At 46.4% G+C, this 114680-nt stretch overlaps 2 protein-coding genes across 3 annotated transcripts in view; both read left to right on the top strand.

Moving 5' to 3' along the window:
• MSANTD2 (Myb/SANT DNA binding domain containing 2) overlaps positions 1-13164 on the top strand; it is a 24683-nt gene extending 11519 nt beyond the window's left edge. Inside the window, exons 4-8 of the mRNA XM_077249559.1 lie at positions 1467-1514; positions 3707-3764; positions 4669-9145; positions 9446-9851; positions 10664-13164. Coding sequence (XP_077105674.1) covers positions 1467-1514; positions 3707-3764; positions 4669-5497 — 935 coding nt within the window. The 3' untranslated portion in view covers positions 5498-9145; positions 9446-9851; positions 10664-13164. The remainder of the gene's footprint in view (positions 1-1466; positions 1515-3706; positions 3765-4668; positions 9146-9445; positions 9852-10663) is intronic.
• A 25388-nt stretch (positions 13165-38552) lies between these two features.
• Positions 38553-107080, top strand: ESAM (endothelial cell adhesion molecule). 2 transcript variants are annotated; one of them, XM_077249514.1, is made up of 7 exons: positions 38553-38782; positions 78093-78250; positions 91585-91795; positions 94583-94738; positions 99761-99883; positions 99979-100120; positions 102938-107080. In XM_077249514.1, the coding sequence occupies exons 1-7, from the start codon at positions 38716-38718 to the stop codon at positions 103386-103388; spliced, it is 1308 nt and encodes a 435-aa protein (XP_077105629.1). In that variant the 5' UTR covers positions 38553-38715; the 3' UTR covers positions 103389-107080. The 2 variants fall into 2 exon arrangements, with proteins under 2 accessions (XP_077105629.1, XP_077105628.1); XM_077249513.1 differs by lacking the exon at positions 38553-38782 and adding an exon at positions 51979-52096.
• Positions 107081-114680: the final 7600 nt, after the last annotated feature.

The following is a 114680-nucleotide window of genomic DNA, read 5'->3' as shown; positions in this document are numbered from 1 at the left end:
TCCGGGAGGCATTTACAGGGCAAAACTTCTGACATTTTAATCTAGAATGATGGAAGAAAAGGAGAGTAGATTATATTCTTAAAGGGATTGTCCTTTTTTAAAATTTTTATATTTTTAACCCTGTACCCGCTGACTGATCCGTGTGCACGCCGTACCTTGGTCCAAGTTCCCTGCTGTTTTCCTCGGTTCTCCTTCTGGATGTCGACAGTTTTCATGGCCACTGGGATGTACCCCAGACTCGGAAGTGAGGTGATCGGCAGGAGACCATGGTAGCCATACAAGGATTGGGAAGTGAATAAATGTTGGGTTTTTTCGTTTGTTTGTTTTTTAAGTTCTCACTGCCATATTTAATAAATGGAAGACGTCCCCTTTTAAAGGGTTTACAAGTAAATGTTTCCTATAATGAAAGTGATTTTTTTTTTTTTTCTTACCTCAGCCTACTGTCATTTAGTAGAAACTCTTATTGTTTGCTTCCATGAGATAGAAATCTGCCCGGGTGCCCTGCTCGTAACAAGACCGAGCTCCGATAATGGGAATTAGACCGGTTCTGCGCCTCGTTGTCCATCACAGGAGTTTTATCTCGCTGTTTTCTCAACGTCTTGAGTGTTCACAAAAGGCAGACAAAATGTTTAGCGCAGAATCCACGGTATCGTGAATCCCTCCGTCTGTCACACGTCCAGTATCTGAGTATTCATCCAGTGATTTTACGATCGCTCCTGCTGAGAGCAGTAGTTCCACACACGATCACTGCTGCTAATAAGTCAAGAGTTTCCATTACCGAACAGCTGGAAGCAAAGCCCCAAAATACGCATCCCATTCTTTTTTTCTTTATTGTACTCCCAAGAATAAAAGATTTAAAAATATATTAAAAACGTCTTTATACGACCATGGGTTTCTCCTGTCAGCTTCTTCTGGGGGTAAGCTGTGCTTACAGGTCACATGATTATATAAGCTATGACCCCTATAAGGTTCCAGTTTCGTGTATTAAGGTCGATTAATTTGGGGGAGGAACCTTGTATGGGTCACAGCTTCTATAATCATGTGAGTTGTAAGCACGCTCAGCTTGCCCTAGAAGAAGCCGACAGGCGAAACCCAGAGTGTGCTTCTTGTTTGTCACATGATATTGTGTGTTTTTATCTCATTTATTCTTAGTAGTATAATGAAAAAACGCAATTGGCAGGCTAATTGTCTAGTAATTCTTTTAAGGGGAACTTAATATAGTATTGATGGCTGTGATCGTGTGTGGAACTACTGGTCCCAGCAGGTCTGATGGCAACATCATAGCATGAATACCCTGATACTGGACGTGTGATGCGGTAAAGTTGTGCAGTGTCGGAGGGCTGTATCGAGCTTTCACTATGAGCGGCCGATAGAACTAATACTTATACTGATGATCACACAAGGCATCTCCTCATTTACTCTTTTTTATTTTTTTTTATTTTGTGTATATATATTTTGTTTTTTAGCACCTTGGGTGGTCCAGAAGCAGCCGCTGCCGTGTCCCCCTAATGACGGTACTGTACTGTTGTTCCCCCTAATTTTTTTTTTTTTTATTACACTTGTTACACAAGTTATTAGTTGTGGCCAATGGAAATGATAAAAAGAAAAGTTTGTCTGACCTGAATGTAATGCTGTTTGCTGGGTTGTGCACGTGTGCAGTTTTCGCCTAGACAAGCAAGCTGTGGCGGTTTTTGACCCAAAACTATTAGGCCAATATCAACCGACTTTTACTGATGTGGACTTAACAAATGTTTTTGTTTGGTTTTTTTTCTATATGTATCTTTATTTGTAATGGAAGAAAAAGTTGTGATCTCAATGTGTGTAGTTTATTTTCTTTTTTTCTTTCTTAATATTTCTTTAAAACATACCTTATATACTCGTGTATAAGTCGACCCGAGTATAAGCCAAGGCACCTAATTTTGCCACGAAAAACTGGGAAAACTTATTGACTCGAGTATAAGTCGGGTATGCATTGTCCCCTTATATCTATACTGGTATGCATGGCTCCCCATCCCTGTCCTTGTATATAGGTTATATGGCTCCTTATCCCTGTGCGTGGCTCCTTGTCCCTGTCCCTGTCTGCGTGGCTCCTTGTCCCTGTCCCCGTCTGCGTGGCTCCTTGTCCCCGTCTGCGTGGCTCCTTGTCCCCGTCTGCGTGGCTCCTTGTCCCCGTCTGCGTGGCTCCTTGTCCCCCGTCCCTGTCTGCGTGGCTCCTTGTCCCCCGTCCCTGTCTGCGTGGCTCCTTGTCCCCCGTCCCTGTCTGCGTGGCTCCTTGTCCCCCGTCCCTGTCTGCGTGGCTCCTTGTCCCCCTTCCCTGTCTGCGTGGCTCCTTGTCCCCGTCCCTGTCTGCGTGGCTCCTTGTCCCCGTCCCTGTCTGCGTGGCTCCTTGTCCCTGTCTGCGTGGCTCCTTGTCCCCGTCTGCGTGGCTCCTTGTCCCCGTCTGCGTGGCTCCTTGTCCCCGTCTGCGTGGCTCCTTGTCCCCGTCTGCGTGGCTCCTTGTCCCCGTCTGCGTGGCTCCTTGTCCCCGTCCTTGTATGCATGGCTCATATAAAAAAAAACATCCTACTTACCTTCCCTGCGTGCCCTCGCAGCATCTCGTTCTGGTGCCAGCAGTTCTTCCGGCTTAGCGATCACATGTCCTCCACTCATTAAGGTAAAGAATATTCACTCCACGCCTACGGGAGAGGAGAGAGGTGAACATTCATTACCTTAATGAGCGGGCACCCATATTAGCCTGGCGGCTGTAACTATGCGCGCTATAAGAGAAATGAATAAACATTGCCAGTGCAGTAAATATTCATTTCTCTTTAGCAGCGGGCACAGGCTTTAGCCGCAGCCGCCGTCTCCTGCCTCCTGAGACCCTCTGCTCCGCCGCTCCCCTCCCCCGTCGTCTTATGGGACAAGGACTCGTGTGTAAGCAGGGGGGTGTTTTCGGCACAAAAAAAGTGCTGAAAAACTCGGCTTATACACAAGTATATACGGTATATATTTTTTAACACCTGCGATCATCTGATTGTAATACAGATGAATAAACATAGTAGAAGTCATGGTGTCCTAGGACGCTGAGCCAGAGGTCTTCCGCAAACCCCCTTGCTGCAATGACCGTAGCACCGCAGGGGCTGATGGCCGCTTAGGACAGCGCTCCCCAATGCCATGCACTATAAACGCTGCTGTCGGAGATTGACCGTGATGTTTCACTGGTTACCAGCTGCAGATGTAGCTCACCTCTCCTCGCGGCTGTTATTGCAGAGGCCAGGCATGCTGCGGGCGCTGCTTCTGAGCCTGCGCCATCCGTCTGCTCCCGACAAGTGCTGTACTTGTAAGTTGCTCATGGTTATGGGGTGCATGTTATTTTGGCAGTTTCACTGCATTGTCCATTATATATCACAAGTAGGTATTGGTAATGACCAGAGCAGGTTGTGAACTGTCCGGCGGTGTTACCGGGAGATTCTCCGCCGATCCCGGCAGGAGACTGCAGAAGTTTTATAGCAGCCTGAATTCTCTGCGACATGCCCATCTCCTCTTTATCCATGGATTTCCTCTATATTTTCACCTTTTTAGGCAAAATTTGCATGTATTGCATTTGGATTTTGGAACATTTTATATATTCATCGTGTAGCATGAAACTTGCAGCAATGCCAGACACGCTGCTATCTTACACGTCCACGCCGCTGATCTAAATCCTTACTTTCTCTTTTTATTTTAGAAGAAATCAGTATTCCTAAAAGACCGCCAAAGAACAAAGAACTCTCGGAGGATGAACAGTAAGTATCTGGGGTCTGACCAGGTGATGCCATCTGCTCGAATGTCTCGCTGCTGTGTCGGACGTCTCCCACTCTCTTCTCTGGTGGGGTGGACAAGCTGATAAAGTGGTCGGATTATTATCCTGGGTCCCAAAGTCATGTGAAAGGCAAATTAGGAAATATTTAGTATTTGATAATGGACCTGTGACTAGAGGGGCAGAGGGCCGAACGACGCTATTGTGTGACTGATGAGTGTCCCCGGCAGTGGATGAGTGTCCCCGGCAGTGGATGATGGGGGTCCCGGCAGTGAAACGTTACTTTGCTTACAGAGCTGTGAATTCTTGCTTAAAGGGGATGTCCAGGTTAATGACCATGAAGAATTGTCTGTGACCATTTACAATTGTCAGGTCATTAGTAATTAATTGCTAACGATGAAACATTTAGTAAGCGGCTTTTCAGCAGACGGACCACCGGCTGCACTCTGGTGGGAGTTCCAGAATGTATTTAACTTATGGGCCATTTAGTGCAACCACTTTCCTTACCCACTGACACCTGCCTGGGAAGGGGGAGATGGTCAAGAACTTAGCTCGGATTCCCCCGTTGTTGTGCCATGTTGCCCGTTTCCATCCATGCACGTCACTGTGAATTGCTGCGGCTTTGCGACGTTGCATGTTTTTCCAGGTGGAAGCAATTTTAACCTGTTTCACCTACGGGTTAATAACCATTTTGTGAACCAGCGCAGCTCAGTCCCGTAGCGTTGGGCGGCTGCATGATCCCTCCCGGAGATGCCTAGTATCTTGCTGTTCTCAGGGCAGCCCGTCTTTGTCACTTGCTGCTTTTCCTTGTTTTATAGTTGCCCGGTCTCTTATTGCAGAGTTTGTTCCTTGTTAAACCTTTTTTTAATCAAAACTGTTGTAACTTGCAGGAAAAGGGAGATTCTGCAGACCACCATGCTCATCCTGGAGTCCGTCCACCTCAAATGGGAGCTGTTGCAAAGCTGGACAGAGTTTTCACGCTTGCACCTCTCGAACAAACTGGCAATATTTGGCATTGGATACAACACCCGGTGGAAGGAGGACATCCGTTACCATTATGCCGAAATCAGTTCCCAGGTTCCGCTGGGAAAGCGTCTACGTGAGTACTTTAACCCCGATAAGCCGGAGGGGCAGGTGGTTTTGACCAGAGTGCAGAAAATGAATTGGAAAAACGTGTACTATAAGTTTCTGGAGATCACCATCAGCGAAGCGCGGTGTCTGGAGCTGCACATGGAGACCGACTGGATTCCTATAGCTCACTCCAAGCCGATCGGCGGAGATATAGTTCAGTACCTCTTACCCGGCGGGATCCCCAAGTGTCCGGGGCTTTACGCTATTGGATACGAGGAATTGAGGAACAAAGCTGACAATGCGGTAGTCGATTTAGTCAACGATGGCAATTGCGAGTCTCCGACGGGACCCGCCTCAGAATCCGACCCAGTAACTGCGAAAATCACCTACTGCTACCTCGGCATCGCCGAGAGCATAACGTTACAGCAGTGCTTGTTCTTTCATTTCCAGTCCACCATTAAGAACCAAAGCAAAGAGTGGGCTAGCATCAATGGATTCTTAGCGCAGAACTGTAAGGTGAAGCCAGGGGTCTCCCCGAAAACTATCTACATCAAGTTTGTTGAGGTGGACAGAGATTTTCTTTCCGCGGGGTCCTTAGTTGAGTGCCTGGAAAAAGCCATCGGGTACCCCTTAAAGTTCAACAAATGAATCTTGTCCTTTATAAGGACTTGGGCTCGGCCGTCTGCTTTCTCGCCAGGGTTTTGCTGTTGAACTGTGAATGAGTTTGGTCCATTGGGATGAGGATGGGGCGGAGGGGGGTAACGCCTGTCTGATATTCGGAAGAATCGTCCCCACTCTGTTTTCTTTTTTTAAGACCTTGGAGAATGGGGATCGTGTGTTTGGGGGGTTCAAATGATGTTTTTATAAAAGAATTTTATTGTAGAGCCCTGATATGTATTGCTGTATGTACATTCCACATTGGACATAGTTATACTTTCATTTTTTAAAGAAAATAATGTAATTGTTTTACTTTGTTTTTTATTTTATTTTTTTTTGTTCACATCACATTTTTACATATCTATTTGTGAGTCGACAAGTAACGAATGATGAGAAAAAAAGCCTGAAGGCCATCGCAGCCCAGCTAGATGATATTGTATATAATTTAGATAATCACTTTTTTTTTTTTTTTTTGATACCCATTAAGTGTTTTTAATATTTCCAGCCAGTGTTGCCTGCAAAGACTTTGTTTCTGTGACGTACTGTATCCACTCTTAGCCGTCTTGCCATATCATTTATTTTATTATTATTCAGTAAAGTATTATATATTTTTTTCTACTGCAAGTAAGAAATGAAGCATTGAGAAGTCGTGTGCCCATATCTGGTCATATGACTCCACCAAACATTGTGCCACATAGTCCTGCTTATCCCACCGCCTACAACCAGAGGTGGAGGCTACTGATCATGGAGATGTCAAATGCCTGAGGTACATCGGCTACAGGAGGTCCGCAGTGCCTTTCTCTAAAGAGTAGGAGCGTCTCCATCTCTAAATGCCATATTACAGTTTACAGGTAGAATTTACCTATAAAAACAGTAGAATTGTAATGCTCCAGAGCTGCACTCACTATTCTGCTGGTGCAGTCACTGTGTACATACATTACATTACTGATCCTGAGTTACATCATGTATTATACTCCAGAGCTGCACTCACTATTCTGCTGGTGCAGTTACTGAGTACATACATTACATTACTGATCCTGAGTTACATCATGTATTATACTCCAGAGCTGCACTCACTATTCTGCTGGTGCAATTACTGAGTACATACATTACCGTACATTACTGATCCTGAGTTACATCCTGTATTATACTCCAGAGCTGCACTCACTATTCTGCTGGTGCAGTCACTGTGTACTTACATTACATTACTGATCCTGAGTTATATCCTGTATTATACTCCAGAGCTGCACTTGAATCTGTAGACTTCAGAGCTGGTATTTCCCAACATTCCATGTCTCATGTCCTAGACTTTGGTGATTCAGTTTCTGGAAAATGTTGTCTTTGCACCAGATTCTGTACAATGATGTGATGCGCTTCTCTACCCTAGGAGCTTAGCAAACCCGATGAGAGAGTTCTCCGATAAGCTTGATGATTCCAATAGCAGCAGAATAGTGAGTGCAGCTCTGGAGTATAATACAGGATGTAACTCAGGATCAGTAATGTAATGTATGTACACAGTGACTGCACCAGCAGAATAGTGAGTGCAGCTCTGGAGTATAATACAGGAGGTAACTCAGGATCAGTAATGTAATGTATGTACACAGTGACTGCACCAGCAGAATAGTGAGTGCAGCTCTGGGGTATAATACAGGATGTAACTCGGGATCAGTACAGGATCAGTAATGTACAGGTGCTTCTCACAAAATCAGATCATCATCAAAAAGTCTTTATTTCAGTTCAATAGAAAAAGTGAATCTCATATTATATAGAGTCATTACACACAGAGTGATCCATTTCATGTGTTTATTTCTGTTAATGTTGATGATTGACTTGCAGCCAATGAAAACCCAAAAGTCATTATCTCAGTAAATTAGAATACTTTATAACACCAGGTTGAGAAATGATTTTAAAATCTGAAATGTTGTCCTTCTGACATGTATGATCACTAAATGTGTGCACATATAGAATAGCTGGCGCACCACAATATAATACCAAATGCGCTATGGGGGTGCAAGAATGATGGCTAATATATAGACCCACAAAACACAAGAAACAAGAGCCACCAAAATATCAGCACACCACCAAAATGATAATAAAAATAACATAAGCTTTATTGAAAACATTATTAAAAACACTTAAAACCATATGTCACAACCTCCGTGCAAATGTGTCTGTGGGCACTGTGTGCCAAGAAAGCAGCTCACATAAAATAATGGAGCATGCAACAGTTTAACTGTATATAGTCAGAACAATATTAAACACGCTATATAGAACATCATAGTAGCATATATGCACACAGTTGGATAAATAGAAACCCAATGGCAGCCTAATGACATACAACGCCCCACCGTAGTATATAGCTTCCAGCAAGACCCCTACAAATTAGAAGGAGCAGAAAAATACACAATGTCCCAGAAGCCAAAGGCAGGTGATAGAAAAAAAGGGTCTAAATAAAGACTAGTATATCCTGCACAATAGCCTTCAAAATAGATATGAGGATGAAAAACAGTGCTAACAAGGCACCATGGGACAAATCCTGCTGCAAAAAGCTGTGAGGCTAGGTTACCACAGAACACATGCGGTCGGAGGACAGATCAGTAAATGCACTCAATACTTGGTCGGGGCTCCTTTTGCATCAATTACTGCATCCATGCGGCGTGGCTTGCAGGCGATCAGCCTGTGGCACTGCTGAGGGGCTATGGAAGCCCAGGTTGCTTTGATAGCAGCCTTCAGCTCGTCTGCATTGTTGGGTCTGGTGTCTCATCTTCCTCTTGACAATATTCCATAGATTCTCTATGGGGTTAAGGTCAGGCGAGTTTGCTGCCAATCAAGCCCAGTGATACTGTTATTTTTACACCAGGTATTGGTACTTTTGGCCGTGTGGACAGGGGCCAAGTTCTGCTGGAGAATGACATTTCCATCTCCAAAAAGCTTGTCAGCAGAGGGAAGCATGAAGTGCTCTAAAATGTCCTGGTAGACGGCTGCGCACTGACTTTGGTCTTGATAAAACACAGTGGACCTACACCAGCAGATTACATGGCTCCCCAAACCATCACTGATTGTGGAGACTTCACACTAGACCTCCAGCAGCTTGGATTGTGGCCTCTCTACTCTTCCTCCAGACTCTGGGACCTGGATTTCCAAGTGAAATTTACTTTCATCTGAAACCAAAACCTTGGATCACTGAGTGAGTAACAGTAACAGTCCAGTTCTTTTTCTCCTTGACCCAGGTAAGACGCTTCTGGCGTTGTCTACTGGTCATGAGTGGCCGACACAAGGAATGTGACACTTGTAGCCCATGTCCTGGATACATTTGTGTGTAGTGGCTCTTGAAGCAATGACTCCAGCAGCAGTCCACTCCTTGTGAATCTCCCCCAAATTCTTGAATGGCCTTTTCTTAAAGATCCTACAAGGCTGCGGTTATCCCGGCTGCTTGTGCACCTTTTTCTACCACACTTTTTCCTTCCACTCAACTTTCCATTAATATGCTTGGGTACAGCACTGTGTGAACAGCCGGCTTCTTTAGCAATGACCTTTTGTGGCTTCTCCTCTTTGTGGATTGTGTCAATGGCTGCATTCTGGACATCTGTCAGGTCAGCAGTCTTCCCCATGATTGTGGAGCTACTGAACCAGACTAAGGCTACGTTCACATTTGCGGTCAGCGCCGCAGCGTCGGGCGCCGCATGCGTCATGCGCCCCTATATTTAACATGGGGGCGCATGGACATGCGTTGTGCTGCGTTTTGCGCCGCATGGCCGCAAGCGTTGGACGCAAGAAACGCTTCAAGTTGCATTTTTCTTGCGTCCAACTTTCGGCCAAAAAGGACGCATGCGGCGCAAAACGCAGCGTTTTAGCGTGCGTTTTGCCGCGTTTTTGTTTGCGTTGTGCGCTGCGGCGCCGACGCTGCGGCGCACAACGCAAATGTGAACGTAGCCTAAGGGACCTTTATTAACACTTAGGAAGACTTTTCAGGTGTTTTTTGTTAATTATTCTAATTTATGGAGATAATGACTTGCTGTTTTTAATGACGCTATATAATGAGTATCACTTTTTTTTGTTGAAGAACTGAAGTAACTTTTTCATGATACTCCAATTTTGTGAGAAACACCTGTATGTACACAGTGACTGCCCCAGCAGAATAGTGAGTGCAGCTCTGGGGTATAATGCAGGATCAGTGATGTGCAGTTAAGTCCATATATATTTGGACGGAGACAACATTATTCTAATTTTGGTTATAGACATTACCACAATGAATTTTAAACATAACAATTCAGATGCAGTTGAAGTTCAGACTTTCAGCTTTCATTTGAGGGTATCCACATTAAAATTGGATTAAAGGGAACCTGTCACCCCGTTTTTTGAAGATGAGCTAAAAATAGCGTTAAATAGGGGCAGAGCTGGGTGTTACATTAGTGTCTTTGTGTGCCTTTATAACCTACCTAAGCTGCCGAAATACCTTTGTAAAGTCGCCGTTTTCTGCTGTCACTCACGCTGGTCTGGTCATATGGGCGTGGTGACAGCGCTGTTTCTCCCCCAGAAACCTGCTCATCATTACGTTGGTGGCGTAGTGGTGTGCGCATGTCCAAAGCGAAGATCCACTGCCCAGGAGATTCAAAACAGCGCGGTCTTCGCTATTCGCCGTTTACCGGTGGGCGCGGCCATCTTTCCTGTGGCCGCGCGTGCGCAGATGGAGCGCTCTGCTGCCCGGGGCTTCAGGAAAATGGCCGCCGCGATCTCCATCTGCGCACGCGCGGAATCCCGCGGCCATTTTCCTGAAGCCCCGGGCAGCAGAGCGCTCCATCTGCGCACGCGCGGCCACAGGAAAGATGGCCGCGCCCACCGGTAAACGGCGAATAGCGAAGACCGCGCTGTTTTGAATCTCCTGGGCAGTGGATCTTCGCTTTGGACATGTGCACACCACTACGCCACCAACGTAATGATGAGCAGGTTTCTGGGGGAGAAACAGCGCTGTCACCACGCCCATATGACCAGACCAGCGTGAGTGACAGCAGAAAACGGCGACTTTACAAAGGTATTTCGGCAGCTTAGGTAGGTTATAAAGGCACACAAAGACACTAATGTAACGCCTAGCTCTGCCCCTATTTAACGCTATTTTTAGCTCATCTTCAAAAAACAGGGTGACAGGTTCCCTTTAAGGGTTTAGGAGTTTCAGCTCCTTAACATGTGCCAGCCTGTTTTTAAAGGGACCAAAAGTAATTGGACAGATTCAATAATTTTAAATAAAATGTTCATTTCTAGTACTTGGTTGAAAACCCTTGGCTGGCAATGACTGCCTGAAGTCTTGAACTCATGGACATCACCAGACGCTGTGTTTCCTCCTTTTTGATGCTCGGCCAGGCCATCACTGCGGTGGTTTTCAGTTGCTGTTTGTTTGTGGGCCTTTCTGTCTGAAGTTTAGTCTTTAACAAGTGAAATGCTGCTCAATTGGGTTGAGATCAGGTGACTGACTTGGCCATTCAAGAATATTCCACTTAATAAACTCCTGGGTTGCTTTGGCTTTATGTTTTGGGTCATTGTCTATCTGTAGTATGAAACGACGACCAATCAGTTTGGCTGCATTTGGCTGGATCTGAGCACACAGTATGGCGGCTCTGAAGACCTCAGAATTCATTCGGCTGCTTCTGTCCTGTGTCACATTATCAATAAACACTAGTGACCCAGTGCCACTGGCAGCCATGCATGCCCAAGCCATCACACTGCCTCCGCGGGGTTTTACAGATTATGTGGTATGCTTTGGATCATGAGCTGGACCACGCCTTCGCCATACTTTTCTCTTTCCATCATTCTGGTAGAGGTTGATCTTGGTTTCATCTGTCCAAAAAATGTTCTTCCAGAACTGTGCTGGCTTTTTTAGATGTTTTTTAGCAAATTCCAGTCTAGCCTTTTTATTCTTGATGCTTATGAGTGGCTTGCACCGTGCAGTGAACCCTCTGTATTTCCTTTCAAGCAGTCTTCTCTTTATGGTAGATTTGGATATTGATACGCCTACCTCCTGGGGAATGTTGGTCACTTGGTTGGTTGTTGTGAGGGGGTTTCTCTTCACCATGGAGATTATTCTGCGATCATCCACCACTGTTGTCTTCCGTGGGCGCCCAGGTCTTTTTGCATTGATGAGTTCACCAGTGCTTTCTTTCTCAGGATGTACCAAACTGTAGATTTTGCCACTCCTAATATTGTAGCAATTTCTCAGATGGATTTTTTCTGTTTTCGCAGCTTAAGGATGGCTTGTTTCACCTGCATGGAGAGCTCCTTTGACCGCATGTTTACTTCACAGCAAAACCTTCCAAATGCAAGCACCACACCTCAAATCAACTCCAGGCCTTTTATCTGCTTAATTAAGAATCACATAACGAAGGGATTGCCCACACCTGTCCATGAAATAGCCTTGGAGTCAATTGTCCAATTACTATTGGTCCCTTTTAAAAACAGGGTGGCACATGTTAAGGAGCTGAAACTCCTAAACCCTTCATCCAATTTTAATGTGGATACCCTCAAATGAAAGCTGAAAGTCTGAACTTCAACTGCATCTGAATTGTTTTGTTTAAAATTCATTGTGGTAATGTCTATAACCAAAATTAGAAAAATGTTGTCTCTGTCCAAATATATATGGACTTAACTGTATCTCTGCTGTTTCTGTAGATGAGTATTCTCTATATATAGACTGTAATTTGGCGCTCGGAGGGGGTGTACACTTTAGCTTTTTCTCACCAGACACCTGTCGCAGTGGTGGCCTCCCATTGTGGTGCACGGGGCCGTGTATCAGCAGTTTCTTTTTTGGCTTTCTATGCAGAAAGTTACTTTTTATGACTTCATATCACACATGGGGTTTATGCAGCGAGATCCACAGGTGGCGTCTTATACAAGATCATCCGCTGCTTGTGACCCTGTCATGGTCATGTGACAGGCGACATCTTTTATTTATTTTGGCCTTTTTCCTATGGGCGGCAGCTGAGGAGCGTCATCTCCGCTAACACATCGCTTTCTCCTTGCTTTTCCTGATCTAGTCCTTTACCCCCTGGATGTGTGTGAGGGCCGTCCGTGCGGATGGTCGGGTGCCTCAGAATTTCTGGCCCCATTTTTGTGGCTCCATTTTTGCAGATAGTTGTGTGAGGTTTACGACGTGTGCCTGATTCATGACGAGACTTGAGCCGTGAACCCGATCACCCAGTACAACTATCTACACAACGAGTTTTTGTGCTCGGCCGCTGGAGATTCCCAACCATCAAGGTCCTCGTCTCTAAATTTTCACTTTTGTATATTAACCTTTTTTTTGCCATATTAAGGACAGTTTTTTGCAGGAGTCCTGAGTATTTCAGTGTTTGACGTAGCTGCTAATAGTTTCACTACTTAAGTCTTTCCCCTTTTTTTTTTCTCTCCATGACAGCAGTATATACATTGTATATCTCATGTGTTCTGTCCGAGCTTACGTGCTGGGCCGATGCTTATGAACTTGTCTTAATAAGAAATCAAGGAAGTTCTGATGGACGGCGATGTTACATTATTACGTTTCAGTATGTTGCGTGTCCGTCGCGGAGGCCGCAACTTGTCATTGGCCTCATGGGTTGCTATGTAACCGAACCTTCACTGTAAGAGCTAATGTATAAAATGTCATTGGAAATAAAGAGTGAACGATTTGTTATATGTATTCCCAATCTTCTGTGTGACTGCGGTAGCCGTCCTCTCCCCTGGGGGTAACACTGGGGCCCTGCATCAGCCGTCCTCTCCTCTGGGGGGAACATTGGGACCCTGCGGCAGCCGTCCTCTACCATGGAGGGGAACACTGGGCCCCTGCATCAGCCGTCCTCTCCTCTGGGGGGGGGGGGGGGGGGGAACACTGGGTCCCCGCATCAGCCGTCCTCTCCCCTGGGGGGGGACACTGGGTCCCTACATCAGCCGTCCTCTCCTCTGGGTGGGTGGACACTGGGCCCCTGCATCAGCCATCCTCTCCTCTGGGTGGAACACTGGGCCCCGCGGCAGCCTCCTCTCCTGAGTGGAACACTGGGCCCCTGCTTCAGCCGTCCTCTCCTCTGGGTGGGTGGACACTGGGCCCCTGCATCAGCCATCCTCTCCTCTGGGTGGAACACTGGGCCCCCGCGGCAGCCTCCTCTCCTGAGTGGAACACTGGGCCCCTGCATCAGCCGTCCTCTCCTCTGGGTGGGGGGGGGGGGACACTGGGTACCTGTGGCAGCCGTCCTCTACCCTGGGGGGAACACTGGGCCCCTGCATCAGCCGTCCTCTTCCCTGGGGGGGGGGGGGGACACTGGGTCCCTGCGGCAGCCGTCCTCTTCTCTGGGGGGGGGGGGGAGCACTGGGTCCCTGCGGCAGCCATCCTCTACCCTGGGGGGAACACTGGGTCCCTGTGGCAGCCGTCCTCTACCCTGGGGGGAACACTGGGACCCTGCGGCAGCCATCCTCTACCATGGGGGGAACACGGGGACCCTGCGGCAGCTGTCCTCTACCCTGGGGAAATACTGGGACCCTACAGCAGCCGTCCTCTCCTGGGGGGAACACTGGGCCCCTGCATCAGCTGTCCTGGGGGGAACACTGGGACCCTGCGGCAGCCGTCCTCTACCCTGGGGGGAACACTGGGACCCTGCGGCAGCCGTCATCTACCCTGGGGGAATACTGGTACCCTACAGCAGCCGTCCTCTCCTGGGGGGAACATTGGGCCCCTGCATCAGCTGTCCTCCCCTGGGTGGAACACTGGGCCCCTGCATCAGCCATTCCCTCCTGGGGGAACACTGGGACCCTACGGCAGCAGTCCTCTGCCCTGGGGGGAATACTGGGACCCTGTGTCAGCAGTCCTCTCCTCTGGGTGGGTGGACACTGGGCCCCTGCATCAGCCGTCCTCTACCCTGGGGGGAACACTGGGACCCTGCGGCAGCCGTCCTCTACCCTGGGGGGAACACTGGGACCCTGCGGCAGCCATCCTCTACCATGGGGGGAACACGGGGACCCTGCGGCAGCTGTCCTCTACCCTGGGGGAATACTGGGACCCTACAGCAGCCGTCCTCTCCTGGGGGGAACACTGGGCCCCTGCATCAGCTGTCCTGGGTGGAACACTGGGCCCCTGCATCAGCCATTCCCTCCTGGGGGAACACTGGGACCCTACGGCAGCAGTCCTCTGCCCTGGGGGGAATACTGGGACCCTGTGTCAGCAGTCCTCTCCTCTGGGGGGGGGGGGAGCACTTGGACCCTGTATCAGCCGTCCTTTCCTGTGGGGGGGAGACACTGGGTCCCTGCAGAATAGTGAGTGCAGCTCTGGGGTATAATACAGGATGTAACTCTGGATAAGTAATGTATGTACACAGTAACTGCACCAGCAGAATAGCGAGTGCAGCTCTGGGGTATAATACAGGATGTAACTCTGGATAAGTAATGTATGTACACAGTGACTGCACCAGCAGAATAGTGAGTGCAGCTCTGGGATGTAACTCAGGATCAGTAACGTAATGTATGTACACAGTGACTGCACCAGCAGAATAGTGAGTGCAGCTCTGGGGTATAATACAGGATGTAACTCAGGGTCAGTAATGTATGTACACAGTGACTGCACCAGCAGAATAGTGAGTATAATACAGGATGTAACTCAGGATCAGTAATGTATGTACACAGTGATTGCACCAGCAGAATAGTGAGTGCAGCTCTGGGGTATATTACAGGATGTAACTCAGAATCAGTAATGTATGTACACAGTGATTGCACCAGCAGAATAGTGAGTGCAGCTCTGGGGTATATTACAGGATGTAACTCAGAATCAGTAATGTATGTACACAGTGATTGCACCAGCAGAATAGTGAGTGCAGCTCTGGGGTATATTACAGGATGTAACTCAGGATCAGTAATGTATTATAGGTAAGCTGTATATGTTGCCAACAGGGGATCTGTTTGGGAGGTGGCAGCATTTGCCATGATCTGATTGTGTTTCCTCTCTTCTGTTAGGGGTGCATTGTACTCATCACATTATGGTTTCAGCTCCATCTCACCACTAGATGGCAGCCATGATCCGCCGTGAGCAGAGCTGTATATTAGGGTGTATACTGTGCTATATACCGCAGTTTGGCGTTATGTCCGGTTACATTCGGTCTCACTCGGATGTTTCTGGACATCAGGAACATGGTATATTTTTTTTTTTCTTTGACTGTTTTAGATCTTAGTTTCATCAATGATTTTCACTTATGAAAATTCTACCCACAATAATGGTAGAGCGTTGAGCACTGTGATGTTATTCAGGGATCCAAAGACTTACCTGATCCTCTGCAGATGTCAGTACAAGTGACGCAGAACTAGGAAATGGCTTCATCCTGCAGAACATTCAGCGGAGGAGGAAAGCACAAGTGATAATTTACTGATCAAAACAGGACTGAGCCACCAGATAACGACAAAACACACGGCACTCAAGGATCCTGTGTGGTGCCCAAGTCAGGTTTCCAGCCCGTCAATCCAATAGTAATAAGTCACTTGGCACTCAAATGGTTTCTTTCAGATGAAAAAAGTGAACATCCCATTTATTTGTGCATCCAGTTCAAAGATTATTTAAACGTTTTCAGTCAAATCACAAGACCTTCATCAGAAATATCCTTAACAAAACTGGAAACATAGGACAATGAGGTATATGAGCCTAGGCAGCCCCCGGGATCACTCCACACAGCGTGACGGACCGGACGTCTATAAGTGCCATATGCAGCGGCGGATACACGCCCTCCTTCTCTCTTCAAGGATCTGAGACGCTCCAGGTGCGCTTTCCATCCCGGGTTGCCTAGGCTCATATACCTCATTGTCCTATGCTTCCAGTTTTGTTAAGGATATTTCTGATGAAGGTCTTGTGATTTGACCGAAAACGTTTAAATAATCTTTGAACTGGATGCACAAATAAATGGGATGTTCACTTTTTTCATCTGAAAGAAACCATTTGAGTGCCAAGTGATTTATTACTATTGAGCCACCAGATAGTCACCGAGAGAAGTGCGGCCGCCATCCATCATCTCCAGAATTCTGCTTGGAAACTGCTGGAAATGTTGTAAAGCTCGTACTTACACAAACATTGACAGTTTTTAAGACACAATTTTTAAGATTTTTTTCTTTCAATTCTCTGCATCTGTATCTACACTATGCGTTACCCGAGGTATGATATGAAGTGGTAAAAAGTCACTTAATGCATGCAAAGCCGAAATAAAGCATTAATACACGTCCGTGCACACCCGGAACAGAGGCCACTGCTGCAACAGGTGAGAAAAAGCTAAAGTGTTACACCTCCTCCCAAGCGCCAAATTACAGTCTACAGATAATATTAATCTGCATAAACAGCTGAGATACGTCACTGATCCTGTATTATACTCCAGAGCTGCACTCACTATTCTGCTGGTGCAGTCACTGTGTACATACATTACTGATCCTGAGTTACATCCTGTATTATACTCCAGAGCTGCACTCACTATTCTGCTGGTGCAGTCACTGTGTACATACATTACTGATCCTGAGTTACATCCTGTATTATACTCCAGAGCTGCACTCACTATTCTGCTGGTGCAGTCACTGTGTACATACATTACTGATCCTGAGTTACATCCTGTATTATAGAAATGACAGAAAAACGACTGGCACATCCAAAATAGTGTGAATAGGTGCATACCAGGAGCAGCTACCTCCATATATAATATACAAAAAAAGGTTGCACTCTATTGTGCCAAAACACGTCAAATATGAAATACGTGAAATATGAATAGCAAAATGGCTTTTTGAACATTAGGAAAAACATTTTTTTGAGACGCTTAGCACAGAATTTGGCCAAATAGTGTGAGCCCATCAACCATCGTCAAGGTGGTCTCATTAAACTGATGGGTACCTGACCTCCCTGTCCAAATGTGAACACTTCCCGAAGGCTAATGTCTGTATGCTTGGGTGAATATGGACACCTCTCTCAGCAAAGCCTACATATGGGTTGGCCGGAACCAAGTGTGATTAGATGTAAGTAAAGGGAACCTGTCACCTGAATTTGGCGGGACCAGTTTTGGGTCATATGGGCGGGGTTTTCGGGTGTTTGATTCACCCTTTCCTTACCCGCTGGCTGCATGCTGGCCGCAATATTGGATTGAAGTTCATTCTCTGTCCTCCAGAGTACACGCCTGCGCAAGGCAATCTTGCCTTGCGCTGGCATGTACTCCGGAGGACAGAGAATGAACTTCAATCCAATATTGCGGCCAGCATGCAGCCAGCGGGTAAGGAAAGGGTGAATCAAACACCCGAAAACCCCGCCCATATGACCCAAAACTGGTCCCGCCAAATTCAGGTGACAGGTTCCCTTTAAAAACCAGATGGTGAATGGAGGAGTGCTCAGTCAGTAAGCTAACATAGAAATGACAGAAAAACGACTGGCACATCCAAACTAGTGTGAATAGGTGCTTGCCAGGAGCAGCTACCTCCATATATAATATACAAAAAAAGGTTGCGCTCTATCTTTTTTTGTACCTTTTCCCGTAGATCCGTTGACAATTCTTTTGCTTTCCCCATGACTCACAAGCCAGAAACGTCAGTGGCAGGATGAAAGATGCAAGAGTCTGTCTGGATCCCAGAAACTCACTCAGCTTTTATGCACACACTGATTACAAGCAAACAGGTCACAGGTGAGGATGTTACCTTTAGTAGCCATTCAAACCCATTTGTGTCAACTTCTGTGCATGTGATCAGGCCAAAAGCACCAGGTGATGTGAACTTTTGATCAGGGTCATTTGGATGTTTTGGGTTGTCATTACAGTTTATAAAGAGAAAACACAGTAGTTTGACAAAAAATGGCTTCACCCAACCACTATCTATGAGAGGAGAAAAAATGTTGGTGTTATCATTCATATTCTATGGAAAAAAAAGGCCAAGAAAGCAAAATTCTGCCTGGGTATGTAAAATGTTGAGCACAACTGTATAATCCTCTTTATTTTGGAGGCTTCTAAGCTGACCTATATCTCCTGCTTGTTCAGTGTCTGCACCAATCTTGCTCTAGGCGTTGTTCTGTAATTTGCTATGTTACACCTGACTGTTCCCAGTATCACAAATATCCGTTGTTCCCCCTATTGAAGGTTATAGTCCATGAGCCAAGAACCAAATTTGACGATATCGGTACCAAGCGGAGTGACTAATTCTCTTTGGTATTTTTAGGTAGATGCATGTCTGTAGTTTATTTTTTGATATGATAGCCCTTACATATACGTAGCTTATTAACCCCTTCAGCCCTAGGCCTATTTGTACCCAAGTGCCTAAGCCAATCTGACCTGTGCCACTTCATGGGCTAATAACTTTGGAACGCTTTCACCTATCCAAGCCATTCTGAGATTGTTTTCTCGTGACATATTGTACTTCACGTCAGTGCTAAATGGGAGTCAATATATTTTACCTTTCTATATAAAAAAATGCTAAATATTCGGAAATTTTGGAAAAATCGGCAATTTTTTAACTTTGAAATTCTCTGCTTTTTACAAAAATACTGATACCCCCCATAATAGTTATTAATTTACACTCCCCACATGTTTACTTCATATTGGCATCATTTTGAAAATGAAACCTTATTGTTTTACGACGTAATAGGGCTTATAGTTTTATGCGCAATTTTTCACATTTACAGCAAAACCCACTTTTCAAAGGACCAAGTCACTTCTGAAGTCACTTTAAGGGGCTTACATAACAGAAACCACCCATAAATTACCCCATTTTGCAAACTACACCCCTCAAGCTGTTCAAAACTCATTTTTAAAAACTGTTAACCCTTTAGGTGTTCCACAGGAATTTTAGCAGAATGAAGGCGAAATTTCAAAATTTCATTTTTTTTCCAGATATTACATTGTAATCCAATTTTACCTGCAACCTAGCAAGGGTTAACGGCAAACCCAAACTTGGTTACCCTAATTCTGCAGTTTATAGAAACACCCCACATGTACTCGTAAACTAAAGTATGGGCACACAGCACAGCTCAACACGGAAGGAGCGCTATGTGGTTTTTGGGTGGCGGATTCACTGGAAGAAATCTAGGGGGCCATGTCACATTTGAAGGCTGCCTGAGGTACCCCCACAGTGGAAACCCCAAAAAGTGACCCTATTTTGGAAACTACACCCCCAAGGAATCTTTTAGGGGGTATAGTGACCACTTTGACCCAACCAGTGTTTCACAGTAGTTGGAAACACTTGGTTGAGAAAATGGAAAAAGTGCATTTTTTACATGAAGGTGTCATTTTAGGCTCATTTTTTTATTTTTAAGAGGTGTACCAGCAAAAAATGCACCCCACTATTTGTTCACCAATCTCTCCCGAACACAACAACACCCGATATGTTGTCGTACACTGCAGTATTGGGGAACGGCAGGCCTCGGAAGGGAAGGAGCGCCAAATGACTTTTGGAGTGCAAATTTTACTGGAAGAAATCTAGGGGGCTATGTCACATTTGAAGACACCCTGAGGTGCCCCAACACACGCACACACACTGACACATACACGTTCTGTGCTGAACAGGACTCTCCGGTCTTCTCTGCAGAGCTCCTATCTCCCTCTGTAGAGGCTGACACCTCCCAGGCTTGTGACTGATCACATGGCCGTGACATCACCACAGGTCCTGTAGTCCTGTACTGTGTGCTGCTGCTGGTAAGGAACTTGTGGAGAGAGGGGGAACAGTCACCTAGCACCAGCGCTCCCAGCTCTAAGAACGAGCGCCTCATGAAGGTGGGCCCCTGCCTCCTCCTTCCCTGCGCGGCGGCCTTTCCCCCCGGCGGCTGTATTCGGCGTATAAGACAACCGCCCTCTTGGAGCCATGTTTTTCATGGCTAAAAAGTCGTCTTATACGCCAGGAAATACGGTAAATAAAATTTTAATGTTTTTCTTTGTGTTTGCAGGTGTTTACTGACTATCTAACGGCATGATGGAAGTACCAGCAAGGAAGAAATCACGGATCGACTGTATCATACACTGCTCTAATGATGACAGCGATGATCTGGCGTCCCTTAAGGATTTGGACTCCTGGAAAACATTGCTTAGGGCTGCAGAGATCAGGCAGCATGAATCAGTCCTGGTAGCAGCTAAGGGCCTTGAAGAAGGAGAAATACCACACATACAATATCACCGTAAATGTCGTAGTATCTTTACAATGAAGAAGTCACTGGATTCTATCCTTGGCAAGGGTGTCAATGTCGAAACAGCAAGCAAAATCTCCATGAGGAAGCTACCGAGGGGTGCCCCCAGTGATAGCAGGGTGTATGCCAAAGTATGTATCTTCTGTGAGAAGTCAAGCAAGTACCTAAAAGGAAAACAAACAAGGGAGCCAATTGTCCAGTGTGTTGAGCTACGAGCAGATGAGACGATCCGCAGAGCAGCGATAAGGAAAGGCACACAGAGAATACTTGGTTTACTTAGCAGAGACCTTGTTGCTGCAGAGGGGCACTACCACAAGTCGTGCTACAAACTATTCACAAAAGATGATTCCCAAGTGGCCTGTAGGTCTAGTGCAGCTGAAAATCAGGTCGAAAGCGAGGAAGTACGCTACGAAGAGGCAGAGAAAGAGGCCCTTGAAGAACTCTTCTTGTATATAAGGACTAAATTGTTCCCAAACCCAGAAGTACTGCCTATGATAAACCTCACATCTAGGCTTGAGAGATTAATGATATCCCGTGGTATCATCCAACTGAAACCATCGACAAAGAAACATGTTCGACGAAAACTTGAAACAGAGATTGGGGAATCACTCCGCTTTCTCTCAGATGAGAAAGGTAAGCTTCTAGTCTATCCATGTAGCCTATCAATGGACGACCTTGTCCGGCAAGTACACAGCATGACAAAAGATCTGCAAGAAGCAAGAGCTGCTAACTCTGGAGATATCGTAACCAACAAAGACACCCAGACACCAGGGGGCACAAAAGGCTTCAGCCTCAAAGTTGGAGCTGTTTCCAGGTTCTACCTGACATCAGAGTACCGCAGTATGTACTTGAGGCAGCTGAGGGCCCTGGTAGGCCAACAATATACTGACTTCAGCCATTCAGACCTACAGGTGTCTAGGATTAGAAGAGATGAAGCCGATGTCCAATCTTTCGTTCAACTGCTGGAGACAGGTTGGGTGAACCCCTTCAACAAAGAGCATAATGGTGAACTTATCAGTTTGTCAACAGCGACTGTAGCACCACCAGATGTAGCCAAAGACCTTCAAGGGGCATACAGTATAGGAGAGGATGCATATCAAACATTCAAGGATGAGCGTTTGGGTACCGATAAGCCAACTACATTGTTTCATGACAAGATGACGAAGAACAAACTTAAAACGTTCTCTAACATCCAAATGAAGACACGCAGACAAGGTCTTGGCAAGGAGGTAATTTTGAAGGCTGACAGAAACCTATTTGGCCAGATGATACTTGTAGCTGAGAACAGAAAGCTACAAATGAGTGATGTCTTGACTCATCCCCTGGGTCCATTGCCATGGGCACTTGCCAATGGTGATGGGTCTATCCGCAAGACCAACAAGGCTGCCCTCGCAAGGGAGTTGGAGAGGAATGCTCGTCCTGCAGAAGTGATCCCCGAGCCCTCTGCAACCATCATTGATGGGATGAGCCTGGTTCAGAAACTGAAGGGAAACAATGCAACATTTGGCCAGCTAGCAGGCACAGCAATGAGTCGCGCTATCCATGAGGGTGCTAAGAGCAAGCGCATTGATATTGTCTTTGACGTCTACAAGGAGACATCCATCAAAGATACAGAAAGAGTCAACAGATATGAAGGCACAGGGATCCATTTCAAGAACATTCAACATGGGCACAACATCCAGCAGTGGAAAAAGCTTCTAAGTAGTTCCTCCAACAAGGCAAGTCTCATAAAGTTTCTGGTAGAAGAATGGAAGGCGAAACACCACAGGGAGAAGCTTGAGGAGAAGGAGCTGTATGTCACATGTGAGCAGCTCTGCTTTAAGATCACCAAAGAACAGTGGGAAGAGGCTGCTGACCTTAAGTCAAATCAAGAAGAAGCAGACACACGCCTCCTTCTCCATGCTCTTCATGCAGCAGAATCTGGTTACAAGTCGGTCATCATCACTTCGGAGGATACTGATGTCATGGTCCTGTGTCTGGGCATGTGCCACAAAATCCCATCCCACCTGTTCCAGAAATGCGGTACACAGAACCGGACAAGATTCCTGGATATCACCACTCTGAGCCGAACATTGGGAGGCAGCGTATGTGATTCATTGATTGGTATGCATGCATTTACAGGCTGTGACACCGTCAGTGCATTCGCTGGCCGTGGGAAGATGACGACACTCAAGCAGTTGAAGATGAACAAGACATACCAGGATGCCTTTCAGGAAGTTGGTCGTTCATGGGAAGTGTCTACCGAACTTTTTGAGAAGTTACAGGAAATCACCTGCCACATGTACCTGCCAACTACCCAAACAACTGAGGTAAACAGGCTCCGTTATCAGCTGTTCTGTGCCAGACGTGGAGTGGTAGAGTCAAGTCAACTCCCTCCTTGCCAGGACTGCCTTTTCATGCATGCACTGCGTGCAAACTACCAGGCTGCGATCTGGAGGAGAAGTCTGCAGAGCCAGCCATGGGTTGCAAACCCAACAGACTGCGGTTGGATGATAGATAACGACGGAAAGCTTGTTGTCAAGTGGATGCAAGGGGCACCAGCACCAGAAGCTATTATACAGCTACTGTCCTGCAAGTGTGTGCGGTCATGTGAACTTCCTCAGTGTACTTGCCTCAGCAATGGCCTGAAGTGCACAGACATGTGCAGATTACAGACATGCCAGAACAAGGGTACTGAAGACGAGCCAGTAGAACAACAGTCAGATTCAGAGTCCGATGTTGAAGATATTATGGAGTAACATATATATATATATATATATATATATATATATATATATATATATATATATATATATATATATATATATATATATATATATATATATATATATGCACATGACATGTTCAGTGTGTATTTACATAACTTGGATTAAATTTTGTTACAAATACTACATCTAGTCACTCCGGGTGGTACCGATATCGTCATATTTGGTTCTTGGCTCATGCTAAAATTCCTGTGGAACACCTAAAGGGTTAACAGTTTTTAAAAATGAGTTTTGAACAGCTTGAGGGGTGTAGTTTGCAAAATGGGGTAATTTATGGGTGGTTTCTGTTATGTAAGCCCCTTAAAGTGACTTCAGAAGTGACTTGGTCCTTTGAAAAGTGGGTTTTGCTGTAAATGTGAAAAATTGCGCATAAAACTATAAGCCCTATTACGTCGTAAAACAATAAGGTTTCATTTTCAAAATGATGCCAATATGAAGTAAACATGTGGGGAGTGTAAATTAATAACTATTATGGGGGGTATCAGTATTTTTGTAAAAAGCAGAGAATTTCAAAGTTAAAAAATTGCCGATTTTTCCAAAATTTCCGAATATTTAGCATTTTTTTATATAGAAAGGTAAAATATATTGACTCCCATTTAGCACTGACGTGAAGTACAATATGTCACGAGAAAACAATCTCAGAATGGCTTGGATAGGTGAAAGCGTTCCAAAGTTATTAGCCCATGAAGTGGCACAGGTCAGATTGGCTTAGGCACTTGGGTACAAATAGGCCTAGGGCTGAAGGGGTTAATAAGCTACGTATATGTAAGGGCTATCATATCAAAAAATAAACTACAGACATGCATCTACCTAAAAATACCAAAGAAAATTAGTCACTCCGGGTGGTACCGATATCTGGCCCGGCTCATGGACTATTAGTAATGACAGGTCTCCTTTCCTTCCTGCTGACAGTTTCCCTTTCATTCTTGCTCTATGGTTTGATCTCTCACATCTCTGAAACCTTGGACCCGGCTCTCATTACATTATTGTCTGATTGTCCCCGACGAGCGCTGCGGCTCTAACGATGTGTCCCTTATACAGAACGTGACTTTTTCCATGAACTTCTTTCAAGGAGACGTCCTTTAAATCTTCCTCAGAGGCAACTTCTGCTGTAAAAGCCTGAACTTCTTCCTTCCGGGCCCCTCGCTCTCTTCATGCATGGCTGCCCACCCAAATATAATGAGGCAGTATTTAAGCAGGGGAAATTGGGTTATTGTGTTCATGGATTGTTTTTCCTTTTTCTTGGACGTTTGTGAAAAATCTTTTCTGACCCGAGTTTTTGATTTACTGACAACAAGCAACGGAAACCAGAACGGACCCCCATAGACATCAGCTTCAGATATCGCCTGTGATTTTTTTTTTTTTTAGAACTTGTTTTGAACTTGTACGAAGAACAAAATCCACCGATGTCTGCGGTATATTAATGTACCACCGTTGCTGCGCGGCACAAGGGCTACAGGTTTGCTACATTGTCATCAGTTCCTAGGACTGTCCAGCACAGTGGTTTCTAAGGAGTGTGAGACCTTAATTATGGCCCCCAATCTGTCTATAGGCCTTTCATGACCTTTGTGTCACTGCAGGTAATATGGTTATGACACACAGTATATCCTAGAGCCATGTAGGGATTGCTGCTTCCGGTCCCCTGGAGGGACCCAAAAAGTGAAATCATAATCAATAAAGTTTGATCAGAAAAGCTAAAAAAAAAAAAAAAAAAAGCCTTCTCCCATAATATGTATCTAAAATATCTTTCACCAACATATGTTGTATATCTCTGCCTGCTGACTACCGACACAATCGTCACCACCTCAGCAATAATGAGAACTCCTAATTTATACTGCATGGCGCATTGTGTGAAACATGTTACTTTTACTGTTATTTCTTCCATTTCTCACAAAAAAAAAGAAAAGTCAGTTTGAATGATAAAAACTACAACTCGTCCTGCAAAATACCAGCCCCATGCAAAATAGAAAAACCTGCGGAGGAAAGAGTAGTCTGGAAAAGACAGGAAAGTCTGGAGGGAACAGAGGAGTGTGGAATGACTCAGGAAAGTCTGGAAAGGACACAGAAAAGTTTGGAGGAGTCTGCCTGGAAAGGGAACAGGAAAGTCGCGAGAACAGAGGAGTGTGGAAATGACTCAGGAAAGTCTGGAGAAGTCTGGAAAGGACTCAGGAAGGTCTAAAAAGGGCACAGGAAAGTTTGGAGGAGTCTGGAAAGGGCACAGGAAAGTCTGGAGAGAACAGAGGAGTGTGGACATGACTCAGGAAAGTCTGGAGGAGTCTGGGAAGGACTCAGGAAGGTCTGGAAAAGGCACCGGAAAGTTTGGAGGAGTCTGGAAAGGGCACAGGAAAGTCTGGAGAGAACAGAGGAGTGTTGAAATGACTCAGGAAAGTCTGGTGGAGTATGGAAAGGACTCAGGAAAGTGTTGAAAGGACATGTAAAAGTTTGGAGGAGTCTGGAAACGGCACAGGAAAGTCTGGAGAAAACAGTGGAGTGTGGAAATGACTCGAAAATCTGGAGGACTGGAAATGACACAGGAAAGTTTGGAGGAGTCTGGAATGGACTCAGGAAAGTGTGGAGAGAACAGAGGAGTGTGGAAATGTCTTGAAAATCTGGAGGAGTGTGGAAAGGACACAGGAAAGTTTGGAGGAGTCTGGAAAGGGCACAGGAGTCTGGAAATGACATAGGAAAGTATGGAGGGGATAGAGGAGGACAGAGGGATCAGGAGGAGTCAGGTGTTTAGAGGAGTTTGGAAAAGAAAGGAGTAATCTGAATGTGGACAGTAAGGTCTGGAGGGGGATACTAAGAGGTATGGATGGAACGAAGGGACAGTAAGGTCTGGAGCAGCAGAAAGTCTAGCTGGGACAGAGAATGGTGAAGCTGATCATGTATATCTCTTAATGGATGTGATTTTTATATCTTGCTTAAAGAAGGAATAAGAATTATTTCACTCACTGACAACAAGCAGAGCTCCTGAAAGGAGTTGAAAAGCAATGCATATTAGCAAGCTGAAGATTGTGATCATCTTAGCAGCTGGGACCTCCGACATAGACTCATTTTGGCATTAACATCCGATTTGTGGGCCGTCGCATCTAGAATAAAGAACGCTCCTGTTACCTACAAATGTCAGAAAAAGGACAAGAGCTGCACTGTCACGTGCAAATCGGATAATTGACAGAGAGAGCAAAAGAGATAACGTAAAGGAAGGGCGTTATAACCTGAAGAAATGGGTGTCTGCTCACAACCTGAAGAAATGGGTTCCTGCTCGTAACCTGAAGAAATGGGGCGCCTGCTCGTAACCTGAAGAAATGGGGCGCCTGCTCGTAACCTGAAGAAATGGGTGCCTGCGCGTAATCTGAAGAAATGGGCATCTGCTCACAACCTGAAGAAATGGGGCGTCTGCTCACAACCTGAAGAAATGGGGCATCTTCTCACAACCTGAAGAAATGGGTGTCTGCTCACAACCCAAAGAAACGGGGCGTCTGCTCGTAACCTGAAGAAAGGGGTGTCTGCTCACTACCTGAAAAAAATGGGGCGTCTGCTCAAAACCTGAAGAAATGGGTGTCTGATCACAACCCAAAGAAACGGGGAGTCTGCTCGTAACCTGAAGAAAGGGGTGTCTGCTCACTACCTGAAAAAAATGGGGTGTCTGCTCAAAACCTGAAGAAATGGGGCGTCTGCTCGTTACCAGAAGAATTGGGCGTCTGCTCGTAACCTGAAGAAATGGGATTCAGTAATTAGAAAGCAATCCTGCCACATAGTGACAAATAATATCAGCTGGTTCAACCTGATGGCCGATAAAAAGGGGTCTCATTACCAAGGTGCCACACAAGAAACATGTCATGATAGGCAAAACCAATGACTTTCCCAAGACTTTCACAACCTTATTGTAACAAAACATCCTGATGACATTGGTTACTGAAGAATTTGTAAACTACTGAAGGCTCCAGTAAGCACTTCTGGGGCCATTGTCCAGAAATGGAAAGAACATCATTTCACTAGTGATGAGTGAGCGTGCTCCGATAAGGTGTTATTGGAGCATGCTTGTGTGTTAATAGAGTATCTTCGTCGTGTGAGGTGTGAGTCGCCTGTGGCTGTATGTCTTGTGGCTGTTGGACAGCTGAAACACATGCAGGCAATGCCTGTTTTTTAGGCAATCCCTGCGTCTATTGTGTCAATTGGACAGCCACGAGACATGCAGCCGCCACAACTCATAGTATTCGAGCACTACGAAAATACTCTATTAGCACACAAGCATGCTCAGATATCCCCTTATCCGAGCACTTTCGCTCATCACTACGTTTTACCATAAACCGGCCATGACCAGGTGCTCCCCGCAAGATTTCAGACAGAGGAGTGAAAAGAATTATCAGAAGAGTTGTCCAAGAGCCAAAGACACCTGTGGAAAACTACACAAAGACCTGGAATAAGCAGGTACTATTGTTTCACAGAAAACCATAAGTAATGCACTCAACCTCCATGGCCTGTATACATTCTCACCACGCAACCTCCATGGCCCGTATACATTCTCACCACGCAACCTCCATGGCCTGTATACATTCTCACCACGCAACCTCCGTGGCCTGTATACATTCTCACCACGCAACCTCCGTGGCCTGTATACATTCTCACCACGCAACCTCCGTGGCTTGTATGCATTCTCACCACTTAACCTGTGTGTCCTTTATGCACGTTTACCACTCAACCTACGAGGCATTTATTCTTACTCACCTCTTAACCTGCGTGGCCTTTATGCATTCTCACCAAGCAAGGCTCCATGGCCTGTATGCATGCTCAGCACACAACCTCTGTGGCCTGTATGCATGCTCACCACACAAGACTCCATTGCTGAACAAAAAGCATGTTCAAGCGTATTTGCTCAATAACCTTTAGACAAGCCTGTGAAATACTGGGAGAACATAGTCTGATTTACCAATAAACCACACTGGCGCTACACGTGCTTAGGCCGAGAAGAGAAGAAAAGCTGCTGGTATTTAGACAGAAGCTGTGCTAACTCGTGTATATTTACATAAAGGATAATCGTTAAAAATACCGAGCTAAAAGAAGATCTACTCGGGGCTGGAGGTTTAGATAATCGTAAATAAATGCGCATATATAGGTGTCTCCTAAAGGTATGTGGAGCACACAAATATGTTAATTAATGTGCGATCATTAATTAAATTACTAATTGAACTCCTATATGGATAGTTTAACATCGTACCTCAGTATATAAATCTCTGAGTGTGGCTGATTGGACTGAATTTAACTTTAAGTACACCTATATACGCGCATTTATTTACGGTTATCTAAGCGACCAGCCCAGAGTAGTTCTTCTTTTAGAGCGGTATTTTTAACGATTATCCTTTACGAGAATATTGTCTGGTCAAAACTGAACTCTATGGATGCCATAATACCCATCATGTTTGGAGGCCAAAAGGCACCGCATATTACCCCAAAAACACCATACAACAGTGAAGAGTGGAGGTGGGAACATCATGGTGTGGGGCTATTTTTCAGCATACAGCTCTGGCAACTTTCATATAATTGAAGGAAGGATGAATGGATAAAAAAAATCTGCCATCTATGAGGATGATGAAGATGAATCGAGGGTGGACATTTCAGCCAGACAATGATCCCACTCAGAGCCAAGGATTATCTCTCACCTGGTGTCGGCGACAGAGAATAAATGCTAGAATGGCCGTGCCGATCACCAGACCTGAATTCTATAGAAAATGTATTGAAGGAACTAAAGCTCAGAGTTCATAGAAGGAGCCAACAGAAGTTTCAGACGTGAAGAGTGTTTGTGTGGAAGAATAGGCCAAAATCCCAACTGAGCAATGCCTGCGACTAGTTTCTCTATACAGGAGGCGTCTTGAGGCTTCATCACCAACAAATACTTTTTTTATGAAGTATTAAATAAATATCAGTAACAGCGTGTTCAATACTTTCCCCTGTGTTGTGTCATTATTACACATAATTCATGGACATCTCTGGTGATTTCTTTCCTGTGTGGATTGGAGGAGTTGTTGCTGACATTTGGTGAGAATTTCACATCAATAGCAGCTTTACAAATAGATTTTCTTAGAAAATTGATGATGGTTTCAATATTTATTTCACCCTCTGTAAATAACTGTCGGCCTTCGTCATCTTGGACGTTTCTTTTCTTATGTTCTCGTATTTGTTTCTATTGTAAATGTTGCACTTCCTTCAAGTGAATTTGGCTTTTGGGAGGAGCGGCCGGATTGTGCTGGGAAGGAAGCCGGACTGGGAGGAAGTGAAGGCGGCTTGTGATAAGGAGTCTCGAGGTGCAGACAGCGGATCCCAAGACAAAGACGTCCGTCCCAACTACAATGAGACACTTCCTGTTATTTCCTTGGCCGGATCTCTATAGTGATTGTGGGGGGGTGCACAGGAGATGGGGGCACATTTGCCTATAAAAGTCTTTGAGAACCTATCTCAGACCATGGTGGGATTCTCTGGCAGCCTGAGGGTCTATATATGGGATGCGCCAGACAGAAGGCGTGCAGGGGCATCCGTCACCCACAGGGACCCATTAATAAACTTGTTTGTGGTGGTCCTCTGTATAGAAAATAGTGTCTCCTGCCTGGGTGGAGACGTTAACGTTCCCTCCAGGGGCATTTCCTTGCGTATACAGTGCGAGAGCTCCACATAATGGGGCCCCTTGACGACATCTATGATGCTCCGTTATAGTGGTCCCTATGTTGTTATATTTTCCTTCTCTTTTGTGGTCTTTGGAATTAAAGCAAAGAAGAAATGGAGGCTATAAGTACAAGCGCTTCTCACTAAATTAGAATATCATCAAAAAGTGACTTTATTTCAGTTCTTCATATATTCTATAGAGTCATTACACACAGAGTGATCTATTTCATGTGTTTATTTCTGTTAATGTTGATGATTATGGCTTACAGCCAATGAAAACCCAAAAGTCATTATCTCAGTAAATTAGAATAATTAACAAAAAACACCTGCAAAGGCTTCCTAAGTGTTAATAAAGGTCCCTTAGTCTGTTTCAGTAGCTCCATAATTATGGGGAAGACTGCGGACCTGACAGATGTCCAGAAGGCGTCGCTGACACACTCCACAAGGAGGGGAAGCCACAAAAGCTCATTGCTAAAGAAGCCGGCTGTTCACAGAGTGCTGTATCCAAGCATATTAATGGAAAGTTCAGTGGAAGGAAAAAGTGTGGTAGAGAAAGGTGCACAAGCAACCGGGATAACCGGGATAACCGCAGCCTTGTAGGATTGTTAAGAAAAGGCCATTCAAGAATGGTGGAGATTCACACGAAGTGGACTGCTGCTGGAGTCATTGCTTCAAGAGCCACCACACACAGACGTATCCAGGACATGGGCTACTAGTGTCGCATTCCTTGTGTCAGGCCACTCATGACCAATAGACAATGCCAGAAGCGTCTTACCAGGGCCAAGGAGATAAAGAACTGGACTGTTGTCAGTGGTCCAAGGTGTTGTTTTCAGATGAAAGTAAATTTTGCATTTCATTTGGAAATCAAGGTCCCAGAGTCTGGATGAAGAACGGAGAGGCCACAATACAAGCTGCTGAAGGTCTAGTGTGAAGTCTCCACAATCAGTGATGGTTTGGGGAGCCATGTCATCTGCTGGTGTAAGTCCACTGTGTGTTATCAAGACCAAAGTCAGCGCAGCCGTCTACCAGGACATTTTAGAGCACTTCATGCTTCCCTCTGCCGACAAGCTTTTTGGAGATAGAAATGTCATTCTCCAGGACTTGGCCCCTGTCCACACTGCCAAAAGTACCAAGACCTGGTGTAAAAACAACAGTATCACTGTGTGTGATTGGCAGCAAACTCGCCTGACCTTAACACATAGAGAATCTATGGAGAATTGTCAAGGAGAAGATGAGACACCAGTCCCAACAATGTAGACGAGCTGAAGGCTGCTATCAATGCAACCTGGGCTTCCATAACCCCTCAGCAGTGCCACAGGCTGATCGCCTCCATGCCACGCCGCATTGACGCAGCAAAAGGAGCCGAGACCAAGTACTGAATGCATTTACTGAACATACATTTCTGTAGGACAACATTTCAGATTTTAAAATCATTTCAAGAGGAAGATGAGACACCAGACCCAACAATGCAGACAAGCTGAAGGCTGCTATCAGAGCCATAATCATCAACATTAACAGAAATAAACACATGAAATAGATCACTCTGTGTGTAATGACTCTATATAATATAGGAGATTCACTTTTTGTATTGAAGAACGGAAATAAATTAACTTTTTGATAATATTCTAATTTAGTGAGACGCACTTGTATGAACTCCACAAATACGAGCTCCACAAATATGAGCACCACAGATACGTGCACCACAAATACCAGCGCACCCTGAGATGCATCTATACAACTGCAATGTGTTGGATCTGCACTCGGGCTCTACCGCAATGTTTGGCGGATTACGGACACATCTGGGATTTTTGGGGAAGCAGCGCTTCTTTCTACAATATCAGTCATGTGAAGCCTGTGGCTCAGATTGGGGAATTCCATTTGAGTGATTACAACACATTCTGCAGAGCTGCTCCACTATTCCTCTGCATTGGGAGTATATGTCATGACTCCATGATTAGTGGGGGTCTGACCTCTGGGACCCTCCACCATGCTAAGCAGCGCTGCCCTGATCTCCACTGTTCCTTTCAAGCTGCCAGAAAATCTAAAGATAAAGAAAACCCAATGGGGGACAGGTCTATCTGTAGTTGGCCCCTGAGAACTGCGGCCCATCCATCCATCATCTCAGGACCCATCGTGTGTCTTGGGGGCCGGACGTCATAACTTAATGTCATGTTCAAGCCATTCACTATCACATTGTAAGATTGGAGTTACCCTTTAATTTTTTTTATGTAACTGCACACCTCTGATATAAATGAGACTGCTGGCTTAGACTTGTAGTTCCACAGAAGCTTTTGGGTATGTGCCCACGTTGCGGATTCTGCTGCGGATTTTTCCGCAGCGGATTTGGAAAATCTGCAGTGCAAAACCACTGCGGTTTTCACTGCGGATTTTATAGCGGTTTCTTCTGCGGATTCCACTGCGGTTTTACAACTGCAGTTTCCTATTGGTGCAGGTGTAAAACCGCTGCGGAATCCGCAGAAAGAATTGACATGCTGCGGAAAATAATCCGCTGCGTTTCCGAGCGGATTTTTCTGCAGCATGTGCACAGCGTTTTTTTTTTCCATAGGTTTACATGGTACTGTGAACTTAGGGAAAACTGCTGCGGATCCGCAGCGTCAAATCCGCTGCGGATCCGCAGCAAAATCCGCAGCGTGTGCACATACCCTCAAAGCTCTGGGGTCTTGCAGGGTCAGGTGCGGCTTCTGGGTTTGCTCGCAGCCGTTCTGTCCGGTTTTCTTGGCCATCATAAAGCTGCAGACATATTTGATGGCGGTCACTAGGAGGAGGCGACTGTGGATTGTTTTGTGCCTTTGTGATCCCTGTATGGAGGAGCCTTTGTGTCATATTATACTGATGGAAAATGAGCAGATAAAGCAAACACAAAACCAGTTCTGTCCCAGTGATGCTTCTCCGGCGACGCGTTCACTCCCTATGTAAATGTGGGGCCGATGTTACCGGAGACGACTCATCTGCTGAATATTGGACGTTAGAGTCCGGACATATGAAGAGGAGGCTTCTTATACACTGCACTGATTCATCAGCAGCATCTCTAAGAGCTCTGCTTGCAGTCAGTAAATAAAAACCGTCACTCTTTCTAGTAAGGGAGAACTCATCCTGATATTTTCAGGGTGTGATACAATGTATCAGACTGTCGGCACTGATACATTGTATCACACCCTGAAAATGTCAGGATGAATTCTCCCTTACTAGAAAGAACGGGATGGTCCCAGGAGACAATGTGGCTGATGGTTCTCAACATCTGTGACACTGAGGCGTGAAGATGACTGTGCGCAACCCACCCTCAGGACACCGGCCTCCAGCCCCCTCTGTCCTCCTCCAGACTCCTCTGGCCTTCCTCTAGACTCTAATGTCCTCCTCCAAACTCCTGTCCTCCTCCACCAGACTCCTCCATTCTCCTCCACCAGACTCCTCTGTCCTCCAGACTCTTGTCCTCCTCCTCCAGGGCATGGCTTGTAGGCTCACACTGTGTTAGGAGGCCCTGGCTCAAGTTCTGCCATTTTTTGCTGAAACAACTCAGTTTATTCAATGGCTCCGATTTATCATGACCAGCGTTGTTCACTCTTAATGGATACGGTGCATCTGACAAGTGATGTCCTCCTCCATGCGCCTCTGTGTGCCTCCATGCGCCTCTGTGTGCCTCCGTGCGCCTGTGTGTGCCTCTATGCGCCTGTGTGTACCTCCATGCGCCTCGGTGTGCCTCCATGCGCCTCTGTGTGCCTCCATGCGCCTCTGTGTGCCTCCATGCGCCTCTGTGTGCCTCCGTGCGCCTCTGTGTACCTCCGTGTACCTCCATGCGCCTCGGTGTGCCTCTGTGTGCCTCCATGCGCCTCAGTGTGCCTCCATGCGCCTCTGTGTGCCTCTATGCGCCTCTGTGTGCCTCCATGTGCCTCTGTGTGCCTCCATGCGCCTCTGTGTGCCTCCGTGCGCCTCTGTGTGCCTCCGTGCGCCTCTGTGTACCTCCGTGCGCCTCGGTGTGCCTCCATGCGCCTCGGTGTGCCTCCATGCGCCTCTGTGTGCCTCCATGCACCTCTGTGTGCCTCCATGCACCTCTGTGTGCCTCCATGCGCCTCGGTGTGCCTCCATGCACCTCTGTGTGCCTCCATGCGCCTCTGTGTGCCTCCAAACGCCTCTGTGTGCCTCCATGCGCCTCGGTGTGCCTCCATCCGCCTCCGTGTACCTCCATGCGCCTCCGTCTGCATCCATGCGCTTCTGTGCATCTCGCCACAAATCTTATGGTTTCTGGTGTAAGGTACGCCGCCACTCGTCATGAAGTAGGTGAGTTGCGAAGTCATATCACGCTATGCCGCCATCACACCCCCACTCCACCTATTTTGGCGTTGGCTGAAACTGCCATGAAAACTTTAAGGGCTTGTGCCGACGGCCATATATTCTGTGATCCAAGAGAACTGGATAAATTGTGCTAATAACACACTGGTCAGAGTTTGATCACAGTGTGATACGATTCTCTCGGATGACGAGAAGATGTGGAAAAAAATGTCTCCATTGTGAAAGTGTGTGGAAATTAGACTGCACTCAGATGTCATCCGAGTGCAGTCTGATGGTTCCCATGGACTCCATTGCCTTCCATGGCCGAGTGCGATCCAAATATCGGCTCTATCTTGGGCATGCAGTGATTTTGTCTTCCTCGGACAGACTCGGTTCAAGAAAACATCTGATATGTGCAGGTCCCCATAGACTAACGGGGGCCGGAGCCCATCCGATGTTTTGTCAGATCGCACTCGGACGGATATTACGGCCGTCTCCATGAACCCTGTAAGGGTATGTTTCCACGGTACGGATGGCCGGCGGTATCGCCGCAGCGGCGAAGCCGCTCGGCGCTAAGCCCCGCCCCCTTAATGGGACGCGATCATGCCGGATGTGTTAACTCTTCACATCCAGGATGATCGCTCTCTCCCATAGGGCCCTGTGATATGCCTTGCGGGGACGCTGCGTCCCCGCAAGGTGTACGGACATGCTGCGATCTGAAAAGACGCGCAGCATGTCCGGAGTCTCAGGGCCGCCGCATGCGGGTTTCCACGCATAGTGGAGACGGGATTTCATCAAATCCCCTCCACTATGCAGGAACATCTGGATGCTGCTTGTTTGACGCTGCAGCGCTGCGCAGCGTCAAACAAGCAGCGTTTCCTGAACGTGGGAACATACCCTAAGGCTACTTTCACACTAGCGTTAACTGCATTCCGTCACAATGCGTCGTTTTGCCGAAAAAACGCATCCTGCAAAAGTGTTTGCAGGATGCGTTTTTTCGCCATTGATTAACATGAAGTGACGCATTGTGACGGATTGCCACACGTCGCACCCGTCGTGCGACGAATGCGTCGTGCAGTGGCGGACCGTCGGGAGCAAAAAACGCTACATGTAACATTTTTTGCTCACGACGGTCCGCTTTTTCCGACCGCGCATGCGCGGCCGGAACTCCGCCGGAACTCCGCCCCCACCTCCCCGCACTTCCCCGCACCTCACAATGGGGCAGCGGATGCGTTGGAAAAATGCATCCGCTGCCCCCGTTGTGCGGCGGAGACCACGCTAGCGTCGGGAACGTCGGCCCGACGCACAGCGACGGGTTGTTCCCGACGCTAGTGTGAAAGTAGCCTAAGTCACAAACATTTTGCGACCTCTCAGAGCCGTTTCGGACAGAATTCTCCCACAATCACTGATCGGACACTGATCGGACCCTGCTCTAGTCAGGGGGGTCTGTCCGCTGCCGTTTCTGATAGTCGTGGGATGGTTCCGTTTCTTGCAGGAGTTCTGAACCAATAAAGGAAACGACCGGAAACTCGGAACGTTGGTGCGACCAGAACTGGCCACTTAGGGAGAAAAAAGCTGCATAGTGTGAATGTGCCCTGAAACACTGTAACGAGCTCTACAGCTCTGCCTAAGTCATAGAGGGATCTATGCTGCAAATGGAAAGCAAGCCTAGATCTAGAAAATAATGAGGTATTGAAAATTTACATGGGACTGCACGTCTGCTGATAGACAGTAATGTGAAGGGTTAATGCTGGCTGATAGAGGAGTGCCTGCAATGTGTCCACAGCCAAGACCCCAGCACAGCTGTGGAGGATTTATTGATGGCTCCCTGAGTGCTGGGGCACATGGATGAGGCACAGGAAGGCGCACACGGACTGCAGCAGCGGAGGATGCTCATCAAAGGCGCCGGGCACATTCCTGGCAGCCACCTGCAGCCTCCACCAACCTGACTGTGCGTGTATTTCACAGGTTGGCCGCCAGAGGGAGCCACCACTGTGTGCTGAGCAGAGAGCAGTGCAGGAGTGGGCACCGATCACACTGAGGGTAAGTTCACACAGGGCGTTATTGCTGCTTTTTTTTCTGCAGCAAAATCTGATCTTCTTGGCAGGAAAGAAGCTGCGTCAAAAATGCAGGTTTAGGTGCGTTTTTAGTGCGTTTTTTTGTTGCGTATTTGGTGTGTTTTTTAGGTGCGTTTTTTTTTTCTCTTTGTCCATGCTAATGTCCTTGGATTTTCAGCAGCAAAAACGCAGCAAATAATGGTACCTGCGTTTTTGCTGCTTTTTTTCAACACCCATTCAAGTCAATGTGTGAAAAAACGTAGCAAAAACGCTGAAAGAAGTGACATGCTCTATGTCCAAAAAACGCAGCAAAGCACAAAATACTGATCACACAAAAACCCAATGTGTGTGCATGAGATTTCTGAAATCTCATAGGCTTTGCTGGTAGTGTAAGAAGCAGCTGAAAATTTAGCATAAAAAACGCAGCAAAAGCGCCCTGTGTGAACTTACCCTGACACTGCACCTGGGAAAAGATGCAAGTGCTGAGTACAGTGCTGCCAGGGAAGGTGCCACATTCCCTAATTCCTGGGTAGCACAGTCTCTCCCCTCCAGTGCTGGTGCCCTCCCTGGTGGCACAGTCTCTCCCTTTCCAGTGCTGGGTGCTCTTCCTGGTGGCACAGTCTCTCCCCTCCAGTGCTGGGTGCTCTCCCTGGTGGCACGGTCTCTCCCCTCCAGTGCTGGGTGCTCTCCCTGGTGGCGCGGTCTCTCCCCTCCAGTGCTGGGTGCTCTCCCTGGTGGCACGGTCTCTCCCCTCCAGTGCTGGGTGCTCTCCCTGGTGGCGCGGTCTCTCCCCTCCAGTGCTGGGTGCTCTCCCTGGTGGCGCGGTCTCTCCCTTTCCAGTGCTGGGTGCTCTCCCTGGTGGCACGGTCTCTCCCCTCCAGTGCTGGGTGCCCTCCCTGGTGGCACGGTCTCTCCCCTCCAGTGCTGGGTGCCCTCCCTGGTGGCACGGTCTCTCCCCTCCAGTGCTGGGTGCCCTCCCTGGTGGCACGGTCTCTCCCCTCCAGTGCTGGGTGCTCTCCCTGGTGGCACGGTCTCTCCCCTCCAGTGCTGGGTGCTCTCCCTGGTGGCACGGTCTCTCCCTCCAGTGCTCGGTGCTCTCCCTGGTGGCACGGTCTCTCCCTCCAGTGCTGGGTGCCCTCCCTGGTGGCACAGTCTCTCCCCTCCAGTGCTGGGTGCTCCTCCTGGTGGCACGGTCTCTCCCCTCCAGTGCTGGGTGCCCTCCCTGGTGGCACGGTCTCTCCCTCCAGTGCTGGGTGCCCTCCCTGGTGGCACGGTCTCTCCCCTCCAGTGCTGGGTGCTCTCCCTGGTGGCGCGGTCTCTCCCCTCCAGTGCTGGGTGCTCTCCCTGGTGGCACGGTCTCTCCCCTCCAGTGCTGGGTGCTCTCCCTGGTGGCACGGTCTCTCCCCTCCAGTGCTGGGTGCTCTCCCTGGTGGCACGGTCTCTCCCCTCCAGTGCTGGGTGCCCTCCCTGGTGGCACGGTCTCTCCCCTCCAGTGCTGGGTGCTCCTCCTGGTGGCACGGTCTCTCCCCTCCAGTGCTGGGTGCCCTCCCTGGTGGCACGGTCTCTCCCCTCCAGCGCTGGGTGCCCTCCCTGGTGGCACGGTCTCTCCCCTCAAGTGCTGGGTGCCCTCCCTGGTGGCACGGTCTCTCCCTCCAGTGCTGGGTGCCCTCCCTGGTGGCACGGTCTCTCCCTCCAGTGCTGGGTGCCCTCCCTGGTGGCACGGTCTCTCCCCTCCAGTGCTGGGTGCCCTCCCTGGTGGCACGGTCTCTCCCTCCAGTGCTGGGTGCCCTCCCTGGTGGCACGGTCTCTCCTCCAGTGCTGGGTGCCCTCCCTGGTGGCACGGTCTCTCCCCTCCAGTGCTGGGTGCTCTCCCTGGTGGCACCGTCTCTCCCCTCCAGTGCTGGGTGCTCTCCCTGGTGGCACGGTCTCTCCCCTCCAGTGCTGGGTGCCCTCCTTGGTGGCAGTGTCTCTCCCCTCCAGTGCTGGGTGCCCTCCCTGGTGGCACGGTCTCTCCCCTCCAGTGCTGGGTGCTCTCCCTGGTGGCACGGTCTCTCCCCTCCAGTGCTGGGTGCTCTCCCTGGTGGCACGGTCTCTCCCCTCCAGTGCTGGGTGCCCTCCCTGGTGGCACGGTCTCGGTGCCGTTGGCTGCCGGTGACAGGCTCTGGGTGTGACTTTGTCAGGAGCTGTCACTTGCTGCAGGTGTCCCCTTCCTCCTCCGCCCCCTGCCCCACTTCGGATGTTATTACATTACAGCAGCTGTGTAAGGACAAGACCAAATCAGTTCAGGAGCGCAGAGAGCGCAGGATCTCCGGCATCATGAGGATTAGACGGGGGTCGTGGAGGCGCTGCCTGGGGGTCCTGGGGGCCCTGCACCTGCTCATGGGTGAGTCCCCTCCATCATGTGCAGCTCTGTGACTAGTGATGGATCTGTGAGCTCACCTGCCTGCAGGGAGTGGGATCCTTCAGATGTGGGATCCATTACCCACTTACTTGATCCTACTTCATAGTGATGTGATCTGGGACTATCTTATGTGGAGAGATCTGACAGTGCCAGCAACCTGTGGATCTGCAACTGTTGAGAAACTACAACTCTCAGCATGCATTGACATTACATTACATTCTGGGGTGGTGACTTCACAGTAAAGAGCCACAGATGTGATAATGCAGAGGTGACTGTTATAAGGTTATTACAAGCCTCATGGGATGAGTGAAGGTGGACTGAGATGGCACTGACTATGGGGCCAAGTGTCCAGTACTATCACTCCTAACATCTCATATGTACAGAGTATACTGGTGGTCATGTATGTGTAGTGTATAGGCATATACTAATGTCCTGTATGTGCAGTATGTGGGAATGTCATCTATGTATAGTGTATAAATTGGTGACGACCTCTATGTGCAGTAAATATAGTAAGTTATATTGTGTAGTATATAATATTGTTCTGTGTGTGTGTATATGTATATATATATATATATATATATATATATATATATATATATATATATATATATATAGTGGATATCATGTATATACAGTGCATGCTGATGAAGTCCTGTATGTATAGTGTGTAGCATGAGTTTTAATTGGAAAGTTGGAGAGTTTCTTCTCTGAAACTCAGCAAACAATCTCAGTGTGAACACACCCTAGCAAACTTTCAAAATGAGAAGAGTTAATAGTTTATTTTTTATCAATTAAAAAATTGCAAAGTGAATGAACAAAAGCTAAATGTAAATGTTATCAGTATCTGGTGACCGCCCGTCACCTCCATCATCGGTACCTGGTGACCGCCCGTCACCTCCATCATCAGTATCTGGTGATCACCCGTCGCCCCGATCATCAGTATCTGGTGATCACCCGTCACCTCCATCATCAGTATCTGGTGACCGCCCGTCACCTCCATCATCAGTATCTGGTGATCACCCGTCACCTCCATCATCAGTATCTGGTGACTGCCCATCATCTCAATCACTTCCTCTCAGCAGGAGATTGTGCCAAACATCTTGGAGACCTGACCCCAGATCTTCTGTGTATGAGGCTTGTGCGGATCCTTCTGTGTCTTGATGTGATCCCAGACAGACTGGATGATGTGAGATCAGGGCTTCGGGGCCGGATCATCACTTCCAGGATTCCTCATTCTTAATGACATTGGCTGGATGTTGGGAGTCATTGTCCGACTGCAGAATAAATTTGGAGAAATCAGACGTCTCCTGATGGCATTACATGATGGGGAAGTATCTGCCGGGAATTCTCAGCATTGAGGACACCATTAATTTTGAAAACATCCTCAACACCATTGGCTGAAATGCATCTACAAACTTACAGGACCGTCCACCGTGGTTCACTGCTCCTGCAGACCCTCATTATTGTACCACTCTCCAGCTCTTCAAAAACAAACTACTTCTGCTACAGACAAATACTTTACTCCTCAGTCCAGAAACCTGCTGACATTTATTCTGCACCCTGGTTCCTATCTTTTTGTGTATAGTTGAGGCAGTTACCTTGTTTCAATGTCGTATTTATGGTTTTTGGCTGCAATTCTTCCGTGAAGATGACTTCTCTGAGCAGGAGATGGTGTAGGTGGTCTCACTGATCGCTGCCAGTTGTGAGCCGATGGCACTGCTGGACATCTGATTTTCATAGGAAAGAAAATGATATGTCTTTTATCTGCTGCACTAACTTTCCTTGGCCGATCAATGTTTCTACGGTTGTCAATGTGGCCCATTTGTTGGTACTTGTTCAAAACAGCTTGAAAATCTCATCTTGAAGACCCAGTCTCCTGTGACATCTTTGCCTGGGAGAGACCTTGCTGATGCAGTATAACTACCTGGTGTCTTGTTGCTCTGCTCAATCTGTGGCATGTAACTTTCTTCCGCAACTCACCTTTGTAGAATATGGCCGCTCCTCATCCAGTTCCAAGCCTCTTACTCAACTGTTTCTGTTTGTGACTGCGTTCCAACCTACATAAGAAAATAATTCAAACACCTGACTATAAACCTACAAAATCCTTAAAAATTAATATGAAAGCAATATCTGCATGTATATTATATACTAATCATGTCCTGTGTGTATAGTATATACTGATGGTGTCCTATGTATAGTATATACTGATGGTGTCCTGTATGTATAGTATATACTGTTGTGTCCTGTGTGTATAGTATATACTGATGGTGTCCTGTATGTATAGTATATACTGATGGTGTCCTGTGTGTATAGTATATACTGTTGTGTCCTGTGTGTATAGTATATACTGATGGTGTCCTGTGTGTATAGCATATACTGATGGTGTCCTGTGTGTATAGTATATACTGATGGTGTCCTATGTATAGTATATACTGATGGTGTCCTGTATGTATAGTATATACTGTTGTGTCCTGTGTGTATAGTATATACTGATGGTGTCCTGTATGTATAGTATATACTGATGGTGTCCTGTGTGTATAGTATATACTGTTGTGTCCTGTGTGTATAGTATATACTGATGGTGTCCTGTGTGTATAGCATATACTGATGGTGTCCTGTGTGTATAGTATATACTGATGGTGTCCTATGTATAGTATATACTGATGGTGTCCTGTATGTATAGTATATACTGTTGTGTCCTGTGTGTATAGTATATACTGATGGTGTCCTGTATGTATAGTATATACTGATGGTGTCCTGTGTGTATAGTATATACTGTTGTGTCCTGTGTGTATAGTATATACTGATGGTGTCCTGTGTGTATAGCATATACTGATGGTGTCCTGTATGTACAGTATATACTGATGGTGTCCTGTATGTATAGTATATACTGATGGTGTCCTGTGTGTATAGTGTATATACTGATGGTGTCCTGTGTGTATAGTGTATATACTGTTGTGTCCTGTGTGTAATAGTATATACTGATGGTGTCCTGTATGTATAGTATATACTGTTGTGTCCTGTGTGTATAGTATATACTGATGGTGTCCTGTATGTATAGTATATACTGATGGTGTCCTGTGTGTATAGTATATACTGTTGTGTCCTGTGTGTATAGTATATACTGATGGTGTCCTGTGTGTATAGCATATACTGATGGTGTCCTGTGTGTATAGTATATACTGATGGTGTCCTATGTATAGTATATACTGATGGTGTCCTGTATGTATAGTATATACTGTTGTGTCCTGTGTGTATAGTATATACTGATGGTGTCCTGTATGTATAGTATATACTGATGGTGTCCTGTGTGTATAGTATATACTGTTGTGTCCTGTGTGTATAGTATATACTGATGGTGTCCTGTGTGTATAGCATATACTGATGGTGTCCTGTGTGTATAGTATATACTGATGGTGTCCTATGTATAGTATATACTGATGGTGTCCTGTATGTATAGTATATACTGTTGTGTCCTGTGTGTATAGTATATACTGATGGTGTCCTGTATGTATAGTATATACTGATGGTGTCCTGTGTGTATAGTATATACTGTTGTGTCCTGTGTGTATAGTATATACTGATGGTGTCCTGTGTGTATAGCATATACTGATGGTGTCCTGTATGTACAGTATATACTGATGGTGTCCTGTATGTATAGTATATACTGATGGTGTCCTGTGTGTATAGTGTATATACTGATGGTGTCCTGTGTGTATAGTGTATATACTGTTGTGTCCTGTGTGTAATAGTATATACTGATGGTGTCCTGTATGTATAGTATATACTGTTGTGTCCTGTGTGTATAGTATATACTGATGTTGTCCTGTGTGTATAGTATATACTGATGTTGTCCTGTGTGTATAGTATATACTGATGTTGTCCTGTATGTATAGTATATACTGATGTTGTCCTGTGTGTATAGTATATACTGATGATGTCCTGTGTGTATAGTATATACTGATGGCGTCCTGTATGTATAGTATATACTGATGGTGTCCTGTATGTATAGTATATACTGTTGTGTCCTGTGTGTATAGTGTATATACTGATGGTGTCCTGTGTGTATAGTATATACTGATGTTGTCCTGTATGTATAGTATATACTGATGGTGTCCTGTGTGTATAGTGTATATACTGATGGTGTCCTGTATGTATAGTATATACTGATGGTGTCCTGTGTGTATAGTGTATATACTGATGGTGTCCTGTGTGTATAGTGTATATACTGATGGTGTCCTGTATGTATAGTATATACTGATGGTGTCCTGTATGTATAGTATATACTGTTGTGTCCTGTGTGTATAGTGTATATACTGATGGTGTCCTGTGTGTATAGTATATACTGATGTTGTCCTGTATGTATAGTATATACTGATGGTGTCCTGTGTGTATAGTGTATATACTGATGGTGTCCTGTATGTATAGTATATACTGTTGTGTCCTGTGTGTATAGTACAGTCATGGACAAAAATTTTGAGAATGAGACAAATATTAATTTTTCCAAAGTCTACTGCTTCATTTTTTCTAGTGGCAATTTGCATATACTCCTGAATGTCAGAGTGATCAGCTTAACAGCAATTACTGTACTTGCAAAGTCAATATTTGCCCAGAAAATGAACTTTAACCCCCAAAACACATTTCAACATCATTGCAGTCCAGCCTTAAAGGGAGCAGCTAACATCGTTTTAGTGATTGATCCATTAACACAGGTGTGGGTGTTGATGAGGACAGGGCTGGCGATCAATCAGTCATGATTAAGTAAGAATGACATCACTGGACACTTTAAAAGGAGGCTGGTGCTTGGTATCATTGTTTCTCTTCAGTTAACCATGGTTATCTCTAAAGAAACACGTGCAGCCATCATTGCACTGCACAAAAATGGCCTAACAGGGAAGAGTATCGCAGCTACAAAGATTGCACCTCAGTCAACAATCTATCACATCATCAAGAACTTCAAGGAGAGAGCTTCCATTGTTGTCAAAAAGGCTCCAGGGCGCCCAAGAAAGACCAGCAAGCACCAGGACCGTATCTTAAAACTGTTTCAGCTGCAGGATCGGACTACCAGCAGTGCCGAGCTTGCTCAGGAATGGCAGCAGGCTGGTGTGAGTGCTTCTGCACGCACTGTGAGGCGGAGACTCTGAGCAAGGCCTGGTTTCAAGGAGGGCAGCAAAGAAGCCACTTCTCTCCAGAAAAAACATCAGGGACCGACTGATATTCTGCAACAGGTACAGGGAGTGGACTGCTGAGGACTGGGGCAAAGTCATTTTCTCTGATGAATCCCCTTTTCGATTGTTTGGAACATCTGGAAAACAGCTTATTCGGAGAAGAAGAGGTGAGCGCTACCACCAGTCTTGTCTCATGCCAACTGTAAAGCATCCTGAAACCATTCATTTGTGGGGTTGCTTTTCAGCCAAGGGAATCGGCTCACTCACAGTCTTGCCTAAAAACACAGCCATGAATAAAGAATGGTACCAGAATGTCCTCCAAGAGCAACTTCTCCCAACTGTCCAAGAGCAGTTTGGCGCCCAACAATGCCTTTTCCAGCATGATGGAACACCTTGCCATAAAGCAAAGGTGATAACTAAATGGCTCATGGAACAAAACATAGAGATTTTGGGTCCATGGCCTGGAAACTCCCCAGATCTTAATCCCATTGAGAACTTGTGGTCAATCATCAAGAGACGGGTGGACAAACAAAAACCAACAAATTCTGGCAAAATGCAAGCATTGATTATGCAAGAATGGACTGCTATCAGTCAGGATTTGGTCCAGAAGTTGATTGAGAGCATGCCAGGGAGAATTGCAGAGGTCTTGAAGAAGAAAGGTCAACACTGCAAATATTGACTTGCTGCATTAACTCATTCTAACTGTCAATATAACCTATTGGTACTCACAGAAATATAATTGCAATCATATTATATGTGATATAAACATCAGACAAACACTAATAAAAACCAGAGGGCAGCAGATCATGTGAAAATATAATTTTGGTGTCATTCTCAAAACTTTTGGCCATGACTGTATAAGGCAAACAAGAAGCCATGAGCGCACTACTATATTCCATGCAAATCAATTCTAACCGGGGTGCAAAAAGTGGCCAATACAATATGATACACAAAAGAAGAAAAAGGGCAGCCACTATACATATGTACACCACGGATACATAAAATAACAATAACCCAAGTGTATAAACAGGAAATTTATTAGCAAACCACACAAAAATCTTTAAAACATAATTAAAAACCAAATGTACATGAAAAAACTTGGTCCATATATAAATATTACATATAATGTATAATGAACATTTATAAGCCCGCACATATGTATAATTGGGAACAAACCCTCTGGCTCATGGGACTAGAGGACAAAAACCTGCTAGATCCTAAGCACCTATAAGTAGTGTTGAGCATTCCGATACCGCAAGTATCGGGTATCGGCCGATACTTGCGGGTATCGGAATTCCGATACCGAGATCCGATACTTTTGTGGTATCGGGTATCGGTATCGAAACAACATTAATGTGTAAAATACAACATTAATGTGTAAAATAAAGAATTAAAATAAAAAATATTGCTATACTCACCTCTCCGACGCAGCCTGGACCTCACCGAGGGAACCGGCAGCGTTGTTTGCTTAAAATGCGCGCGTTTCCTGCCTCCCGCGACGTCACGGCTTCTGATTGGTCGCGTGCCGCCCATGTGGCCGCGACGCGACCAATCACAGCAAGCCGTGACGTAATTTTGAGGTCCTGGAAGCTTAATTCTAGGCATTGAGGATTTTAAAATTACGTTCCGGCTTGTGATTGGTCGCGTCGCGGTCACATGGGTGACGCGACCAATCACAAGCCGTGACGTCACGGGAGGCAGGACACGCGCGCATTTTAAAATTACGTCACGGCTTGTGATTGGTTGCGTGCCGCCCATGTGGCCGCGACGCGACCAATCACAGAAAGCCGTGACGTAATTTCAGGTCCTGAATGCCTATTTCTGCATTCAGGACCTGAAATTACGTCACGGCTTGCTGTGATTGGTCGCGTCGCGGCCACATGGGCGGCACGCGACCAATCAGAAGCCGTGACGTCGCGGGAGGCAGGAAACGCGTGCATTTTAAGCAAACAACGCTGCCGGTTCCCTCGGTGAGGTCCAGGCTGCGTCGGAGAGGTGAGTATAGCAATATTTTTTATTTTAATTCTTTATTTTACACATTAATATGGATCCCAGGGCCTAAAGGAGAGTTTCCTCTCCTTCAGACCCTAGGAACCATACAGGATACCGTCCGATACTTGAGTCCCATTGACTTGTATTGGTATCGGGTATCGGTATCGGATTAGATCCGATACTTTGCCGGTATCGGCCGATACTTTCCGATACCGATACTTTCAATTATCGGACGGTATCGCTCAACACTACCTATAAGTCGTACAAGTCCCCGGTATAGGAAGATATGCACAGGAAGGTGGAAAATACCCTAACAGCAGTATCTAGTTATGAACCACCTGGGCACCACCGGTGGACAAATATGGAGAAAACTCCACAAATACAGATCGGGCACAAGCAAGGTTTAGAGCATGGCCAGAATAATTGCCCATAATAGAACCAAGAGCAGTAACATTACCCATAGAAGGTGAAAAGGGAACAACGTCCCCGTGTGCAGGCCGACAGGAACCAAGTGACGCGACCCCACGCGTATCGCCCTCCAAATAGGGCTTCGTCAGGGGAAGTAATGTTACTGCTCTTGGTTCTATTATGGGCAATTATTCTGGCCATGCTCTAAACCTTGCTTGTGCCCAATCTGTATTTGTGGAGTTTTCTGTTTTCTGTTTTAAAGATTTTTGTGTGGTTTGCTAATAAATTTCCTGTTTATACACTTGGGTTATTGTTATTTTATGTATCCGTGGTGTGCATATGTATAGTGGCTGCCCTTTTTCTTATTTTGTGTATCTGTGTGTATAGTATATAATGTTGTCCTGTGTGTATAGTATATACTGATGGTGTCCTGTATGTATAGTATATACTGATTGTGTCCTGTGTGTATAGTATTTACTGATGGTGACCTGTGTGTATAGTGTATATATTGATGGTGTCCTTTGTGTATAGTATATACTGATGGTGTCCTGTATGTATAGTACTGTATATACCGATGGTGTCCTGTATGTATAGTATATACTGATAAGTCCTGTGTGTATAGTATATACTGTTGTGTCCTGTATGTATAGTATATACTGATGGTGTCCTGTGTGTATAGTGTATATACTGATGGTGTCCTGTGTGTATAGTATATACTGATGGTGACCTGTGTGTATAGTGTATATACTGATGGTGTCCTATGTGTATAGTATATACTGATGGTGTCCTGTGTGTATAGTATATACTGATGGTGTCCTGTATGTATAGTATATACTGATAAGTCCTGTGTGTATAGTATATACTGTTGTGTCCTGTATGTATAGTATATACTGATGGTGTCCTGTGTGTATAGTGTATATACTGATGGTGTCCTGTGTGTATAGTATATACTGATGGTGACCTGTGTGTATAGTGTATATACTGATGGTGTCCTATGTGTATAGTATATACTGATGGTGTCCTGTGTGTATAGTATATACTGATGGTGTCCTGTATGTATAGTATATACTGATAAGTCCTGTGTGTATAGTATATACTGTTGTGTCCTGTATGTATAGTATATACTGATGGTGTCCTGTGTGTATAGTATATACTGATGGTGTCCTGTATGTATAGTATATACTGTTGTGTCCTGTATGTATAGTATATACTGTTGTGTCCTGTGTGTGTATAGTATATACTGATGGTGACCTGTGTGTATAGCATATACTGATGGTGACCTGTGTGTATAGCATATACTGATGGTGACCTGTGTGTATAGCATATACTGATGGTGACCTGTGTGTATAGCATATACTGATGGTGACCTGTGTGTATAGCATATACTGATGGTGACCTGTGTGTATAGCATATACTGATGGTGTCCTGTGTGTATAGTATATACTGTTGTGTCCTGTGTGTATAGTATATACTGATGGTGTCCTGTGTGTATAGTGTATACTGATGGTGTCCTGTATGTATAGTATATACTGATGAATTGTTGCAGGCTGCGGGGACTTGTTGTGATTTCAAAGAATAAACGATTCACAAGCACCTCATAGCAAATAAAGGGTTAACTATTACCCACAAGAGAGGCGCACGTCTCCTTCCCGGAAAACATCCAAACATTCAAATAGAAAATGAAGACAGCGACTCATACGTTGGTGACAAATCGCAGTTCCTTTATTCTGCCCTCTGTGTCCTCTGTGGCCACACAGCCCTCTGTGCCCTCTGTGACCACAGAGGGCAGAATAAAAGAACTGCGGTTTTTCACCAACGTATGAGGCGCTGTCTTCATTTTCTATTTGAATGTTTGTTGTTGTGATTTGTCTGGGGATCAGAGGGGATCAGGCGGATCTTGTCCTGAGAGGATTTTAGGATCTATTCCTAGTCACAGTTTGTTGGCTCTTTCCGTGTATAATCCTCAGTGATGAGTCCACTCCTGACCCATAATAATCAAGTGTGATGATACAGAGGATGATCCGGGCGGGGGCTTCTAGGAGTCATGATAGTGATAAGACCCTCCATAGACAGCGGCGGCCTGGGCACAGGTTCTGGTAATTCTGTGGTTCAGGATCTCCGCTTGCTTTCCAGGAAAGATTTTTATTTTTTTTCCCCACACCTGTGTCAGCTGGACATCACGTAAAGCGCAGTGTTTCCAGCCACTGACAGCAAGCAGAGATCTGACATTGAAGCCCCACGTGCCAGTTTCCTTTAGACGGGGGACCTCAGATTTAACCCTTCACTGCCTGAAAAAGAACTTTATTTTGCAGCTGATTGGCTGGAGCCGCACATGGCGGCCAGAGCAGCGCTCACCACCTCTGCTTGCTGTCTGTGAGTAGAGATCACTGACCTTTCCTGTGGATCTATTTGTGGAAACATTGACGCTGATTTACATGATTCTGTAGCCTCATGTCCGCAGCTGCAGATCCGTGACTTTATCGTCTAATTGGCGCCACATAAATTATTTACTGACATTTATAGCCAGCAATAATTGTTCATTAACTGCTTCACTGGAGAGGTGACGGTGTGCTCAGTGCTGTACACCGGTGATCTGTAGTGATGGTGTGCTCAGTGCTGTACACTGGTGGTCTGTAGTCATGGTGACGGTGTGCTCAGTGCTGTACACCGGTGATCTGTAGTGATGGTGTGCTCAGTGCTGTACACTGGTGGTCTGTAGTCACGGTGACGGTGTGCTCAGTGCTGTACGCTGGTGGCCTGTAGTGACGGTGTGCTCAGTGCTGTACCCTGGTGGTCTGTAGTCACGGTGACGGTGTGCTCAGTGCTGTACACTGGTGGTCTGTAGTCACGGTGACGGTGTGCTCAGTGCTGTACACTGGTGGCCTGTAGTCACTGTGACGGTGTGCTCAGTGCTGTACACTGGTGGTCTGTAGTCACGGTGACGGTGTGCTCAGTGCTGTACACTGGTGGTCTGTAGTCACGGTAACGGTGTGCTCAGTGCTGTACACTGGTGGCCTGTAGTCACGGTGACGGTGTGCTCAGTGCTGTACACTGGTGATCTGTGGTCATGGTGACTGTGTGCTCAGTGCTGTACACTGGTGATCTGTGGTCATGGTGACGGTGTGCTCAGTGCTGTACACTGGTGATCTGTGGTCATGGTGACTGTGTGCTCAGTGCTGTACTCTGGTGATCTGTAGTCATGGTGACGGTGTGCTCAGTGCTGTACGCTGGTGATCTGTAGTCACGGTGTCGGTGTGCTCAGCGCTGTACACTGGTGATCTGTAGTGACGGTGTGCTCAGCGCTGTACACTGGTGATCTGTAGTGACGGTGTGCTCAGCGCTGTACACTGGTGATCTGTAGTGACGGTGTGCTCAGCGCTGTACACTGGTGATCTGTAGTCACGGTGACGGTGTGCTCAGTGCTGTACACTGGTGATCTGTAGTCACGGTGACGGTGTGCTCAGTGCTGTACACTGGTGATCTGTAGTGACGGTGTGCTCAGTGCTGTACACTGGTGATCTGTAGTCATGGTGACGGTGTGCTCAGTGCTGTATGCTGATATCACGCCTGCAGTCTCCGTATTCCCTCTTCTCCGTGTCTTACATGTTGCAGATACCCCACGTTTAGAGCCCCTAGTGCGTGTGTAGGGCGTGCGCCCCCGTTGTGCCCTGTGATGGGGGTCCTCCTGTTTCCTGCTCTCTGGGATCAGCCGTGTGCTCTGCTCTCAGCGAGTAATCAGAAGTCAGGAGATAAATCCAGGAGGGAATTTGATTAAAGTCTTGAGTCTCCAACGTCAGTGTCCATGTCCTGAGCGGCTTATGTTCTCCGCTGCCCGCGGAGGGAGTAATGAGCCCTAATCTCACGCCCGGACTCTAATACGCCCTCACGCATTAATTACCTGCAGTGACCCCGGACCACAAACTGGGGGTCCCTGAACTCCTGTGTCCCAGTGCAAAGTCTGCACCAAGGCTTCCACCTAGCGTGTGCCCTGTGGGAGACCCTCCACCTAGCGTGTGCCCTGTGGGAGACCCTCCACCTAGCGTGTGTCCTGTTGGAGACCCTCTACCTATTGTGTGTCATGTGGGAGACCCTCCACCTACCTTGTGTCCTGTGGGAGACCCTCCACCTAGTGTGTGCCCTGTGGGAGACCCTCCACCTACCTTGTGTCCTGTGGGAGACCCTCCACCTAGTGTGTGCCCTGTGGGAGACCCTCCACCTACCGTGTGCCCTGTGGGAGACCCTCCACCTACCGTGTGCCCTGTGGAAGACCCTCCACCTAGCGTGTGCCCTGTGGGAGACCCTCCACCTAGCGTGTGGCCTGTGGGGGACCCTCCACCTAGCGTGTGTCCTGTGGGAGACCCTCCACCTAGCGTGTGTCCTGTGAGAGACCCTCCACCTAGCGTGTGCCCTGTGGGAGACCCTCCACCTAGCGTGTGCCCTGTGGGAGACCCTCCACCTATTGTGTGCCCTGTTGGAGACCCTTCACCTAGCATGTGCCCTGTGGGAGACCCTCCACCTAGCGTGTGTCCTGTGGGAGACCCTCCACCTAGCGTGTGCCCTGTGGGAGACCCTCCACCTAGCGTGTGCCCTGTGGGAGACCCTCCACCTAGCGTGTGCCCTGTGGGAGACCCTCCACCTAGCGTGTGCCCTGTGGGAGACCCTCCACCTACCATGTGCCCTGTGGGAGACCCTGAACCTTCTGTGTACCCTGTGAGAGACCCTCAGATACCAGGACCAGCTATATATGAGACTCACCACCTCACTAGTCCAATGTGACTATTCTTAAGGCCCCGTCTCACATAGCGAGATCGCTAGCGAGATCGCTGCTGAGTCACTAGTTTTGTGACTAGTGCGGCGCAGTTGCGGCGCAGGGCCGCGCTTAGTAACCCGATGTTTACCCTGGTTACCAGCGTAAATGTAAAAAAAACCAAACAGTACATACTCACCATCTGTTGCCCGTCAGGTCCCTTGGCGTCTGCTTCCTGCTCTGACTGAGCCGCCGTAAAGTGAGAGCACAGCAGTGACGTCACCGCTGCGCTCTGCTCTCACTGTACGGCGGCTCAGTCAGAGCAGGAAGCAGACGGCAAGAGACCTGACGGGCAACAGATGGTGAGTATGTAGTGTTTGTTTTTTTTGGTAACCAGGGTAAACATCGGGTTACTAAGCGCGGCCCTGCGCTTAGTTACCCGATGTTTACCCTGGTTACCCGGGTGCTGCAGGGGGACTTCGGCATCGTTGAAGACAGTTTCAACGATGCCGAAGTCGTTCCCCTGATCGTTGGTCGCTGGAGAGAGCTGTCTGTGTGACAGCTCCCCAGCGATCACACAGCGACCACACAGCGACGCTGCAGCGATCAGCATCGTTGTCTGTATCGCTGCAGCGTCGCTATGTGAGACGGGGCCTTTAGAGCGGCTGTGCTATGAATGTGACCCTCAAACACAAGGGCCTGGGAGTAACTGCTACAACCACACCTCTAGAGGGTAAGGTCCTCATCTGGGTGACATCAAACTTCGTCAAGTACCAAAGTCTTCACACCAGGGGTGTACAACCTTTTCCGGCCTGACGGTCATATTTTTATATTGAGTAACTTCCAAGGAAGGCAGTACAACTTTTAAGAGGTTTATAATGATAAATCTGAAGTACCGTATATGCCATAAGAAAGAGCTGGCAGTTCCACCACCAGGACTCCACATATCTGGAGAACGGGGGTCCTCTTCCCCCACAATGAGTAAGTACACTAGAGATGAGGAGACCCTGGACACATGTAACTCTTTCCTTTGAAGACTATGGGGGTTGTAGTAGCTGGCTACATTTCAGGGAACCTGTCAGTAGGATCGTCACTCCTGAACCTTCTGTATGTGCATGTAGGTCACAGGTAGGTGCATAAAATGACACCTTGATATCTGCGATCCAAAGTCTGATTTCAGGGAAAGCAACATTTTTCTTATATGCAAATGAGCTGTTAAGATCTATGGGTGGGGCATAGATCTCCCTGAGACTCCTCCTCCAGAGTTTATTGTAAATAACGGGGCGTTACCAGTGTGGGACATGTAGATTAGAAGAGCAGACTGTCATTACATGTCTCACACTGGTAACGCCCCCTGTCATTTACAATAAGCTCTGGAGGCGGAGTCTCAAGGAGATCTATGCCCTGCCCATAGATCTTAACAACTCATTTACATATAAGAATAACATGGATTTCTCTGTAGTGAGACATCAGATTGCAGATATCATCTAGACGTAATTTTTTCAGTTTCCTATTCTTCTTTCATGTCAATGGGACAAACTAATAAATCTTGTAATAATGGACACGCTCACTACAAACGTAAATGTGCAGAAATACGGGAGCAGGGGGCGTCTGCACGGCGGGCCTCCCGCTAAAGCAGGGGCGGGTGCTGTAAACTTTCCAGGGCCTGATAAAGGGTCATCGAGGGCTGTAAATGGCCCACGGGCCTGATAAAGGGTCATCGATGGCTCTAAATGGCCCACGGGACTGATGAAAGGTCATTGAGGGCTGTAAACGGCCCACGAGCCTGATAAAGGGTCATCGAGGGCTGTAAATGGCCCACGGGCCTGATAAAGGGTAATCGAGGGCTGTAAATGGCCCACGGGCCTGATAAAGGGTCATCGATGGCTCTAAATGGCCCACGGGCCTGATAAAGGGTCATCGAGGGCTGTAAAAGGCCCACGGGCCTGATAAAGGGTCATCGAGGGCTGTAAACGGCCCACAGGCCTGATGAAAGGTCATTGAGGGCTGTAAACGGCCCACGAGCCTGATAAAGGGTCATCGAGGGCTGTAAATGACCCACGAGCCTGAAGTTCCCACCCCTGCGCTAAAGGGAATGATGGCCGCCATAGTGGATGTCACCCAACTTTCCCAGAAGCAGATATATCGGAGGGGCGTCTTCGTATGCCCAGCCCCATGTACTATAGATTGCCCCCCTGTATTCTGCACAATCTCAGTGTACGACTGATTATTCCACTTTGACGCTATCTTGGGAGCGGCCGGAGTATAACTCCAATTATCCCTGGAGAATATGTAACAAAAATCACATTTATCAGAAGCTGCTGCTCGTTACATCGATAGGAACAGGAGGCCATAACATGGACGGAAAATACAGAGTATTTCTAAATGCATCGCAATTGTAACCAATATGTAGAGCAATATACCAGACCTCGCTGACTGCTCACCAACGATAGCGCTGTCCCTTTAAGATTGTAACGTCCAGCAAGGATTACAGTGGACTTGTCGGGAGAAATCCAACAATCGGTCGTTTTACCACCATGTGGTGCTGTCTGTGCGGGTCGTTATCCTACCGCTTTTTGGGTTAAAAGCACAAGGGGGAGCGCTGGGGACTAAGTGCTGTTGTGGGGACTATTCCTGTAGGATTGCCACTTTTGCAAGTGTTAACCCTGTCAGCAGACATACAGGTGCGCTGCGGATTACTGATCTGTATGGCAAAATGTATCAGGAGTGGAGGGTCCCTCTAAAATGAGGTCTAGTGAAAAACTGGGACTGTGCCTTTAAATGTGACTGCCATGATGACTGTAAAGCCAGGACTGCTTATAATGACATGTAAAGCACTATGGAATGAATGGCGCTATAATAATAATAATATTAATAATAAGGGGCTTTCTGCACAATATGCGCCTGGGATAACAACTCCTAGCATCTGCCTGTATACGCCCCATGGCAGTTGTTATCCATCTTTCTTACCACCCAGAATGACATGTAAATCTACCCTGTCACAGTTCCTCTTCCACCGCTGTCTCGGCCTCTTGGGTCTGCTCAGCCAGGGCCTCCTGCTTCATACAGACCCTGAGGAGTGCAGCTGGGTATAGGATACAAAAGTGCCACAATGTAACATAAACCCCCCAACCATCATCAGTGACTGTTCTGGGAATCAAGAGTTTCTGGACTTGCCCTGATTAGTCTTAAAGTGACAGGCCCCAGCTTGCCGGTAGCGGGTCCCCATGTAAAGTTTACCCATGAGTCGGTGTAGCCGGGTGCACGTCCCCAGACTGATGTGCCTTCAGTCACTGCTCCAGATCCTGATCCCTGGAGGATGTTGCTACTTTTGGCCCGGGGGTCGTGAGAATGGCTGTGGGTGACTTTCCCATCAGACACTGCTTGCGCACGCACTCAGGATTCCATATTCCCTATTTTAGATGAATATTTGATGCCATCAGTCATCAGCGGAGCCGGCACCATTCTCTGGACTGGGAGGTGGCGCCATTTAGAGTAACGTCCTGCAATATTACAAATCATCTGATCCTAAAAGGCTCAGAAAGGATCTGCGATTCTCCACACTGCTGTGTCCCAAGACCTCTGCTTACGGTCAGTGAATAGAAACCAGAACAGACCTGACACTTCTGATGATTTTTTACAATTGCATCCAGTCTGGACAATCCTCTGTGAGCGGCAATAACCTCCGTCGTGATGGTTTGTTACAGTGTGTCAGTGCAGGTAACAGGTATCGGTATGAATTGCCTTGACTGGATACAGCATACAGCTGACGCTTTGTTACAGTGAGTCGGTTTCTGGGTGTATAAATAACTAATATTCCAATTCAGCAAGCAGAGATCTTAGAATGTAAGCCCAGTCTACTGAAAGCGGCAAAAGTTCTCACTGGAGGAGGTTCTGTAGTCCTCCCTGCTGGTGGTGTAGCTTGAGGCTCATGGGCCCCAATACAAAAGCCCCAATGAGGCCCCCAATTATTGCAAGTCTTTAATAGCATGCGTCTTTTCACATGGGCAAAGGGAGTTTTGGGCGCCATAGGCTCCAGGGCCCCATAGGCTCCAGGGCCCGGGTGCGATTGCAAGCTGTGCACCTATTGTAGTTACACCCCTGCTCCCGGCACAGGACAGTGGCAGGACCCCATATAGAGTATTGCTGGGTTAAACGGTCTCCATGTGCTGTGCAATCTATTGTTACCTGTTATCAGCCATCTGAGACCAGGGACTGTAGTATTGAGTGACCGGACGTAGAGACACCGCCATGATCACATATTCCAGTACTGCCTGTCCGTGACTGATATCCACTCCACTTCTATCGCTGCAGACTTAATAGATGTGTTCCCTTTAAATCCGGCATATGGCTCCTCCTGGGTTTCTATGTCAGGTTGCGTTCACATGTTGCGTTTTTGCTCACGATTCCCTATAGAAGCCTGAGTGACGGTATTCCGGGGCGTTATAGCAGCGAGGATCTCTGCCTTCGCCCCCCGTGCGTTCACACTGAGAACTTTCTATTTTTGGGCAGATTGGATTACACACATCTATTATTTATTGGATGCAGATTCAATTACTGCACCAGAGGGAGCGCCGCGTGTAGCGTGAAAACCACAGATATGTGGCGGGGTGATGGCCGATCAGCTCCACTTGTCTGCACCATTGTCAGGTGTCATATAGTGCGGTATAATCTAATATAGACTATTAGTGTAAAATAATGGGGGTCATATAATAACATATAATACAATGCAGAATGGTGCACTATACCGTATAACATGACACGATGCAGAGTGGTGCACTATACCGTATAACATGACACGATGCAGAATGGTGCACTATACCGTATAACATGACACAATGCGGAATTCTGCACTATACCGTATAACCTGACAATGCAGAATGGTGCACTATACCGTATAACATGACACAATGCGGAATGGTGCACTATACCGTATAACATGACACAATGCGGAATGGTGCACTATACCGTATAACATGACACAATGCGGAATGGTGCACTATACCGTATAACATGACACAATGCGGAATGGTGCACTATACCGTATAACCTGACACAATGCGGAATGGTGCACTATACCGTATAACATCACACACTGCAGAATGGTGCACCATACCGTATAACATGACACAATGTGGAATGGTGCACTATACCGTATAACATGACATGATGCAGAATGGTGCACTATACCGTATAACATGACACAATGCGGAATGGTGCACTATACCGTATAACCTGACAATGCAGAATGGTGCACTATACCGTATAACATGACACAATCCGGAATGGTGCACTATACTATACCGTATAACATGACACAATGCAGAATGGTGCACTATACCGTATAACATGACACAATGCAGAATGGTGCACCATACCATATAACATGACACAATGTGGATGGTGCACTATACCGTATAACATGACACGATGCAGAATGGTGCACTATACCGTATAACATGACACAATGCGGAATGGTGCACTATACCGTATAACCTGACAATGCAGAATGGTGCACTATACCGTATAACATGACACAATGCGGAATAGTGCACTATACTATACCGTATAACATGACACAATGCAGAATGGTGCACTATACCGTATAACATGACATGATGCAGAATGGTGCACTATACCGTATAACATGACACGATGCAGAATGGTGCACTATACCGTATAACATGACACAATGCGGAATGGTGCACTATACCGTATAACATGACACAATGCGGAATGGTGCACCATACCGTATAACATGACACAATGCAGAATGGTGCACTATACCGTATAAGGGTATGTGTCCACGTTCAGGAAACGCTGCGTTTTCGACGCAGCGCTGAGCCGCAGCGTCAAAAACGCAGCGTCCAGGTGTTACAGCATAGTGGAGGGGATATAATGAAATCCCGTCTCCACTGTGCATTGAAAAACGCATGCGTTTTTCCCGCAAAAACGCACATGCGTTGCGTTTTTCCAGAACGCAGCATGTTGCTACAATGAACAAAACACGCAGGAACACCGCAGGTTACCTGCCCGAGACCTCAGGTGCATTTTTGGTCAGGATTTTACCTGCATAAAATCGTTCCAAATCGACCAAAGCCTGAAGCAAACCTGAACGTGGACACATACCCTAACATGACACAATGCGGAATGGTGCACTATACCGTGTAGGCTCAGCACAACACTACCCAGCACAAGCAGGGAGAGTGCGGCTCGGGTCACGGAAACTACGGCAGGGGTCCGGGAGAGTGCGGCACGGGTCCGGGAGAGTGCGGCACGGGTCCGGGAGAGTGCGGCACGGGTCCGGGAGAGTGCGGCAGGGGTCAGGGAGAGTGCGGCAGGGGTCAGGGAGAGTGCGGCAGGGGTCAGGGAGAGTGCGGCAGGGGTCAGGGAGAGTGCGGCAGGGGTCAGGGAGAGTGCGGCAGGGGTCAGGGAGAGTGCGGCAGGGGTCCGGGAGAGTGCGGCACTGGTCACGGAGAGTGCCGTGGACGCTGAGTGTAATAATCACTCGCTGCCCGTGTGACATGTTGCAGTTTGCTCCCGGAGACATTTCGCAGCTTTTACTGATGATCTGTGGGGTACAGCAGGTCGTCTGCCTCTCTCTGCTGCTGTCTTGATATTCGCTCTTTTCTATGTGAATTATATTCATTGCACATTCGCTGCCGCCAAACCTGCAAGGGACAAGTGAGGAGTAAGATGGCGGCGACTCCCGGAAAGTCACAAAAACACCGGACTAAGAATCCTGAGGAAACCGCTCGCTAGCTCCGATCTCTGCAGTGTAACCCCTGAGGTGCTCCGTAGTGACCGCAGCATCTAAGGGGTTAGGTGGCAGAACTGAATACGGAGCGGTACGACCGTTGTCTCCCTCGCAGAGCATGCTGGGAGTTGTAGTTTCACACAAGCAGGAGCCTACACGTCAGCGATGTCTGCGTCTCATCTCGGTGGTCACACTTTTTAGACGTGGAAACATGGCTGACGGTTTACACAACAGGCGGACCATGACCCTACACAAACGCTCCACACTAATAACCGCATCTTACTGTGGGGAAATCGGGAACCCTTCCTTTCCCCGTAACGATTTAATCCAGAATTAAAAAAAATAAATCATGGCTGCTTTTTTTCTCCAGAAATGGCGCCATTCCTGTCCTCAGGTTGTGGGTGGTATTGCAACTTCACTCCATAGAAGTGAATGGGATCAGCCTGTAATACCTGACACAACCAGAGGACTGAAGGGCGCTGCTTCTGGAAGGAAGGGGCTATGTTGTATGGCAGTAATGCAATGTGGGGAGGCTGTAGCCGTCACTATGGGGGGGTGCTCATCTGTATCGGGGGGTGCGGCTCAATGTTTGAGGGCAGAGTTTTACTTATAAAAACTGAGCAACCAATGAGATCGCTACTTTCATTTTTGAACCTGCTGGCAGAATCTGGTTTCTACGGGCAACACCCAAGTTCCTTGCTCTGTTTTGGTCTCTGTAATGGAGATGTATCGGTGTTTCCGTAGCAACCAATCGATCTCGGCTGTTATGGTCCCTCCTGAGGCGGTAATCTGACCGGCTGCTCTGGAGATCGACACGTTTTCTTCATTTCAGTCATTTTTTTTGTGAGGAATTTCTATGAAATATTACAAATAAAAAATGGTGGTGCTGTCCATAGTGACCAGTCAGGTTTGTGGTTGCTAGGCAGAGGCATAAGCTGAGGTTCGTAGGCCCCAAGTATCACTATGTGTAATGTGGTCTTCTCTAAGAGCCACATGGAGCTTTTGGGCCCCTATGGACCCCAGGGCCCGGGTGTGACGGCGGCCCCTCCACTCACTATGGTTCTGTCCCTGTTGTTGCATTATTGTCATGTCTGCCCGCGTCATATAATGGTGCGGCCGGCATCTCGCATCGGTTTTATTGATAAGTGCAGATAACAAGTCCCCGGACCCCGTCCCTCAAACACGGCCTTCATTTTGGCCTCCTGAGTCCCTCACAATCCCCTCATGACACATATGGCCACATGTCGCAGCTAAGAAAGTCAATACTAGTCAGCGCCCGTCTGAAATCAGGTCAGCGGTGATCTTACTGCTAATTCCCGGATAATGTGATCTCACAAGACGGCAGCTGCCCGTCCATATATAGCGAAAGAGTGGGGGGAGACAACATGGCCGCCGTGTCCTCACCTATAACGGAGGGTCACCCAGCTTTCCAGAATATCCGCCTTCTCATATAGTGATCCCTCACCTGAGGCGGATCTGATGTTTAGGGTTCAGTCACCACCATGGCGGGGTGGGTAATGGCGGATATATTGTCACCCAGCTTTCCAGAATATCAGCCTCCTAATGTAGAGATCCCTCACCTGATCTGATGTTTGCAGTTCAGTCACCGCCGTGGCGGAGTGGGTAATGGCAGACATGTTGTCACCCAGCTTTCCAGAATATCCTCCTCCTCATGTAGCGATCCCTCACCTGATCTGATGTTTGCGGTTCAGTCACCGCCGTGGCGGGGTGGGTAATGGCGGACATATTGTCACCCACCTTTCCCAGAATCGTCCTGATAGATTTGCAGCAGCTTCTGGCGTCCTGAGAGCGGCTGATATGACGGATACGGGAATGCACAGTGTCTCGACCTCTAATTAACCTTCATTTAATCGTTAGCCCCTTGGCCGTAACGAGGCTTTTCCTTGGCGTCGCTCTCAGGCAGTCGCATCAGAAAACGACTCATTAATCCCGGCTCGTTATGTAAAGCGATGTCACTCGGCATTCCTCACAGCCGGATGAACTCACAGCAAACATCACTGTATTCTGGGCTGGGGGGTCCCAGGCCGCCATGATGGAGGGCGCCCATACAATGTGCCAGTGTCTTCTGATCCAATTAGGGGCCGTGTGAGAATGGCCGCCACATTGGAAAGTCTGACAGGGACGAGGTGGCCAGTATATCTGTGCCAGAGCGTCCGGACCTCGGCTCCCCGCCGTCCTGATAGGAAAAAATAATCAGCCGACCTGATACTTACTCATTGCAGGAATGTTGGCTCTGAAATAATATAGATATGGTACCGCCATCGGGATGAGCACCGCGACCACCATTACACACCGGGACCCGCTCCCGAGGACCCCCATACACACGGAAAGCAAAAAACGCCCCTAATGATCATTTACATTATATCAGTACTCTTTATTTTATTTTTCTGCCCACATGTTGTATTGCTCCATTATATAGGAAATATACTTTGGCTCTGCTGATCTGGGTCTGGGGAAAGCTGGATGATAGAACAGAAAATGGGGACCATCACCTCCAGTGCTATCATCAGTCATTGCTCCCCTAAGGCTGCTTTCACACATCAGTTTTTTGTCGTCAGTCACAATCCGGCAAATTTTGAAAAAAATCAGATCCGGCAAAAGTCTCCTCCGGATCCGTTTTTTTCTCCTAGACTTGTATTAGCGACAGATTGCGATGGATGGCCTCACGTTTTATCCGTCGTTCGCCAGATCCATCGAAAATTGTTTTTCCGGCGGACGGAGAAAACGGACTAAGGCTTCTTTCACACTTCAGTTGTTTGGCGTCAGTCTGCTCCGACATAGTGACGGATCGACGGATCCGTCACAATTGTTGAGAAAACGGTTCTAACGGATCCGTTTTTTTGACGGATCCGTTACTTGAGGGTTATCTGGGAAAAGTATCTACTTTTTGGAGCATGCGCAATTGAAAAAGCGGATTGGAGAGACGGATCTGCCAAATGACGGTCGCGACGGATCCGTCGCCCATAGGCGACCATTCTATGGAATGGCGGACGTGACGGATCCGTCGCGAACCACCATTTCGGCGCAGGCAAAAAACGTTATAATGTCCGTCAATGTCTAGATGACGTCCGCCAAATCTCGACGGATCCGTCACATGGCGGATGGAACGGACGACCATCCGCCACAATCCATCGCTAATGCAAGTCTATGGGAAAATAGCGGATCCGCCCAAAAAAAATGGCGGATCCGCAATTTGACGAAAATGGCGAATTCAAACTGACGCCAAAAGACTGAAGTGTGAAAGAGGCCTTAGTAACGTTTTTGTGTCTGTAGAAAAAAACGGACAGCAACGGATCCATCGCCGTCCGTCGTTTGCTAGAATGGAAGCCTATGGCGCCGGATCCGTCAAATGACAGAATTCGGTGACGGATTCTGTTTTTTTTAACTGAGCATGCTCCGAAGTTTTTATGATCTAATTAGCTGGATCAGCTAGTCGGATCCGTCTAAAAAACTGATCCGTCGCATCAGTTTTTCACAATCTGCGACGGATCCGTTTTTTTTCAACATTCGACGGATTGTGACTGATGGCAAAAAACTGATGTGTAAAAGCAGCCTAATGGCTTTGGTTACTATTACGCAGGATCTAGAGGATTTAGCGGATGGTTCCGGGCTTGTGGCTGATAATTATTAGATCATCACTACAGATAACAGATGGTAATAAACCCCAATCAGACACATGTCGCTAAGTGAATTACACAGGACTGCAGGCAGTGATCTACGTCACTATCTGTACTTACAGAGTTATCATGGTGTTACATAGGACTTCAGGTGACATCTACAATACTATCTGTGTTTAGAGAGTTATCACTGGTGGTGTTCTTACATATGGCTGCAGGTGACATCTACAACATATCTGCACTCAGCGTTATCACTGTGTTATCTGTGTATCTGTGGTTTTACATAGGACTGCAGGTGACATCTACTACATTATCTGTACTCAGTGTTATCACCAATTTATATGTAGTATTACATAGGACTGCAGGTCATGATCCAGCCCAGATGTCCATTTTTTTCCTGGTTCTCGGACCTTCTATGTTGTTCTAGTGACTCCCATGCTGCTAGGGGAGTTCAGTGGCCCCTAGAGTGTTGCACCTTGGTCTGGGCCCTCTGCTCTGTGTACTCTGTGGATACTTCTATATTTGCAAGAGATAATCCCTGGACTCTGGGTGTTTGCTCTGCGTCCTCCTGGTGGATGACTCCCATTTTCTGTCCTCCCCTGGATGGGGGGGGGGGGTTTCCTGGTTCTGTATTAATTAAACCACACCACTGTACACATAAAGAATTAACTTGTCATATACAGTTTCATGTAATGAACATTTCAGGACATGTGTTTGCAGTGAGTGAATGAGAAAACTCAGTAACTCTGTCCATGGCCATCAGAGGTAGTTATTCTGTCCATGGCCAGCTGGCTCTAGGCTGAGAAGTGGATACAATTGTATCAACAGATCTGTCACTGCTACAATGTATCATTCTGGAGTCAGGCTGGATACAGTTGTATCTGCTGCTCAGGACTTGCTATGTACATTGCTGCTTCTGGAAAGGGAATCTGGCTCCAGGTTTAGCAGCATAATGTGGGGGCAGAAGTGCTGATTTCAGTGGGTTATCAGTTTACTGGGTGCAGCAGTTGTGATAAAATCTGAGTTTTTAGATGTAGCAGAGCTCAGAGAGCTGACACGGCCCATACACCTGATTTGCAGCTGTGTGTGTACATTGTATAGTGACAGAGGGCTGCTATCAGTGCTACAGTCAGGCCATGTGCACACGTTCAGGATTTTTTGCGTTTTTTTCGTGTTTTTTCGCTATAAAAACGTGATAAAAACGCTTACATATGCCTCCTATTATTTACAGGGTATTCCGCATTTTTTGTGCAAATGTTGCATTTTTTTCCACGAAAAAATCGCATTGCGGAAAAAAAAGCAACATGTTCATTAAAAATGCGGAATTGCGGGGATTCCGCACACCTAAGAGTGCATTGATCTGCTTACTTCCCGCACGGGGCTGTGCCCACCATGCGGGAAGTAAGCAGATTATGTGCGGTTGGTACCCAGGGTGGAGGAGAGGAGACTCTCCTCCACGGACTGGGCACCGTATAATTGGTAAAAAAAAAGAATTAAAATAAAAAATAGTGATATATTCACCCTCTGATGGCCCCCGAAGTGTTCCCGCCTCTCCGGTGCATGCTTTCTCTTCCGTTCCTATAGATGGTGTGGTTCAGGACCTGTGATGATGTCGCTGTCTTGTGATTGGTTGCGTGACCGCTCATGTGACTCACGCGACCAATCACAAGCCGCAACGTAATCGAAGGTCCTGAATCACACCGGCATCTATAGGAACGGACGCCGCTGAGGAGATTGGCTGTTTGCAGAGGGTGAGTATAACCATTTTTTTTATTTTTTTTATTATTTTTAAACATTCTATCTTTTACTATAGATGTTGCATAAGCAAGCATAAGTAAAAAGTTGGTCACACTTGTCAAACAGTATGTTTGACAAGTGTGACCAACTTGTCAGTCAGAAAACTTTAGCATTCTGCAAGCTAATTACGCTTGCAGAATGCTAAAAAAAAGCGAAAAAAATGCAAAAAAAAAAAATGCGGATTTCTTGCAGAAAATTTCCGTTTTTCTTCAGGAAATTTCTGCAAGAAATCCGGACGTGTGCACATACCCTCAGGGTTGGATCAGGATGCACACAAGAAATAATCTCTTGCTGATAAAACACTGATTGTATTGAAACAACAGCACCCAGCCTAATAAGTGACTCATGTCACTCATCGCTGAAATCAGTGACTCAGCACCTAACTCATGCTGTCCTCAGATTATATAGCAAAAAACCTGCTGACAGATTTTCCTTAACTGACAATAGAGATCCTGAATATGGGGAGGAATTAAGGCTACGTTCACATTAGCGTTGTGCGACGCAGCGTCGGGCGCCGCTGCGGCGACGCATGCGTCATGCACCCCTATATTTAACAATGGGGCGCATGGACATGCGTTGCACTTGCGTTTTGTGACGCATGCGTCACTGCGGCGCACGCGTCAGGGCGCACAGGACGCAGCAAGTTGCATTTTTTGTGCGTCCAAAATCAGGCAAAAAAGGACGCATGCGTCACAAAACGCTAGGTTGTGCATGCGTTCACATTTGCGTTGTGCGTTGCGTCGCCGACGCTGCGGCGCACAACGCAAATGTGAACGTAGCCTAAAATATAATTTCATTAAAAATTGTAGAATATTTCATTTATACAGCACCCAAGCATTATTAAAGGGGTTTAACATAATAGAGGATAATTTGCTGATCACTGGGGGTCCAACTACACTTCCCCCCCTGTGATCGGAGCTCTGCAGAGCTCTGTATTGAATGGTGCAAATACCCAAACCAGGATCTGAAGGTGATTGTTGCGGATCGGAGACCCCACAGTGCTGCCCCCAGAGGAGGCGACTCGCCTTTTTTCACCGGGCCACCCTGTCTTTTCACATCTTGTAAGAAGCAGGAAAAACTCAAGACAATGCTCGGGAAGGGCAGGAAACATCTGAGGAACGTCCTTGATAGACCCCAGAGACCTGACATCACATAGCGCAAAACTTTACTTCCAGACTGAAACTCCACTCCTTAATCATGTCCTAGGGGTGTCAGTAAGCGAAATGGTTGGGATAGAGGGTCAGCACAGCCAGAGGTTGAGGTGGCGCGTCAGAAAAGGAGGGGATAGGGGGTCAGTACAGGAGGGGATGGTGAGACAGCACAGGAGGGGATGGGGGGTCAGCAAAGGAGGGGGTGGGGGGTTAGCACAGGAGGGAATGGGGGGTCAGTACAGGAGGGGATGGGGGGTCAGCAAAGGAGGAGGTGGGGGGTTAGCACAGGAGGGAATGGGGGGTCAGTGCAGGAGGGGATGGGGGGTCAGCACAGGAAGGGATATGGGGGGTCAGTACAGGAGGGGATAGGGGGTCAGCACAGCCAGAGGTTGAGGTGGCGGGTCAGAAAAGGAGGGGATAGGGGGTCAGGACAGGAGGGGATGGGGGTCAGCAAAGGAGGGGGTGGGGGGTCAGCACAGGAAGGGATGGGGGGGTCAGATCTACCACAGGTGTCAGGGAATATTGATGATTATGGTTATACTCATTACAACATGTTCAGTATATAGATTCATGAAATATTATAATGCGACATAGTTTGGATTGGCGTTAGATATTACGCTTGCTGTCACTGAATGAGAACATTCTTGCATAAATCCAGAGGTTGGGAACCCGTCTGACTCAATACTTCTCACATCCGATGGTTTCTTTCAGTGTCTCAGGGCTAAGCATTCCTCTGTGAGTTTGGGCTCCAGATGGAGAGCTGTTACCTGCACTGATACATTGTAACAAGTTCTCAGCTCAGGAGGGAGATTTTTTTTTCTGCTGATGTGTTTATCTCACAGGGGATTGTCCAGACTAAATGTAATGTAACAAACCCTCAGCTGTGAGTAGTACTAGGTAAAGTTGTTTTTTTTTAGCCCTGGATATAAGTAGGAATGTTTCCGTTCACTGACAGTAAGCAGAGATCTTTTTAGTTTTCATTTGGAGCCAAACACCATGGAGCACAGGAGCTTTTTTATTTCTTTTTGTGGATGTGTTGCCCCCGTATGACCCGGCCTTCATACGTGTATCTGATACTCCCTCCCATTTTTGGTCCTCTGACCCCTTATTTAGTATAACGAGCTAAACTGACGCGTTTCTGTTGCTGCATTGAGTGGTCTTAAAGACCCTCTGCTGACTCCATACATGGTCCGGATTCTCGTCCTGGGATCCTTTTCTGGAATTTCCCACTGGCTCTAAAGTAACATTGTGAGAATAGAGGGACCTCAGAGGGGCGGTTATCAGTCCTTGGGAGAACTCTGCGATACTCTGTCTCTTCTTCTCACCATTTTCATCCCCATAAGTGACGCGTTTTATCATTGTTATGCATCTTTTCCCCAGTTTTCGTCATCCTCCCTGTAATCTCAGCGTCCCACCCTTGATAGATAATCTAGGTTGTCATTTGGTCTTACATTTTTGGATGCTTTGACCCCCTCGCCTCCACTCCCACGCGTTTTTATCCTAATGATATCTATTCATTATTGCTAAGTGAGATCATATGTGGCTGCAAGCGGGGCCAAACATAGAGGATCGAGGGCCCCGCCTGCTGGTGCTATAATTGTGTTTCATTTCCTCACTATTTGCAAGTTCTCTGCTGTTAGTGAATGGAAACATTTTTGTTTAAATGCAACATCTGAAAATCTGCATAGAAGTAATGGAGGGTCCATAGCACAAAAGAAAGTTGGGTCCCAGGTGCTGAGGCCCTCATCCGTTCTGACCATGAACTGCAGACAGCTGACTATTCCAGCACTTCCGCCAAGGAATTACTGAGTCGGTAATGTGACATCGGAGAAACGCCGACTTCTACACGTCTCACTACACCGACACCTCCATAGCAGAGCTGTGACCTGATTAGAGGGTTAATCCCATTAATGGCATATAAATATTCAATAGATTCCAGTCCTAATACTGGTGGAAGAAAGGTGAATCAGGCAGCAAAGTAGGAAAGGGTTCTTTACAGTTAGAGCAGTCAGACTGTGGAATCGCGACCACAAGGGTATTAGTGGCCGACACTATATCAGCTTTTATACAGGGGCCGGATGATTTCATCAGTACACAGAACATTGAGGGTTATACAAGTACGTCTCTCTAAATTAGAATATCATCAAAAAGTTAATTTCAATTCTTCAATACAAAAAGTGAAGCTCATATATTCTATAGAGTCATTACACACAGAGTGATCTATTTCACGTGTTTATTTCTGTTAATGTTGATGATTATGGCTTACAGCCAATGAAAACCCAAAAGTCATTATCTCAGTAAATTAGAATAATTAACAAAAAAACTCCTGCTAATGCTTCCTAAGTGTTAATAAAGGTCCCTTAGTCTGTTTCAGTAGCTCCACAATCATGGGGAAGACTCTGACTGACAGATGTCCAGAAGGCGTCACTGACACACTCCACAAGGAGGGGAAGCCACAAAAGGTCATTGCTAAAGAAGCCGGCTGTTCACAGAGTGCTGTATCCAAGCATATTAATGGAAAGTGGAGTGGAAGGAAAAAGTGTGGTAGAAAAAGGTGCACAAGCAACCGAAAGAACTGGACTGTTGTCAGTGGTCCAAGGTGTTGTTTTCAGATGAAAGTAAATTGTGCATTTCATTTGGAAATCAAGGTCCCAGAGTCTGGAGGAAGAGTGGAGAGGCCACAATCCAAGCAGCTGGAGGTCTAGTGTGAAGTGTCCACAATCAGTGCTGGTTTGGGAGCCATGTCATCTGCTGGTGTGGGTCCACTGTGTTTTATGAAGACCAAAGTCAGCGCAGCCGTCTACCAGGACATTTTAGAGCACTTCATGCTTCCCTCTGCTGACAAGCTTTCTGGAGATGGAAATGTCATTCTCCAGCAGGACTTGGCCCCTGTCCACACTGCCAAAAGTACCAACACCTGGTGTAAAAACAACAGTATCACTGGGCTTGATTGGCAGCAAACTCTCATGACCTTAACCCCATAGAGTCTATGGAGTATTGTCAAGAGGAAGATGAGACACCAGACCCAACAATGCAGACGACCTGAAGGCTGCTATCAAAGCAACCTGGGCTTCCATAACCCCTCAGCAGTGCCACAGGCCGATCGCCTCCATGTCACGCCGCATTGATGCAGTAATTGATGCAAAAGGAGCTCCGACCAAGTACTGAGTGCATTCACTGAACAGACATTTCAGTAGGCCAACATTTCTGATTTTAAATCATTTTTAAAGCTGGTGTTATAAAGTATTCTAATTTACTGAGATAATGACTTTTGGGTTTTCATTGGCTGTAAGCCATAATCATCAACATTAACAGAAATAAACAAATGAAATAGATCACTCCGTGTTTAATGACTCTATAGAATATAGGAGATTCACTTTTTGTTTTAAACTGAAATAAAATAACTTTTTGACGATATTCTAATTTTGTGAGAAGCGCCTGTAGATAATGTAGTGACAAAATGTATAATTGGTGGAGAAAAGTTGAACTTGATGGACCGGGGTCTTTTTTCAACCTATGTAAGTACTGCTAAGACCCTTATGTCTTGAGAATGGGACCCCATCTGCTTTCTGTCATTGAATGAAAACATCTAAATTACATCAATGAGTTGGAAACTTGTCCTGACCCATTATTTACACAGCAGAGGGTTTGCTACAGTTGCCTCTCATCTGCACAAGTTATCTGTGAGCTTTACAGCATGGACTCTGGACCGATACATTGCAACAAACTATCAGGACAGGTGGGATTTGTGGCACCTGCTTTGGATGTGAATAACCCTATAATGGCAGACCATTCCTAGTGGCCCAGGGCTGATTTCTGTTGGGTGGCGTAACAATGTATCAGAGGATCTCCCGTCACATGTCATGGCGTAACAATGTATCAGAGGATCTCCCGTCACATGTGATAGCGTAACAATGTATCAGAGGATCTCCTGTCACATGTCATGGCGTAACAATGTATCAGAGGATCTCCTGTCACATGTGGTGGCGTAACAATGTATCAGAGGATCTCCTGTCACATGTCATGGCGTAACAATGTATCAGAGGATCTCCTGTCACATGTGGTGGCGTAACAATGTATCAGATGATCTCCCGTCATATGTGGTGGCGTAACAATGTATCAGAGGATCTCCCGTCACATGTGATGGCGTAACAATGTATCAGAGGATCTCCTGTCACATGTGATGGCATAACATTGTATCAGAGAATCTCCTGTCACATGTGATGGCGTAACAATGTATCAGATGATCTCCCGTCACATGGCATGGCGTAACAATATATCAGAGGATCTCCCGTCACATGTGATGGCGTAACAATATATCAGAGGATCTCCCGTCATGTCATGGCGTAACAATGTATCAGAGGATCTCCCGTCACATGTGGTGGCGTTCTTCTCCATATTTTTCACCGCCAGGTTTTCGATCCTGACATTTCATGCTAAGTTCATGGCGAGGGAGTTGCCAGCTATAAATATACCCCAGTAAAGAGCGGGCACAGCCCCTGTTTATTTAGGTGAAGGGTACATTGTTCTGGTGCACATGTGCAGCTGTTTTCTCGAGTTTATCAGCCAGAGCAGGGCTTCCTGGGCAGATAACCAGAGCACGGGAGGAAACGCTCCGCCATAAGGGACAATGGCGAATAATAACATTTCGAGTGGAATTATCAGAGCGGTCAGCAGAGAATCAGGGCGACCACCTCCGGCCACGAATCATATATGGACCCACTGTACAGTGAAAAGTTCTGCAACTTTCTATTAGACTTTCTGCTTTATTTCTTCACCTTTTTCAAGATCTCTGCTTGCTCTTAGTGAATGGAAACATTTACCTAAATGCAGATAATACTTCCCACAGTGGGTTCCAGTGTAGACAGTCCTCTGCGAGGTTCACAGCCTGGACTCAAGGCCTTTACCTGCACTGACACATTGTAACAAATGATCGGAGGGGAAGTCTAGATACATCAGGTCGTTTGTTTCCAACCAGGAGAGACTTCAACTCTGCATTGGTTTTATTGAAGGTGTTTCGGGGCATTGAGCACAGTGGCCTGTAGGAATATGGGGGTCGGTCCGTTCCCCCTGAACGCCCTGTACATGGAACTAATGCAGAATAATCGTCCTCGCTCAACTGGCAGCTCGGGGTGACACCATGAAATGCGTTGTCTTCTACTATACCCATTTCTGAATGATGTGATGTCTCCCCGGCAGTGCTCCCATCCCCCACCTCGCGTTTCTTCTCCGCCGTATCCTCGGATCTTCCATAGTGCACCTTGTGGCTGCAGCGTCCGGTTAATGCAGCGCAATGTAAGGAAAATCCACGAGTCCGCCACCTCCAGGCTAATGCATTAATGGTAATGGCCAGCTAATGGACAGATGAAAGCTCTGGCCCCGTGCCCAGCTCCGCTGCCTGCTGCAGTCAATATTCGTTACCCATAATGAACCCTAAAGAGCACGACATTATTACACGGTACGAGGAGCTCCCAGAACAGAATCATCCGCCCAGCCACACTTTCTGGCAGCTGCTGTAAAATTCACATCTATCACAGTCTGCACCCTCGTTACATCCGGAGCAGAATTTATAATTCTGCATTATGCTATAGTTTTTTATACCGTGGTGCAACTTAAAGCTGATGGAGCAATGTATAATATGTACGCAGCCCACACTATTCAGGTGCCATTTATAAAACTGGGGTCTTCTTACATTGCAAAGCAGTAGTTGTCTTCTGTGTGTGGAGTCGCAGTCCGGTGTTCGAGCTTCCATCTTGGCCCTCATTAACAAATCCTTCATTCCATCTATGCTTGTTGCTATTAATATTATATCATCTGATTATTTAAGATGTTGATGATTCGTCCAGCAATTTTGATTCCTTCTTCTTTTTCGGCAAGTCCTGCCATCCTGAGAAAAGCTTCTGTAGAGACATGGTGACAGTATGCCGCCTTGTCTGACGCCTCACTCTCCTCCGCACCGTGCCGTGTCGCTGCGCTCCGTTCGGACTGTTGCTTCCTGGTCGATGTAAAGGCTCCTAATGAGGTTGATCAGATGATTCAGCCCACCCATATCCTTCATGGCATTTTAACGTTTCTGGTGATCAATACAATCAAAAGCTTTGCTGTAGCTGATGAAGAAAAAATAAGATAGTTTGCAATTTGCGGCTTTTTAAAATTTGCAGCCATTCTTAAGATATGAACACTTTTGTTTTCAGCTCATGATCTTGCAAGGTTGTGCAGCGCTTACAAGCTCTTTTCTATTCAGCCTGTAAACACTGTTCTGATGCTGTCACCTCTTAATCCCGGCCAGATACAGAGCAGCGCTTACAAGCTAAGCAGCAGTGGCGGTCGGTCTCTTAGGCAACGAACTGTAAACAGAAGTGTTAATATCTCAAGAACAGCGGCAAAGTTTAATAATCGGTAAATTGCAAAAGTGTTTGATATTATAAGAACTAAAATGCCCAAATATGAAGATGGGAATAACCTAATCCAGATCTGCAGTCACAATTATACTTTTACATAATATTGTGGACTCCATTCATAGATGTAGAAATATATCTGGAATTACATGTAACTAAGCAGTGAGCATTTCCCTGAAGAAGCCAGCAATGGCGAAACATGTCGGGGAGGCAGCTGTTTAAATTTTAGAGCAGTCAGTCCATATTGGTGATAAATGCCATAGAGTGGTCCGCCGCCACCCAGGCTAAATCAATGTTCTGTCGTTGTTAATAGGCCTGACATGGGGAAGCATTGAACAATATTGACCCCCCCCCAAGGCTAATTAGACAGTGAAACTGATCACTACAATTATCGCAAGGAGAGGATTGAATAATTCCTACCTATATGTGAGATTGCTTATCAAGAGAAAATTCATCAAAAGGGGAAGAATTGAATAATACCCCCAAAATCATAGCCAACAGACAGTGGAAACTGGAAGAGCACTTCCACTGTGAGAGGAGGAATTGGATTCACCCAATGTCTCCTACAGTCAGGACTAGGGTTGAGCGACTTTTGCTTTTTTAGGATCGAGTCGGGTTTCGTGAAACCCGACTGTCTCGAGAGTCGGATCGTGTGAAATCGGCCGATTATTGTGAAAAGTCGGGGGGCCGACCGAAACACGAAACCCAATGCAAGTCAATGGGGATTTTATTTTTATTTTATTGTTTCTCTCTCTCTCTCTCTCTCTCTCTCTCTCTCTCTCTCTCTCTCTCTCTCTCTCTCTCTCTCTCTCTCTCTCTCTCTCTCTCTCTCTCTCTCTCTCTCTCTCTCCTCGGACAGTGTAAATCAGTACATTCCTCGGACTGTGTACATCGCTACATCCAAAACGGTAAGATGGTGTTTATACCCCCACCCCCTGTGACGCCGCAGAAAGCAAAGACAGGACCTATGTCATCACGCTGCCCACACTCCTTCATTGGCTGAAAAAATGGCGGTAACAGCGTCATACGAAACGTGACTTTGGCGCGAAGATCGCCGACCACATGGCCGATACCACGCTGGGATCGGCTCGGGTTTCACGAAACCCGACTTTGCCAAAAGTCGGCGACTTATGAAATTGACCGATCCGTTTCGCTCAACCCTAGTCAGGACATTACTAATCAATGTGGACTGTGTATTTTTTAAGGAGCACAACTTATAATTATCGTTTAATCAATAAAAGTGATTTTTTTTTTTTTTACATCTCAGAATCTTCAGTTCGGCTTTATTCGCCATTTGGCAACTTGTAAATTATATTGTTAATCCCCACGCTGATTCTGTTTTGAACAAATTTTGGATATTTATCCCACAGTGATGATGACCTCTAACTGGAATAATTGCCCCTTAAGTGCCCCCACATAATAGTGGTGACCCTTCTAGTAATAATGTCTTAGAGCCCCCCACTCAGTAGTGATGCCCACTTGGTGCCTTCTAACAATAAAATTTGAATTATGGGAACGGCGTGACAAATATTGTGCATGCCCACCTATCGTTACGACCTGGGCCTGGCAGCCTCTTATCTCCTGTCCTCTATATGAACAAAATGGACGCAGTCAGTGGTGGCGTCCATGTAGGTTGTTGTACACATGTAGGTGGCCGGAGCCGGGATGTGACTAGGGCTCATCTAGAGTTAATGTTTATCTCAAGGACCTTGGAGCGGTCCTATATGGGATGTAGTTAGAGATACGCCCTGGTTATACAAGGTGAAGGGCGCAGTCACCTGCAGGAGCAGAACTCTTAGGTATGGGCACAATCACCTAGGTTGGGCTCGGTGCAGAAATAAGTTCTGGTCATTGCATCACAGTGATAATCATGTGACACGACGTGCTTTACACCACTTCGGCTGATGTCTGGCATTGAGCACTCTGACCTAGGATTCTATGTTTCATCACCGTCATCAGGCTATGTGCAAAGAGAGGTTTTAGCGTGCACTCAGTCTGGAGAGAGACGAGGTGCTGGTGTAATGGACCAATAGGTCACAAATAGTAATGAATATAGTAATACATCGCACACTCTAATTGAATCCCGTACAATAGGTCATGCAAACAAAGGAGTAAATTTAATAATAAGTCTGGGAGCATAACAGAATACAGCAGCTCATGCGATTCAACAACGTTTCGGCTCCACCGGAGCCTTTATCACGTAATCGCTTATTCCAGTATAAGCATGCAGAGGAGAGGGTAGAGGAAAAGAGATTTTCCAGTGGTGACAGAAACTAGTAAGACTGCAACTGTCCGTATAATTAATTGGAGGTGGCCAGATGTATTGACTCTTATGGTCTTGCTGTGCTGAGCGGCGCTCCCGCACCTTGCTCGTGGTTGGCGCCAATCACTCTTTTCCTCTACCCTCTCCTCTGCATGCTTATACTGGAATAAGCGATTACGTGATAAAGGCTCCGGTGGAGCCGAAACGTTGTTGAATCGCATGAGCTGCTGTATTCTGTTATTGTGTATTACTATATTCATCAGGCTATGTGCACACATTGCGGATTCTCTGCAGATCCGCAGCGTTTTTTGCGGTGCAGAAACGCTGCAGATCCGCAATTGATTTACAGTACAATGTAAATCAATATTAAAAAAAAAAGCTGTGCACTTGTTGCGGAAAATCTGGTGCGGAAACGCTGCGGATTAAAAGAAGTAGCATGTCACTTCTTTTTTTGCGGATCTGCAGCGTTTTTGTACCCATTCCATTTTAGAAATCCGCAGGGGTAAATTACAAAAGGCAGTAAATCCGCAGCAAAAACGCACAAAAAACGCTGCGGATCTGCACAAAAAAACGCGACAAATCCGCAGCTGCCTTTTCTGCCAGGAGAGGCAGAATCCTCACCAGAAATTCCTAAGCCTAATCTGCAACGTGTGCACATAGCCGCTCCTGACACATTACTAAGGGTATGTTCACACTGCATCTTTTTCTGGCTTTTTTTTCCCTTCTTTTAAATGACCTAATTTATGAAAATAAACACTGGAAAAATTTCTTAGAAACACTGACAAGAATTGTCCTATTTGTTTCAATGGAATCACGACTTTCTGTTTATATTCTGGGCTTACAATGAGGCCAAGCCTTTAAAAGAAGTGACATGTCCGTTCTTCAGGCGTTTTCCAGGAAGACGCTCTGCACTACAGTAGAAGGCAATGGGAAGGATTAAAAAGAGGCTGGATCGTCTTTCTGAGCATTTTTTCAGTGTTTTTTCCTAAAAATAAACAAATAAAAAATTAATTCACTTTTTAATCAATTTAAACAAAAAAGCGACAGAGAAAGTTAACAAAAAATATCTCAAAAAATACGCAGGCTTACAAAGCACAGAGAAATCAGAGTGTGCCTTTTGGGTTTTCATTGGCTGTAAGCCATAATCATCAACATTAACAGAACTAAACACGTGAAATAGATCACTCTGTGTGTAATGACTCTATAGAATATGAGATTCACTTTTTGTATTGAAGAACTGAAATAAATTAAATTTTGATGATATTCTAATTTTGTGAGAAGCACATGTATATTCCAAAAAAATGGAAAAGCAGCACTAATGAAAAAATGCGAGTGCGGGCGGCAGTCCAGACCACTGGGCTTTGAAATACCAATTATAGCCCTCAAAAAAGTGACAAATTGTATGTATTCCAAGTCCATTGTTAACCATCCAGTAATTCCTGGGCAGCCCCCCAAAATAGGGCGCGTTCTTCTCATCTGTAAAAAATATGTCATGTGTCCGTGATTTTTTGGCAGCTGGAGAGACGTGTACAGGTTTCATGTCTGCGTTCATCACCCAGCTCACAGTGACTGCAGCGGAGGGGTTCACATAGGATTTATGGTCCGTAGACAAATGTCACTTATGATCTTAGGCTACGTTCACACTAGCGTTGTGCGCCGCTGCGTCGGCGACGCAACGCACAACGCACGCAAAAACGCGTCAAAACGCACGCAAAAACGCTGCGTTTTGCGACGCATGCGTCGGTTTTTGGCAAAAATCGGACGCAAGAAAAATGCAACTTGTTGCGTTTTCTTGGTCCGACGCTTGCGTCAAAAAAGACGCATGTGTCGCACAACGCAACAAAAAAAACGCATGCGTCCCCCATGTTAAGTATAGGGGCGCATGACCCATGCGTCGCCGCTGCGTCGCCGACGCAAACCCGACGCACATTAGCTTAACGCTAATGTGAACGTAGCCTTAATGATTCATTATGGTCATCGAATGTGTCCGTAAAAAAAAAAAGTTGGCAGTCCATGATTTTTTTTATAAGCTGTCCAGAAAAAAAATCAAGCTAGCCACCGTGATGCTGGGCATTTCCTGCAGATCGCTGTGGGTCAGGGTGGGATACATCCCTCTATGGGGGGTGAAGGTTAAATACCGTAAATCGAGCGCCGCAGCCTCTTCTGTGCGTCCAGGCAGAATAAGCTCCTTTCCTCGGTGGTTGCTTAATCATGTTGATGGGACTTTTGGAGCAGAGCGTCTTAATGCTGGCGGCTGTGCGCTGCTCACAGTCCTGTCTTTTCTCCTACTGACATAATCCCAAATTAGAGATGTGAAAAGACTTAATAAGAATTATCATTTCCTCCCACTTGCTACAGGCCACATTGGGGGGAAGACGTCTCCAGTGTCCCCAGAACAGATCTCATCAGACATTCATATTGTGGTTTACTCCACAAAAGCTTCAGCCCCAAGAATGTATCCAACTATATATCCCTCAATAATAGCAGCTCAATGATGTCACCGCTGATCTCTGGTGATGGATAGGAGGCATTCTCAGTGATGTCACTGCTGATCTCTGGTGATGGATAGGAGGCATTCTCAGTGATGTCACTGCTGATCTCTGGTGATGGATAGGAGGCATTCTCAGTGATGTCACCTCTGATATCTGGTGATGGATAGGAGGCATTCTCAGTGATGTCACCGCTGATCTCTGGTGATGGATAGGAGGCATTCTCCGTGATGTCACCGCTGATCTCTGGTGATGAATAGGAGACATTCTCAGTGATGTCACCGCTGATCTCTGGTGATGGATAGGAGGCATTCTCAGTGATGTCACCGCTGATCTCTGGTGATGGATAGGAGGCATTCTCAGTGATGTCACCGCTGATCTCTGGTGATGGATAGGAGGCATTCTCAGTGATGTCACCGCTGATCTCTGGTGATGGATAGGAGGCATTCTCAGTGATGTCATCGCTGATCTCTGGTGATGGATAGGAGGCATTCTCAGTGATGTCATCGCTGATCTCTGGTGATGGATAGGAGGCATTCTCAGTGATGTCACTTCTGATCTCTGGTGATGGATAGGAGGTATTCTCAGTGATGTCACCTCTGATCTCCAGTGACTGATAGGAGGCATTCTCAGTGATGTCACCGCTGATCTCCGGTGATGGACAGGAGACATTCTCAGTGATGTCACCGCTGATCTCTGGTGATGGATAGGAGGTATTCTCAGTGATACTATAATCTCATATATACACAATATAATCTCAGGCTTTAAGATATCATTTTCTTAACTGGAGCGGTAATAGTTAAATAGTTCACGTTCTGGTAATTCCTGCCTCAGATCGGTCTATTTAGGTTAATTATTGATTCCTAGTTGCATTACTTACATGGCGGGAGGCGATGGGGGACGAGTGTTATACTGTTGTTACGGTGGCGGGCAGGTAACAGGATGTGTGGAATATGTCTGATGGAATCATAGGGGTAAATCTGATAGTCAGGACAGATTGCTGCTCATTCTGGGATATTGTGTGTGTCCGATGGGAATCTTGTGTAAGTGCCTGCACCTAAAAGATCAGGACTGGTTGCCGTACAGTAGACTGCCCATCCATGCTGCACAGACTTTCTTTAGGTTGATCACATTAGAAATCAGAGACTTCTGTAGAAATATATTTAATAAGTAGGAATTAGTAATGCATTTACATAATGTTTCTGAAGTCTGTGCTATATGTTAATGCAGCGCCCCAGAGTCCTGGTCGTTGCAGTACTGACGCTCCGCCGCTAAGGGGAGTGATGGTACGTCTGATGGCACTTAAGGAGTACACCTGACCAGGTATCACAGACACCAATACACTTCATAGTCTGGCCTCCAGGGGGAGCAAAGGGTGCTATGTATTAGGCCACTCCTCACAATCTGGTAAAACTGGGGTTGGATAGAAAGTTAGACAGAAGCTGACTGGGTTGGAAGCAGGCAACATCCTGTGGCAGAGGGTGTTGCAGGGGAAGATTCAGGGGGGTCCCTGTCAGAGGTGGGATCCTGACAGAGGCCTAGCGAACAGGACAGAACGTTAAGGAACCGCGCCTGCACTATATCGCGGCGGTATCTCAAGAAAGGACAAGAAGCGAGGTTTATTGTGAAGAGTGAGAAACGAGATCATAGCAAAAGAGGAGATAACACCAGTAGGAGTCGTGCCGTAAGATCGAGGCAACATCCTACTGAGGCGCGTAGCCGGTGGCCAGAACGCCGAGGAAGTATTGGGCTCCAAGCATTACTTCAAACCAACGGCAGGACAGTTAATTATAGGTTGGCTGTCTCACCTAAATCACCTAAGCAGACAAAGGGGGCAACTGTGGGAGAGGGGCGTCACTAGGGTCCCGGAAGAACTCCAGGCCTACCCGTCATACGGGTGCGTCCTATCCATATTATCTTGGGGACGGAGAAGAACATCAGAACAGACATAAGTTGTGGGAAAGAACATCAGAAAGACACAGCAGTTGTGGGGACTATCCCGTGGTGCTCAGCAGAGAAGTACTACAACACACAGGTGCTAGAAGGTAGGCACAGATTTCCACCTGCAAAGGAAACTCTGGAGGTGCCATCGGACCGGCCGGTCTCAGACAGCCCTGTTAGCAGTGCTCTGGATTGAGGATCTTGAAGCCTTCAGTAAAGAGGTAAAGAGACTGCAACCCTGTGCCCTCGTTATTCATCGCGACCTGCACCACGCACCACCACCTTCAACTTTCATTGGACGCCCCTTAGCAGGGTCACGGACCGGGTCTAGCCACCGTGACAACCCCAGAACTGAGACAGAGAGGCCCGGTACCGAGTACCCCGCGGCCCTGCGTCTGAGGGCGCTCCATTAACCCCCCACATACTCCGCACTACAGATTTCCTAGTTTCCTGTTATTCTTCTCATCACAGTTTTTTTTTCTCATCTGTAAATTATTTGTTCATACTGCTCAGTAACAGAAATAATTCTCTCTGTACAAACAGAATTCTCCTTGGCGCTGCTGGAAGTTCACGTGGAGCAGAAATTAGTGACAGTAATACAAGGTCAAAATGTCACTCTCCCCGTCTGGTATTCAAGCAGCTCAGATGAAAAACCCTATATCACCTGGTACATACAGCGAGCGCAGGAGGAGCAAACACAGGTACAGTATCCTGGAGATAATACTGCAAGAGAACGCTCTACTGCTTCCTATGTGCAAGAATATAACTACTATAATACTGCCCCTATGTAGAAGAATATAACTACTATAATACTGCTCCTATGTACAAGAATATAACTACTATAATACTGCCCCTATGTACAAGAATATAACTACTATAATACTTCCCCTATGTACAAGAATATGACTACTATAATACTGCCCCTATGTACAAGAATATAACTACTATAATACTGCCCCTATGTACAATATAACTACTATAATACTGCTCCTATGTACAAGAATATAACAACTACTATAATACTGCTCCTATGTACAAGAATATAACAACTACTATAATACTGCTCCTATATACAAGAATATAACTACTATAATACTGTCCCTATGTACAAGAATATAACTACTATAATACTGCTCCTATGTACAATAATATAACTACTATAATACTGCTTCTATACACAAGAATATAACTACTATAATACTACTCCTATGTACATGAATATAACTACTGTTATGGACCTGGTGGTTAGGTGCACCAGGAATGACCTGATAGTTAAACACGGAATCAGGACGAGCTCTGGGGAAATGGGAACTCTGCTGACCGCAAACCCTACTCCTATCAATGCAACTAGAAACAGCCGTGGAGCGTGCCTGACTCTGCCTAGACGCCTCTTCACAGCCTAAGAGCTAACTACCCCTAAAGAAAGGAAACAAAGCCTTACTTGCCTCAGAGAAATTTTCCCAAAGGTAAAAGCAGCCCCCCCACAAGTATTGACTGTGAGATAAGAGGAAATCACAAACACAGGATGAAATAGGTTTTAGCAAAGAGAGGCCAGTCTAGCTAAATAGATTGAGGATAGAAAAGGGATCTTTGCGGTCAACACAAAAAGCTACAAAAAACCACGCAGAGTGTGCAAAAAATACCCCCGCACCGACTCACGATGCGGTGATGCCACTCTGCACCCCTAGAGCTTCCAGCTAGCTAGCTAGTTTCATGATGGCAAGCTGGACTAGAACTTAGCAAGAAAAACCATATGTAACAAATGAACAAGCAGGAACTTAGCTTGTGCTGGAGTAGACAGGTCCTCAGAAAGATCCAGGAGAGATCTGAACCAGTACTAGAACATTGACAGCTGGCATGGAGTAACGATCTGAGTGGAGTTAAATAGAGAATCAGCCTAGCCCCAAACGAGGGCAGCTGGAGAAGGAATCTCAGAACCAGCAGCTCCACTCACAGCCACCAGAGGGAGTCCACGGACAGAACTCACCGAAGTACCATTCATGACCACAGGAGGGCGTTCGAGAACGGAATTCACAACAGTACCCCCCCCCCCCCTTGAGGAGGGGTCACCGAACCCTCACCAGAGCCCCCAGGCCGATCAGGACGAGCCAAATGAAAGGCACAAACTAAATCGGCAGCATGGACATCAGAGGCAACAACCCAGGAATTATCCTCCTGACCATAGCCCTTCCATTTGACCAAGTACTGAAGTTTTCGTCTCGAAATACGAGAATCCAAAATCTTCTCCACCACATACTCCAACTCCCCCTCGACCAACACCGGAGCAGGAGGATCAACGGAGGGAACCATAGGCGCCACATATCTCTGCAGCAACGACCTATGGAACACATTATGGATGGCAAAAGAAGCAGGAAGGGCCAAACGAAATGATACAGGATTAAGAATTTCAGAAATCTTATAAGGACCAATGAAACGAGGCTTAAACTTAGGAGAAAAAACCTTCATAGGAACATAACGAGATGATAACCAAACCAAATCTCCAACACGAAGTCAGGGACCAACACGGCGACAGCGGTTAGCGAAACGTTGAGCCTTCTCTTGGGACAAGGTCAAATTGTCCACCACATGAGTCCAAATTTGTTGCAACCTGTCCACCACAGAATCCACACCAGGACAGTCCGAAGGCTCAACCTGCCCTGAAGAAAAACGAGGATGAAAACCAAAATTACAAAAAAAAGGCGAAACCAAAGTAGCCGAACTGGCCCGATTATTAAGGGCGAACTCAGCTAATGGCAAGAAGGTCACCCAATCATCCTGATCCGCAGAAACAAAGCATCTCAGAGAAATTTCCAAAGTCTGATTGGTTCGTTCGGTTTGGCCATTTGTCTGAGGTTGGAAAGCCGAAGAAAAAGACAAATCAATGCCCATCTTAGCACAAAAGGACCGCCAAAACCTTGAAACAAACTGGGAACCTCTGTCAGACACGATGTTCTCCGGAATGCCATGCAAACGAACCACATGTTGGAAAAATAATGGAACCAAATCAGAGGAAGAAGGCAATTTAGGCAAGGGTACCAAATGGACCATTTTAGAGAAGCGATCGCAAACCACCCAGATGACCGACATCCTTTGAGAAACAGGAAGATCTGAAATTAAATCCATGGAAACATGCGTCCAAGGCCTTTTCGGGACCGGCAAGGGCAAAAGTAACCCACTGGCACGAGAACAGCAGGGCTTAGCCCGAGCACAAGTCCCACAAGACTGCACAAAAGAATGCACATCCCGCGACAAGGAAGGCCACCAAAAGGACCTAGCCACCAAATCTCTGGTACCAAAAATCCCAGGATGACCAGCCAACACCGAACAATGAACCTCAGAGATAACTCTATTAGTCCATCTATCAGGGACAAACAGTTTCTCCGCAGGACAACGGTCAGGTCTATCAGCCTGGAACTCCTGCAGCACCCACCGCAAATCAGGGGAGATGGCAGACAGAACTACCCCCTCTCTGAGAATACCAGCCGGCTCAGGAACCCCAGGAGAATCAGGCACAAAACTCCTTGAAAGGGCATCAGCCTTCACATTCTTAGAACCCGGAAGGTACGAAACCACAAAATTGAAACGGGAGAAAAACAGCGATCAACGAGCCTGTCTAGGTTTCAACCGCTTGGCAGACTCGAGATAAGTCAGATTCTTGTGATCTGTCAAGACCACCACGCGATGCTTGGCTCCTTCAAGCCAATGTCGCCACTCCTCGAATGCCCACTTCATAGCCAACAACTCCCGATTGCCAACATCATAATTACGCTCAGCAGGCGAAAACTTTCTCGAAAAGAAAGCGCATGGCTTCATTACAGAGCAATCAGAACTTCTCTGAGACAAAACAGCCCCTGCTCCAATTTCAGAAGCATCAACCTCGACCTGAAAAGGGAGCGAAACATCTGGCTGACACAACACAGGAGCCGAAGAGAAACGACGTTTCAACTCCTGAAAAGCCTCAACGGCCGCAGAGGACCAATTCACCACATCAGCATCCTTCTTGGTCAAATCAGTCAATGGTTTAACAACACTAGAAAAATTAGCGATGAAGCGACGGTAAAAATTGGCAAAGCCCAGAAATTTCTGAAGGCTCTTCACAGATGTAGGCAGAGTCCAATCATAAATAGCTTGGACTTTAACAGGATCCATCTCGATAGTAGAAGGGGAAAAAATGAAGCCCAAAAAGGAAACCTGAACTCCAAAGAGACACTTAGATCCCTTTACAAACAAGGAATTAGCACGAAGGACCTGGAACACCATTCTGACCTGCTTCACATGGGACTCCCAATCATCCGAAAAGACCAAAATATCATCCAAATATACGATCATGAATCTATCCAGATACTTTCGGAAGATGTCATGCATAAAGAACTGAAACACAGAGGGAGCTTTAGAAAGGCCGAATGGCATCACCAGGTACTCAAAATGGCCCCCTTAATCCGAGCAAATAAATCAGACAGTAGAGGCAAAGGGTACTGAAATTTGACCGTGATTTTATTAAGAAGGCGGTAATCTATACAAGGTCTCAGAGAACCATCCTTCTTGGCCACAAAAAAGAACCCTGCTCCCAATGGTGACGACGACGGGCGAATATGCCCTTTCTCCAAGCACTCCTTTATATAACTCCGCATAGCAGCGTGTTCTGGCACAGACAAATTGAAAAGTCGTCCCTTAGGGAACTTGCTACCAGGAATCAAATTAATAGCACAATCACAATCCCTATGAGGAGGTAGGGTACTAGACTTGGGCTCATCAAATACATCCCGGTAATCCGACAAAAACTCAGGGACTTCAGAAGGAGTGGAGGAAGAAATTGACAATAATGAAACATCCCCATGTACCCCTTGACACCCCCAACTGGACACCGACATTGATTTCCAATCCAATACTGGATTATGGACCTGCAGCCATGGCAAACCCAACACGACCACATCATGCAGATTATGCAACACCAAAAAGCGAATATCCTTCTGATGAGCAGGAGCCATGCGAATAGTCAACTGGGTCCATTATTGAGGCTTATTCTTGGCCAAAGGCGTAGCATCAATTCCCCTCCCAGATCTCAGAACTCAGAAAAGTTCCTGATGAGGGAATCGGCAGCAGGGAATATCGAAGGTGACAGCCACATAGAACGGCACTTTGGGGTATTGACCATAAACCACAATAAAACGGAGATTTGGCCGAAGACTCACGTGGTTTTGTGTTATGGACCTGGTGGTTAGGTGCACCAGGAATGACCTGATAGTTAAACACGGAATCAGGACGAGCTCTGGGGAAATGGGAACTCTGCTGACCGCAAACCCTACTCCTATCAACACAACTAGAAACAGCCGTGGAGCGTGCCTGACTCTGCCTAGACGCCTCTTCACAGCCTAAGAGCTAACTACCCCTAAAGAAAGGAAACAAAGCCTTACTTGCCTCAGAGAAATTTCCCCAAAGGTAAAAGCAGCCCCCCCACAAGTATTGACTGTGAGATAAGAGGAAATCACAAACACAGGATGAAATAGGTTTTAGCAAAGAGAGGCCAGTCTGACTAAACAGATTGAGGATAGAAAAGGGATCTTTGCGGTCAACACAAAAAGCTACAAAAAACCACGCAGAGTGTGCAAAAAATACCCCCGCACCGACTCACGATGCGGTGATGCCACTCTGCACCCCCAGAGCTTCCAGTTAGCCAGGCAGTTTCATGATAGCAAGCTGGACTAGAACTTAGCAAGAAAAACCATATGTAACAAATGAACAAACAGGAACTTAGCTTGTGCTGGAGTAGACAGGTCCTCAGAAAGATCCAGGAGAGATCTGAACCAGTACTAGAACATTGACAGCTGGCATGGGGTAACGATCTGAGTGGAGTTAAATAGAGAATCAGCCTAGCCCCAAACGAGGGCAGCTGGAGAAGGAATCTCAGAACTAGCAGCTCCACTCACAGCCACCAGAGGGAGTCCACGGACAGAACTCACCGAAGTACCATTCATGACCACAGGAGGGAGTTCGAGAACGGAATTCACAACAAACTACTATAATACTGCTCCTACGTACAAGAATATAACTACTATAATACTGCTCCTATATACAAGAATATAACTACAATACTGCTCCTATGTACAAGAATATAACTACTAGAATACTGCTCCCTATGTACAAGAATATAACTACTATAATACTGTACCCCATGTACAGGAATATAACTATTATAATACTTGTTGTGAACTCTGTTTTCGGGCTCCCTCTTGTGGTCACAGGTGGTATTGTGTGAGTTTTGTTTTTGGGCTCCCCCTGGTGGCTTTGTTCGTATCCTGCGGATCCTTGGCTGAATCAGCTGCCTCGTTATGCACTAGGGAGTTTCCTATTTAGCTCTGCTTCACCTCCACTTGTTGCCGGCTGTCGATGTATTCAGTGCTATTCTGATCTCCCCTGATTATCTTCGTTTTCAGTCTCTTCTGGAGAAGCTAAGTTTCTGTTTGATTATTTTTTGCTCATCAGTCTGCAATATGATTTCAGTGTATGATGAGTTAGTCCAGCTTGCTAATATGTGAGTTCTTGCTGCTGGTAAGCTCTGGGGTACGGAGTTGCTTCCCCCGCACCGTTAGTTGGTGCGGGGGCTCGAGCAATCTCTGCGTGGATATTTTGCTTAGGGTTTTCTATTGACCGCACAGCTCCCTTCCTATTTTCTGCTATCTAGTGTTAGCGGGCCTCATTTGCTAAATCTATTTCATCTCTGCGTTTGTGCTTTCCCCTTAACTCACCGTTAATATTTGTGGGGGGCTTTTCTATATCTTTGGGGTCATTTCTCTGAGGCAAGTAAGGACTTTACTTTCCCTCTAGGAATAAGTAGTTTCTCAGGCCGTGAAGAGACGTCTAGGATTTTCAGGTAACGTTCCACGGCTGCCTATAGTTGTTTGCGGATAGGATCAGGTTGCGGTCAATCCAGATACCACTTCCCCAGAGCTGGTCGTCGGTTTAGTCACTTAGCTAGTCAAACTTGCGATCCTTGCCACTAGGATCATAACAGTACAGCCGGCCATAAAGTGTTAATTGCATGGCAGAAGCAGGAGAAGAGAAGCCTTGAGGATTTTTTTTTTTTTTTTTTTTGCTGCCGTGTGTCTAGCTGCTGTGTGTCTAGCTTCTCTCCTCCTCTTAATCTTGGTGTGGCTCTGAGTTCAGCTGCTGACATGGATATCCAGAGTTTGGCCTCCAGTGTAGATCATCTTGCTGCAAGGGTACAAAGTATTCAGGATTTTGTTGTTCACAGTCCTATGTCAGAGCCTAGAATACCTTTTCCGGAGTTGTTTTCTGGAGATAGATCTAGGTTCCTGAATTTTAAGAACAATTGTAAATTGTTTCTTTCTTTGAAACCTCGTTCCTCTGGTGATTCCGTTCAGCAAGTTAAGATTATTACTTCTTTCTTGCGCGGCGACCCTCAAGATTGGGCCTTCGCATTGGCGCCAGGGGATCCTGCATTGCTCAGTGTGGATGCGTTTTTTCTGGCCCTTGGATTGCTCTATGAGGAACCTAATCTTGAGAACCAGGCTGAAAAAGCTTTGTTGGCCCTCTCTCAGGGGCAAGATGAAGCAGAGGTGTATTGCCAGAAATTTCGGAAATGGTCGGTGCTTACTCAATGGAATGAGTGTGCCCTGGCTGCAAATTTCAGAAAGGGTCTTTCTGAAGCCATTAAGAATGTCATGGTGGGGTTCCCTACGCCTGCAGGTCTGAATGAGTCAATGACTCTGGCCATTCAGATTGATCGGCGTTTGCGGGAGCGCAAACCTGCGCACCATTTGGCGGTGTCTTCTGAACAGACACCTGAGTCTATGCAATGTGATAGAATTCTGACCAGAAGTGAACGGCAAAATTATAGACGGCAAAATGGGTTGTGCTTTTATTGTGGTGACTCCGCTCATGTTATCTCAGCATGCTCTAAGCGCACAAAAAAGATTGATAAATCTGTCACCATCGGTACTTTACAGCCTAAGTTAATTTTGTCTGTTACCCTGATTTGTTCCCTGTCATCTTACCCGGTTATGGCTTTTGTAGATTCAGGTGCTGCCCTGAGCCTGATGGATTTGTCATTTGCCCGGCGCTGTGGTTTTGTTTTGGAGCCTTTAAAATTCCCTATTCCACTAAGGGGTATTGATGCTACACCATTGGCTATGAATAAACCTCAGTACTGGACGCAAGTGACCATGTGCATGACTCCTGTTCATCAGGAGGTAATTCGCTTTCTTGTTCTGCATAATTTGCATGATGTTGTCGTGTTGGGTCTGCCATGGTTGCAGACTCATAATCCAGTCCTGGATTGGAAAGCAATGTCTGTGTCAAGTTGGGGTTGCCAGGGAATTCATGGTGACGCTCCTGTGGTGTCAATTGCTTCATCCACTCCTTCTGAAGTCCCTGCGTTTTTGTCGGACTACCAGGATGTATTTGATGAGCCCAAACTCAGTTCTCTACCTCCTCATAGGGATTGTGATTATGCTATAAATTTGATTCCTGGTAGTAAGTTTCCTAAGGGACGACTTTTCAATTTGTCAGTGCCGGAGCATGCTGCTATGCGGAGTTATATAAAGCAGTCTTTGGAGAAAGGACTTATTCACCCCTCCTCCTCCCCTCTGGGTGCAGGATTCTTTTTTGTGGCTAAGAAGGATGGTTCCCTGAGACCTTGTATTGATTATCGCCTTCTAAATAAAATCACGGTCAAATTTCAGTATCCTTTGCCATTGTTATCTGATCTGTTTGCTCGCATTAGGGGGTCTAGTTGGTTCACCAAGATAGATCTTCGTGGTGCGTATAACCTTGTGCGTATTAAGCAGGGTGATGAATGGAAAACTGCATTTAATACGCCCGAAGGCCATTTCGAGTACTTGGTGATGCCTTTTGGACTTTCTAACGCTCCTTCTGTCTTTCAGTCCTTCATGCACGACATCTTCCGCGAGTATCTGGATAAATTTATGATTGTGTATCTGGATGATATTCTGTTTTTTTCTGATGATTGGGAGTCCCATGTTAAGCAGGTCAGGATGGTGTTTCAGGTCCTACGTGCCAATGCTTTATTTGTGAAGGACTCAAAATGTCTTTTTGGAGTCCAGAAGGTTTCTTTTTTGGGTTTCATTTTTTCCCCTTCTACTATTGAGATGGACCCAGTCAAGGTTCAGGCTATTCATGACTGGACTCAGCCTACATCTGTTAAGAGTCTTCAGAAGTTCTTGGGTTTTGCTAATTTTTACCGTCGCTTCATCGCTAATTTTTCTGGTGTTGTTAAGCCTTTGACGGATTTGACCAAGAAGGGTTCTGATGTTACTAATTGTTCTCCTGCGGCTGTGGAGGCCTTTCGGGAGCTGAAGCGCCGGTTTTCCTCGGCTCCGGTCTTATGTCAGCCAGATGTCTCTCTTCCTTTCCAGGTCGAGGTTGATGCTTCTGAGATTGGAGCGGGGGCTGTTTTGTCGCAGAGAAGCTCTGATGGCTCTGTGATGAAGCCATGTGCTTTCTTTTCAAGAAAGTTTTCGCCTGCCGAGCGGAATTATGATGTCGGTAATCGGGAGTTGTTGGCTATGAAGTGGGCGTTTGAGGAGTGGCGACATTGGCTCGAGGGAGCTAGGCATCGTGTGGTGGTCTTGACTGATCACAAAAATCTGATTTATCTCGAGTCGGCCAAGCGGCTGAATCCTAGACAGGCTTGTTGGTCGTTGTTTTTCTCTCGTTTTGATTTCGTGGTCTCGTACCTGCCTGGTTCGAAGAATGTGAAGGCTGATGCTCTTTCTAGGAGTTTTGTGCCTGACTCTCCTGGAGATTGAGCCGGCTGGTATCCTCAGAGAAGGGGTGATTTTGTCTGCCATCTCCCCAGATTTGCGACGAGTGCTGCAGGAGTTTCAGGCGGATAGACCTGACCGTTGTCCACCGGAGAGACTGTTTGTCCCAGATAGATGGACCAACAGAGTTATTTCCGAGGTTCATTCTTCGGTGTTGGCAGGCCATCCTGGAATATTTGGTACCAGAGATTTGGTGGCCAGGTCCTTTTGGTGGCCTTCCTTGTCGCGGGATGTGCGTTCCTTTGTGCAGTCTTGTGGAATTTGTGCTCGGGCTAAGCCTTGCTGTTCTCGTGCCAGTGGTTTGCTGTTACCTTTGCCTGTCCCGAAGAGGCCTTGGACGCACATTTCCATGGATTTTATTTCAGATCTCCCTGTCTCTCAGAGAATGTCTGTCATCTGGGTGGTGTGTGATCGTTTTTCTAAGATGGTCCATTTGGTGCCCTTGCCTAAGTTGCCTTCCTCCTCCGAGTTGGTTCCGCTGTCTTTTCAAAATGTGGTTCGTTTGCACGGGATCCCTGAGAATATTGTTTCCGACAGAGGTTCCCAGTTTGTGTCTAGATTTTGGCGGACCTTTTGTGCTAAGATGGGCATTGATTTGTCTTTTTCGTCGGCCTTCCATCCTCAGACGAATGGCCAGACCGAGCGAACTAATCAGACCTTGGAAACCTATTTAAGATGTTTTGTGTCTGCTGATCAGGACGACTGGGTGGCTTTTTTGCCATTGGCCGAATTTGCCCTTAATAATCGGGCTAGTTCTGCTACTTTGGTTTCGCCTTTTTTTTGTAATTCGGGGTTTCATCCTCGTTTTTCCTCGGGTCAGGTGGAGCCTTCTGACTGTCCTGGAGTGGATCTTGTGGTGGATAGGTTGCATCAGATTTGGGATCATGTGGTGGACAATTTGAAGCTGTCACAAGAGAAGGCTCAGCGCTTTGCCAACCGCCGTCGCTGTGTGGGTCCCCGACTTCGCGTTGGGGACTTGGTGTGGTTGTCTTCTCGCTTTGTTCCTATGAAGGTCTCCTCTCCCAAGTTCAAGCCTCGGTTTATCAGTCCTTATAAGATTTTGGAAGTCCTTAACCCTGTGTCATTTCGTTTGGACCTCCCAGCATCGTTTGCTATTCATAATGTGTTCCATCGGTCATTGTTGCGGAGGTATGTGGTGCCTGTGGTTCCTTCGGTTGAGCCTCCTGCCCCTGTGCTGGTTGAGGGAGAATTGGAATACGTGGTGGAGAAGATCTTGGATTCTCGTATTTCTAGACGGAGGCTTCAGTATTTGGTTAAGTGGAAGGGCTATGGTCAGGAGGATAATTCCTGGGTTGTCGCCTCTGATGTTCATGCGGCTGATTTGGTTCGTGCCTTCCATGTGGCTCACCCTGATCGCCCTGGGGGTTTTTGATGAGGGTTCGGTGACCCCTCCTCAAGGTGGGGGTACTGTTGTGAACTCTGTTTTCGGGCTCCCTCTTGTGGTCACAGGTGGTATTGTGTGAGTTTTGTTTTTGGGCTCCCCCTGGTGGCTTTGTTCGTTATCCTGCGGATCCGTGGCTGAATCAGCTGCCTCGTTATGCACTAGGGAGTTTCCTATTTAGCTCTGCTTCACCTCCACTTGTTGCCGGCTGTCGATGTATTCAGTGCTATTCTGATCTCCCCTGATTATCTTCGTTTTCAGTCTCTTCTGGAGAAGCTAAGTTTCTGTTTGATTATTTTTTGCTCATCAGTCTGCAATATGATTTCAGTGTATGATGAGTTAGTCCAGCTTGCTAATATGTGAGTTCTTGCTGCTGGTAAGCTCTGGGGTACGGAGTTGCTTCCCCCGCACCGTTAGTTGGTGCGGGGGCTCGAGCAATCTCTGCGTGGATATTTTGCTTAGGGTTTTCTATTGACCGCACAGCTCCCTTCCTATTTTCTGCTATCTAGTGTTAGCGGGCCTCATTTGCTAAATCTATTTCATCTCTGCGTTTGTGCTTTCCCCTTAACTCACCGTTAATATTTGTGGGGGGCTTTTCTATATCTTTGGGGTCATTTCTCTGAGGCAAGTAAGGACTTTACTTTCCCTCTAGGAATAGGTAGTTTCTCAGGCCGTGAAGAGACGTCTAGGATTTTCAGGTAACGTTCCACGGCTGCCTATAGTTGTTTGCGGATAGGATCAGGTTGCGGTCAATCCAGATACCACTTCCCCAGAGCTGGTCGTCGGTTTAGTCACTTAGCTAGTCAAACTTGCGATCCTTGCCACTAGGATCATAACAAATACTGCCCCTATGTACGAGAATATAACTACTATAATACTGCCCCTATGTACAAGAATATAACTACTATAATACTGTCCCCTATGTACAAGAATATAACAACTAATATAATACTGCTCCCTATGTACAAGAATATAACTACTATAATACTGCTCCTATGTACAAGAATACAACTACTATAATACTGCCCCCTATGTACAAGAATATAACTACTATAATACTGCCCCTATGTACAAGAATATAACTGCTATAATACTGCTCCTATGTAAAGAATATAACTGCTATAATACTGCTCCTATGTACAGGAATATAACTACTATAATACTGCTCCTATGTACAAGAATATAACTGCTATAATACTGCCCCTATGTACAAGAATATAACTACTATAATACTGCCCCTATGTACAAGAATATAACTACTATAATACTGCCCCTATGTACAAGAATATAACTACTATAATACTGCCCCCTATATACAAGAATATAACTGCTATAATATTGCTCCTCTGTACAAGAATATAACTACTATAATACTGCTCCTATGTACAAGAATATAACTACTACTACTAGATGGTGGCCCGATTCTAACGCATCGGGTATTCTAGAATATGTATGTCCACGTAGTATATTGCCCAGCCACGTAGTATATTGCCCAGCCACGTAGTATATTGCCCAGCGACGTAGTATATTGCCCAGCGACGTAGTATATTGCCCAGTGACGTAGTATATTACCCAGTTACATTGTATATTGCCCAGTGACGTAGTATATCGCCCAGTTACATTGTATATTGCCCAGTGACGTAGTATACAGCACAGAGCCACATAGTATATTGCCCAGTAACGTAGTATATTGCCCAGTGACGTAGTATATTGCCCAGTGACGTGATATACAGCACAGAGCCATGTAGTATATTGCCCAGCCACGTATGACACAGGTTAAAAAAATAAAAAATAAACATATACTCACCTTCCGCAGGCGCGTTGTAGCTCTGTCGCCTGTGTGGGGTGCAGGCGGCAGCTTCCGGTCCCAGGGTGTGATGACGTCACGTGACCGTGACGTCACGGCAGGTCCTTGTCGCGCAGGACCTGTGATGACGTTGCGGTCACATGACCGTGACGTCACGGCAGGTCCTTTCCGCGCAGGCGCGCGGGACTTGTGATGACGTCGTGGTCACATGACCGTGATGTCATGGCAGGTCCTTCTGCCAGACCATCCTTGCCACCGGAACGTGCCGCTTGGATCGCGAGGAGCGGGAAAGGCGGCGTAGGTGAGTATATAATAATTTTTAATTTTTTTTATTATTTTTAACATTAGATGTTTTTACTATTGACGCTGCATAGGCTGCGTCAATAGTAAAAAACACTTGGTCACACAGGGTTAATAGCAGCGGTAACGGAGTGCGTTACCCGCGGCATAACGCGGTTCATTACCGCCGGCATTAACCCTGTGTGAGCGGTGACCGGAGGGGTGTATGCGGGCGCCGGGCAGTGAGTGTGGGGAGTAAGGAGCGGCCATTTTCTTCCGGACTGTGCGCGTCGCTGATTGGTCGTGGCAATGGTCGTGGTCGTTTTGCCACAACCAATCAGCGACTTGGATTCCATGACAGACAGAGGCCGCGATCAATGAATATCCGTGACAGACAGACAGACAGAAAGATGGAAGTGACCCTTAGACAATTATATAGTAGATAATACTGCTCCTATGTACGAGAATATAACTACTATAATACTGCCCCTATGTACAAGAATATAACTACTATAATACTGCTCCTATGTACAAGAATATAACTACTATAATACTGCCCCTATGTACAGGAATATAGCTACTGTAATACTGCTCCTATGTACAAGAATATAACTGCTATAATACTGCCTCTATGTACAAGAATATAACTACTATAATACTGCCCCCTATGCACACACATTTACTATAATGCTATAATGTTTTCCTATTCTTGCTCTTCTTGATGTTGTTCCCTCACATTTGCAGATCTTCAGGTACATGGATGGAGAGGCCGACATTGCGGAGGGTTTTAGGGGCCGGTTAGATTTTGTGTACAAGATGCCATCAAGGAACATCTCGATCATCATTAATAAGACTCAGGCCTCAGACTCCGGACAATATCGCTGCTATGTGAATGTGCGCAATGATCAGACTGTGGGCAGCAGTAACATCGGGGTGATTGACGTGTCCATCCTGGGTGAGTGCGGAGGTTCTGTGGGGTCGGGATAGTCTGCAGGAACGTCCTGCTATTGTTAGTGTACAATGCCGGCAGCTCAGGATGTGATTGTGTGGAGGGAGGGACGATCTGCAGAAATCATTATCATCAGACAATGCAGCAATAAATGGATTAATACACAAGGGGCGGCGGTGAGTGCAGCCGGGGAGGGGGGCACGAAACACAGGAACCGAGGATATTCTTAGAATTTATTGTGCAGTAGGAAAACATAGAACTCCACCCAAAACGACAAAATCCCCGGACCTAAAATTGTACTCGGCAGTGAAGCCCTCCATAACATTACCGGCCTCAGTGCCCCCATAACATTACCGGCCTCAGTGCCCCCATAACATTACAGGCCTCAGTGCCCCCATAACATTATCTGCCTCAGTGTGCCCATAACATTACCGGCCTCAGTGTGCCCATAACATTACCGGCCTCAGTGCCCCCATAACATTACCAGCCTCAGTGCCCCCCATATCATTACCGGCCTCAGTGCCTCCAAAACATTACTTGCCTCAGTGCCCCCATAACATTACCGGCCAGAGTCATCTCCTCCATAACATTACCATCAATGGTAACCTCCCCCATAACATTACCGGCCACGGTCACCTTCTCCATAACATTACCGTCAAAGGTCACCTCCTCCATAACATTACCATCCACAGTCACCTCCCCCATAACATTACCATCTACAGTCGCCTCCTCCTTAATATTACCATCCACAGTCACCTCCTCCATAACATTACCATCCTGTCACCTCCCCCATAACATTACCATCCAGTCACCTCCCCCATAACATTACCATCTACAGTCACCTCCCCCATAACATTACCATCCATAGTCACCTCCCCCATAACATTACCATCCACAGTCACCTCCCCCATAACATTACCATCCACAGTCACCTCCCCCATAACATTACCATCCACAGTCACCTCCTCCATAACATTACCATCCACAGTCACCTCCTCCATAACATTACCATCCACAGTCACCTCCTCCATAACATTACCATCCACAGTCATCTCCCCATAACATTACCATCCACAGTCACCTCCTCCATAACATTACCATCCACAGACACCTCCTCCATAACATTATCATCCAGTCACCTCCCCCATAACATTACCGTCCACAGTCACCTCCTCCATAACATTGACCGTCCACAGTCACCTCCTCCATAACATTATCATCCACAGTCACCTCCCCCATAACATTACCATCCACAGTCACCTAAATTATTATTCCAGCAGAAAATGTAGTATTGTGAAATAAGATCCCTTATTCTATTACCGTCTTGTAATATTTGGAACATTTATTGTGATGAGACTGACAATGATCAGGAGGAACCAGATCTTCATATATTCATCATATATTCATCTGATAGAGGAGAAGACAAATATTTACAAACTAGATGGTGGCCCGATTCTAACGCATCGGGTATTCTAGAATATGCATGTCCACGTAGTATATTGCCCAGCCACGTAGTATATTGCCCAGCCACGTAGTATACAGCACAGAGCCACGTAGTATGTAGTATATTGCCCAGCCACGTAGTATATTGTCCAGGCACGTAGTATATTGCCAAGTCACGTAGTATATTGCCCAGCGACGTAGTATATTGCCCAGCCACGTAGTATATTGTTCAGCGCCGTAGTATATTGCCCAGCCACGTAGTATATTGCCCAGCGACGTAGTATATTGCCCAGCCACGTAGTATATTGTTCAGCGCCGTAGTATATTGCCCAATTACGTAGTATATTGCCCAGCGACGTAGTATATTGTCCAGTTACGTAATATACAGCACAGAGCCACGTAGTATATTGCACAGCAAAGTAGTATACAGCACAGAGCCACGTAGTATATTGGCCAGTCACGTAGTATATTGCCCAGCCACGTTTGTCACAGGTTAAAAAATAAAAAATAAACATATGCTCACCTTTCCGAGGGCCCCTTGTAGTCCACGGCAGCTTCCGGTCCCAGGGTTGGTCTGAGCGCAGGACCTGCGATGACGTCGCGGTCACATGACCGTGTAGCGGTCACATGACCGTGACGTCACGTCAGGTCCTTTCCGCGCAGGCGCGCAGGACTTGTGATGACGTCGCGGTCACATGACCGTGATGTCATGGCAGGTCCTTCTGCCATACCATCTTTGCCACCGCAACCTGCAACGGAAGATGGCGGGCGGCGCGAGCGGCTCAGCGGACTACAAAGGGTGAGTGTAGCAGTTTGGTTTTTTTTATTTATTATTTTTAACATTACGTTTTGTACTATTGATGCCGCATAGGCAGCTTCAATAGTACAAAGTTGGGGACACACAGGGTTAATAGCGGCGGCGTGGCATAACGCGGTCTGTTACCGCCGGCATTAACCCTGTGTGAGCGGTGACCGGAGGGGTGTATGCGGGCGCCGGGCAGTGAGTGCGGGGAGTAAGGAGCGGCCATTTTTTTCCAGACTGTGCGCGTCGCTGATTGGTCGCGGCAGCCATGATAGGCAGCTGGCGGGACCAATCAGCGAACGAATAACCGCGACAGACAGACAGACAGACAGACGGAAGTACCCTTAGACAATTATATAGTACGGTAGATATGGGAAAACTTTCTATCCATGGTGCCACCTCATGGATGGTCTTCTCCTTCCATCTAGTGGTCTTTTGTCAGTACTGCAGGCTGGGTTTTATTATTTTCTTCCCACGTTTTAAAGAACAAGATGTGCAGTATAAATAATGACATTAGGAATTAATTGTAGACATTTTATTCTATTTAGTGCCTCCTTCTAAACCCACATGTGAGTTACATGGAGATCCCTATATCAGTGCCAACGTTACCCTCAGCTGCAAGTCTTCTTCTGGACACCCTGTGCCCCTGTACACCTGGATAAAGAAGGCAGAGATCAATGTGGTTTACTTTCCTCCTGTTCATGGTAAATTCAGTTCTTTATATACATATGAATTGTATCTTATTGTAGGTTCATCAATCAGAAATGGTAATGTTTGCCCCCAGCACTTCTACAGGCGATGACCCCTTTCCAGCCTATGCTAATTAGGCTGTTTCAGCTGTAGCAACTACAACTCCCAGCATTGTCTATCCATTTGTTTTGCAGCTAATATAGAGATGCCAGTTGCTTTTGATGCTGTTTGTAGCCCTTTGGTCCTCATTAAATACTTTGTGGCAAGATTGAAGAAGTTTTATATAAATACAGCTTACATACTTTGCAATGTAAAAGTTTAGTACAAAGTTCTGGAACTTTTTGCTATTTTCTCTCTTTTTCACTAAGAACACTTGTTGCCATTCAGAGGCCGTAATCCTGTCCATCGCGGCCCGCGGCCTGCTCTCCGCCACAAAGTAGCCACAATTGTATCCAGTGTAGACAACGCTCTGTGAGATGAACATACACGTTCGTTACATTGTGTCAGTCTGGAGTCCAGGTTGTGTAGCTTCAGGCTGGATTGTGTGGTCTGGATACAAGTGGACACATTTCTATTCTGAGAACAGAAGACGTCTGGATCCAGTTTGCTGCCTCTGAATGTAAAGAACAATTGTTTTATTCACTGACTCTATAAAAAGAGCTTGAAAATAGGGAGGAACTGAAACATAACGTTTCTACAGAATCAATGACCGTTTCATCTATACAGAAGCTTTAGTTAAATGTTTTCTCCCCTGGTTTCCTTAGCGCAGTCATGATTCTTTCCTGGTCTTGTAATCTCTCCCCCTTAAGTGTGCAAGAATCGTCAGTGATCAGTGACTTATGGACCTTTGTAACTTTCATCACAGTCGGTTTTGTGAGATATTGAGGGACTGAAGGAGGATAACAATATGCGGGTGTATGTGTTACTAATTATTAAGCAAAGACTGAGGTTTTCCTCATCCAGGAAGAACAGAATCCCAGAGATCCGAAGGAGCAGTGCAGGGATGTCTGTATGATGTCATGGAAAGTTCTGCAACTTTCTAATAAACTGTATGATTTTATTCCTTAACATTTTCAACATCTCTGCTTTCTGTCACCAAATTCACTTTAGAAATCAAATGTAAGAAGTCACCTTATCCTAAAATAAGTCTCACAGCTGAGTATTGATTTTAGAACAACCTGAGATCCAGACTGAGATGTTGTCTCGACTTTGTTGTCATGTATCCCAGGACTCCTTCCCTGTCCCTACCACTAGGGGGCACCCTATCTAACCCTGCTCCGTGGATTACTTTTAATGGTGAAGATGCCGGGGTCACGTACTTTGCTGAGCTCCTAAATCCACCCTTAGGTCGGGGTCACACTTGCGAGTTCAATGCGAGAAACTTGCATCTATACCCGCCGGCACTCGGGACCGGAGTGTGTGGCTGTATGTATTTCTATGCGCTGAACGCTCCCGAATGCAGGCGGCAGTGCCGGGACTTGATGTGAGAGACTCGCGTGAGTTTCTCGCCTTGAACTCGCAAGTGTGACCCCCGGCCTTAGTCTGTTCCCTTCCCCCACCCAGTGAAGGGGCAAGTAGTAGTGTACCATAAGGGTATGTGCACACGTTGCGGATTTTGCTGCGGATCTGCAGCAGCTTTCCATGCGTTTACAGTACAATGTAAACATAAGGATGAATGACCTCGGGGAGATCAAAACATCCAACACCGCGGAGACACCATCACGTGTTTCTCAACGCAGTGATCCAGAACACTGCCCCCATCCCTAAAGGGAAATATGCAAATGCATGTAGAAAAGCCTCGGAGACACCATCACGTGTTTCTCAAGGCAAGCAATGAATAGCCAGGTCTTTCACCGGGAAGGAACAACCACAGGAAGGGCAGCATCCAATAAAGGAAAACCACCTATGCCAAAACATGGTATCCATCCACAGACAGCTGTTTCTTTTCACTAGGCACTGCTCCTAATAGCCAGTTTCCTACTCCACACTGATGAGGGGCAAATACCCCGAAACAGCTGTCTGTGGATGGATACCATGTTTTTGCATAGGTGGTTTTCCTTTATTGGATGCTGCCCTTCCCGTGGTTGTTCCTTCCCGTTGAAAGACCTGGCTATTCATTGCTTGCGTTGAGAAACACGTGATGGTGTCTCCGCGGCTTTTCTACATACACTACAATGTAAACCTATGGAAAACGCAATCCGCAGTGCCCATGCTGCGGAAAAAAACGCACGGAAACGCTGCGGGTTACATTCCGCAGCATGTCAATTCTTTGTGCGGATTCCACTGCAGTTTACACCTGCTCCTCTATAGGAATCCGCAGGTGTAAAACCCCAGGTGGAATCCGCACAAATTCCGCATAAAAACCGTGGTAAATCCGCAGGTAAAACGCAGTGCCTTTTACCTGCGGATTTCTGAAATCCGCTGCGGAAAAATCCGCAGCCCTAAAAAATACGTGTGCACATACCCTAATACACCAACCAGACTAACAAGGGAATACGTACAGGGATAAAGGAAAATACCAATCATACGAAATGCACAAACCAGCAACAGAGGGAGACCCCGAGTAGTGAAGGATGGGAAAAACCAAAGTAGGAGAAGATGAGGATTTGCATACAACCAAAACCAAGCAATATTCTTTAGATAAATCCACCAAACGCCTCTTCAAACAACAAAACTCCTCCAACTCCTGAACCATGCCACATAAAGCTAATTCTGCTTGCCAGAGGCCGGTATATGTAGGAGAGAGGAGTGGCCAACACTGAACAGCTGTGATCATCAAGCAGGAAAGCTTCCAGTAGCTCTCAAAGGAAACAGATTAACGTCTGCACTGCTATAAGAAACCTGCACTGTTTAACATGAAGGTGACGTGCTTCTAATCAGTGCAGAAGTAGGAGAAATCAGATGGAGCGGTTTTCTTGCTCCTCTGTCGCGGTAAACCCGTGTCAGATGTGTTACCTGCACTTATACATTTTAACAAACCAGTGAGACAGGAAAAAGATTTCTGCTTCTGATGTACTTAGTTGAGAGGATTGTCTAGAACCAGACTGAAGCAAGTGGAGCAAAACCTCAGCTATGAGAAGTCATAGATTTGTATTATTTCCATTAGTTTTCACTCTCCGGACCTAATACGATATATAGATAGTTAATAATTTTTTAACTCACTGACAACAAGCAGAGATCTTATAGCATATTAGAAATGTACATAAAGCTTAATGTCTTAAAGGATCTTGTTTTCATTCCGCTCCTCATATAATATAGCTGGTCCTGTTACATTTACAGTTAGGTGCATATATTTGGACAGAGACAACATTTTTTTTAATTTTGGTTATAGACATTACCACAATGAATTTTAAACAAAACAGTTCAGATGCAGTTTAAGTTCAGCCTTTGAGCTTTCATTTGAGGGTATCCATATTACAATTGGATGAAGGGTTTAGGAGTTTCAGCTCCTTAACATGTGCCACCCTGTTTTTAAAGGGACCAAAAGTAATTGGACAATTGACTCCAAAGCCATTTCATGGACAGGTGTGGGCAATCCCTTCGTTATGTCATTCTCAATTAAGCAGATAAAAGGCCTGGAGTTGATTTGAGATGTGGTGCTTGCATTTGGAAGGTTTTGCTGTGAAGTAAACATGCGGTCAAAGCAGCTCTACATGCAGGTGAAACAAGCCATCCTTAAGCTGCGAAAACAGAAAAAACCCATCCGAGAAATTGCTACAATATTAGGAGTGGCACAATCTACAGTTTGGTACATCCTGAGAAAGAAAGAAAGCACTGGTGAACTCATCAATGCAAAAAGACCTGGGCGCCCACAGAAGACAACAGTGGAGGATGATAGCAGAATAATTTCCATGGTGAAGAGAAACCCCCTCACAACAGCCAACCAAGTGAACAACACTCTCCAGGAGGTAGGCGTATCAATATCCAAATCTACCATAAAGAGAAGACTGCATGAAAGAAATACAGAGGGTTCACTGCACGGTGCAAGCCACTCATAAACATCAAGAACAAAAAGGCTAAAAAACATCTAAAAAAGCCAGCACAGTTCTGGAAGAACATTCTTTGGACAGATGAAACCAAGATCAACCTCTACGAGAATGATGGAAAGAGAAAAGTTTGGTGAAGGCGTGGTACAGCTCATGATCCAAAGCATACCAAATCATCTGTAAAACCCGGCGGAGGCAGTGTGATGGCTTGGGCATGCATGGCTGCCAGTGGCACTGGGTCACTAGTGGTTATTGATGATGTGACACAGGACAGAAGCAGCCGAATGAATTCTGAGGTATTCAGAGCCACCATACTGTGTGCTCAGATCCAGCCAAATGCAGCCAAACTGATTGGTTGTCGTTTCATACTACAGATGGACAATGACCCAAAACACAAAGCCAAAGCAACCCAGGAGTTTATTAAAGCAACGAAGAGGAATATTCTTGAATGGCCAAGTCAGTCACCTGATCTCAACCCAATTGAGCAGCATTTCACTTGTTAAAGACTAAACTTCAGACAGAAAGGCCCACAAACAAACAGCAACTGAAAACCACCGCAGTGATGGCCTGCCCGAGCATCAAAAAAAAAAAGAGGAAACACAGCGTCTGGTGATGTCCATGAGTTCAAGACTTCAGGCAGTCATTGCCAACAAAGGATTTTCAACCAAGTACTAGAAATGAACATTTTATTTACAATTATTTAATCTGTCCAATTACTTTTAGTCCCTTTAAAAATGGGGTGGCACATGTTAAGGAGCTGAAACTCCTAAACCCTTCATCCAATTTTAATGTGGATACCCTCAAATGAAAGCTGAAAGTCTGAACTTCAACTGCATCTGAATTGTTTTGTTTAAAATTCATTGTGGTAATGTCTATAACCAAAATTAGAAAAATGTTGTCTCTGTCCAAATATATATGGACCTAACTGTAGCTATGTTCTGTTACTGTCTCTCTCAGTATCTCTGCTAAAATACTCTGTGCTGCTCTGAGCGCTCTCATGATGTGATTTTTGTAGTGTTGTTATCTAATATATGATGTCTGTGTTTGCAGATGCTGTGAAGGGAACATTAACCTTGACCAATCTCACAGCAGACAACACCGGGATTTATGTGTGCACGTCCCGAAACACGGCCGGAGTGTCCGAGTGCAGCATCACCATGGAGGTGAAGTCTAGTAAGTGCGGCTGTGGGGAACCATTACCGCCCCCGGAGAATTGTATCATCTCAGATGCTGATACAGGCCATTACTATTAATGTTATTACCCGCAGTTTCCAGGACGGCAATGATTGTTGGCGCAGTCGTGGGCTCAATCGTCGGACTCTGCTGCCTGGCAATTCTGGTGACTGTTTTGATTTACCTGTACCGTCGAGGGAAGAGATCCGTACAAGAAGAAACAGAGAACGACATAAAGTAAGGAGCTGCCATCTCAGCATCATTGTAGGTCAAGTGCAGGACACACACACTCAGTCCCCTCCACCTAATGAGCTGAGTACAAGAGGACACACGCTCAGTCCCCTCCACCTTATGAGACGAGAGCTGAAGGACACACATGCTCAGTCCCCTCCACCTTATGAGCGGAGTACTGGAGGACACACACGCTCAGTGACCTCCACCTAATTAGCCGAGTGCTGGAGGACACACACACTCTGTCCCCTCAACCTAATGAGCGAAGTTCTGGAGGAAACATGCTCAGTCCCCTCCACCTAATGAGATTAGTGCTGGAAGACACACATGCTTAGTCACCACCACCTAATGAACCAAGTGCAGGACACACTCAGTCCCCTCCACCTTATGAGCCGAGAGCTGGAGGACACACATGCTCATTCTCGTCCACCTAATGAGCTAAGTGCTGGAGGACACACACACTCAGTCACCTCCACCTAATGAGCCGAGTGTTGGAGAGTGTTGGAGGACACACACGCTCAGTTCCCTCCACCTAATGAGCCGAATGCAGGAGGAAACACACACTCAGTCCCCTCCACCTAATGAGCCGAGTGCTGGAGGACACACACGCTCATTCACGTCCACCTAATGAGCCAAGTGCTGGAGGACACACACACTCGGTCCCCTCCACCTAATGAGCCGAGAGCTGGAGGACTCACACACTCAGTCCCCTCCACCTAATGAGACGAGTGCTGGAGGACACACACGCTCAGTTCCCTCCACCTAATAAGCCGAGTGCTGGAGGATACACACGCTCAGTCCCCGCCACCTAATGAGCCGAGTGCTGGAGGACACACGCTCATTCACGTCCACCTAATGAGCCGAGTGCTGGAGGACACACACACTCAATCCCCTCCACCTTATGAGCCGAGTGCTGGAGGATACACACACTCAGTCCCCTCCACCTAATGATACGAGTGCTGGAGGACACACACGCTCAGTTCCCTCCACCTAATGAGCCGAATGCAGGAGGAAACACACACTCAGTCCCCTCCACCTAATGAGCCGAGTGCTGGAGGACATACACGCTCATTCACGTCCACCTAATGAGCCAAGTGCTGGAGGACACATACACTCGGTCCCCTCCACCTAATGAGCCGAGAGCTGGAGGACTCACACACTCAGTCCCCTCCACCTAATGAGACGAGTGCTGGAGGACACACATGCTCAGTTCCCTCCACCTAATAAGCCGAGTGCTGGAGGATACACACGCTCAGTCCCCGCCACCTAATGAGCCGAGTGCTGGAGGACACACGCTCATTCACGTCCACCTAATGAGCCGAGTGCTGGAGGACACACACACTCAATCCCCTCCACCTTATGAGCCGAGTGCTGGAGGATACACACACTCAGTCCCCTCCACCTAATGATACGAGTGCTGGAGGACACACACGCTCAGTTCCCTCCACCTAATAAGCCGAGTGCTGGAGGATACACAAGCTCAGTCCCCGCCACCTAATGAGACGAGTGCTGGAGGACACACATGCTCAGTCCCCTCCACATAATGAGACGAGTGCTGGAGGATACACACACTTGGTCCCCTCCACATAATGAGACGAGTGCTGGAGGACACACACGCTCAGTCCCCTCCACCTAATGAGACGAGTGCTGGAGGACACACACACTTGGTCCCCTCCACCTAATGAGACGAGTGCTGGAGGACACACACACTCAGTCCCCTCCACCTAATGAGACGAGTGCTGGAGGACACACACGCTCAGTTCCCTCCACCTAATGAGACGAGTGCTGGAGGACACACATGCTCAGTCCCCTCCACATAATGAGACGAGTGCTGGAGGATACACACACTTGGTCCCCTCCACATAATGAGACGAGTGCTGGAGGACACACACGCTCAGTCCCCTCCACCTAATGAGACGAGTGCTGGAGGACACACACACTTGGTCCCCTCCACCTAATGAGACGAGTGCTGGAGGACACACACACTCAGTCCCCTCCACCTAATGAGACGAGTGCTGGAGGACACACATGCTCGGTCACTCTTCCCCGGTCTTTGCACCGTGGTTACTTCAGGGCAGTTTGCCTGCTTGTCAGTGAAGGAGTGGAGCCTCTGCAGCATATGACAATATAGTTGAGGAGACTCCTTAGGCCTCGCTCACATCTGTGTATAAAATCGGTGAATGCAATGTGAGAATAAAATCGCACTGCACTCGCTCGAATGTTGTTCAATGAGGCCGTGCTCATCTGCGAGTTTTTCCTGACCTGGAATTGAGGTGAGGGAAAATTGCAGCATGTCGTTGGTCGAGGGAAAACGGCGGAGACTCGTCAATGGGTGTGAGAAAAAGGCACACGGACCATGCTTGTGCCGTCCGATTTTTACGCCTCATAGGAAACCCGACATTTCATCAGCCAAGTACAGAAAATTCACAGTGTGAAATGTCAGAAGAGAATAGATATATAGATAGAAGGATGTCAGTGAGATATGTAGTCAGTGCTTTGTGTGTGTAGTTTTCTGTACTGGTATTTAACAAATAAATGAAAAAAATGGCTTTGGGTCTCCTTATTTTTACTAACCAGCTGAGGGAAATCAGACAGCTGTAGCTGTTGTTATTATTCTGGGAAGGGGCCACTATTCATGGAGGTTAACGGCCCATTAATAAAAGCTCACAGTTGTCTGCTAAGCCTTTACTGGTTACTAAAAAGGGGGACATGAAAAAAACGATGTGGGCTTCTCCCTATTTTTAATAACCAGCGAAAGCTAAGCAGACAGCTGGCAGATATGAGGTTACATTCGTCAGCTCTCATCTATTTTATTATTTGCAGGGAGGACGCCCCAGCTCCGAAGACTCTCCCCTGGCCTAAGGGCAATGACTCCAGCCTGGCATACAAAAACGGCACCTTATCCTCTATGGGCAGCCACCATGGTCACAAGCCTTACCCACCCAAATCGCCCTCTGACACCACGTCCATCAACACTGCTACTGGGAGCAACATCGGCTATAGACCCCCCTATGTCAACGGCAGAGTTACTACCCCCACTCCCAGCATGTCCAGCCAGTCATTGCCCAGCTACATGGCGCCGACCAACGGCAACTACTACAGCACGGCTGTGCCAACCAACCGGGGCACGCTGCAAAAGACCAACGGCGTAGAGCCGCAGCCGCCCAGGAAGGAGACGAACATCCCATCTGGGGTGACCCCGTCCAACCTGGTGCGGATGGGGGCAGTGCCAGTCATGGTGCCCGCGCAGAGCCAGGCCGGCTCCCTGGTGTAGCCCGGCCCCATTTTGCAGGACTCAATGTTTACAGGACTCACTGCCAACAGAAAGGGTCGGAGCCATCGTCCGTCCGCCATGTTACTCGCAAGCAATCAGCATCTCACGTGATTCTCCGGCCGCCATGTACCGCGCTGTTTGTATATTATCCCACCAGGGTCCCCTGGAGTTTATAACTTCTCTCCTCCGACTTTAGACATCTATTTCTCCGGTGTATACTGCACCGGATGTGGCGGCGTCCTCCGGAAATCCGTCCGCGTCGCCGGTCCTGTGACTGCGCGCAGTCCGCTCAATGACATTGTACTCTTGTCACTTGCATTTAAAGGGACAGGCCGCCGTGATAAAGGGCTTTATGGACGTAGCGGGGGATTCGTCTCCAGTACCTGACGCTACGCTGGTCATGGAGGCAGATAGGGAACTGCTGGGAGTTGTAGTGTCACAATAACAACTGAAGAGCCACAGATCATAGATTGTAAAAGTGAGCGATCCCTACTCTCATCATCCTCCATGTAGTAGTAATGGGGAATGTAGTGCTCTGTGGGACACGCAGTCAGTATCACACAGGATAGGATTAGATACACCGCTCAGCAGACAGTATCACACAGGATAGGATTAGATACACGACTCAGCAGTCAGTATCACACAGTATAGGATTAGATACACAGCTCAGCAGTCAGTATTACACAGGATGGGATTAGATACACAGCTCAGCAGTCAGTATTACACAGGATGGGATTAGATACACAGCTCAGCAGTGCGTATCGCACAGGATAGGATTAGATACACAGCTCAGCAGACGGTATCACACAGGATGAGATTAGATACATGGCTCAGCAGACAGTATCACACAGGATAGGATTAGATACACGGCTCAGCAGTCAGTATCACACAGGATAGGATTAGATACACGGCTCAGCAGTCAGTATCACACAGGATGAGATTAGATACACGGCTCAGCAGACAGTATCACACAGGATAGGATTAGATACACGGCTCAGCAGTCAGTATCACACAGGATAGGATTAGATAAACATCTCAGTAGATGGTATATACCATAATTGGATTAGATACACGGCTCGGCAGACAGTATCACACTTGACCAGCTCAGATGCACTTTCTCCCTGATCTGTTGATGACTTTGGTTTCCTGGATCAGTAAAGTCTTGAGTGATTTGGTGTTTTGGGAGACGCTCGGTATCTCAATGCTGCGATACAATTCCTGAGCTCACGCGGGATTCGCAGATTGTCGTCCGTCTGCAGCGGTCTCGATACCATGACGCCGTTTAAAGGGGAAGTGTCTCTTCTAATCAAAATTGCTGTACGACATGTCTGGCCCCCTTCAGCCTTGTGCACATGGAGATTTATTCAGGAGGATAAACATTTCTAATCTGCTGCAGGAATCGCTCTGTCTCTGGGAAGGTTTTGGAGAAGTTTTTTTGCAGCCTTCTGATTGGTCAGCGTCTAGTTTGGCGTTTTTTCCAACAGAAGCCACTGTACAGAAGTGATGTGCACCGTATCATCTCCTGTCAGGCATTGTTCACAGCCTGAAGTGGAAAATTAATGCTGAAAACACTGAACATATGAACAGCAAAGTTTTTAATAGAAATTAATTGGGAGAGATTTGAGCGCGTTTTTGCTTTTTATTTAATTTTATGCAGAATCATGGAGGAAAAAACCTCCTTCAGCTCCAAGTGCACATCGCCTTACGGGTCAATGAAACAGAAATATATATTTTTTATAAAAGCGTCTTTTTCCGAATGTCAGAGCAAGGTCGGATCCTTTGTTACTTGTAGTACTTTTTTTCACCACTTTTGTGGCTACAAAGCCATAGACATCAATGAAACAGCGCCCCCTCCAGATTCAATAAACTGTTTTCTACCATGAAGCCTTGCAGCGCAGCCTTCCCCCAGGCACGGCAGACCCCATGCTTTATTCAGTACAATGACCTTTATGATCTGCCTATTACTTTAGGGGCATTCGCTGCTTTGCTTTAAATCTCCCCACATGAGTCTTTTATTACCAGTCAGCGCAGTATTCGCTCACAATCTGGGATCTCGCTGTTCGCACTCAGCCGCGGCAGTGAACTCAGTCACATGACCCCGATTCTGCTTCATTATTTATGTTTTTGTTACATTGTGGATTTTTATAATGAAATTGTATAGAACAAAAAATAAACCAAAGGCGCCGAGAACGCTGAGCGAGCGGGTATTATTGTATATGCCGTATGATGGAGCTGAGTGAGCAAGTATTATTGTATATGCTGTATGATGGCGCTGAGCGAGCGGGTGTTATTGTATATGCTGTATGATGAAGCTGAGTGAGCAGGTGTTATTGTATATGCTGTATGATGAAGCTGAGTGAGCAGGTGTTATTGTATATGCTGTATGATGAAGCTGAGTGAGCAGGTGTTATTGTATATGCTGTATGATGAAGCTGAGTGAGCAGGTGTTATTGTATATGCTGTATGATGAAGCTGAGTGAGCAGGTGTTAATGTATATGCTGTATGATGGCACCGAGCGAGCGGGTGTTATTGTATATGCAATATGATGGCGCTGAGTGAGTGGGTGTTATTGTATATTTTATATGATGGCGCTGAGTGAGCGGGTGTTATTGTACATGCAATATGATGGTGCTGAGTGAGCGGGTGTTATTGTATATGCAATATGATGGCGCTGAGTGAGCGGGTGTTATTGTATATGCAATATGATGGCGCTGAGTGAGCGGGTGTTATTGTATATTTTATATGATGGCGCTGAGTGAGCGGGTGTTATTGTATATGATGTATTTGATGCTGAGCGAGCGGGTGTTATTGTAAATGTAATATGATGGCGCTGAGTGAGCGGGTGTTATTGTATATGCAATATGATGGCGCTGAGTGAGCGGGTGTTATTGTATATTTTATATGATGGCGCTGAGTGAGCGGGTGTTATTGTATATGATGTATTTGATGCTGAGCGAGCGGGTGTTATTGTAAATGCAATATGATGGCGCTGAGTGAGCGGGTGTTATTGTATATTGTATTTGATGCTGAACGAGCGGGTGTTAATGTAAATGCAATATGATGGCGCTGAGAGAGCGGGTGTTATTGTATATGATGTATGATGGCACTGAGCGAGCGGGTGTTATTGTATATGTAATATGATGGCGCTGAGCGAGCGGGTGTTATTGTATATTATTTGATGGCGCTGAACGAGCAGGTGTTATTGTATATTTTATTTGGTGGTGCTGAGCGAGCGGGTGTTATTGTATATGATGTATTTGATGCTGAGCGAGCGGGTGTTATTGTAAATGTAATATGATAGCACTGAGCGAGCAGGTGTTATTGTAAATGTAATATGATAGCACTGAACGAGAGGGTGTTATTGTATGTTTTATTTGGTGGTGCTGAGCGAGCGGGTGTTATTGTATATGATGTATTTGATGCTGAGCGAGCGGGTGTTATTGTAAATGTAATATGATAGCACTGAGCGAGCGGGTGTTATTGTAAATGTAATATGATAGCACTGAACGAGAGGGTGTTATTGTATGTTTTATTTGGTGGTGCTGAGCGAGCGGGTGTGATATGTGCTATATGATTGCGCTGAGCGAGCGAGTCGTATTGTATATGATGCTGCAGTAAATGCTCTCAGCGATGCCAAGCTATTCCTTTGTCAAATTTTAAGTGAAATTTTCATTAAAAAGAGCGAATTATAGTTGTCTGCATCGTCAGTGGTGTCTGCTTTCATAAGTATGTGAACCCCTTGTATAATTGGTATTACCAGGTCGCCTTGCTCCGGGTTCATATTGCTATCATTATGTGGTGCTGTCATAGCATTTTACTACTTGCCCCTATAAATTATTTTTAACCCCCCCCTTCTTCCCGTGTCCAGTGTAGATGGGTGGCCCAGGTCCAGTGACATCAGTGACAGCAGTGCCGGTCATATATTCATGCACAATTTACTTCTGTGTCTGCAGTTTGTCAGCTGCTCCACCAGAGGGCGGAATATAATCAGGAAAATCTGCTGAATAGAGAAAATCAGAGATCCAGAACATATGAAGCATGAGATCTGTGTGCGCCGTGTTCTATACATGTGACGGGTGATAGTCGGGTGTTTACAGGTGACGGGTGTTAGTTGGGTGATATATAGTCATGGCCAAGAGTGTTGGTGCCCTTGAAATTGTTCCAGAAAACAAAGTATTTCTCCCAGAAAATTATTGCAGTTGCACATTTTGTTATACACGTATATTTCCATTGTGTGTATTGGAACAAAGAAAATAAAGAGCAAAGTGGACACAATTTAACACAAAAACCCCAAAATGGGTCAGACACAATTGTTGGCACCCTCATCTGAATATTTGGTTGCACCCTTTGGAGTAAATAACTGCGATCACTGACTTCCTATAACTATCCACAAGCTTCTTACTCCTCTCAGCTGGGATCTTGGACGACTCTTCTTTTGTAAATTGCTCCCGGTCTCTCATACGTGAAGGTGTCTTCTCCCAACAGATCTCTCCACAGGTGATCAAGAGGATTTGGATCCAGACTAATTGCTGCCACTTCAGAATTCTCCAGCGCTTTGTTTCCATCCTTCTCTGGGGGCTTCTTGAACTATGTTTGAGGTCAGTGTTTTCTGACACTGGGCACTACATTGCCACCCAAAATCCTTTGGTAATCCTCAGATTTCATGATGCCTTGCACACAATCAAGGCCACCAGTGCCAGAGGCAGCAAAACAACCCCAAAAACATCTGTGAACCTCCACCATATTTGACTGTAGGTACTGTGTTCTTTTCTTTGTAGGTCTCATTCCGTTTTCGGTAAACAGTAGAATGATGTGATTTACCAAAAAAGCTCTATCTTGGTCTCATATGTCCACAAGACTCTTTCCCAGAAGGATTTTGACATGCTAACTTACATTGTGGCAAACTGGGGCAGTCGTGCTTCCACTCCTGTCATTGCACCACCATGTATGAGTCAGTGGTGCAGTTTAAGATTACTGTAGTTGATTATTTAGGTGCAGAGAATACAACGTGAGACACATCCCAGCCTAATACTTCTCACGGCTGTAGTTTGTTACAGTTTCATCCAGTTCTCAATGAGCTGAACAGTCTGCACTCCTCCAGATGTACCTTCGCTGACACAGTAACAAACTATCAGGACCAAAGACTTGCGCTACTTGTGTGGTCGCCTAATGGTAACAGCTTCAAGCTCAGGTCGGGAGAGCCGCTGGCCAGTCCGTCCATCTCTGACTGCGTCCATACCAGGGACTGTAGCCTGGATACAATTGTGACAAACCCTCAGCTCTGGGGATATTTTTGGTGTACATAAGATGTTGCTATTCCCTGACAGGTGCAGAGATCTTGATGGAATGTATTTGATGACTGAGGATCGGGGCAGCTTCGTCCGTACTCGCGCTGTATAACGGCACAGTTATAGAAGTGCAGAGGTTTATCCCCGCGGTGCACGACGCCATCCCTATAATTATCGTGCCACCCCCTGACAGCCGGGGGTACTTGTAGTTTAATATTGTAGTCACGTCCTCGCGTCACCACAGGATCCATCAGACAATTAAAATGATTTTGACTATTCTGTATATTCCTCTATGGCTGCTGTTAATCTATAACCAGGGCCGACCTTGCAGACAATCACTATCCCACTACACTGAAACTACAAAATCAAAGGAACCAATAAATATACTGTATGTCCCATACCACACTTGTAACGGGCGGCCGGACTGTATGTACACAGTGACTGCACCAGCAGAATTGTGAGTGCAGCTCTGGAGTATAATACAGGATGTAACTCAGGATCAGTAATTTATGTACACAGTGACTCCACCAGCAGAATAGTGAGTGCAGCTCTGGGGTATAATACAGGATGTAACTCAGGATCAGTAATTTAATATATGTACACAGTAATTGAACCAGCAGAATAGTGAGTGCAGCTATGGAGTATAATACAGGATGTAACTCAGGATTAGTAATGTAATGTATGTACACAGTGACTGCACCAGCAGAATAGTGAGTGCAGCTCTGGAGGATAATACAGAATGTAACTCAGGATCAGTAATGTAATGTATGTACACAGTGACTGCACCAACAGAATAGTGAGTGCATCTCTGGGGTATTATATAGGATGTAACTCAGGATCAGTAATGTAATGTATGTACACAGTGACTGCACCAGCAGAATAGTGAGTGCAGCTCTGGGGTATGATACCGGATGTAACTCAAGATCAGTAATTTATGTACACAGTGACTGCACCAGCAGAATAGTGAGTGCGGCTCTGGAGTATAATACAGGATGTAACTCAAGATCAGTAATTTATGTACACAGTGACTGCACCAGCAGAATAGTGAGTGCAGCTCTGGAGGATAATACAGGATGTAACTCAGGATCAGTAATGTAATGTATGTACACAGTGACTGCACCAGCAGAATAGTGAGTGCAGCTCTGTGGTATAATACAGGATGTAACTCAGGATCAGTAATGTAAAATTGAACCAGCAGAATAGTGAGTGCAGCTATGGAGTATAATACAGGATGTAACTCAGGATCAGTAATGTAATGTATGTACACAGTGACTGCACCAGCAGAATAGTGAGTGTAGCTCTGGAGAATAATACAGGATGTAACTCAGGATCAGTAATCTATGTACACAGTGACTGCACCAGCAGAATAGTGAGTGCAGCTCTGGGGTATAATACAGGATGTAACTCAGGATCAGGAATGTATGTACACAGTGACTGCACCAGCAGAATAGCGAGTGCAGCTCTGGAGTATAATAAAGGATGTAACTCAGGATCAGTAATGTAATGTATGTACACAGTGACTGCACCAGCAGAATAGTGAGTGCATCTCTGGGGTATTACATAGGATGTAACTCAGGATCAGTAATGTAATGTATGTACACAGTGACTGCACCAGCAGAATAGTGAGTGCAGCTCTGGGGTATTATATAGGATGTAACTCAAGATCAGTAATGTAATGTATGTACACAGTGACTGCACCAGCAGAATAGTGAGTGCAGCTCTGGGGTATAATACAGGATGTAACTCAGGATCAGTAATGTATGTACACAGTGACTGCGCCAGCAGAATAGCGAGTGCAGCTCTGGAGTATAATAAAGGATGTAACTCAGGATCAGTAATGTAATGTATGTACACAGTGACTGCACCAGCAGAATAGTGAGTGCATCTCTGGGGTATTACATAGGATGTAACTCAGGATCAGTAATGTAATGTATGTACACAGTGACTGCACCAGCAGAATAGTGAGTGCAGCTCTGGGGTATAATACAGGCTGTAACTCAGGATCAGTAATGTAATGTATGTACACAGTGACTGCACCAGCAGAATAGTGAGTGCATCTCTGGGGTATTATATAGGATGTAACTCAAGATCAGTAATGTAATGTATGTACACAGTGACTGCACCAGCAGAATAGTGAGTGCAGCTCTGGGGTATAATACAGGATGTAACTCAGGATCAGTAATGTATGTACACAGTGACTGCACCAGCAGAATAGTGAGTGCAGCTCAGGGGTATTATATAGGATGTAACTCAGGATCAGTAATGTAATGTATGCACACAGTGACTGCACCAGCAGAATAGTGAGTGCGGCTCTGGAGTATAATACAGGATGTAACTCAAGATCAGTAATTTATGTACACAGTGACTCCACAAGCAGAATAGTGAGTGCTGCTCTGGAGTATAATACAGGATGTAACTCAGGATCAGTAGTGTATGTACACAGTGGCTGCACCAGCAGAATAGCGAGTGCAGCTCTGGAGTATAATACAGGATGTAACTCTGGATCAGTAATGTAATGTATGTACACAGTGACTGCACCAGCAGAATAGTGAGTGCAGCTCTGGGGTATAATACAGGATGTAACTCAGGAAAAGTAATCTATGTACACAGTGACTGCACCAGCAGAATAGTGAGTGCAGCTCTGGGGTATAATACAGGATGTAACTCAGGAAAAGTAATCTATGTACACAGTGACTGCACCAGCAGAATAGTGAGTGCAGCTCTGGAGTATAATACAGGATGTAACTCAGGATCAGTAATGTAATGTATGTACACAGTGACTGCACCAGCAGAATAGTGAGTGCAGCTCTGGGGTATAATACAGGATGTAACTCAGGAAAAGTAATGTATGTACACAGTGACTGCACCAGCAGAATAGTGAGTGCAGCTCTGGGGTATAATACAGGATGTAACTCAGGAAAAGTAATCTATGTACACAGTGACTGCACCAGCAGAATAGTGAGTGCAGCTCTGGAGTATAATACAGGATGTAACTCAGGATCAGTAATGTAATGTATGTACACAGTGACTGCACCAGCAGAATAGTGAGTGCATCTCTGGGGTATTATATAGGATGTAACTCAGGATCAGTAAAGTATGTACACAGTGACTGCACCAGCAGAATAGTGAGTGCAGCTCTGGGGTATAATACAGGATGTAACTCAGGATCAGTAATGTATGTACACAGTGACTGCACCAGCAGAATAGTGAGTGCAGCTCAGGGGTATTATATAGGATGTAACTCAGGATCAGTAATGTAATGTATGCTCACAGTGGCTGCACCAGCAGAATAGTGAGTGCGGCTCTGGAGTATAATACAGGATGTAACTCAAGATCAGTAATTTATGTACACAGTGACTCCACAAGCAGAATAGTGAGTGCAGCTCTGGGGTATAATCCAGGAGGTAACTCAGGATCAGTACAGGATCAGTAATGTATATGCACAGACTGGGTGATACAAAATCAACTGCGGAGTGAATAATGTTGTGGGTCAACAAGGTGACTGTGATGACTTGTAGGGAGTCATTGACTTGCTATGACATCATGACCTGGCTTGGTCAGCGCGGAGAGGAGGTGGAGATGCCAAAGAAAAACCAAGACAAGTTTGGTTATATTCAGAAAATGTCCATATGAATAAATGATGGCACTTCAAAATGACATATAACCAAATACGGACTTATGTTAACAACAGCCGAAGAAGACAAGTTTGGTGTCTGGTCAGGGGCCTAGACATTTCTGGTAAAACGTAAGCATTCAGGTAGTGAGGTCTCCCACGTTAGGTCGGTTGCCCACGTTCCATCACCTGCCTCCCTGGGCCGGGATCGTATCCTGGTCCTCTACCGTGGGTATTTTGGGGATGTCAGCCATCATCTAGCTGCTTCTCGTGAGGAGGTTAGGTGCTACCAGTGTGGTGAGTTAGGTCATCACCAGTACAGCCATAGTTCTCTCTCTTTTGCTAATGCTTTCGTCACTGAGGTGGGAGAAAGCCGTGAGGCTGATTCTGCTGGAGAAGGGTCTAGCAGAGGTGAAGAGGGTGAGTGGCAGAGGAAGAAAATCAAGATAAAGCCCAGCTGACACATCTAGATAAGCTCAGACATCTCAGATTTCTGTGATCTTTTATAATTATCACACAATACTCTAATCCAGTGGTCCCCAAACCTTTCTGACCTTGAGAGACACATTCAGCACTGAGAGAGGGTCGCGAGCCACATCCAGCTCCCACCTCCTTCAAAGTAGTGTCAACCAAAGCCCCCATTACAGGTATAATGATAACCGAAGCTTTTCAACAGAAATCACTCCAGAGCAGTACACTGAGATCCATGGGTATTCTCCCAACACACTGTCACATCCAGCTTTGAGCACCTCTTCTAAAAGGTAGTACCATCTTCTTGCGTACCATACCTAAAACATCTCTAAACCCCTAAGACCAGTAAATGTGCATCCAGATCTGCAATTTTGTGCAGGGCTACTCACAAAATTCACCATTTTGAGATGTGCTCTTTATACCTGTTTGCTAGACCTGGACCTAATGTATCAAGCTGACAGACAGTCGCGAGCCACAATTCATGGGGCCACGAGCCACATGTGGCTCCCGAGCTACAGGTTGGGGAGCCCTGCTCTAATCCCTGCTGATTCATCTATCTTTTGCTGTAAGCATCGTAAGCTGTTATTAGAGACTGTTCACATTGAGCTATAATCTACTGTGGATTCGGTAACTTTCACCTTTGTGCTGTTTTGTACCTGTCATTTTCTTCTACATTTTCCTTCCTGGTTGTGGTGTCCTCGCTTGTTTGTCTGCCTTCCATTATACTCTGGTGCCCAGGTCCTTACAGTTCTATGTGACTTGCACCTGACTGTTCCTGCGCACTGGATCCATATGTCCTCTCAGATCTGCAGTTTCGTGAATCCACCTCACGACACCAGCAGGGCACAGAAAGGAGAGTCAGCAGAGGCTAGAGGATGAAAGAGATGTAATATCTTCTCCCACTCTGACCAAGGTACCTAAGGAAGGAAAAACTGACTCCACTCTGGTTGGTCTGTCTAACCAGTTCCAAGCCTTTGAAAACATCTTTCTTTGAGGAGGAAGCTGAGTGTGAGGATCCAGCCTCGAAAAAGGTTACAGGGGGCGCAGAGTCTCCTTCCTCTGACAAATGCAAGGTCCTCGGGGCAGGGACTGGCCCGGAGTCTGGAGACGAGGACAACGGTGGGAATAGACACCTCTGTGTCACTAAAGAGGTGGAAGGATTGCTCCTCTGAGGCAGAGGATAAGGGGCGTGGGAAGAAGAGAGCATCTAACTTGCCAGCATAAAGTTAAATACAGCCAGATTTGTGGCCTTTGATTTTCTCAGCTGGGTTGAAGCTGACATTTTCTTTTTGCAAGAGACCAGGCTGCCAAACATACATATAAAAGTTTTTTGGGGGCACCAAGGATAATTTAATACTGGGATCCAACCTTAACCAATGAAAAATGGAAACCACAACTCTGAAGAAACAAGCATTGGTCATAAAGAATGGGGATCACCAGACAGCAGGATGGTATGCAAAAAAATGACACAATTTTATTGAGGTATAACATAGATGGTGAAGATATTAAAAACATTTAAAACCAGTTAAAGAGAGAAAAGTCATAGCCCAAAATAAGGCACATGCCTGGAACCAGTAATATGGGAAATGAAAATAATACATACATATATGCATATATCCCTAATCATGGAAAATCCATATGGACAGCATATTCCTTAAACCAAGGGTATGTAGACAAAAATAGTCAACACACGACCCTAGCAAGTGTGGAAGACATATATGTGTATATAACGTGGGTATATCTTACAAAGATTGAAAATAGATCTATAGTAAGGCCTTAAAGTGAGCAACCATAAAGTGCATGTGCCCACACCCATAATACAATCAGAAGGACAAATATCAATGCCCACCAAGTCCCATGCGGGGATCCAACTTAGAAATAACAAGAGAGTAACATTCCAAATGCGTTAGTTACCCACA

This window comes from Ranitomeya variabilis, chromosome 4 (assembly GCF_051348905.1).
Source record: "Ranitomeya variabilis isolate aRanVar5 chromosome 4, aRanVar5.hap1, whole genome shotgun sequence".
Taxonomy (NCBI): Eukaryota; Metazoa; Chordata; class Amphibia; order Anura; family Dendrobatidae; genus Ranitomeya; species Ranitomeya variabilis.
The sequence above is the reverse complement of the archived record's forward strand: the minus strand, read 5'-3'. Positions and strand labels throughout refer to the sequence as shown.

Excerpts from the sequence above, each read along its gene's own strand:
- ESAM (XM_077249513.1), top strand. The coding sequence starts at position 51,994 with ATGATAAATCTGAAGTACCGTATATGCCATAAGAAAGAGCTGGCAGTT. Across the intron at positions 52,097-78,092 it reads GTCCTCTTCCCCCACAATGA|AATTCTCCTTGGCGCTGCTG; the intron begins GTAAGTACACTA and ends CTGTACAAACAG. Across the intron at positions 78,251-91,584 it reads CGCAGGAGGAGCAAACACAG|ATCTTCAGGTACATGGATGG; the intron begins GTACAGTATCCT and ends TCACATTTGCAG.